The sequence below is a fragment of the Ixodes scapularis genome, unplaced genomic scaffold (assembly GCF_016920785.2).
Source record: "Ixodes scapularis isolate PalLabHiFi unplaced genomic scaffold, ASM1692078v2 ptg002850l_1__unscaffolded, whole genome shotgun sequence".
Lineage (NCBI taxonomy): Eukaryota > Metazoa > Arthropoda > Arachnida > Ixodida > Ixodidae > Ixodes > Ixodes scapularis.
In genome coordinates, this window is record NW_024610273.1 from 66533 (window position 1) to 210711 (window position 144179).

At 46.6% G+C, this 144179-nt stretch overlaps 1 protein-coding gene across 1 annotated transcript; it reads left to right on the plus strand.

Annotated features, from left to right (window-relative positions):
• The first annotated feature begins 60874 nt into the window (after window positions 1–60874).
• Window positions 60875–117805, plus strand: LOC115330141 (connectin-like). Its single transcript, XM_040210937.1, has 3 exons — window positions 60875–61014; window positions 72200–73194; window positions 117276–117805. Exons 1-3 carry the CDS (start codon window positions 60962–60964, stop codon window positions 117803–117805), a joined length of 1578 nt encoding a protein of 525 aa, XP_040066871.1. The 5' UTR covers window positions 60875–60961.
• Window positions 117806–144179: the final 26374 nt, after the last annotated feature.

The following is a 144179-nucleotide window of genomic DNA, read 5'->3' on the forward strand; positions in this document are numbered from 1 at the left end:
TACATACCTGCCCTTTGGGCTGTTGGCTACACCTGGGCTGGTCAGGGGCGTCAGAAGAAATGACATGCAGGCATAGCCTGCATCTCCGAGCAGCAGGCCAGGGATGCGCCGATTCTCGTACAGGACCCTTGCACGACTGTTATCGAATATCCTGCTGTCATGCACGGAGCCTGGCCATCTAGCAACAAGGTAAAAAAACTGCAGCTGGGGTCCTGTGATGGCCTGTGGATAGGAAGGAGCAGTACAGGGATGAGCAAGTTGCCATGATATGAACACAAGTGCTCAAGCTGATATTTCTACTATGATTAGTATATTTTTGACAAAGTGCATCTGCAAGCTTTGGAAATTAACTAGCATTTGAGTTCTCGCAGTTTTATGTGACGTAAGCTTCAATGTGGCTTAATTCCTAGGTTTTTCACGCAGTATACTAGAAGAGAATTTGAGCACGGAATAAAATCTCCCTAATATTTTGTTCGAAAAATATAATTCAAGGGGAAAATACTATAAAACATGACCGTTTGCTATAAAATAACAAAAGCCACCTCGGCACCCAATTAAATGTATGTTTCCAAACACAATACATAATTCTTGGTTTTGAACCCTCTCTAGCTGGCCCACCACCACTCTGCACTGTCGCAGAGTGCAGATCTCTCTACAAGTTCTAGTCTATATCAGTCACAATATCGCCGAGCTTTCACGTGCCACACCGGGTCTTGGCGTGCCGTTGTTTTCAACTTACTTCGCTGCCGCTAACAGCACAGACAGAAGTGAACTTACTTGCACGTTGAGGGAGAAGAACCCCTTCCTGTTCCTGAAGACTTCCCCATTGGGACCGCCAGGTCCCTTTATTTTGACGTGGGTGCAGTCGATGCACCCAGTCACACTGGGGAACTTCCCGATGTTGTAGAAATCCCGCATGACCTCGTCGCAGTCGCCCTCCGGGAAATCCACGAGGCGGGGGAAGAGAGTCTCGGCGAGGACCCGGGAGACGCGCTCGATTACGCGGCACACCGTCGGCTGCGACACGTTCACGAGGTCGCCCGTGACTACTTGAAAAGTCCCGGCGCCATAAAATCTCAGCGCTACGAGGAGCTGGAGCATCGGGGACAGTGGCAGGCCGCGACTGCTCTCGTTTGCTTCCAGCGGCAGGCACTGCAGGAGGCTTACGACTGTCGATTTTGTAAAACGATAGCGCACCAGGAACTCCCAATCGTTGAAATGCTCCAGCGGATTGAGCCGGTCCCGGCAACGTCGTCTCGGCACATCGACGTCCTGGTCGGGGTCTCGGTCGTCATGAAGAACTTCGTCCGTTCTCAACACGAAGTCGACGAAGTCGGCGAACGATGCGTCGGCCGCCATGACACTGAACGCACTCGAGTGACTCGAGTGGCCGTTCAAGGTAGCTCCGGCGCAGACTCGAGATCTCGAGTAAATTTTGGAGTTTCGAGTGGAGATTTTGGAGTCGAGTGGAGTTTCGAGTGGAGATTTGTTTATGAATCGCAAAACCACCCTCAAGTCGAGTTTCGAGTCGAGTTTCGAGTCGAGTAGCGTTTAAGAATAGGGCGGTTAGTCTTCACTCGAGTTCCAAACAAAACCCTGCTAGAAATCCTTTGGCAGAGAGAGTATCGGTGCATGATTGTGTTATCGCACCCCAGCTCAGGCACGTGGAGCGAAAGGCCGTGCTGCAGAACCCACCGATGCAGGGTTCAATACGCACCGCTGGCTATTTTGATCTGAATAAGAATCGCACCGGCGTGCGGTCATGTATCATTACTGCGCGATTCTTGTTAAATACGTTGGGACGGTAGTGGCACTGCGGTGGCTAAATTTCTCATCTAAAGCGGAGACACCAGACGCCCATTGGAAAACTTCTGGCTGTCAAAATGACTTAACTCGGCACAAGCGATTGAAACGATGCGGATGTGGCCAGTTGTATTTTGCGCCGTATGACGAGCAAATAAAAACGGCGGTTGTGGAAATTACTCTTTCTAGAGTTTAAATGAAATAATGCAGTCAAAACTACCGAACCTTGTGATCACTTTATGATGACCGGTCACTAATCTGCAAAACAAGACAAACTCGCCTTCATATGCAAAGTCTCCAATTTAGACAAGCGGTGTAATAACTAGGGCTGGGCGTTGAATTAAACTTTTAACCCGATTCTGCGCTTTAATTGATTAATTAATCGAATAATCGGTCTTTTGCTTTTGCATGCATAGTGCATAAAAAAAAACTTTTTTAAACTTTTTTTTTAACACGTGACAAGCGGCGCAATATAAAATTTTGTTTAGAATCAACCTCGAGGTGTAGTTGAGAACTGCTCAAAGGCACTCGTACCATAACGTTATTACTTCAGCTGCATGAGGCGAAGAGGCTCGTTGATATTCTCCGGCAAAAGTGACCTCCCTTGATAGTTCACAATAGTCTCTGCTGCGCTAAACGGCCACCCAAACGACGTTGAATAGGCTGGTACACGCTTAACCTTCTGCAATTCTCTTGAGTTACAGATCTCGCCCCTACAATTTACTTTTGGTTAAATGTTCACTTAAAGCTTGCCTTTCGTACAAGTTTACTCGACCACGTCTGCGTGGTGAACGCGATGATTTTTTACTTTGTTATGTTTTGTCAAAATTCAATCAATGAACGGGTCAAAATTTAATTACAATTAAAGCATTAATCAATTAATCGGTAGGTTAATCAATCAATTTCCCTGCCTTAGTAATAACTGATTTTGAAGAGTGGCGGAAATCAACAAGAACGCTTTTGAAATTTGACGTCTGCTGAGTTCAGCTGACTTCAATACGACGAACGGTCCCCGTTGACTCTCGGCAACTCTCGTTGAACCGTACTAAGGCTTTTGCCCAAGAGAGTCGCAACCTCGAAGATAGACCACATAAAGATTTTTGTTTAAATAAAAGCTCGCTGGCTTGATAGTTTATGTTTTTGAGCACAAAAGGCATGACAACATCCCCAAATAATTCTATAAATGATTTATCCTGGAGGACAACTTACAGATGTAAACAAAACTGCAGTTTTCCACTTTTCTTATTGAGTCTCATGCATTTAATTGCTCGCGTCAAGCGATGGCTGCAGGTGGTGCCGCTCGATCGTTGTAAGACTTCAATATTTCGAGAGAAGCAAAAGACATGATTTGGGGTTACCGCATTTATAGAGAAAGGAGAGGGAGAGCGGACAACTGGAGATTTAGATATGGTATCAGGAAGCTAGGTGATATTGGTGTGCCCTACCGCGCTCTGTTGTCACATTTTTGGAGGGCAGAAAAGCATTTCCTACGACTTCAGAAAAAGCTTAAGGTAGCTGACAACGATGATTTGAAGCACCGAGATGGCTGAAATGTTGCACAGGCCCATTCACATAGGAGCGTTTGCTTGCATCTTCTTAACTACATTACGAGTCACGAGGACATCCGTGTTTTGTATGTCACGTGGGAATATACTCCTTCAATTAGTTTCCACGCTTTATACAAGGCACGGATTAGTCAGTGACTCTCAACGTGAGCCAACAGGCTTCCGAAACACAACGCATCGTGTAAACAAATAGTACTGTGTGAAAGGGCCTTCACTCCGAGGTCTAGCTTATTTCTTTTTAACGTAGCAGCTTGGGCGAGTTGGTTGCACATCATTACACATCTAGGCGTGGCAAGTAGTTTCCGCGCATTACCGCAGTGGTACGCTTCATCACAATAACTATTTTAGTTCGTGTAAAATGAGAAGCCAAAACCACATTGAAGAAGAAGAAGAAAGAAGGGTAATAGTTTGCAACGTTCAGCGTACTCCGAACACTGTAAGTTGTTCCAAGGACCATTTTTCTCGAAGCTCCAGGTAATCAATTACCGGACAGCCGCGTCCAGAGCCACGGCCGTTCCAGCGATGGTCTCGCACGGGTTGCTAGGTGTGCACAACCGCGCGCGGCAACGCCCTCTCCGGGGAAAACGTTTCGTTCCCGTCGGGGCGACATGTGCACGCCTCACGGTCGTTACACACAAAGCTTCCGCCGCCCACATGTTTCACCCGAACTTTACTGCCCGTTCCTCGTCCGGACGACAAGGAAACGCAACAGGGAAAGAATGGCTGCTTCCGAGTGCCAAGATTCGCTCGTGCGGTGTGGAGACTGCGACTTCTGACAGAGGGGCCCCCATCTTTCACGGCGCCGCCGCGACATATCATCTTTCCCGACAGTCGTGCAAGGACCCTTCTCACTTTCCGCGGTTTTCTGCGCGAAAGCGATGGAAATAGGGTAGGACATTGTTGGCGTAGATGAGCCCGATGGTGGGATTTGAGGGCAATTGGTAATAATCGGAAACATGGCGCCAAAAAGACATGCTCGCCGGCTTGATTAGATAACTTATGTTTGTTTCTTCTGCTGTTATTTTTTTGAATCGCTATTGAGTGGATAGAAACCGTCTTTGGTTACGTTAAACGACTGACTTCTTCCGAAAAAGATGGTATGGTCTAGATGGCGGATAGTTCATGCTCAAATGTGCTTTGCACAAAAACGTTTCTAAAGGAAACTTTCGGCGTAATCGAACTTACGCTTTAAGAAGCTCCTCTGCGTCGACTGCAACACAATGCACTGCTAAACACCAATCAATCGTATTCCTTTATCCTTGTAGCGAAAAAAAAGCGGTATCGTGCCCCACGGGCAATAAGGTGTCCATAGCAAAAGCGTGTCCACCCCTTCTATTACTGCGACGTCATGTTCATTCCAGCCTAGTATAAATCGCACTAAGTGGTTTTTTCAGATGGCCAGCTATTAGTGTTCGTTTCATCGCGATGCAGTGAAGCGTGTTCTTCTCAACCCTACTAATTATTAGAATGGAGAAACATCTGCAATCTGCAGCCCATCAAATATTACCTCAGGTTTGTATGCACTCTTAGCAATGCCCGCGTGTCTACCTTTCCTCGTATAATTCTTAAAACAGATCTGCATGACCGACGGCGAAAGAGGCAGACGGACAAAGACGCTGTTTCTAAAGGTAAAGTCGGCGACATACAACTGACGCATGAAAACGCTGTGAAACTCCATGCTTTGTGTAGAATCGCAGGCTGCACCTTTTCTTGGGAGAAGAGGATTTCGGCATCGTCACTGCAAGGGTAGCCAGCTTAAGGAACAAAGGGCGCGTCCAGTGCCGAGAATATTTTTATCGCTCTTCAGCCAATGACATTGCGACATTAGTCAATAAGAACGCCGAAGAAGGAATGATCAAGCAAGGAGCGGTTGCACAATAACCGATGCCCTATACTCGGCGACAACTTTTCTTGGCAATGCAGTGGAAGGTACGTCCCGCGTCCCCTCTCCCATTTTCAGTGTGCGCGGGCTCTCCTCCTCTCCCCGGAAATGGGGGAGGAGGAGAGCCTGCGTACACTCAAAATGGGAGAGGGGACGCGGGACGTACCTTCCACTGCATTGCCAAGAAAAGTTGCCGCGGAGTATAGTCGAGATTCTTTCGCAGATCGGGGCCTGGTTGGTTCATCAATACAAGCACGAATATTTGTTTCGGGTGCAGTAGTGCTTGGCTGAATGTAAGAGCCTCAAATATACAGGTTGATACTGCCAAAGTGGCAGCATCATCGTGGTCTTGCAATTATAAACACCTACAGAATAAAAACGGGAAGGCGTTTTTTCTTTTTTCGGACACCACTCTTTTAGCACGTGCTCTTTGCCTTCCGCCGTGTTTTGGATGAGCGTGCACGCCCGAAGCTCACAAGATGCCGAAGTGTTATCAAAGGTAACAAGCTCGCGCTGGAGGCGGAACAACTGAAAAATTTCCCTGCCATCTTCATCCTGTAACTTACTACAGTATGCTTTATGTGTGTCTTAAAAAAGTTTAAGTTTAACGAGTTGAAGTATTTTCAGAAGTTCCTTAATACTTACAAAAACTCGGAACGAAAACTCCGCGCAAAGAATATTCAGACTCTTTCTTGGAAAGAGCCCGCGACCTGGAGCCTTAGCGCGGTTGGTCGATATCATAGAAGAGTGAGGTGAATTATATCCAGTGAGACGTATTTCTTTGGATTCCTCTTGACTTGGATGAGCCTTAATGGATGAGCTTGGCTGCTTGAGGAGAAGGCCATTCTTTTTGAGCGAATATATATATATATATATATATATATATATATATATATATATATATATATATATATCTTTTTTTGTGTTTTTTTTTTTTGGGGGGGGGGGGGGATTTTTACATGTTTAGGTCTCAAGGTTTGTAATCCTACACTTTACAGGAAGCGTCAGAGTAAGTAGATAGACCCAGTGAAGTCCCTAACATCAGATGTATATATATCTATATAAATATCTCCATGCCCAGTGTGCAGAGGTTTACTACAAAAATTTCTTACAAAGCAAATAACTCGTTATAGAAGTTCCCTCCTTTAAATTTGTGTTCTACCGGCCGTTAAAAACTGCGTATGCATCCAATACAACGCATTGTAGACTCTGTAACGTTTCAGCACGTATGCTTCCCCACGATGCACTCCGAACGCCAGTAATCGGTCTCAGATGCAAACTTCTGTTAAATGACAACAGACGAGATTTGTGCGCGTTACTTAAAAAATGTAATGGATTACATTTACAAATTGCCCAACCCCAAATGTAATGGATTACCGTTACAAATTACTTTCGCTCAAAAGTGACGGATTACGTTACTCGTTACGTTACAAACTACTTCACGTTACTTTTACAGTACGCTTATCAAGAAAGCCAATAGAAACAATTTTGATGTTTTGAAATATGTTCTGCAACACTACTTTCGATTTCTCATACACCCGCATTATGGTAGTCCTTGTAAAAATAAATAATTTTACTTGAGAGAAAGGTTGTAGGTGAAAGGTTCACCTGTAAGCTGCAGCAAAAGCTGCAACCTCACCCGCCATCCCGCTAGCTTACAGCGACCGGAAACGATCCCTGGAATTGTGCAGAAAAAGCTAGTGGTGCGCATGCTCAGTAGCAGCATCTACCTTCGGTAGAAGGTGCGGAGGTAAGGGGCCGATCTACAAAAGCTTCCAGGGGAAACGGGCCTTTCAATCGGTGCAAAAATCAAAAACAATTAATCACGACGAGATTTCTCAGAAGAAAAATGCGATTGAACGCGAAGGAAAGAAGCTAAGTCTACTCGGCAAAGTGTTCTTGGTCTTTGTTTTTCACATGTAGTATTTTCACGTCTTTCTCGTGGTTCTGATAACCGGTAAGACAAAAAAAGCTTTTTTTTTTTTTCGGTTACTCTCTTCACGATGGTTTTTATTTGAATTTGTTAAACTTGGTATCTCTATGCCTCTGAATTGCCTGCTCATATTGCTCGTGTTTCTTTATTATGTTCATATTTAAGAAAAATTAGGGAGTAATTAAAGGGGCGGTGCAACGATTTTATGATTAAAAAAATTTGCATCTCGTCATTTTTACGTTGTTTATCGTATCCCGGAGGATAGAGAAAACACCTCCTTCATTAGAAATGTCGCGATTCCGCTGCATAATCGCAAAGCAAAAGTCGAGCATTTCCCCCCAACTGCAGCCCCAAGTGGCAGCCGAAGGAACTACGGCGAAAAGATTACGTGACCTCGCTCGGCTCTAAGCTGCAGCGTAACGCCCGCTAATGTCAGCGGAGAGAGGGAGAGGAAGCGTCCTCCGAGATAGAACACGGGAACCTACACGGCACTCCGAATGACGTCACTGGAGGGGGACCAGGTGTGACCCTGAAGGCTGGGAGTGAGTTGAGGGGTGCCTGAAATTCCAATATTCATCTTTGTTTTACGCAACAACTAGGGGACGCAGGCGAAATCGGTTTTCTGTTCTTTACTTCAGAAGTGTCAGAGGGCAACTTCCAGAAATCTTTGACCGAAGTCCGAAAATCGTTGCACCGCCCCTTTAAAGTAATCCGGCATTAATATTTTGTAATTAAATTACATTACAAATTACTGCCGCAAATAAGTAACGTGGAAATTACAAAATTACTTAAAGGAGTAACGGATTACGAGTGATCCGTTACATGTAACTGAGTACTTCCCAAGTCTCCAAAAGACCCATTTAGCGCTAAGAAGTCGAAATATCGAACCCTGATCAGTTTACTACATCATTTGAAACGGAGGGGTCTCTATAATGTGCGTGCTTTTAGCTTTTAACTTGTTGGTTGGTTTGCTTAACTTACTTTGGTATACTTTTGCTTGAGTTAAAATAATGAGACTTGTGTAGATAGCACTAAGTAAACTTCGGTGTCGCAAGCTAAGCGACAAAAACCCCGTGAATAAAAAGCGCTGACTCCGAGTAGGCATCTTCAAAAAACAAAGAAAAATTTCATCTTATTCGAGTGCTTCCGTCAAGAAAAGCAAGTGGGATGTTAAATACTTCTCGCGAATTTTTAGGCGTTCACGGATTCAAGGCAACAAAAGAGAAGAGGTCGAAATCCCAGACCTAGAAGGACTTATTTCAATCTTCTGTTCAAGAGGGGCAACTGTTGCAAAATTTTAAATCAAGATATATTCCAGCTATTCTTTTGTATTTCCTATCGGACTCGAATAAAAGCTCCTCGTCGGCGCTGTAAAGTAAAAAAAAAAGGAAACTAACCAGCAGTTCGGATTTCGCACGAAACAAATATTTCGAAACGCTTCTGGACTTAAGCACCGGAATTCACAACACTCTTGTACTTCTTCTGATAAAAAAAAAAAGGAGCTTGGCCATTAGAACTTTCGAAACGCTAAGTTCTAATATATGGAAAACCTTTTGAAAGATTAGAGAGAGAGAGATAGATAGTGAAACCATTTAGTAATTTCGACACTGCCACACTTGTGAAACAAAGCTGCCTAGAGAAAACAAAAGTCAATTTTCTGCTAGGAACGAACGTATGCGGGCGAGTTGGTTAGCAAACATGCTAATCTAAACCCGGAGACACGGAAAAATAAATTTTTATTTATCCCCCTCTAAGTGCTTAGATGTATAGCTTGACTGCTGTGTGCTCTAAAACAGGGGTCACACTGCTAATACGTTATTTCAAAGACAGCCTTCGAACACTGTCTGACGCTCGTTTCCTCTTTGTATGATGATCTTGTCACATGGGCCACACAAAACCTGTCTGCAGACATGTTGAAAGGAAACATATGTACTGTAGGGTTTTCTGCGTACTGCTCACCTGTCAGAAGGACAGACGAGACAGATACCAAAACACACCTTTTATCGTCCACAATCTGGCCAGTGACTCCTGTCCGCCCGAGTCTGTCCGTAGCTCGCGCGCCTTGCTTACGCGCCGGGCGGCGAACACGAATACCTTTCTGATAGGAACTGTGACCAGAGGACGATGACGACGCTCGTTCTTCTGGCGCCGATAGCGCGAGCAGCGAGGTTCCCAATTCCGCAATCATGAAATGAACATGTACCTTTGCCTGGCTCCACAGTAGCAGTGTTATGTATTGCCACACCGGCGATTCGGTTAGCACTTCGCTATATTGCCAAAGACCACGGACATTACGCGGAAAACGGTTGCTACCACCAGTATGCTACCATCGCTCGCATACTGGTGGGGCTCGTATCTTATTAGAGTCGAACCTTACTTTGAGGAAAATCAGATCACATCTGCAGCTCAGAGGAGAGCTCTTTTAGCATCGGCACTAGGAACGAAGGCTATCCGCGTGTTATCTGCAAGTGTCTGAGCTCACCCATGAGGAGGCTGTCAAGCACTTGGGTACTTAATTCACACCTAAGCTAAATGAGATAGCGGAAAGTTTTCGTTTTTACAGACGCGACAGGGAGATAATGACACAGTTCACGATTTTTTGCTGGACAGACGTCGCATCGCCGACAATTGTAATTTTGGGTCGCTGCTAGACCGCATCTTTCGTGACCGCCTTGTTGGTTGGCTGCACAACGAGAAGCTGCAACAGACCCTATTGGCACGCCGGGACCTGACGCTGGATTCGGCGATGGAGATGGCAGTTGCTGCAGAGGCGGCCAGCAAAGACACCAAGCAGACGGTGAATCCAGAGGGAGGACTACAGAAAATGACAGCGAAAAGGATCGGAATTTCTCTGATCCGAACTCCAAGCAAGGCCCAAGAGAAGGTGAGAATATCAGAGCCTCGTTATCATTGTGGAAGAGTCCCACACCTTTGCAGTCACTGCGGGTTTCGGAAAAAATGCATGTTTTCGCTGTGGCAAGATTGGACATGCTGCACAGCTCTGTACTTCATGTAAGGCAACATAGGCTGCGGGGGCCAATGTCTTTTCTAGAACAGAGACTGATGACTACAGCGGTATTGATACCATTGTAGACAAAACCCGAAGACTGGGGTTTTGTTGTTCTTTTTCCACTCCAGTCTGGGGGTTATGTCTAAAATGTTAAACCTTCACCAGCTTGTTTGCGCCCTAATGTTTTGCTCGGTATTGATACCTATTTTCCGTGACCGCATCAAGAGGGTACGATCAACTTGACTGCGCCAGTCCAGCGGCTGTTGACGTGGGGTGGTGTTGACCTGCTCATGGAACTGGACACAGGCTCCCCGGTCTGCGTCATTCCAAAACAGTATACAAAGAGGACAAAGCAAGCTGTCCTCGTTTGCAACAGACCGCATTACGCTTGTCATGCTACCTCAGCAAAGTTCCCATCATCGGGAAGTTGAGTTTGAAGGTCCGTTAATTACGAAGGACGTCAAGTGAACACGGAGCTAGCAGCTTTGAGATGCAACGGACCACGTCTGGTTGCGTGGCAGCGACGTTATTCGAGCTTTCGGCCTTCTTCCAGCTCATCTATTGTTTTTGGAGTCCCAAAAACGTTAAGACTTAGATGAGGTCTTGGTAGAATACCCGGAACTCTTTCAGCGAGGATTGGGTCTAATCAAAGGACTGGATGCACACTTGCACGTGAACAATAGAGCGACATGCAAATTCTGGAAGGCCAGCCCTGTGGCGTACGGGCTACGGCAGTAGGTGACTGAAGAAATCGACCAGCTGGTGGAGAACGGTGTTCTCTCGCCTGTTTCTCATTCTGACTGGGCAACTCCAGTCGTACCAATAATAAACACAAAAAAAAAAAAAAAAAAAAAAAAACGCTCCATCCGGTTGTGCGGTGATTTTAAGCTCACCGTAAACAAGGCGTGTCCGGCGGAGCAGTACCCTTTACCACTGATCGATGACATTTTCGCTTCGCTGAATGGTGGTGACTGCTTCTGCACGCTGGACCTCCGCGAAGCTTACAATCAAGTTCTCCTAGACGAGAAGTCCAGGAGGCTGGCAGGACTGAACACGCGCAAAAAATTGTTCTGTTACAACCCTCTTACATTTGGCGTGGCGTCAGCCCCTTCGATCTTCCAGAGGAAAATGGAAACCCTGCTACAAGGCATGTCAGGAGTACAAGTATATCTGAATGATGTACTGGCCGGGAAGAGGAACGGGGAGGGCGGTGAAAGACTTCGTCAGGTCTTGCAGGTGCTCCGTGACAACGGAGTCAAGCTGAACAGAGACAAATGTTGCTTCCGCAAAGCAGATGTGGTCTACCTGGGACACAGGATTGACAGTAGGGCCGGGCTACATTTAACTAGCGAGAATTTGGAAGCGCTCAAGGATGCTCGGGCAGCATCGAACGTCAGCGAGCTACGCTCGTTCCTGGGTCTCATAACATACTATAACCGGTTTCTGTCCAACACGGCAATGTTGTTGTCCCGCCTGTATGCTCTATTACAAAAGAGGCGCAAAGGCACTGGGGACAAGATGAGGACAGGGCCTTTCATCGAGTAAAAGCAGTACTGGGTGAGGCCAACATGCTAATTCACTACGACCCTACAAAGCCTTTGGTTTTTGAATGTGGCGCTTCACCACATGCAGTTGGAGCTGCTCTTTTTTTATTGTCGTGGAAGCGACGTGCAATATGTTGGATTTGGTTCCCGGACATTGTCAAAAGCGGAGAAAAACTACTTCCAACTAAAACGAGAGGCCTTGGCATTGGTGTTCGCTGTCATGAAGTTTAGAGGTTATTTGATGGGTAGGGATCTCACCCTGGTAACTGTCCACAACCCCTTGGTAGGACTTTTTCACCAGGACAAAGCCGTGCCGGCAATGGCCGCGGCCAGGATTCAACGGTGGGCCATAATCTTCGGTGGATACAGCTACCGCATCGAGTACCGGGCGGGGACAAGTAACACGAATGCCGACGCCATGAGTAGACTTCCATTGTCTGCGGATCCAAAAGAACTGAAAGAAGAACATCCTGAAATAACTGCGTCCTTAGAAGGGATGGACAACGGTCTGGTGACAGCAAAACAGATGGAACAGATGACTGCGGAAGATAAGGGGCTGCATGACGTCATCAACTATACCCAGCGTGGATGGCCGTGGAAGCTGTGGGTTGGATAAGAAGGGCTTGAACGTCAAAGGAGCAGGAAAGACGAGCTTTCAGTGCAACACAAGTTGCTATACTGGGGAAACCGGTCATCATTCTGGAAAAGGCCGGCTGAAGTGTACTGAAGCTCCTTCACGAGACCCATCAAGGCGCGTCAGTCATGAAGATGGTTGCTCGCTCTAAATTCTGGTGGCCCTCTCTGGAATCGTCTATTGTAGACAACGCCCATCGGGTGTGAGACATGCCTTTAAGCGTCTTTGCTAGCAGCTCAGAAACCTGTTGACTGGCCGGTGAGAGGTGAACATTGGTCGAGGCTATAACTTAGATTATGCTTTGACCGTCGATGGGAGGATGATCTTGGTTGTCATCGACTAGCATTCAAAGTGGATTAAAGCGACGGCTACCAACCATGCAACTTCGGATTTCACCATCTGACTACTTCGACAGTTGTTCAGCAGTTTTGCAATTCCAAGGACTGTGGTCCCGGACCGGCCCGGTTTACCTGTAAACAGGTGAACCCTGTTTACAACTGGAAAGTTTTCCCAGTTTCTGGACAACAACCACGTTCACCACTTCTCTACAGCGCCCTACCACCCGCAATCGAACGGCCTCGCCGAATGAGCCGTCCATACGGTTAAAGATTTCTTGAAGAAGACAGCCGGGTACACATTGGAAGTCAAGTTGTGCGGGTTACTTCTCAATTAACGGCGGACACCTGTGGTGTCAAGCAAGTATCCATTTCAGTTGATCTTGGTATACCAGCTCCGCTCACGTCTAGACACGTGCTTTCCAGACAAGATATCACGGCAGACTGCGGAGGGCGAGTGGCAGCGTCCACTCTGCAACCCAGGCCAGAAGGTCTTCACGAGAAATTTCGGTAAGGGCGCAAAGTGGCTGCCGGAAATCATCAAGAGCACGGAAGGCTGTCGTATGGTTACCGTACAGACCTATTCGGAGCTGGTACGTCGCCACCAAGATCAAGTGCGCCAGCGTCGAACAAAAGACCCACTCGGGTTTCACGACTGGGCTTCCACGACGCTCAACGCGAGCTAGGAAACAGCTGCAGCCCTTTCAAGCTTCTCTCTAAGGGGGAGAGATGTTAGGAACTGTGACCACATGTTGATGATGACTCTTGTTCTTCTGGCGCTGGCAGCGTAAGCAGCAAGGTTCCCAATTCCGCCACCATGAAACAAACACGTTCCTTCGCCTGGCTCTACAGTAACCGAGTTATACATCGCCAGACCGGCGATTCGGTTAACAATTCACTACACTTTCTTCGCAGTTATGAGCAGCAAAACCAACATCCTCCCCACCGTCCCCTGGCCTCGTGACTGCACCCTTTTGGGTGGTGGTAGTAGAGGAGGAGGGGGTTGCGAGGATTCATTGGCGGCGGGATACGGTTCTTGGAGGCCGCCTCCAGACTTGTAAAGCGGTTGCTGCGGTGGCCCAGAAGGTCCTTGAAGGACGGCGTGCCGTCCTTCAAGCACGGCACGCTTTGAATTAGGAACGCCTGATTCGAATACCCGGGCTGAATTATGATGTCGATGAACTGTGCGTTGTTCTGTTGTCCCACCACTCTCACCACGGCCGGGGAGTCGTGCATATCTGTACTAAGGCACAGCCGTTCTTGCTCTTCGGGAACTCGATGCCCACGACGTTACAGCACAAGCGGAGCAAGCCGAAGAGCTTTTCGACGTACTACTTGTACTTCTCAGAGTTGAGGCTGTACATCATCAGCAGGGACCCCTGGTGCGGGACCGTTGCCTGCGCAACGAATAGGCACACGCGGGGCCGCAGCTTGCACCGCCGTGATGCGGTGAGCCTCCGTACCGGTCCTGGTGTCTGTGGGGGCGCCCCGTTGATATCGTTGTAGCTGCTGCCGGGGCTGTTGAACGTACTGTCTCAGGGTCCGCCGTAGTCGTAGTAGTTGCGTTCGGCGTCGCAGCCCTAGCCGGCAGAGGGTCTTGGGCCGTCCCGTGCGCTGCCGTCACTCTCAAAACCATGTGGTTTATCAAGTAGGGCAGGAAAAAGTCCGGTGGCTTTGGGGTGGTAGTGGTGAACATTATGAAGACCCGTGAAGAACGAAACGAACAAAAACGATGAGTAGTCTTCTGAAGGGGCTTCTACGAGTAAGTGTCGGTAACGTTGGGCGCGGCAATTGAGGAGTTTCAGCGAATATAGGGGGCGCTCCGATCGATCCAACATGGCGGACGAGAGGGGGATAGATTTGCGACGCCCGTAGACCGGTAGCGTATAAATAATACAAAGCGTGTCGTTCTCTGTTTGTTGCCGAGTGCGAGACGATCATCGTTTCAACCAAGACCTACCGTGATGCTACAGATGAAGTGTTCAAGCCAGTCGAAGGCAAGAAATCTTGCCATAGTCAAGATATGTGTGCAGGTGTTCGACGTGAGCTCTCACGCTGGTGCAGCTGTCATCAAGTTGAACCGAATGTACGCGGGTCCAAAGAAAGGTACATATCAACAATGTTCGCGCGTTGAAACTATTACGCTTACTTTATCTAAAACTAAACTTATCGGTGTGCGGCGACAAACATTTTTGTTGAGGTTGCTTAGATGACGTAAGCATTCAGGCCTCGCATTAAAAGGTGTTGCGAACTCTTCGGTTGTTCTAGTTAATTGTGCTAAAAAGCGGTTGGATGGGAAGTATGACAACTACAGCATACAAGGGACGATTGAGGTCTTTATCCCGCGTTCTATGTATCGAAACATCGGTATCCTTGGTGTTATATTGCAATCAGCTGGTCGCCGATCGTCCTGTTTTTACGCATAATGTAAACAAGCCCCGGAAGCGCCAACCTCATTTCGATGTGCTTGTGCACCCCTACAAGCCTGGTTTTGGCTCTTGTGGAAAGCTTTATTGTAATAGCAATAGTCTCATCTGTTATTCGAGTTGTATGTGCCACGGTGATATCTGCTGTGTGTGTGATCTGCTGACAAACAAGTCTATTAAATGCGAGAAGGAAAACGAAGGTAAAGCTTTTTTTAACTTTTCTTTTTACAGAACAGGGCAAAGCTTCTAAAACAAGAGCAACCTGAGCTGATATTTGAGTGTGCTCAAGAATGAATGGCAAAAGGTGCTTATGCTAAGAGGTAGATGTACGCAGTTGATTTTCTGTTTGCCTCTGCATTTTAAATTGGAAGATATGTATCCGCAGAAGACACGTGTCCTTTTGAAAATTTCTTCTATTAGGGCAAAAATAGGTTTTCATACACAACCGAAGAGTTCGCAACACCATTTATTGCGAGGCCTGAACGGTTACGTCATCTAAGCAACGTCAACGAAAATGTTTGTAGCCGCAGACCGATAAATTTAGGTTTAGATAAGTATGCGTCATAGTTTCAGCCTCAAACACGCAACATTGTTGATATGTACCTTTCTTGATGACAACTGCACCAACGTGAGAGAGAGAGAGAGACTATGGTATGGCAAGATTTCTTGCTTGAAGTGAAGATCATCTCGCTACGACTAGCTACGACCACCCACCGCAGCGATGCTGGCATCGAAAGGGCGCAACGCAGTCAGTCGCCGTCATCCGACGCTGCTCGTTTGGCATTCACGGCCTTCCGCCCAGGTGCTTCGCTTGTACTTGGCACCGAGTGTTATTTTCTATGCTTCTGTGTGCTCAGTGGCTGGATATGGGCCTCAAGAGCAGTTCTTCAGGCTCAATAGTGTTCGCCGAAGAACTTCTGAAGAAAATACCACCCAGGAAAATAAGCACGAAGACGCAACGCACCAGCTTGGCGGACTATGCACTTGGCGCGGAAATCGTGCCCTGCGGATTATACACCAAATGCAAACTATCTAAACAAAACAAACATTTTTAGGCTCAAATTGGCTTCTGCAGACTATACGCCTGGATACTGGTGCCTGTTATTATGCATTGTATATTCACTGCTGTTTCTTGTGGCTTGAGACTGCCTTCCCGTAATGATGCGGAGGGGTCCACTGAACCTTGAAATAAAGTTATTTAATAAGCACATCTAGATGCAATGTCCCTTGAAGCCAGATGATCAGGGAAAAGGTGTGCCATTACCTAATTTGCTAACAGCACACCAATGGTCAAGATCAAAACTCACCGAGTCAAAGGGCATTTGTCCATCACAATATTTATTGCCGTGTAATCACCAATTTGGTCCATTAAACATCTTGAGGCTGTAGCCTATAGCACGTCCATTCTGGATCTGCAAAGCTTATGCTGTAGACATGCATCATCACATGAGCATGTTTCTTATCAATCTTAAACGTAAAACGCTAGTTATGCAACGAGCGAAATTTCCATATCACATTTTTAGCAAATTGAATGGTCCCACCTGTCACACTGTTAGCTTTGGAAGTAAACCAATTCAATTTCCATATCACATTTTTAGCAAATTGAATGGTCCCACCTGTCACACTGTTAGCTTTGGAAGTAAACCAATTCACAATACCACCAGTGGCATACATCGTGCCAAGCATTAGTGCCGCATGTGGCACAAAAATATCCTAACTAGTGAAGCAAACTTAATCGATCGTGTTGATTAAAGCAATTAAGTACGGGTGAAATTATCAATCAGGAAGGTCACTCGAAAGGTAAATTTTCTCGCTGAACGAATATGACTTTTTATTGGGCGTTCCGCAATGTAAGGCCGAAGACATTCACTCCGTGATCGGTACAGAAGCATTTGCTTAGCAGTCGGTCGTGCGTGCGAAAAACAACAAAAACAAAGGTGGATTAGAAACGCGATAGATTCGCCTTTGCACGGAGTACTTACACTCAAAATCGTGTCAACATAAAGCGACTATGGCCCACCTTGCTAGCAGCAATCTTAAAATTTATCCGTGTAGTCGTCGCACCTGTGCACCAACCGAAAGCGTTACTGCAGGCCCCACCGCCGTCAACTTTGAGTCGCTGTTGAGTCTGAAGAACTGCTCTATGAGGTCCATATCCAGCCACTGAGCACATACACAAGCACAGGAAATAATACTCGGTTCCAAGTACATATGAAGAACCTGGGGCGGAACGCCCTGAATGCCAAACGACCTGCGTCGGGCGGGCGACGGCGACTGAGTGCGTAGTACACAGGCTGCGCTCCTTCGACGCCTGCATCGCTGCGGCGGGTGGTCGCAGCTAGTCGTAGCAGATCGTGTCACCTCTGTTGCTCGTACCGGAACACTAGAGCCGCGTAATATTCTTGCTGCCGAAGTTTATAAGCCTACGTTAGCGGCCAACGCATTTACACCAAGCCGACGCCCAGCGAACCTATCCCCCTCGTTCTCCTTCGGCGACCGGCCGCCAGGGCGGTGACACCGTCGCTGAAACTCCTCAATAGACTCGTTAAAGTTGCTTGTATACTATGAGTGTTTATTTCCAGGAACCACGCGCAAAATCAGTGAGGACCGCAAGTTTATCTGCTTCTTGCACAGCGGATGCGATGATGTCGAAACGCAGAGGTCTTATTTGCTGATTGGGGAAAAAAAATGGCGGGTAGACCTCAAGGCATCTAGCATTGAGCTCTACCCACTATCCTTTCAATCAAAGCCAATCAGAGCTCGGCATTGTTCCGACGTCACCGCAACTCCTGCGGAAAACGCAGAAGACGTTCTCTCCGCATAGGGTGCGGAAAAGCACTAGTTCTCGCAAAGCCTATTGTAACGCGCATCGTCTTCTAAGTCTCCGTCTTCGTCACCAACATCAGAAGGAGTCCTCTCAGAATTAAGTGTCAGGGGAGCGTTTTCATTTATTCGGGAGCCCGAAGTCAAGCAGTACTTCAACTCTTTACTCAACCGAACTCGAGCATCGATTCAACGAGTTCGCTGGATCGATTTCGTCGTACTTCGTGCATATCCGCTGCATGATCGAGCTCTCTCACGACGCCTCCCTCTGCCCGAATTCCGGCCGACAGATCTCGCTGCCTGCTTCCCATCTAGCGGGGCAAAGCCGCACCTGCTCCCTTCGGTAAGGTGGGAGCCCTCGGAAGATGCAATTTCGATCTGCCCTTTCAGCCGCGCAGTTTCCCCACCGCCGACGCCGCCGGCGGTGCTTAAGGACTCCAGCACCTCCAGAGCGGTAATAACAGAGGGGCTCCGAATTATTCACGCCCGGAATTCATTTTCCGGGGAGCGAAATCAATCTTTTCTTCCGCCTGCGATTCCGGGATTCTTACGCGGGCCACTTAGGCGAAATCGATCTGTCCAGTCAGAACTTAAGAGAGGTGTGTGTCCCCCGCGCTTGGCGTGGAGAAAAGGTTCTCGAGCAATTACAATGCACGGATCCAGTAAAACGAATGACCTGCATGGTGCGGAGAGCTACCGTTGCAATAAAAGTAAATAAAAAAAAAACGAAAAAAAAAAACAGGATTATGGCAACAAGACAAATATTGGACGTTTTTAATCTTTACGAGCACAAAACTTTTTTCTTTTGTTTTTGGGCAAAATTGGTTGATTCTTTGAGAAGCACAATACGAAAGTGCACACCTTAGTTTGGCGATAAAGTAACTACATTCTTAAAAATTGTTCGTGCTCTTACTTTCGCTCAGAGCACTGGAGGAGCCATCACAGCGATTTGATAGGAGCACAGCTTGTCAAATTATGATGCTGAAATTGTAGCCAAAACCCGAATTTGGCGTTGTGACGCTGAGCGTGATGTTTCACGTGATTGAGCATGCTCAGTGTTACTTTATTGTATTTAATTTATTTTTAAATGGAGATGTATTTTAGGGTACCTCCGCAGATCGCTGTCATTGACTCTCCGGTTTCTTTTCCGGAAAAGTTGGCGCACAAACGTCTTAGAGTGTTTTAGAATAGCGCAAATATCCTTGTGTTAGTACCAGTGTTGTACACGTTCCTCAAAAAGAGAAACGAAATATCGTTCCTCGTTCCTTCTGATCTTTGGAACGCGTTCCCTTCACAAGTTCCATCTGGGAGAAAGGAACTCATTCCCGTTACAGTTTAAAAATGGAACGTATCGTTACATATGCGTTACATTTGTGTCTTGCTGATTACAATATTTAGTTAGATCAAGGAAAGCAATTTTTTAAAATCTATTCCATCAATTGGGAATATACGAATTGGAATGCCGTGATGGAAGGGCGCCAGGAGGAGAAAACAAGTGGAAGCAGTGTTACATTTGTTGATATATTCACCTTTAAAACTCTCAGCGTTTAACCATATTCCTGTTTGTGGAGGGTGATTTTGGCGAACTAAATGTTCTGTTATTTCATATTGCACGAGCGTTTTACATCAACCTCACGCTTTTCAATCCAACAAAGTCCCTTGTTCGGACATCACAACAGTAGCTTTTTGATGTTGCTGTCCGCAAGAAGAGCAAGTGAAGAAGAGGGTAGGGCTTTTGGAAGGTCAGTCTTGAAACTACAAATACTTCTTTGCGAAGGTTATTTTTCAGATTGAAGGTGGGGGACAAGGTAAGAAAAAATAGAAGTTCATTTTTGTGCATCTGCTCAGTGACGAATATTCGGGATATTCGGTGTACTTCCCTGTCTAATAACCTGTTTTTTTTTTTTGTTTTTTTTTTTTAACTGGAGGTCTATTTTAGAAAGTTTCGTAATCGCTGTAGTCGTCCTTAAATTTCTTGGTGTATGAAAATTCGTGGATGCAAAAAAAAAATAAAAATAGCCGAGTTCGAAACTTCCCTCTTTTTGAGTCTTCGACTAAACGTTTTGCTTTTTGCACCGCAGTCTCGAGCACTGAAAAAAATCAATGTCCACTAGCTCTACTGCGGCCGATCGTTACCAAGCGAGGAGCACACAAGATAAACCCTAAGATAAGTAAGCAAAAAGTAAGCGATATTCTGCTGTTCGTAAAGATATTGTCTTTATACTTTTAGACTTTCCCTCTTTAAAATAAAATAAAGTTGCCCCACTGGACGAGACAAAAGGAACGCCTTTCTTTTTTCCGTTTGTGGGATCTTGCTAGCTACCAACACAGGTACCGATAGGGTAACCAAAGGGTTGTCTCAACAGCGGCGATATCTCAAAGGAAACGTCAAACCTAGTAACGCGGTCCCCACATCTCCGCGGCACTATAGACGACGTTTAGGGCTACATTACCGCGGGTCGGTTCGATTAATTACCTCCGTCGGTGCCAATGATCGTATACCTTGTCTCACTCTCTCGAATATAGCGGAAGAGAAGACACACGTACCAGAGGAAGGACAGAGTCCTAGAGCATTTATGAGAACACTCTTAAAACGAACTGCAATGTCCCCATCCGAAATGCCCCCTGCGCCGGCAAGGTAAGAAAAGGTCCTTACCTGGCCAGACGCGGTTTTCCGGAGAGCCAAGACCGGGGAAGCGTCGGAGAAGTCGCCGACACACGTCCTATCTCTTTCGCGGTCACCCGGAGGAGTCCCCTTTCCCGAAAGCGGGAAAATAAGAGGCGAAACCTCCTCGCCTGTCAGCAGTGATCCCCTTCCGAGAGGGGGGACGGAAAAAGGTCCCCCCGGGAGAGAGTGAGGAGGAGAGCCCCCCCAAGCCAGGCGGCTCTCCTACGCTTCACGGGCAGGTCGGAGCTCACGGCGAAGGAGGCCGAGTGTTCCGACCCGCGGCCGTTATCGCAGCTATCGGAGAAAGGAGATCACAGGAATCCCCCCACGTTCCCGTAAAAATGTAACGCGTTCCCGTTCCAGTTCAACCGATTCAAAAAGGGAATGGCGGCGTTGCTTCGTTCCTTCTATAAGGAACGCCATTCCGTACAACACTGGTCAGCACTGAGTACGATGCACGCAAGCCCTCAGCGGAATGCTGGGGAGAAAGTCAAACCAGCGCTTTTAGTAAAGCGAAACGCAAACGTATACGCAAGCAATTGCAGCGCCATCTAGATGTGCGCATGCAAGCTGCTCCAAGTAATCTACGGTATTTCCTCAAACCAATCTGAGTCTCACGCTATCCCGCACACGACGAGAGTTATGAGAAGGGCACGCAGATGGCCGCTGAGTACGCACGCCAAAATAGATAGCGAGTGTACGTACGTAAAGTTCGCGGCGTTGCGGGCGTATAAGCATGCTCAGTTTGGAACACGTAATGCCAGCGCAAACGCACAATGCTTGCATTCCTCCTATACGCCATACTAAATCTCTCTTCTTTTCTAGTGTCGGTGCGTAGATACTCCGGAATGTATGCTGTTTCGCGATGTACTCGGTACCCCGGTTATTTTTCTTTTGGTTAGTCTAGGCAATGAGAAGGACGATCCGGAGCATGCGCTGATAGTCGAAGTGCCTCAGTAGCAAAATAAAAGTGTGAAGCGAAAAAAAAGCGTACTTTTTAATTTTATGCAATAAAACTTGGTGACGGGCGTTTTCTAGTTTTTCCTAAATTTTGCGTGTTATAGAAAAGTAACTAAAAAGTGAAAGCCGTTTACAACTCCCTGTAACGCCGAATTAGAGCACAGTTCTTGAGGAGGAGGAGGTAAGGGTACTGGGGGGGGAGGAGGGGGAGTCACGTGACCTCCGGGGACACGTGACGTCGGGGGTTACGTGACGATGCCGATGACGTCATCAGTGACGTCACTGACGACGTAATCAGTGACGATGACGATGCGGAAACCGATGACGTCATCAGTGACGTCGCTGATGACGTCATCAGTGACGATGACGATGCGGATGCTCGGTGACGTCGTCAATGACGCCACTGATGACGTCATCGGGGAGGGGCGTGACCTAGGGGGGTCACGTGACCTCGGGGGAGGGGGTCGCGTGACCTCGGGGGGGGGGGGGTTGCGTGACCACAAGATAGCCTCTCCCCCGGGTCACGTGACCCCATGGGGGGTCACATGACCTCGGGGGGAGGAGGGGAGGGGTCACGTGACCTGGGGGAGAGGGTCACGTGACCTCGGGGTGGGGGGTCACGGGACCCCATTCCTCGGTTACGCCGACGCCGACGCCGACGGCGACGGCGACGCCGCTCAACCCGGAAACGGGCGCCTAAGAGCTGCGCTCTAAAAAGTCTAGTCGTAAAATAACTTTTAGAAGTACTTTGACTTGTTTATATTTTGCACCCTAAAGAATATTTTTTAATTAACGCCTAAAGGGTCCTTCGTGAAAAACCTATAAGGAGTTCTTTTAAGCACCTTTTCTGATGCGAAAGAGTTCTTCTTCGCCCCGTTGCATTTCTAGTGCGCCAGGGGGCGATAGTGCTTGAGGTGAAGAACGGATTCGTTTATAGACTGCAGACACAGGTAGATAATAACCGGAGGGTGACGTCAGAAAAGGGAGTGCGGTGATTGGTCAGGAAACGACGAAGTCTATGTATTTGGTGGCGAACCGGAGGGCGATGGGGAGTGCACAGCATGGATTGAAAGTGGACAATTAGGGCCGTGCCAACAAATAAAAAAATACAGACAAAAAGAAAAAAGAAAAACTCCGTTACTAAATGCGAAAAGGAGAGTATTCAGGGTGAAATAAAAATTTGGCTATAAAAACAAACAGGGAAGCTACTGGAGGTGTAATGCCCAAGGGCGGCAAAACAAAATAAAACACCAAAGCGTAGAACATATGCTTAAGAGTGAAATATTAGTTGCATTAACCGGTAGCGGTAGGCGATTAGTATCCGAACGAAAGTTTAGCGTTGAGGCTCCAAGGGAATTCTGTTGGGAAATTGAAAATGCGATGTTTTTTTTTTCTTTTTTCGCACGGGGGAGGACGGGGTACGGGAAGGCTGACCAGATAACACGACACTACTCGCCCTCCTCACTGGCTGAACTGAACGGGAGGAGAACAATTATTCGAGCTCCGAGTGAATCCCGGGGCAGCACACGCGGAAGAACCTCTGAGAGTTTACATTCTCATAGTTATTTCCGTAGAGCGATGTTCGTTTGCAGGGCTGTCACAGATAACTTGTCTCGCATGGAGCGAAGCAACGCATTTCTACGATTCCCCACTACTCAGACCCCGGTGGCTGATTTCCTCTCGTGGGACGCGCACACGCCTCGACATCGTTACAACAGGCTAAAAAGAAAGCAACATTTCTGAGCGTTCGGACATTGTAGCGGATGGTGGTCCTTGGAGGATAATTGGACGAAGCGGTGAAAGCCCATATCCTACGAATGATGGAGCGGTCCTTCTTTATAAACACACACAGTGCGGCTTGATATCAGAACCGTACGAGTGACTGACACGTTGACGCAGTGCCGGCGAAATAATTGGAATCGACGTGTCCGTGCTTTTCCTCTCCCCAACGTTTCGCTAAGAAATGTTCATCTTACAACAAAAACACGCATGGTTGATTGCTCTGTAGTGATAAACCAGAGACTGGGACGGAGTGGGCACGGCATCCAGGCTACCAACATGACGCCTAAAATCCCACTTCTGTTCATTGTGCAGCTCCTGCTCCTGACGTACGACGGTGGCATCACTTCTACCCCCACGGAAACTACCAGCGCACCAGTCGAGGCGATGCAAGTAACCCCGTTCATCTTCTCCGGCTTCACGTTTTGTAAAAACAATTGTGACGGTGGAACTTTCCGAATCCCTCCCCTGCTGATAAGGCCACGGACGGCAGCTTCGGCATCATCGACATCAATCGCGATTTCTACAAAGGCAGCGGAGCGCCTGTCGTCAATCAGTGGGCACGGCATCCAGGCTACCAACATGACGCCTAAAATCCCACTTCTGTTCATTGTGCAGGTGAGTAGAAATGACCTACCCTGTTCAATTAGGTGTAACAATCCTTGTCTTATTGTCCTGCCGTGCCCACGGATGTGCCTAAAGCGTTTTTTAGACCTTATATTGCTTCTAAGCGGCGACGTTGAACGTAACCCTGGTCCCATGACCTTAGCACAGGCTGAGACTCTAGCTAGGATTGAAACTTTTGTTACCCAATTACATGAAGGTCAGGCAGGTGTCGTGGTACAACTAAAAGAAATTACTGACGAGCAAAAACGCACAAGTGACTCTTTATCTGCTTTAACAACGCGTGTGACGACTATTGAAACTGATCTTGCAATCTGTAAATCCAAAGCAAACGCGGCGACTGAAATCGAAACGAAGGTTGAATGCCTTCTTTCCGAGATAGCGCTTTTGAAACGGCGCTCCGATGATGCCGAGAGTCGTTCCCGACGATCGAACTTACTTTTTTTCGGGCTTCAAGACACTGCTAGGGAATCGTGGGCGGAATCTGAAGGACTAGTTCTCGACGTATGCAGTGATAAACTAGGCATACAGATTACCCCTGATACGATTGAAAGGGCCCATCGAATCGGCAGGTTTCATCATAATAAAAACCGACCTATTATCGTAAAATTTTCTTTTTTTAAACACAAAGAAACTGTGCTGAGATCGTGGTCCAAGCTAAAAGACACCAACGTGTCGGTTAGCGAAGATTACCCAAAGAATGTTCAATTCGCCAGAAAAATGCTTCTACAGTTCGCGCGAGCCCAGGGAGGCCTCTACAAACTTCGCGTTGACAGATTACATTTGGGGAATAAACTATTTATTTTCAATTACGAGACTAACCAAATCTGTGAGGGCAGCCCAAACGAATCGAACACTGCGTCAAGAATTCTGCCACCTTGAAGTTAAAAAATGTCACGATAAAGAAACCATTTCGTTCCCAATCTTTTTCAAAAAATATTTCAGTTTTGTTTACAAACATAATAAGTATTGTCCGCAACCGCGATGACTTGTCCTTCGTCATTGACGCGGCGTCGGGTGACATTGTCATTCTTACAGAAACTTGGCTTTCGAGTGTTATTCGCGATAACGAAATTTTTGATTGTGTTCAGAGTTATAGGTTTTATCGTTGTGACCGAACTGATAGGCGGGGGGGTGGGGTCCTAATCGCAGTAAATATAAATCTTGAATGTTACCAAGTAAGCGTTAACACCCAGCTTGAACTGGTGTGCGTGCGTTTAATCTCTGCCCATAGAAATGTTATTTTGTGTGCCTGTTATCGTCCGCCTAATGCGTCCACAAATTTTTGTTCTGCCTTGCATGATGCGTTATGCACAATTACATCTAGGTTTCCTTTTGCACCTTTATTTTTACTTGGCGATTTCAATTTGCCCCTAATCGACTGGTCAGGAGCATTCCCAACTACCTCCTGTAATTCTGCAATTTACTCTGAATTCCTCAATCTTTGCTTGGATTTTTCGTTAACACAACTTGTTGCTGAACCTACTCGAGTCACTGTGTCTTCGGCCACTGTACTAGATCTCATTTTATCCTCTGACCCTAACCTTGCCTCTTCGATATCCTGCTTACCGGGTATCAGCGATCACTCCATTTTACATTTCTCGTTACTTACACCGGTGTCTGATGCTAGTAAGTCAACAAAACATTTCTTCGACTACAGTAAAGCGAATTTCGGGGCTATAAATAACGAATTAGCTGGCTTCCTTGACGAATTCCTTCCTAATTTTTCTGAACGCTCAGTTGGAAGCAATCGGTCAATATTTAAAAATAAATTAGTATCTCTAATTAACTTCTTCATTCCATATAGGTCCGTTAAAACAAATTCTTTGTCTCCAAGGTTTAATGTAACACTTAAGCGCCTTAACAACAAAAAGAAACGTTTGTTTCGTTCTGCAAAGCTTTCTTGTAGTGACGCACGTTGGGAAATCTATCATGCAGCTGAGGATGCGTATAAACTAGCTATCAAGGACGCTAAACTAACATTTTTTAATGTGACCTTACCCTCCATGTTACTGACCAGTCCTAAACAGTTTTGGCGTATTATGAATAGAAACAAAACGAACGATATATCGCTCACTAATGATGGTGTTGTTATTCCAAATGACCAGTGTGCCTCCATCTTAATTGACATTTTTGTAAAAGCGTTTTGTGTAGATGATGATTGCTCCCACCCTGTGTACCCTAATTATAACTTTTTGCCCATGGATTCTCTTGCGATTGACTATGACGGAATTTTAAATTTGATTGATAACTTAAAAACATCTTCGTCTTTTGGAGTAGACAATGTCACCTCCACACTCCTTAAGAATACTAAAAATTATGTCGCAATTTACCTTTTTAAGATTTTTGAGCAATCTCTTGCATCTGGTGTATTGCCTGAAGAGTGGAAAATAGGGAAGGTGATTCCACTCCATAAACAGGGCGATAAACAGAGTCCTCTTAACTATCGCCCCATTTCCTTAATCAGCACACCTTGTAAAATTTTAGAGCACATAATTTTCACTCATTTGGTTAACTACTTGGACTCTAATTCCTACTTTTCTCCATCCCAACATGGTTTTCGTAAATCCCTTTCATGTGAGACCCAACTACTGACCTTCACTAATGATGTACTTTCCATACTTGACCGTGGATCCCAGATTGACTGTGTTTTTTTAGATTTCTGCAAAGCTTTCGACAAAGTTCCTCATAAACGTTTACTTTTTAAACTCAGTCAACTCAATCTCGATCCTAACGTGCTGTCTTGGATTACATGTTTTTTAGCTAATCGTTCTCAGCTCGTTCATGCTAACAATGTAAATTCTTCTATCAAACCTGTTACTTCTGGTGTACCGCAAGGGTCTGTTTTGGGGCCCCTGTTGTTTTTAATTTACGTAAATGACTTACCACTGTGTGTATCATCATCGATTAGCCTCTTTGCTGATGATTGTGTAATTTATCGAGAAGTCACTAATACTACTGACATCGAACTTCTTCGAAATGACTTACAAGCTGTGGCTGATTGGTGTGATTTGTGGCAAATGTCCCTTAATACTAACAAATGTAAAGCGATGACTATCTCCCGTCGAATTACTATATCTCCTACTTACTCAATCGTTAAAATTCCTCTTGAAACTGTACCATGCTATAAGTACCTTGGGGTGCACATCACTTCTAACATGTCATGGAAAACTCATACTGACCACATTATCGCCAACGCTAACTCCATGCTTGGTTACCTAAAGAGAAACTTTAGGTTAGCCCCAGTGTCCCTAAAACTACTAATGTATAAAACCCTTGTCCGTTCCAAACTAGACTATGCAGCAGCAATCTGGGATCCTGGTCTCTCAACTCTCGTGACTGATCTTGAAGCCCTACAGAATCGCGGTGCCCGCTTTATATTTACTAACTATCATCGCACAACTAGTGTCTCAACTATGAAAACTAATTTATCACTTCCTGCTCTTTCATTACGCCGAAAAATATCTCGTTTGTGTCTTTTTTATAAAATTTATCATTCCAATACTTCGCTAAAAAACAAACTAATGTTAAATCCTGTTTTCATCTCGCCGCGCGTAGATCATCAATTTAAAGTCGGAATTCCTCATTGCATTACCTCAGCCTATTATAACCCTTTTATTCCAAGGACATCTTCAGAGTAGAATCGCCTTCCTGCGCAATTAGTAAACATACCATCTTTTGACTTGTTTAAAAGTGCGTTGACTACTTACCTATGTTAATATTTCTCTTTGTTTGTTTGCCTTGTTTTATACATTTCTTAATTTGCTTGCACATTTTTTTTTTTTACATTTTTCGTGCTTGGCTTTTAGTGTTTGTATATTGTTTGTGTTCCAAATTTGTCTTGTACCACTCCCCTCTGTAATGCCCCAGGGCCTTGAGGGTACTTAAATAAATAAATAAATAAATAAATAGAAAAACAGATAACCACATACACGGTCTCAAGACAAAGCTAGTTATTTCGTACCTATGATTGCATACTAGTAAAATCAGTGGCTGCGTTTTTAGACGGTGTTTGTGGTTGTCCTTTTATTTTTACTTTATCCCAGTCTCGTGTTCCTTATTATGGAGTTAGTTGACCAGCTTCCCCGTGTTTTAGAGCGCAGCTCTTAGGCGCCCGTTTCCTGCTTGAGCGGCGTCGCCTTCGGCGTCGGCGTCGCCGTCGCTGTCGCTCGCCGTCGGCGTAACCGCGCGGTGCATTATGGGTAAATTTCGCCGAAAAATGTGGCGGAAGAATTTCCCCGCCAAATCTAGTAGAAAAATTTTCCCGCTAAGTAGCGAAAAATGTTCCCGCTAAATTTAGCGGAAACATTTCCCCGCTAAATGTAGCGCAAAAATTTCCCAGCTAAATCTAGCGAACAAATTTACCCGCTAAATCTAGCGGACAAATTTACCCACTAAATCTAGCGGAAAAATTTCTCCGCTAAACCTAGCGAAAATATTTGCCCGCTAGATCTAGCGGAAGAATTTCCCCAATAAATCTAGCGGAAAACTTTTCCCGTAGATTTAGCGGAAAATTCCCCGCTAATGCTAGCGGAAACATTTTTCCGCTAGATTTAGCGGAAAATTTTCCCGGCAAAATCTAGCGGAAAAATTTCCCCGCTAGATATAGCGGAAAAATTTCCCTGCTTAACCTAGCGCAAAAAATTTCGCTGGGGGGGTCGCGTGACCCCCCAAGGTCACGTGCCCCCCCGGAGCCCGAGAACACGTGACCCTCAGCACGCCTCCCTCCTCCTCCTCAAGAGCTGCGCTCTAAGGGTTCAGCCTTGAGAGAGCAAGAACATGATTACGATGAGATAGAATCACTGCCAGCTGCAATTTGCAATTCTTGCTTCGTGAATCTTGCTTCGCGGCGTCTTTATCGAGTAATGTCAGAACATAATTGGCTCTCAGTGAATATACAGGCGGTCCTGCGAATATTACACATCATACAAGAGAGAGAAAAAAAAGGGTCGATGTCGAATTGGTTTTTGTTAAGGGGCCCATTTAGGAAACTTATTAGCTTTCGGTATAATTAAGTTATTAATTACGTCTAGTAGTTAACTTCTTATTAGTAAATTGTAAGGCGTGGTTTCAATGGCAAATGGGTTGATGTTTTTTCGCCACTGAGCCGGCATGACCACTCAAGCAACGATATTGTTGTCCCTTCTAATTGACTGAGCTGAACCCTGGCCCTGTCCGTTGTGCGCTGTTATGTTCAACGTGTCATCATATCAGTTAGTCCATCTCATCACCCTCCTACGAAACAAAGCCCGATTACTGACTTTTACATCGCGTCCGGGTGCAGTGTGCGTCCGAGAACTTCGGCGAATCTGTTGTATTGGCAAACTAAAGCAGTTCCGTAAATGCAAAACCAACGCAGTTTTGCATTGAACAGTGTCAAGGGAGCGTCGAGCGACGGGAGGGCCAGCGCCGTATCACGGAGCGCCGCGGCGCTATGAGCGAGAGTGAGCGTGTGTGCACGAAGCTGCGCTCACTCTCGCTGATAACGTCTCAGCGCTCCATGACATGCAGACATCTACCCTTTATTTGAAAAATGTAATGAATCACAATTACAAATTACTTAGATTTAAATATAATGCATTACCGTTAGTAACTACTTGCGTCAAAAAGCAGTCCTAAAGTACTTGCCTAAAGACCTAAAGTACTTTCACGCAAGTACAAGCAGTGCTTGCGTCAAAAAGTATTCGCCACCTTACAAGTACATTCACGTTACTTTGCTCGGAAGCTTCTCAAGGAATAAAGAAACAAAAAAAAAAAAAAAAGTTTCCATACGTTTCAATCGCAATACGACTTTCAATACTTCGTAATAAAAAAATAAAATCGATATATTTTATCCCGTTATCCAGTGGAAGTATTAAAAATGCAATATACAAGCTCTACCTCCACTCCGCGGATGTTTCCTTCCGTTGTGCCTCGGTAGTGCTCACGAGACCCCAAATTATTACCGAATGCAGAAAGCTGAGAACGCATGTTTGGGCAGAGCCTCTATTGCGCTGGCGCACGTGTACATCAAATAATTTATGCTGCCGTACCCTCGTGCCTATGACGTTTCCCCGAACCAGCGGCAATTAAGGCGTCTAACGACGTTTCATTGACAGATCGTTCCGAGTAAGAGATGTCCGCGCGTAGCGCGCAAACACTGTGTGCAGTCGACTAAACAAAGAACTACTGCTAGCTCGCAAGGGCTCATGTACTTACCATCTGCGTAAACACAATGCGTGCAGAAAAACCACAATAAAAAAAAATTAAAGACGTTTACAACTCCCTGTAGCGCCTATTTAGAGCGCTGCTCTTCATCTACTTCTCCCCTGCTCCTCGCCTCGTCCCCCCTTTCTAGTCCTCCTCGCTCTTCCTCCTTCTTTCTCCTCTCTCTTTCTCCTCCGCCTCCTCCCTCCTCCCTCCCGCGCGGTGCATTATGAGAAACATCCCATAACGCAACGCGCGCGTCACCGCGGTGCATCATGGCACGTTTCTCATAATGCACCTCGCGGTTACGCCGACGCGTTACGCCGGTTCGTTACGGCTACGGCGACGCCGACGCCGATGTGTCACAAGAAAGCGTTAAGCTGACGCGTTACAACTACGCCGATTGTGACGGTGACGCCGACGCGTCAGGGAAAAGCCTTAAGGCTAGCCCACATGGCGCGCTTTTCAGTGCGTCTAGACGCGCGTCTCGGCTTGGCGCGCGCGCTAAGCCAGACGCGTGCGCCCCACACGCAGCTCTACCGGGCAGCGCTTCGCGTCTGCGTTTCCGAAGCGTCTGTCCAACGTAGCCAGACGCGCTTAAGAAACATAACCAAACTTTAAATAGAAATCGCGCGTTAAATGATGGCTACATGCCGTAATATTTAATTTTAGTAATAGTAAGCACGCATTTTTATTACAGCAATTGCAATGAAGCTCAATTTCCCTAATTTTCATCCTTTTTATTGCGGACGCCTCATCCACGTTTCGATACGCCATTGGCATCACCATCGCCCGCGCCAAAAAAATTAACAGCTGGCTGGCTGGCGGGCTGGCCGCTGGCCGGTGCAGAGGTTGCGCTGTTGCCGGTGTTGCCGGTAGTATTAATGTTGTACCTTTGCCTCTCGGTGTCCTTCTAATTTTTACATTTCGCCTGCCAGAGTGCAGGACGCTTTTGTACTTTGCTAGGTCCTCTCTGTTCCGCTGAAGGAGCGTAGCCTCTCCCGCGGAGCAGAGAGGATTCCCTGGACTTGTGTAAAAGGTATGATAAACTGATATCCGCGGGGGGAAGGACGTAACTACCCATGTTCGCCCTGCTGCTAGCGTTGGCGGAGCCTAAAAGCCGTTTTTATTTAAGGCCGCGAGCGTGCAGATTTTGTAGACTCCGCGCGCGCGGGTGTGTGTGTGTGTGTGCGTGCGCGCGTGCGCTCTGCCTTGGAATGGCACAGGGCTGCTACCCATTTTTGTGTGTGTATCTTTCTGTTTTGAGTGTTTTTATTTATTTTCCTTTCCCGTATCCCCTTCCCTACTTGCCGGCGGGCCAGCAGGCCCACCTGCGTAAGGGTTTTAACCTTTTTGCCTAGCCTCGCACGCTGCCGAGTGGGTATCGCAATATGTGCAAATAAAAAGTATTATTATTATTATTATTATTATCGCCTTTGTGGCGAGGTCCGTGGCGAAAACTACAGTCCTACCGTGGCGAAAATAGGGGAGAAAGTTCAAACGCTCCTTGCAACTAGTGAACACAGCGGTTCATTGGTTGTTGCCTTCTGGACGCAGCGCGAGACGCGACGCGTGGACGCAAAATATCTGGCTCCTCCAGATACGCCGGAATGCGCCAAAAAACGCTGCGTTTCGTCCCGGCGCCGGAAGTGACGTCAAAGCGCAGGTGCAGACGCGACGCAGACGCGGAGAAAAGCGCACCATGTGGGCTAGCCTTTACGCCGACACGTTACGGTTACGCGTTACGCCCCGACCACAGCCGAAATCGAGAAACAAGGATCCACACGGAGGCAAGCAAGCCAAAAGGCGGGCAGGAGGCTCCACAGCCGGAGGGGGTTGGACGTGCAGGTTGGCCTCCAGAGGCAGATTGAAATTCAAAGCTTGGTATCTGGGATCCAAGACCTCTGCGGGGCCTGTGGCGTGGCGGCTTATATTGCCGCGCGCGCAGCTGGCCAAGTAGGCAGCGCGCGCGTGGCCTAACGGTTATCGCGCGTGCATTCCACGCTGAAAGCCAGGGTTCGATTCCTGGCCGCGGAGGCGCATTTTTGTTGACTCTGTAAAGTAATGTTCTGGTAAATTCGAGAACCATGTTGCTTGTTCGAGGTCAGAAAGTTCCCGTTTATTCATGTACCACACGTAACTTCTATCATTTATCCCTGGTTTTGTTTTCTAGAAAGTGCGTGTTCATTCTCGCCCCGATCACGCGACGCTCGAACCGCTTTCGCCGAATATTCGAGATAGCGGCGCACTCTAGATAAGAGGCCGCCCGCGACCTTGTCGAGTGAGTCTCGCCCCAGCGCTCGATTCTGCTGACACGCCGACTTCGACGCCCGCGACGCTCTGCTTTCTTCTGTTTCCTTCTTTATTTTTTTGGCACAAGTTCGCCACATTAAACGTTTATTTCTTTCTGTTTATTTCCTGTTTTTTTGTTTGGTCACCACCCGTGACATTTGGTGGAGGTGCTGGGTACCGCATGCCCTTGCAGCGTTCCCCTCCCAGGACCCGCAGTGCAAGCCCGACTCCAAGCTCGCTGAGAAGACCACTCAGCGCGGAACCTGAAACTCGGACCAGCCGCCGCACCAAGGGAGAGGATCCGGAGTACGGTTTGCTGCTGGACAAACCCAAGCCGAAGAAGACGACGATGGACAACCAGTCGCAGGCCCCCACCGCTCCTGCCGTCGTTTACCTACCCGTCGCTCCTCGGACACCGGCTCCATTCCACGGCGAAAGCCACGAAGACATCGACGACTGGGTACAACAGTACGAACGAGTGGCCCGTCATAACGGATGGACACCGGAACAGTGTCTGCAAAACGCTTACTTCGCCTTGGAAGCCACCGCCCGGAACTGGTTCGAGAACCACGAAGCTTCGATCACTTCCTGGGAGCAACTCAAGGCTGAGTTGCGAAGAACGTTCATGAGCGAACACCGAAGAGAACGCGCGGAAGAGCTTCTTCAAGCGAGGATTCAAGGCCCTAACGAGAGCATCGTTAGCTTCGTGGAAGATGTCCTGCGACTGAGCAACCGCGCCGATCCCGAAGCATCCGAAGCAAAGAAGCTCAGAGTCTTGATGCGTGGCGTCAAGGAAAGCATTTTCGGTGGTCTTGTGCGGAGCCCGCCTACCACCGTCGAAGGCTTCATGACGGAGGCCACCAACATCGAACGTGCCCTTCTAGCACGAGCCACCCACTATCACCGAGTTCCCGGCGTCGGTTCCTTTTCGCCTTCCGGCTGCAACACCGCGGACATCCGCGAGATGATCCGAGACGTCGTCCGGGAAGAGATCAAGAAACTTCTACCTGCCGCCGCAAGCCCAGCCTCGCCCTCAATCGCCGAGATTGTCAGGGAAGAAGTCCAGCAAGCGCTCCAGCCTAAGGTTGTCGTCAGCACCGCTCCGGAACCACCGACGTTGAGTTACGCCGCAGTGGCCCGACGGCCACCGCCTCCTCGTCGCACCTATGTCACGCCGCCCCGACGTCAGTCTCCTGCGCCGCAGCACGACCGACGCCACCACGACCAGGTCCAGTACGCCTGCCCGGAGCCTCGCGCACCCCGCAAGACCGACGTGTGGCGAACGCCCGACCGACGCCCTCTGTGCTTTCATTGCGGGGAAGCGGACCACACCTACCGCCGATGCCCATACCGACGACTCGGGCTACGCGGGTTCCACCCGAACGACCCGCGCCCCCGTCATGGTGAACGCCCTATCGAGATCGACGAGTACCTGCGACGACCTCCGTCCCCCGAGCCTGCGTCCCGCCGAGAGTTCCGGTCGCCATCGCCACGACGTCCAGCTTCGCCGATGCACCGACCCCGACGTGAAAGCCTGTCGCCCCTCGCTCCTCGCCGGGGAAACTAGGCGCGGCAACCCCTGGAGGTGGAGTTGCCGAAGACGACCGACGTAAAGAGCCTCCAAGAACGCCGGAGCGCTCCCACTCTCCCGACGCCACGCATCGCTACGACGCCCCTGCAACGGTGTCCAACAACCTAAACGTCGTCATCGACGGTCACGACGCATCGGCACTCGTGGACACCGGAGCAGACTACTCAGTCTTGAGTGGGAGGCTCTCCCGCCGCCTTCGAAAAGTCATGACGCCGTGGGAAGGACCCCAAATACGAACCGCCGGAGGTCATCTCATCACACCAGTCGGGAGATGCACTGCTCGCGTCGAGATCCACGGTGAAACGTGCCCTGTCAAGTTCGTCGTTCTGCAAGACTGTTCGAGGGACGTTATCCTCGGAATGGACTTTCTCTGCGAGTATGGCGCCGTCATCGACCTCGGAACAAACCGGCTGACGCTACGAAAACCTGCTCCACCAGCGGAGGAACCCGAAGCGACGTCACCCACGGTCCGAGTCCTCGCAAACCACGTAAACCTACCACCGCGGTCGAGTGTTTTCGTACTTGTCGGGATCGATGAAGCTTCCTGTGGCGAAGTTCTTCTCGAGGGAAGCCTCCAATTGCTCCTGGGAAGAGGCATAGGCGTCGCAAGGGGAGTAGCTGAACTTCAGGATGGGCGGACTGTGGCCCTCGTGACGAACTTCCGAAACGAAACGCAACACCTCACGAAAGGTGCAGCCGTGGGCCACGTCGAGAAACTCCAAAACCCCGCCGAAATCACTGCGATCACTGACGAATCCTCGCCGCCCCAGCAAGACAGTACGTCGCCAGCGCAGCTCGACATTGACCCTAAGCTTCCGGACCCTGAACGGCGTCAGCTGGTTAACCTCCTCGCCGAATACCGCGACTGCTTTGCGACGTCGTCGAAGGTGCGCCAGACCGCGGTTGCCAAGCACCGCATTGTTACTGAGGACGACGCGCGCCCTGTGCATCGATCGCCGTACAGAGTCTCCGCTAAGGAAAGGGAGGTGATCCATCAGCAAGTTCAAGAGATGCTGAATGACGACATAATCCAACCTTCAAGCAGTCCATGGGCCTCTCCAGTCGTGCTGGTTAAGAAGAAGGACGGAACTCTTCGGTTCTGCGTGGACTACCGGCAGCTAAACACGGTTACGAAGAAAGACGTCTACCCACTCCCCCGCATCGACGACACTCTAGACCGGCTGCGCCACTCTCGATACTTTTCATCGATGGACCTGAAGAGCGGCTACTGGCAAATCGAGGTCGACGAACGGGACCGAGAGAAGACAGCCTTCGTCACGCCGGATGGACTGTACGAGTTCAAGGTGATGCCCTTCGGACTATGCACAGCGCCAGCAACTTTCCAGCGTGTCATGGACACCGTACTGGCAGGGCTGAAGTGGCAGAGTTGTCTCGTCTACCTTGACGACGTCGTAGTATTTTCAGCTGACTTCGACGAGCACTTGAGACGACTCCGAGCTGTTCTTCAAGCCATTCAGACCGCCGGACTCACACTCAAGCCGTCAAAGTGCCGGTTCGCCTATGACGAACTGAAGTTCCTTGGCCACGTGGTTAGTAACGAAGGCGTCCGCCCAGACCCCGAGAAGACTCGCGCCGTCGCGGCATTTCCAGCGCCGACAGATAAGAAGGCCGTGCGAAGATTCCTTGGACTTTGTGCCTATTATCGACGCTTCGTTCGGGATTTCGCAAGGATTTCCGCACCACTTACGAATCTCACGAAGGACGCCAAGAAGTTCGAATGGGCCGAGGAGCAACAGCAGGCATTCGACGAACTGAAACGACGACTCCAGACTCCTCCTGTGCTTGGACATTTCGACCAGGATGCGGAAACAGAAATTCACACGGACGCAAGTAACGCGGGACTGGGCGCAGTACTAGTCCAAGTGCAAGAAGGCATCGAGCGAGTCATCGCCTACGCAAGTCGGACATTGTCCAAGGCGGAGAAAAATTACTCCACAACTGAGAAAGAATGCCTTGCGGTCGTCTGGGCAATAACGAAGTTTCGTCCGTACTTGTACGGCAGCCCGTTCCGTGTAGTCACGGACCACCACTCGCTCTGCTGGCTTGCGAAGCTGAAGGACCCGTCAGGACGCCTCGCTCGATGGAGTCTTCGACTACAAGAGTTCAACATGACAGTGGTTTATAAGTCAGGCCGCAAGCACAGCGACGCCGACTGCCTGTCCAGAGCCCCCGTCGAAACCCCTTCCGGCTGCAGCGACGACAATGACGACGAGTGCTTTCTAGGAGCAGTGAACACCGACGATATGGCACGACGTCAACGGGACGATCCTGAGCTGCGCGCATTAATCGAGCACCTGGAAGGGAGCAGGAGTACCGTGCCACGTGTCTTCTCACGAGTACTGCCGACCTTCGCCATCCGACAAGGTGTACTCTACAAAGAGAACTTCGGCAACAACAACACACCTTGGTTGCTGGTGATCCCGAGTGACCTTCGAGAGGAGATCTTCGAAGCCTGCCACGACGACCCGACATCCGGACACCTTGGTTACAGCCGGACACTGGCCCGTATTCGTGAAAAGTATTACTGGCCGAAGCTCCCCAAGACCGTCCACCTATACACACGATCATGCCACGAGTGCCAGCGACGCAAGAAACCGCCGACGAGGCCGGCCGGACTTCTGCAGCCCATTTCTCCTCCAACTACACCCTTCCAGCAGATCGGAATGGATCTACTTGGTCCTTTTCCGCCTTCGACGTCGGGGAACCGCTGGATCATCGTCGCCACAGATTATCTCACGCGGTACGCCGAAACGAAAGCTCTTCCTTCAGGGACTGCTGTGGAAGTCGCCAAGTTTTTCATCGAGTCCATCGTCCTCCGGCACGGCGCTCCCGAGGTTCTGATTACAGATCGCGGATCTTCGTTCATGGCCCAGCTGACGCAAGAGATCCTTCGTCTCAGTGGCACCGGCCATCGTCGAACCACTGCATACCACCCGCAGACCAACGGACTGACCGAGCGACTCAACAAGACAATCGCCGATATGATCTCTATGTACGTCGACGTAGAGCACAAGACGTGGGACGAGGTGCTGCCCTACGTCACGTTCGCCTACAATACGGCGGTTCAAGAGACCACTGGATTCACCCCTTTCCAGCTGGTACATGGTCGGAAGGTAACGACCATGCTGGACGCCATGCTGCCCCATGAGCCATCTGACAACGAGAGCGACGACGCCCAGGCGGTTGGTCAACGCGCCGAAGAAGTTCGCCAGCTCGCCCGACTCCTGATTCAAGACCAGCAACGTGTCGACGCCGGCCGCTACAACCTTCGTCGCAGGGACGTCCACTTCCAGCCCGGAGATAGGGTGTGGTTATGGACGCCCATCCGTCGCCGCGGCCTCAGTGAGAAATTGCTGAAACGATACTTTGGACCCTACAAAGTGCTTCGTCGACTCGGGGATCTGAACTACGAGGTGATGCCCGACGGAACACCGACTTCGTCACGCCGCCCTCCACGACCGGAAGTCGTCCATGTCGTGCAACTGAAGACGTACTACGCTCGATAGGACTGTGGACCTTATGTGACTCTTTAGTTTACCGTTCTGTTTGCCTCATTTTATTTTTGGGTTGCATCGGGACGATGCACTTTTTTTAAAGGGGGGAGTAATGCCGCGCGCGCAGCTGGCCAAGTAGGCAGCGCGCGCGTGGCCTAACGGTTATCGCGCGTGCATTCCACGCTGAAAGCCAGGGTTCGATTCCTGGCCGCGGAGGCGCATTTTTGTTGACTCTGTAAAGTAATGTTCTGGTAAATTCGAGAACCATGTTGCTTGTTCGAGGTCAGAAAGTTCCCGTTTATTCATGTACCACACGTAACTTCTATCATTTATCCCTGGTTTTGTTTTCTAGAAAGTGCGTGTTCATTCTCGCCCCGATCACGCGACGCTCGAACCGCTTTCGCCGAATATTCGAGATAGCGGCGCACTCTAGATAAGAGGCCGCCCGCGACCTTGTCGAGTGAGTCTCGCCCCAGCGCTCGATTCTGCTGACACGCCGACTTCGACGCCCGCGACGCTCTGCTTTCTTCTGTTTCCTTCTTTATTTTTTTGGCACAAGTTCGCCACATTAAACGTTTATTTCTTTCTGTTTATTTCCTGTTTTTTTGTTTGGTCACCACCCGTGACAATATTGAAGATCGCCAAGACGACATGATACACAAGACAAAGCGCATTCCGGCACTGAGCCGGTATGGGTCAAGGAGGAAAGCGGGCGGAGAGGCAGAGACGCTTACAGACGATCATCGCTTTCGCCGCCACCTTGCAGCTCGTATTGCAAACGCGGCACAGAAACCACGCTACCCCGACCAAGCAGTTGGACGCACTCTACAACCTATGGCACACTGCGACGCTGTCGCGTTTTCATTGTTCTTGATTTCCACACGCTGAGCCTACTGCGTCTCAGTCAACGGGCTCTGAGAGCCCTTTGGACTCTGAAACGCACCCACAAATAAGACATCCACGGAGAGCTCACGCTCTTACCATGCACGTCAGAAGGCCGCGTGGTCAGCGGTTGGTACGGTGCTCTCGAGGGATGCTCTTCCAAGTCCTCAATTGAGCGAGCGAGGCTCTAGAGGAAACGCTGGAATCTCATGGTGGCAGCGGACTGCTGCCACCATCAAGCGCTGCGTATGGCCGTGCTCACGATAATCCCCGGTCGTCTACCCCTACCGGCCCTTCGCACTCTGCCCCAAACCGCCAAGAGACAGGCAACAATCGCCCACCCGCCTGAGCCAGGCAAGTGCCGCCTTGGGCGGATGGAAATATAGCGCGCACGTCGCGGACCGCAGCGAAGCCGTGTGCAGCGATTTCGGAAAAACTGATTAGTATATTATTTCCGCCGTCCAGCCTCCACATGTGCACAGAGTTTCTCTGAACTACCACAGCACATAATGTGTTACGCCTGGCTTTCTTTGCCACACGAATTCAGCGAAGGTGCGATTTTCTTTTTTAATTCGGGAAAGGAGGGGGGGTGGTGGTAAGTGTAACTGTCCTTTACCCACAGACTCGAAGCTCTTCGGTGCAAATATTTTGTAACGAAAACAAAATCGGCGTTTATCGAGGCATGCTAAAAGAAAGCATGACACCGGCGTAGGATTTCTTAACCTATATTGGACATTGGCGTGGCCTGCATACCGTATTTTCTGGTACTCGGATTATACATGTTTCAAAGCTGAAATGTTACGGGGACTACTTGCAGGTGCGGACTATACAGGGAGTTTCTTTATACGATCGTTCATTATGACGAAATTTGCCAATGAAAGAGTATGTTGATGATGATTCATGTATGATGCAAGCTTCCTTGTGAGCTAATGAAGTTTGTCAAGGTATGCTGTGCATAATATTTTCTTGTCAACTAAGGGCCTGGTACGGACTACGCACCGGGTGCAGACTGTATTCTTTAGAGTGCGGTACTTGGAATCACCCCTCTGTCTCCAAGAGACAAAATCAAGACAAGCAGTGCAGGTCCCGAAGAAGGAAGCTGCCTGGCGGATAGTTCAGTGCGATTTGCGTTCCAGGTCAGCAGAAAACAAAACTGTAGTCCAGCAATGGCAGCCTCAATTCGAGGTTTTCGGGATTCCCCGATTTTGATCAAACCGGCTATTTCTTGTGTTTATTGGAATTTACCGAAAACACGGAACTTCACCCTTACGCCCTCGTTTTACACGGGGTGTTTCTTTTGAAGCTCAATAGATATGTTGAGAAAAACGACTCGAAAACCACCATAATGCGATTTGTTCGGGTGAGTTGTACGGCCAGGGGGACATAGTACAGGGGTTTGATCGCGATGGCGAGTCGGCTAGTTAACTAAAATATGTTACTGTAGAAGTACGGTAAGTGGGGCCGGTTGCGAAATTTTGGAAGCGCATTGCATTAATAGCTTGGGAAACCGCTGCATTTCCTCAAACAGAAACCTCATTTTTAGATCGGACTATGGGGCAACGACAGCTTAGATGAACTTTTGTCGTGTGCGACGCGCTCTGGTACTGCGTGACTTTCAGCACGTTCTCTTCTTCCCTTTGTGTACAAATTCAGTTGGGAGTCAGCGCTTGTGTGTCGTGCATATTCCTTTTTTCTGCCCTTGTCTTCTTTCGCGCTGTTGTGTTGACTAAGATATAATATGGTAATTGAGTTTTTAATTATTGAACATAAACACATGGTTTGTTCATAGAAATTTGCTAAGCGCCATCGAAAACCACTAAATCAGCCAATATTAGAAATACTCGGAGCACGCGGGTAGCATGGTGTAGCACTGAAGTTTCTACTCATGCAGCGGGTTGAATGCTACCGGTTTGATGACGCACCCGCGCAGTTTTTAGTCTCCTACCATCCGCGTTAGTGGTCTTCGGTGGCGCTCAGCAAGTTTATAAATGGAACGACTAATTAAGGAAAGTGTATTATCCCATTTCAGGCAATTATTCTATTTATCGTGAGGATTAGGCTCCCATATTATGTCCCCCTGGCCGTATAACTTCCCATGCACGAGCCGCATAACCGTATCTTCAAAGTTTATTTTCTTTTTAGAAGTTTATTAAGTTTAAAGAGAAATACCTTCTAATATATTGTCGCAGACAGCTTAAAAAACGCAGGACGATTCATGAGCATTGTATTTCCGCTCCGCAGCCAATGCGATTGTGGCATTAACCGAAAAAAAAAAAACGCTTAAGAGCCGATCACGAAGCAAGAAGCGTCAACTTAACATACTACGATTTGTGTTTTTTAGGCTCGCTGTGACTATAGCTAAAAAACGTTCACTGTAAAAGAAACACGCTTATATATATATATATATATATATATATATATATATATATATATATATATATATATATATATATATATATATATATATTTATATATCTATAGGACTCTGAAAACTGTTTGACGTTGCCCCAATTATGTGCTCACTCAGATTAGCGTTAGTCTTGTAGCGGCAAATCGCACATGAATACCCAGCGGTGCTTCCTTGCCGGCCGCTGATAAGAGGAAAGATCGATCGGTGCGGTTTGTGGCCCGGGTCTCTGCAGAATGGCCCGGCTTCAAGAGCTTGAATCGGTAGGAACCCTGCCGCTCCAAGAACGAGCTCTCTCTTTCAACTGCGCCTTTCCACGAGCCTCTTCTAAAGCAATCCGAAGGAAATGCGATAATTCGGTAAAGACGTTCCGCATAATTATGAATACATTATAGGACCAAATCATCCGGGTAAAACCGAGGCGGAAAAAAATATTTTGATCTCTGGAGTCCTTGGAGACTAACGAATGAATGTTCCCTGTTAATCTTAAAATCTCGGCACCGTAGCGAATAAAGTGTACCATTATGAATTTTAAGTTATGATAAAACGTTCTCTTCATTAATCATAGTCTCTTTGAAATATATCGAGCTTCCGACCAAGCAATTTGATTCCTTTCAATTTTGCTTTCGTCAAAAAAGGAAGATTACGAACAATCTTATTTTTGTGGATCTTCGTAGTTATCCAGAGGTTTATTTGTTTTCAGTAGATGGTAATTATAAAAACAATAAGATGTTTAATTTTTTAATTAGACAAAAATGTATATTATCCCGGAACTGGTTGATTCCGCGAAATCAACCAGTTCTTGAGCATAAAATGTAGTACAAAGGAGATGATCACTCGCAGCATAAAAGTGCCAGAATAGAGGGCGAAATCACGCCGGCGCAAGCTACCCAAATGCGGTTTCATTATATTCTTAAAAAAAAAAAAAACTATTTTTGTATTTTCTTTTGTAAAGTTTCCGAAGTTCAGGTAAAAAACACCGGGTGATGTGGCTTTTTAATATTGTTGAAAATTTTCCCTATCAAGGAGTGAAATATTTAGCAGTGAGTAAATGAAGCAATAAATGAATACTCATATTACGGGAAGCACCGCTGCATTATTTCGCGGCGCTCTCATCATTCGAGTGAAATAAAAGTAATTACTTCGGTTCACTTTTATTTTTTGTCACAGGGCGCACGACAACAAAGTACTGAAGGATCGCCAACGGTGGCCCACAGTCTAAAAAAAGGGAATAGTACTTCCTAGCTTAAGTTACGAACTGACATGTCCACTATGTTACCACCCCTCTTCTCTCTTGCCCTCTGTGAGTAAAACGGTCTATGGCAGGGGTGACCAAACCGCGGCTCGCGAGTCGCATGCGGCTCTTTGCTGGTCCAAGTGCGGCTCGCAGATCCCTCGTAAGGGCACCCCCCCCCCCCCCCCCCCCCGCGCCTTTCCGCGTTTCCCCAGGAAAAAAAAAAAAGGATTTCAGAATAAAGCACGGCTATACGTAAGGTTGCACAGCCTTGTGCCCCCATACGTACGGTCAAACTCTGAACAAAATTTAAATTTGTCGCCCCCCTCCCCCCCCCCCCCCCCGCGGCTCTTCGTGGTTTCGTTTGCGGCTCTTAGGCCGGGTCAGCCTGGCCACCGCTGGTCTATGGTAGAGTCACAGCGTGAGCTGCGACGCGTCACGGCGACGTCTAGCATCGGCGTCGCGTTCACGCACCGCCAAGCAGTGGGGCACCAGAACAAAAGCGTTCGGAACTAAATAGACATCTGTTTTCTTTCGCACGTTTTTGTTTTCCGTTTGGTTCCAAAAGCTTTTGTTTCTTTTTTTTCTTTTTCCTTGCGGAGCGCGTGAAAACGTGTCTCCCGACACGAGCTCTTAAAGGGCAACTCCGCTTCTTTTCCAGTAGTGCAAAACTATACAGTTCTCTTTGTTATCATCTACAAAACCCCCATGGCAAATATTACGACGAAATTCCGCCTAGAAGTTCATTAAAATCGCTGTCAAAGTTTGACAAGCACGAATCCGCTGGTTTTGGATGAGACGTGCGGGCCAGACAACACTGCCCGGCTGCATTTCCACTTCCTCCAAATTCCTTCTCCCGGCACGTCCGCGACGTCATCAAGCATGTACAGCTTCTTTTTTTTCAATTTTGTTTTCTTTCCCGGGGAGAGCACGGGTGGCAGCGCCGTGAAAGACGTGAGTGACGCGCTCGGCCGGCCCGGCGCTCGACTATTGATACTACTGATAAGCCGATCGCCTCGTTGAGCGCGGCCTTGTGTTACATCGCATACTTTTGAACACCAAGTAAAAGGAGGAGAGGGAAGCTGCTTTTGTAAGAATTTTGAGTGACAGGTTAATCTTCTATAATCTTCTGGGAGGAGAATAGCGACGCCTGGTGCTAATCCAGGAGGCACAAAAGAGGATCCTGATAAGAGGGAAGCTCCTTCTTCCCCTTGTATATCACGTGGTTGTACATGCTTAGTGATGCCGAATATACAATGTTGTCTGGCTTTGCCACCGTTTCGGTTTCGGCTTGTGATCATGGCTAGAGTAAAATTACACGAAAAATATTTTATTTTTCGCGAAACAAAGGATTGGGGATTGTTTTTGAGTGCTTCAAAAAGCAAAATCGGCCACTATCTCCAAAGTTTTGAAATTAAGCGGAGTTGCCCTTTAAGCCCCTGTCACATTGAGGAAACAGTCGGAGAACTTTGTCCTTCAACACGAGGAAAACAGGTTCTCGGGGACCCTGTCACATTGCGGAAACATGTTGCTGTCGTCCGAAAATCATGTTTCTCAACTTGTTCTCCGACACTCGGGGAACATCCTGTCACACCGGGAAAGCGTGTCGGAAGAACACAAATTGCCTCCTCTCCTGTGCACTGCCTCCCTCTCTCTCTCGCCCTCGTCTGCCCTGCCAAGCACGCGCGCTCGTGCAGTGCAAGCACTGTTCTGTGGCAACGATTCAAGGGGCGGCTCCGCTCGCCCCTTGAATCGTTGCCATTTTGGATCGTTGTCTCACCGCCGTCGCTCTACCGTAGTCGATTCATTAGCCGCGCGAACCATCTCGTGTTCTCTGGATTTGGCGGTTGCGTTCTGCTACAGGGCTAGACCCTTGCAGGATGACGTACGCGCCGGCCACAGCAGCAGCTTCTGCTTTGGTGCTTCTTTGTACCATCGATTCAGATTATTCTGACGATCAGCTGCCGCCGCGCAAGAAGCCGTGTTCAAAATGGACCAGCGAGTGGCTCGCAAGAGTGCATCAACAAGGTGCCTATGAGAATTTAATGCGGGAGCTGGCTCTGGAAGATTCCGAGGCCTACCGGCGTATGATTCGGATGGACACCGGCTCCTTTGAGGATATCCTAGCAAGGGACAAATCGCGCATCGAAAAAAGGGTTCGACGGCATCTCGAGCGAAACACTGGACTGATCGAATAAACTCGACCGCTCCGACAAACCACACAGTGCAAGAAGGGATGTGCTAATTGCAATAGTGCTGGGGCTGCTTAGAAATGGGGAGTTGTCAATTATTGAAGTATTCTCGTGCGACTATCTGTACTGACAAATAGAGGTGTTGCCGTGTTGCTCGAAAAAAATTCGCTCAGCCACCGAAATGGGCAACACGTGTCGTCCGACACAAGTTGCCGAGGTTTCCGTTGCCAAAAGCTGTCACACCGAGACAACATTGTCGCTATCGTCCATGTTGTGTTGCTGTTTCCTCAATGTGACAGGGTTGTCGGGCAACAGAGCCGACAGCCGACATGTTTCCCGACTGTTGAGAAACATGTTTTGTTGATGTTTCCGCCGTGTTTCCTCAATGTGACAGGGGCTTTAGCATTGACGGCAATTTTTTACAGGCTAATTCTTTTTTTTTTCAGAGAGTGCGGGCAGTGTGAATTGGCATGGACTCTTCTATAAGGAGTATTCACTGGTTGCCATATTTGTGGGTGATGCCTAGAGCGCATGCTCTGAACGAGCCCCCATTAATAGGCTGCTAAGACCGGGAATCTTGAGGGTGCGAAATGCACGTTACAAAAGAACTGTGAAAGCTCGCCATCAGCACGCGCTCAGCAGTTGTGCACACAGCTATGGCCGCCAGTGAATACTTCCTATACACTCCGTGCGGGAACTATAGGGGGCGCTTTGAAAAACGCGCGCAGCGCCGCTAGCGGAGGAGCTGGCGTTCGACCGTGAGGCGCGTTCATTAGCCTTCGGCGCCTTTTCGCATGCCAAGCTGTGGCGGCGGAAGCGCGCACGGACGATACTTTTGCTTTTTGAGCCGATACGTTGAGGGTCACGTTGCATGAGTGCTGGGGCAGACCTAAAAAGGACATCTAGCTGTTCTCTACTTCTTATATATCGAGTTCGAGTCGTTATTAGGAGTGATTTCTCTAGTTGCGCCCAAAAAAGGAGTTGGAGCGATTTTCCGAAAAGCAAGACGGCCGCCACGATAATTGCTCTGAGTGGGAAATTTATTTCGCTCGTCGCTGTAAACGTAGGACTGCTGGAACGATGATATTGGAGGCGAGTGAGATGTTCACTAAGTTTGTGCACGAAGTGTGCCAAGTTTCGTTTAGACAGCAGGTGTAAAAGTTATGTTTCTAACGAATAAAGAAATAAAGCTGTACGGTATATCCAATATTGGACCCAAAACGTTGTGTTATAGCGGGCTTTGCAAAGTGCAGATTTGGGCACAAAGGTGCTTGGACTTGACAGTAACATGACACAGCACTTATTATACAAAAAAAAAAAGGTGCCATAGGGAAACCAGGTGAAAATTTGGTTTGGACGGTGTAACTCAATGGGGAACCGGTTTTGACCATGAAAAGGCTGTCAAGAGAATACCACTGGTCGGGGGAGGTGGAGACTTTAGAGGTAGGAAGGGACTAGTCGACTGTACTTCCAATTGAAACAACTTTACGAAAGGTAGTTCCAAAGCCGAGAAAACAAAGTTGTCGCCCAACACACGGTTCGGCCGCCAAGGGCTTTTGCGGTCAGCTTTTGTGTAATAACCTGTTGTGGGAGGTGCTGATTTTCGCCGCACAGATACTTTGACATGATCGTCACTTGGCACAACACTTATTATAACAAAAATAGTTGGCATAGCGAAACCAGATGGAAATTTAGTTTGGGCGGCGTAACTAAATGGGATTTGGCTTTGACCTTCAAAGCCTGTCAGATATTACCAGTCATCGTGGGAGGTGCACACTTTACAGGTAGGAAGAGACCAGCGGACGGTACTTCCAGTCCGAACCACTTTGCGATAGGTGGCTCTAAAGCCGAGAAAAAGAAAATTGTTGTCTACAGAACTCGGGGTGTCAGCGTTTCCACATCTAGAAGGAGGCTGATCAAGAAAGAAAGCACACCGCATAAACTTCCATACTCAAACGCAGATTCTCCAGTGATTCCGAGTTTCATTGTTGTTTTCCTTAGATTTATATTTGTCACTTCTTTTACCGTTCTAATCTTTCTTCATGAAGTACAAATTGCGTGCCATACTTGTCCGGAATTATCATCGACACGTACGATGGGGACGAAACTTCTTTGGAGGGCATTCCTCCAACGAACTTGGCACAGCATACCCGCGAGTGTGGGATGGCATTTCAGTTCGTCCCATCGGCGCTGACACATGTAGGCGTTACTGGAACGAAAACAAACGCAGAGCGCAAAGCGGCAGTGTAGAATATGTCAGCTGTGCCGACACAGTGGTAGACATGATCGGGACACCAAATTTCTCGCGTCGTACGGCACGGCTCCATCGATGTCGCTGCCCCACAAAACATCGGCGAGGTGAAAATCTGTGAAACTTTGTCTCCACGAGATACGACGCATAACTATTGAAGCACTTAATGACGCAGCACAGGCAGCACTTCATGCTGTGAACCCAGCGCAACCGCACCACTCCGACTTCAATACGTACCAACGTACACGGTGTGGTTTCGGTTTCGTTTTCTCTGGAGTTCTCCCTGCCCACCTTCGGTCCCGGCCGCGCGGAGGCGCGCCAGTCGCGTCGCACGGAGTGTATACTGACAAAGCATGGCAGATCGCCACGAGATGCGGCCGCCGAAAGCTAAAATATAGAGCGGCAGACAAGACTCATGTAACGGGCGTTACATGCTTTCGCGTTCCTCGGGCTATCGCTTCTTATATCGTCGGGTTTAAAAAACATGTTTCGGGTCCTCGCCGCTGCAAACGCTGTGCGCTGAATCCTGACTCCCGGAGAAATGCTCTGTGGTACCAGATCCTCGCGTTCCAAATCTGCGATCGGGCACTCATAGCTCTGTCATGGAAAGGGTATATGGTATAGAGAAGGCTATTACATTGGGTACTAGAAAACTCCCAGTATAGCGCGGGTTATTAACGCTGTGTCGTAGGGAGAAGACGACGAAGTGCAAGTAAGTGGACGCCGGTTGTTTTGCTTGTGTTCATTTAATTCGGTTTCATGGGTCCCTGTTCGTTCCGGGTACCGCTGCACTCACAACGAGAGGTTTAATGAACGAAGCAAGATGAGCTCCAGTGAGAGCAGATTCGACGGCACTTTGAGACCGGGATTTTCAGCGGCAAGCGTAAAGCTCCCAGGACTGGACGGCTAGGTTGGAAATTTACATGGTCATTTTATAAGGCTTTGCCGTTCGATCAGTGGAGGCAATAGACCATTTACTAAAACACTGTTCTTTGAGTACCCCAGTGATGGGTAATTTCGACCAATTCGATGCTTACTCACTTTCGACTTTAATCCAAAACCTTACTGGCCATACGTAGTGCAGATTGCACAGAACTGTCATATTATTTTAGAAAAGTTCGCATCAATATGAGCGTTTTAGAGCGCAGCTCTTAGGGGCCCGTTTGCGGCTTGAGCGGCGTCGCCGTCGGCGTCGGCGTCGGCGTCGGCGTCGGCGTCGCCGTCGCCGTCGCCGTCGGCGTCGGCGTAACCGCGCGGTGCATCATGGGAAATGTCCCATAATGCACCGCGCGAGCCCCCCACCAAGGTCACGTGACCTCGTGGGGGGTCACGTGACCCCCCGAAGTCACGTGACTCCCCTGAGGTCACGTGGCCCCCTCCTCGAGGTCACGTGACCCCCGCCGATGTCGCGTGACCCCCCGATGACGTCATCGTCACTGATGACGTCACCGGCATCCACATCGTCATCGTCATCATCACTGATGACGTCACCGGCATCCACATCGTCATCGTCATCATCACTGATGACGTCACCGGCATCCACATCGTCATCGTCATCACTGATGACGTCACCGGCATCCGCATCGTCATCGTCATCATCACTGATGACGTCACCGGCATCCACATCGTCATCGTCATCATCACTGATGACGTCACCGGCATCCACATCGTCATCGTCATCATCACTGATGACGTCACCGGCATCCGCATCGTCATCGTCATCATCACTGATGACGTCACCGGCATCCACATCGTCATCGTCATCATCACTGATGACGTCACCGGCATCCACATCGTCATCGTCATCATCACTGATGACGTCACCGGCATCCACATCGTCATCGTCATCATCACTGATGACGTCACCGACATCCGCATTGTCATCGTCATCATCACTGATGACGTCATCAGTGACGTCACTGATGTCGTCACCGGCATCCGCATCGTCATCGTCACCATCACTGATGACGTCATCAGCGACGTCACTGATGACGTCACCGACATTCGCATCGTCATCGTCATCATCACTGGTGAAGTCATCAGTGACGTCACTAATGACGTCATCGGTACCCGCATCGTCATCGTCACTGATGACGTCATCAGTGACGTCAGTGATGACATCATCGGCATTGGGGGTCACGTGACCCCCAAGGTAACGTGACCCCCCCCTGGTTAGTTTAACCCCCCCCCCCCCCAGTGCCCTTCCCTCCTCCTCCTCAAGAGCTGCGCTCTAATTCGGCGTTACAGGGAGTTGTAAGCGGCTTTCATTTTTGTTTTCTTTTTCACTGGGCATGCGATTTACCATTCCACCTGGCTGAATAGCTGAAATCTATTCCAATATTACCATTCTCGTGATTGTTGTTTTAACAGGAATTGCTTAAAAGGCCGAGAATTCACAACAACCAAAACCAGGATTTAGCTCGTAGTCAGCGGGGTTGTTTATAGCATTTCTAGCGTATTAGTATAATGTAAGCGTCCTTGAAGCCGTACGAGAATGATAATAAAGTAAGAGTTTTCTGCATCCCAGCGAGGTTGAAGAGTGGATTGCATGCACAGTATAATAAATGCTGGCATTGACGAGAAAGTTTAAAAGTCATAAGACGGGTCCCTGCAATCTGGATCAGGCTCATTTAGAGTGGCACCAGATTACAGTCAAAAGTGTGTAAGCATCGAATTAAACAAAATTGCCGATCACTAGGAAACCGTAGGAACACCGTTCCCAAGATTCCTCAAGTGCGAGAAGGGGCGCTTGGGGAATTTAGCAAGTGACCTATGGCCTCCGCCAATCAGACGACAAGACGTCACTCCCGTGACATTTTAAAATGCACATGTAAATGTCCAACCTAGGTGCACATGATTATCCTTTCTTGACTACCGATAAATATGCTCGTTACTGGTTCCCATTTTCTGCATGTTTATATTACCAAACGCCCGTAGAAGGCTACTGACTTCAAGGAAGCTTTATTTTCATTCACCGAGCACAACGACCTCCTTGGCTTGGTCCCATACCAAATGAACCAAGTCTCGATGGCCCCCTTCACCGATGCAGCAGCCAAATGCAAGATCAAGGCATGCGAGCAGTGTCAGGTGAAGCCAAAGGGTACATCATCACCGGTCCATGCTAATACGAAATCAGGATGAAGCTTTTATGGCTGCCATTAACTGTGCCAGTCAGTGAGATCAAGAAGGTCCTTGAGCTGTTTGGCACTGTCAAGGACATACAGATAGAAAGATGGAGATTTTCGATTCTTGATGAGACTGAAAAAGTGACAAATGTGGCAACGGTAGTTCTGAAGGAGCATCTTAGTGTAGACAAGGTACCACATATGCTGACCATTTAATGGGTGAACACGCTAGTGGTTATCCCTGGACGACCTCCTCTCTGCTTAGGGTGTAAAGCCATTGGTTCCGTCCGCGGACAGTGCATCACTACACGATGCATCAAGTGCTGGCCTTATGGGCATACGAGTGAAGAATGCGTTGTCACGTACGCGTCAAAACCTCTAGGAAGCGCTCCGGCTAAGGTTGACCAAAATTAGCATATCATGGACGTGGAAGATATGTACAAGAGTTAAAGCAGCACTCTACACTCTTCTGGCGTTGTAACAATAGAGTTCAAGTTCATTTGGATGCTTCTGAACATCAAGATGCTGAGCTGGTTTTGGAAGAGTATGAAGACGCGAGCTGAAAGCAGGACCTTCCTGCAAGCCCAGGAGTTGTTGTTCAGGCGAACAAAAGCAAGGACTCAAAAAAGCAGCCTAAACAAACAAGACTACGGAGGGGGAGGCGAAGGATTGAAGGACGTCTTAAAAAGCCAAGCTGGCCACAATTGAACACTAGACATTTGAGGAGCCCGGAAGCTGGAGAGATGACTTCCTGGTAACAGAAGGGCTACATACAAGCTTGTTCTTTTAAAAACAACTAGGACAGCCTAAATTCAGGGATCGGCGGAAAATAATTGTAACCCGATCGCATACCAACGCCAAACACGACTAAAGTGATCGATAGAACCACCCAGATTGACCCATTCAGTATTTCCACTAGCAATGCCCGCGAGTTCTATTCATCAGGTTTTTAAGTATAAATTCTTTTATTTTCTAAAGACGCATAACTGCGACATAGTTACCATACAAGAAACAAAGTGCTAACCGTGCATAGAGCTACTCAAAAGACGTAATTCACTGTCTAACTATTAACTACTCAACTGAATGTACTATTATGTATAGAAAGATCTTCATTATCGAATGTGCAGTTTCCTCGAAGGCACTAATGCTGGTTAACGTTTTGCCGCTAACCTGCTCATTCATACCTACCTTGGAACATAATTGTTTTATATGCCTGCAATGAGGTAGCGAACTCGTTCAGTCAAGTAGTTATCCACGCTGACACTAAGTTCAATGTAATTGTTCTAGGAGAGTTTAACTGTGTGTTGCATGTCAAACGGAATACCGCCCCAAAAAATTGAGAACTTCAGCACAGACGTCCTGCGAGCTATTTTTCAGGATAGTAACTTGCTTGACTCATCGAAAGCAAAATACGCTCAAATACACAAACGTTTAAGGGTTGTCCCATGCACGGTTAGACCGTATCTATATTTCGGCGTCAGAAATGCCGTGAGCAATTGTAAATTGATACCTGCTTTCTTTTTTTCTGACCCTTGTATGGTTAGGGTAAACGTAGGTTATAAAAAAAATGTCCTGTACAACATGCCAAAATCATGGTTAGTTTGGAAGATGAATGACAGGCTCCTCGACAGCGATGACTTTAAACAAAATGTGGATAAATTGCTAAAGAACTTGGTCAGGCGAAAGATGGACGGTGTCAGAAAAAGGAATTATTCAAGCTTAAACTAAGTCAGATAGCTATCAAAATATTCTCATTATAAAATTTAAGAAAAATAAATAAATGCACGGCGCTTAAACAAAAGCATTTTGTATCTTTACCATCTCGGGTGATTGCTATCAAAATATCCTCAATTATAAAATTTAAGAAAAGAACAGATGAACAGCGCTTACACGAAGACTTTTTGTATCTTTACCATTTCGAGTGCCATCAACCTCGGCAATACAAAACGGATATGAAAAACCTAAAAAAACACCTTGAAGATCATGACGAGACGTTACGAAGGGGCTGCTGTTAGAATACCAAATATTAGAAATAATGGAAGTGGAATAATCTATGGAACGATAGCTATACGCTGAAACAAATTGCGCAGGAAGAAGTTAGTGTCGCTGCTAAAACAAAGTGGGACAGCATTAACTGATGAACAGGATATTTAAGCCGCCTTGGTATCCCATTACGGAGACATCTTTTCGCAAAAACCAACATCTTCACATCCAAGAACGAACGAAATAAAAACATGAGTACCAACCGTTCGAAGCGAGGAGACGAGAAGCCTAAGCGATAACCTTAATGCTGAAGAAATCGAAACAAATATTGTTGAAATTCATACCCGAAAATCTCAAGGACTCGTTAGACTACAGACAATTTCTACAAAAAGCGCAAGAAAAATACTTGTGCCAATTTTTCCTAACGTCTTCAATGCGTCATAAGAATTGTGTTTCTTACCGGCGTCGTTCCGAAAAGCCCACACAGTGCTGATCCCGAGATCAGAAAACTACAGCATGTCGAATTATATAGACTGATGAGTTTCCTGAATTGCGACTATAAAATCTTGGTCCGAATACTTGCGACCGAATTCAAAGTGTTATATCAATGGTTGTGGCCGACCAAGCTTGCTTTATAAAAGCAAGAAAGATTCAAACAAACCTGCACATCTTGCGATCAATATTGGAATATGCCAACGAACTAATGAAACAGCTGCTATATTACAAATTGATCTTGCAACGGTCTTCGACCGAGTGGAGAATTACTTCCTTTTCTCTCGTTTTCAGCATGCATAAATTGATGAGAAAATTTAGAAAGGCGATCGACTTCGTTACAGAAACATTTCGACAAAATTAATAATTAACGAATTCCTTACAATGCCCGTTCAAATACAGCGCTCCGTACGTCAGGGGTGTTCGCTCTCACCGCTCCTTTACTATTTATACTTGGAACCACTTTGTAGAGACGTCGTAAACAACAGCACTATCCAAAATTTTCGTCCTATGGCTGTGAAGTCAAAATCCTTTCTTATGCTGAAGACCTGGCACTTGTGTTTTCGAATGAGCCAAGCATAGAAAAAGCGATGACGTTTATTTCAGATTTCTCTGCTACTTCTGGTGCCGCCGTCAACAAGGAAAAACGTTGTGGCTCGCGGTGGGTGGTGGACAGCACCGACCAGATTTGTGGACATTGCATGGTCAGAGTAAATATGAAAAAAAAAAACTTTTGGCAAAATATATAAAAATAGATGTTTATACAAATGACGCCCTTAAAATAAAAATGCGGCGAGGTTTTTATAAGTAGCAGACACACTTGGTTTTTTTAGCGTTCTATTGAATCAAGCCTTTTTAGAGTCCTGCTCGAAAAAGGCGCTAGTTGAGCAGCTTTTCAACCCGTTGTTTCCTGATCTGTTATATCGTTTATGCCCCTTTGAACCGCCACAGAATTGTGAAATGGCCTTGATCAAGAGGGTTAAGCGCATACCAACACCAGCTAAATTCAAAACATTATTTTTTCTTCCCTTTCATTTAAGAATTATGCCAGTCAAATAATGACTTGAATCCCGAGGCATTGAAGAAATGTGGTCAATGGACTGCAGAATTTGCAGGACTACTGAAACGTTTAGGCATGCTTTTGTACTGTACATTAATGCAGTCTTTTTCTGTGATGTCTTCAAAATAACCCTGAATAAAGAGTTTGAAGTCGAGGAAAGAAATTTGAGATATTTGAATTTTTCTGATCACCTGGATAGCGTTCTTGATATACGTGAATTCTTAGAAATTCACAGTCTGGAAAACGATTAAGGTCGATACCGATGGGTTCCCAAGCCATCATGGCTGAATTTAAAGAAAACATTGCAGTCGCAGTATAGGCAATGCATGCTTAGTATGTGTGAAGATGAAGAGTTAAAGGGAGTTGTGGGAAGTTTAAGTCGGTCACCCCACATCACATAGGTTGAGCTCTCTCCTTAAAAGTCCGAAGCGTTATTTTTTTTTTTTTACTGTGCTGTACATATAAAAAGTGGTAAGCGCATAGTTGCCTTTGACTTGCATTACTCACGCTGGGTTTCAAAGAACTTATTGCGTTATGTACTAACCCTGTAAATGATGCGTTTTATTGTGTGGTGTCCATTGATGTGTATAGGTGTAAATGTTCTAGAGAAATTACGCTTTGGCGTGGCCTAGTGGGAACGTGCCCGCTTCACACGCCGCAAACCCTGAATTCCATTGGGCGGTGTTTTTTTTTTCTCTTTCAAGGATTTGCCGGCATCGTAAACGAACGCCCTACATCACTAACTACGATATCAACAAGGACAGGAACCATAACTACTACTACTACTACATGAACAACAGAGGTCATTTCCAATGGTAAGAAGAGAACATTATAGCTAACAAAATGCAGAAACAGCATACATGAATAAAGTGAAGCACATTAAAAATAAAAATATTAATCTTTTATTTTCCTTTTTTTATTCGAAAAAAAAAACAATAAGGTGGAAAAGAGGGCAAAAGCCTGCTACTGCAAGTTGACGAGGCCCTTGCTCACATACACACCTTGGCGAAAAAACAGCGTAAAAATATTTCATAGAAATTTTGTGCGAGTTTTAGAGACAGCAGAGGAACACAAAAACGCAACAAAAAACTAGTCTCAATAACATCCCAAATGAAGCAAAGAAACAACAGCAATTTACAGAATTCACATTGAAAACATATCTTACATTTTATGCGGTTTTTATCCGATGATCATTTTGGCTATATTCTTTCATTCCACAGCAACTATTCAGCGTAAAGTATTCATATTAAAGTGAGATGCTTGTTCAATGCGGTTAGTACGGAAAGGGCAAATCATGTACGGCTGATTATGTCGTGGATAGCGCAAAATGTGCGATGTTTCAGGTTAACTGATGTAATGAAAATATTATTGTTATAAAGGGAAGCCCTATGATACGTTGAAAAATGTTTAAATGCGCACGTTTGGTTCTATGGTTTTTACATCGAGGGATTTAAATAATTATGTATGACGAAGAAACGATGAGCACAAAATTGCACCTTTTATGTAATATGTGCAATTTTCATTTGTTTGTTTTGATTGTCGTGCCACATAAAGTTTGAGTAATTATATATAGAAGAAATTAACGACAAATAAAAAGCGACAGGGCAATGTAGTTTTTAAATTGTTTACTTGCCTAACTTTTTCCGATAATTATGCTTAAAAATAGCATGTATGAGGAGCGCATGTTATATCGTGTAAGAAATACACCCCCAGTTTTTCTTTCAAAGCTGTAATGATACATTGGCTTGAAATTATATTTAAAAAAAAACAGACATGCTCAAAACGAACGTCGTCTGTCGCTGCGCGGAGATGTGTTTACAGCTCGGCGCAGGAGATAGATGAGGAATCTAATGCAAGCTCCTCGAAGCAGAGTGGCAGAGCCTTAGCGCAGCCGGGCGGTAAGCCACGCCCCGTAGGAAAGCCCGGAGGGGAAAAAAGCGAGTACGTGTGTGTTGCATAATTGTGCTGTTTGTTCCCAAAGATGATCAAATGACAGCTCAGGTTGCGGAATTTTAAGCCCAGCACCTGCACGTTGGTCCCTTCGGAAGTGAGCAAAGTACGCGCTATATGCACTAACACTAAAAATACCACCGGCCAGAAGCCTCTTTCTAAAATAATCTAGAAAAACAAGAAAAGAAAAGCACGAGTTTCCTGTTTTATTTTCTGATTACTATACGGGAACGCCAATGAAACGACCGACACGTGTACAAAGCTCCTTTTCTCGACTGTAATCGATGAGAAAATCAGGTATGCATGACGACCTTCTACGGCCAGTGCCAGCGAATTTCTAAGGGCGTTGCTTGCCACCCTTCCTGTGGTGAGGCCCCCGTCGATGGCAAGGTCACCGTTCTCCACGCTCAAATGGGTTTTGGAACGCGACGCTGCGCTTTAAGACATTCCTGCGCTTCTATTTCTGTGAACACCTTGCGGCGTACCATTCGCGCCTGGGCACAGGCCGGGTCAAGCTAATGACGAAGCGCTAACGACCATCTGACTCGGAAAGCGCAATCTGAGCTTGAACAGTGAGCAAGAGTATGATGTGACGCCCATTGCCCTAATGGGCATTCTTATTTTCGTGTAAATCCACCATCTGCGCCCCGTCATTCGGTAGACGATTTTCGCAGATCCAAGTGATTGGCACCCTGAAAGCTCAGACGCGCAGCCACGAGTAAATGTATACGGTGGCACAAGCGGACCCGATGCTATGAGAAGAGCCGGAAAAATCCGAGTTTCCAAATAGACAGATCACACTTTCCAGGAATGCGTACTGAGCAGGTATATTTTACAGTATGAAATTTCATGGCGTAGTTCTCTTTGTGTAAACAATGAAAGCGAAGAACTTGCCAAAGTCCATGCCGGATCCGTTCGCAGACGACTGAGTTAACGCCACAAGTTTATGCTCTGACTAAGTGAGATAGGGGAGGGATGAGAGGGGACGTCAGAGCGCCGAGTTTTGATTGGAATGATTAGTGGGTAGACCTAAAGTTAGCTGTCTTTGTCCCCACTGCACTCGTAGAACGTGTTAGAACGCGGAAAGCAGGCGTTCGGCGTTTCGCTCTCAGCATAACTTCCTATATACTGACAAAGCCTGCTAGATCGCCACGAGAAGCGACCGCCTAAATGGAAAAAGGTGGAGCGGCAACGGATGAGAGGAGAGCCACGTGACTAGCGCCCCGCTGCGGCGAGGCGCCGAAATGCAGCGTCTCGCCGCTGCCGCGAGACACTGCGGCGAGACGCCAGGACCCCGAATGTGTGTATCGGGTCCTCGGCGCTGCAAAAGGTGAGCGCTGACATCCATGTTCCCCGAGAAATGGCTCCTTGATGCTCCGTACTACGAGATCCTCGCGCTCCAAATCTGCGACCGGGCACTCTATGGCTCCATTGTCGAACTACCAGGCTTTGTTAGTGTAGAGGAGGCTACCCTCTCACATTCGAATGCGTTCGACGAGTGCAGTGGAGACAAAGGCGGCAAAGGCCGCCTTTGTCTCCACTGACGGGCTTTGGGACTTTGGGTGCCGCGAATGTTTCACAGTTAAAGGGCGGTGAGCTTTCGAAGGAAACGAGGTACGAAATAGTGCTCCCTATTTTTAAATTTTCTTAGCGAAAAGCAGGCTTTTGTATTTCTACGATTTTCTTATAAACCCACTAAGTGATATGCAATTAGTAAATTCCAATCTACAGGGTGAAACAAGGAGACGGCAGGCTCTTTAAATCGACCGGAAAATTCGGTTTCTTAGCCTATCGCGCTACGACTTTGTGCAGCGTTGCCCACAGATGGTGCATTTTTTTTTTGTAGAATTTGCGAAGAGCGAACTTACCTGAGGAAAAAGTAAAGAACGAAAAACACTTAGCTCCTATGGAAACGCAGCGAAGCCACCGGTCTGCAAACAACACGGCGCCGTTTCGCACGGGAGACAAGAGATGGCGCAAGCGGTCGCGACGCCAACTGCCGTCAACGAACGAGCAGACGACGCCGAGAGCCGGCGTAATTATCAGACAAGGAACTGCAGTTCCTTGTTGTTACCGCGCCTTTTGTTTCTGCGACTGTCGCCGCCTGCGGAACGCGCGTCGCTTTTGAGTCGAAAAGATTGTCTGCTAAAAACGCTGGCTCTCGGCGCCGTATGCTCGTTCGTTGGCGGCGTTCGTCGCGCCATTTCTTGTCTCCCGTGCGAAACGCCGCCGTGTTGTTTGAAGACCGGTGGCGTCGCTGCGTTTCCATAGGAGCTAAGCCTTTTTCTTTCTTAACTTTTTCCTCAGGTAAATTCGCTGTTTGCAAATTTTACAAAAAAAAAAAATGCACCATCTGTGGGCAACGCTGCACAAAGTCGTAGCGCGATAGGTTAAGAAACCGAATTTTCCGGTCGATTTAAAGAGCCTGCCGTCTCCTTGTTTCACCCTGTGCAATAATTTATCCGGCCGAAGATTCATTTCTTGGCCCCTTTAATAGGCTGCTAAGACCGGCAATCTTGATGGTGTGGAATGCATGTTGCAAAAGAACAGTGGAAGCTCGCCTTTAGCACGCGCTCAGCAGTCGCGCACACAGCTATGGCCGCCAGTAAATGCCGCCTATAATTCGAAGTACATAACCGAAATGAAATAAGTGTCCGCCGAACGCGCGTGGCGAAGTGTCGTTTGTTTTAGGTTTTTGCTTTCGAGCAGTTAGAGCTGAAGGCGCCAGCACGCGCAGCGCATATAGGCCTCCTGCGCTGAAGCTTTGAACAAACTGTAGCGCCCTCATTTTAGGTAGTACAAGATCACCTGATTGAGCCTCGCACTACTTATGGCACGTTGTTTGGGCTTTTTTAATTCTGTCTTGTGCTGAAGTACAAGAAAACACCTTTGGACGCAAGAAATCGGCTAGACTCAACGCCGCTAGACAATCAAAAGTGCCAAATTAATGACACCACCGCTAGAGTACGCTTCTCTTATCACTGGGTCGTGACGTCAAAGCACCTGTGTCGCGACGCGTTCATTTTTCTTTTTTTTTTTTGTCATGTCTACTCTGGAACGCCTGAAGGATGGTTCAGACACTTGCGTTTGAGTGCGTTTGACTGCGTTGCGTCGAGTACGGAAAGCGAGTCACCGGCACATCTGTTCTTCGTATGAAACGTGGAATCCAATCCAAGGAATCATCTTGGCACGGGATATGAGCAGCGGGGATGTCCTGGTTTTTCGCTGCCGCAACGCAGTCAAACGCAGTCAAACGCAACTGTCTGAACCAGGCTTTAAACGGCATCTCTTGGCTCACGCTCAAGCGGCTTAACTTTGACGGCGTTCGAATTTTTGTTGTTTCTTCGTATTTTCATCGTGATCTCGCGCTCCGCATCAGAGCAGGCACGCTTCTGCATGCGTGACAGTTTGAGACGCTAAGGTTTGTACTATCCAAAACAAGGCCTAACAAGTCCCTTTTCGCAGCACCCCCTGGGCAACGCAGGAGGCCCATAGCTACGTTCCCGTCATTATTTTTGATGCCTAGGTAATTCGGCAAAGAGTATACCTGACGACAGCCCGCGCTCTCGGATCCCGCTCTCCCTCAGTTTTTCGGCACAAAGCTTCGCTAACTCAGTCTTCTGCAAACGCGTCCGACGTTAAACTTTGCCAAATTGTTGCAATCACTTTTTTTTTTTTTTACTGGAAGATATTTACGTTTTGGAAGTTCATACGGCAGAACTGACCTGCTCAGTGCACATTCGGTGAAAGTTTAAGCTTTCTTTTTGCAAGCGCCGATGTTTCCGGCTCCTCTTGCGACCCTTCATAGACAAGATGTGCTTGCCACCTCACATAAACAAAGCGCGCCGCAAGTTCCACGCCGTTACTCTGACCGCTTGAGGCAACGGGGGACGGGATGCCGGACGAACCATTGAGCACGAGTTCCCCCTCATACGGGATCACATCTGCGGCCGCTTGGGAATGGCGAGCGTAAACATGTGTGCGCCGTCGCTGCCGCTTCATCGCACCGCGCGTTGCTCGGCAGTCGATCCGGCGGCGGCCCCACCGACGCTGCACGGCCATTCCATTTCCTTCCATGGAATTGTTTTCCCGATGCTGCGGGGTCTTCATTTCGGCCCCTCGCCAGAACACGGGCTCTCGCGCAACGATACAGGGTGGGCCGCGACGGAGTACGAACTGCGGGGACGGAATCGCCGGCCGAGGAGGAGGAGGAGGGCTCGAAATTAACTCTGCCAGGGACTGAAATGTTCGAACCCGAGTTTCGAGTGCTCATGATTGAGAGGCAGAGAGAAAGCGAGAGCAAGGACAATTTTGGAGAGCGCCTGATAGAAAAAGATACGGTGCATTTTTGAAAGAAATGCAATAGCAACTGTTCGTAGGTCGATCTGATAAGTGTGATAGTAATATCCGATTACGATGCGATGTACGCGAAAGCGGAATGTGACACATTATATTAAGGCCGTCGATGGTATGGATGTGGCTACTTGGTTTGTGTATTCGTTGACCACCATAGGGCGTCGTTTGGGGAGTTTAAAACGCAAGCACTCGCACTCAGGCATAAAAATGTTCCACAGGTCGGACGTACACTTTCAAAGGACACTCAGTGTGTACCGCACCGATTTGCGTTGAAGACGCCGATCATCGGTCCTGCTTAAACCAGTTTAGCCCAGTGAAAACGGTCATTGGTGTCGTGACCGAATCGCTTCACGGTGTCAATGGCGAACGACGCAGGCACCGCCTTTTTTGCCTCTGAAACCGCGTGACTATTCGAGCGCGACACCGGTGCCCCCCTCATCCGCTGCACTGACTAAAAGAAAACCAGTGATCATGTGCCTAGATTGCACCGTCGACACACTTCTGAGAGCGCTCCCAGCGCTCCTGCGATCCTTGTCACTGACATACACACGCCAAATTGCCCCGTTAATATCGGAAGCGCTCTAGCGATATCAGTGGAAGCTACAAAAATAAGCGTGGCGCAATAAATAGTAGCGCAAGAAGTCCAATATCGGCGTGAATCAAGTGGCGAACACCACTCCCTCCTAACGACCTTTTCCTTCGCGGCGAAAGAGGAACCGAGCGTAGCGACGATTAGCGGAACAGTGTTTCCCCTGTCGAGGAACCGTCGAATTAACCAACCGCCCAAGTACGGTTCATCAGCGGGACTGCGCAGAACAGTTTCCAGTCGGCTGCCGTTCGGCTCTCGTACATTTTCGATACGTGCCGGAACTCTCGACTCCCGGGGCGTGTGTGCTGTCGACACTCGGAGACAAGCTCGGGAGCCACGCACACACTTAAAATAATGAGTAGCAGCCCTTATCTCTAAAGTCTTATAAATTAACGCGTGGAATGCAGTATTTAAGACGCGATCGTTTACATTTCTTTAGAAGACATCAAAAAGTCGTTTCGGGGAGTGAAGACCATATTGTGAATTTGATGAAGTCACCGTAGTTCATGAGGCTCATTCTCGTGGGAAACGACCCATAAAACACATTCTGCGTTAAAAGTAACTAGGTACAAGTCTTCGCACGACGCTGGAGCGTGGTCCACAAAAGTCCTCTTGCCGCTCCGTTGGCGAGTCGCTGAGATCGGGACACCTCGGACTGCGCGCGCGCCGGCGGAACCTGGGCAATCGGCGCCGCGGCAGAGCGGACGGGAACCACTCGGCGGGTTCGCGAGGGGGTGTCCCGCTGCGCCGCGCTCGCCGCGCTTCCGCGGAAGCCAGGTCCGGGCTCAGTCGCTCATCGAACCGCGGCGGGAAAAGGTCGGTCTCCGCCGCCGACGCGCAAAGGAGGATACGCTTCCGCCGCGCGTCGGGATGACTCCTCCGTGTGCCACCAGATCGATTGATCCGAGACAGCGTCGTCGAGGGTAAGTCCTGCAACCGAGCAATTCATTAAGTGGCTGGCACTCGACCTTGAGTGCAAACAGACAGAAAAAAGCACCGCGCGCTTACCTTTCTACGTAGCTCTGAACTCTAAATCTGCGCTCAGTCTGCAAGGACGGCGTACAAAAGTCAGTCTGTAGTCACTGTCTGAGACGTTCCTTGTGTGACGTTCCCATTGGTCGTTCAAGAACTGTCTGCAGGCTTTTCCACGAGCAGCGTGTCTTTTCCATCATGTACTACGAGGACTCTGATAGCGACTCGAAACTTCCAGCGCGTCTACTTTCCTCACAAGGCATTTGGGAAAAAGAGTCGCTCTACGCTCTAATACATGGACGCAAGAGGGATAATGACGATGCTGAAAGTGTGTTTAGACCTAAAAAACGAGCAAAAATGGCCTGCAAAGTGACGTTTCGCTCGCTTACGCCTTGCCCAGTGTCGCAGTTCAATCTGTCTTTCTGGAAGTCAGCCACGTCATTCGTCGAGCTCCCTCTGGAGATTGCAGGCCCTCCCAAATGCTTTGCGGGGAAGTACACGCGCCAGATGTCTTAGATGATTGTTGTGTCCGCTGTACATGAGGTGCTTACGGCGTTATCCTTTATAAGTTTCTACCTGTAAGCTGCCTCGCTATGCAATCGGAGCTTCGAATATTGATCTCTCTTTAGTCACTTTAGGCGATGTGAACAAGTATCGGCTTCCAGTTTCGGCGGTCAAACGGAGCGAACTTTGGTACCGTTTTCTCTTCTGATTGGCTAAACTGGTTAAGCGAATAATTGGTGCTCCGAGTGCATCGCGAAGCACTGTTCACACGGAAAATTTGGTGAGTGGTTCAGGTAAGGTAGGTTTGGAAGATCATATTCTTTGACACTCACGTGCAAGAGCCTCGCTCATTTTGTATTATTTTTGTTTTATAGCTTAGAAGTACCTCGGAAAAGGGAGTGGGTTCGCGATAAAAGAAATAAAACGTTCTAAGAGATGAGAAATCTCAGATAAAAACGGAAGAGCGAACACAATGACCCATTGCAGGAACAGCTGCTTGAGTGTCCCCTATTTGTGTCATTGTATTTTAATGAACAGTCGACGATCTACCCGATTTCAGTTTTTTTTCTTCTTCTAAGCGTGCATCTGGTTTTATTTATTCTGTTCACTGACCTCGAGTTGCTTTGCAGTGATCATTTATTTTGCTGTCGAAAAAAGTTGTGTGCGTCTGCTTTTCCGCACAGCATTGTGACAAACGTTTCTATACATTCTCCTTGCTTCTTGAGCCGACAGTGAGACGGTACAGGGTCGGCTTGGCAGAAACAGAGTGTTAGCTAAGACTGTGTGAAAAAGAGTACTGCCAAACCTAGCGCACGAGCGGACTGGCACGAGACGTAGCAATCTCGCCCAGATTGTAGGAAGCAAATGGCGCACAGCAACCGAATGGACACACAGACTGCATTTTGTACCCTCTTTATGTGCTTCGCAATGCGTGATGGTTGTTGTTACTTGCAAAAGAAAACATCAAGAAAGTTCAACTCTGAGAGACGATTTCTGCCATATATGAAGAAAGCTGAGCAAATGACGAAGGCGGGAAGAAATAATTTGACTTTGAAATGCAGTGCACACTCTGACACTGAGGATGATGCGATTTCTTGAAAAATCACGAAAATCGCCACAGCGCAGACTTTCTTTTCCGGATCAAAAGTTAACTTTCGGCCTCTATATTTTCTGAGCTCCTACCGTAGATTACAGCTATTAGCTTTACGAGTTCTTTGATTGAAGTGAATGTACGATATATTATTTACTGGCTTGCCTGTTTATTGGTTAATTTGTTTTACTCGTTACATCCGATGTCCTGGACGCATCTGGCAGTGGACAGTTCTTGTGCTTTCTCGTCTAATTCCATGTGAAAGCTGTTTTTTTTTTTTTTGGGGGGGGGGGGGGGGGGGGTGGGTTTGGTCGACCAGGATTTGCTTGCGTGGGTTCGACTTCTAACCCAGGCAATAAATCTTACATCGGAAGCTCGGGAAGCATTTCAAACAGAGCGATTAATTTGCGGAGGAGTTATGTCAACGGCTATACTAAACTAACAACGCAATGCACATCACTGGGAATGGTAAGAACAATGCATAATGGCACAGGCGCAGGCGCGGCAGCCCAATAAAGTCAGTCGGAAATGTAATCATTACGACACAAGTGCATGCACACCATGAAACGAGGTGATCAAATTGTCATATCGGTTTAACACACTCTGAAGTTTCTTTATATATTTTTTATTTATCGACACTATATCTTATGCAACATCCTGTTTATGATAAACTCCGGTAATGAGCGATACATACAAGTTTCACGACGGAAACATTTCTTCGTTTGGAGATATTTAGCAATTTAAATTTATCACTTGTGCCCTACAGCGTCTTCGAGAAGTACCCGTGCTAGACAAAGCTTTGTCAGCTATATATATATTAGTATTAAATACTTGTTGCGGAGCCGGGTATTACAAAGTTGTGCCTAGTCCGGTTGCTTCTACAAAACGTCGTAGGGCACGCATGAGTATAGACTCGTAGGGGATCGTTCTCTTACTTTAGCACTCCACACATTTTACTGCCCTTTATTTCTTCATTCGTCTCCCCTTTTCCCGGCACCAATTAGCAAACCAGCAAAATACCACACGGTTGATCTCTTTATTTCTTTCCCCAGTGATATTGTCTCTAGAATAACTGACAGCGGCAGTTTACAAACGGCATGTTGCCGAATGAGTCGGCGACCGCTGCTTCCCGATCGACTCTTGACCGCTCTTCCTCACCGATGCTGCAATGTCCTACATATCGCGGTGTCAAGGAAATGATAGAGCTGGCAGGCACGTGGCCAGGGGGGCGTCCAATGGGGCCCGCCCCCCCCCCCCCCCCCCCGAAATCTTTCATTTTGCTGGAACCTCCTTTCACCCTCCCCCTCATATAGCATTTTCTCATGGACCCCCCCCCCCCCCCCCCCCTCCCCCGCCCCGGAACAAAATCCTGACTACGTGCCTGTATTCTGCACTTGGCCTATAGATCATTTCAGTACTCGCTTTCTGAGAACTGCCATCTTTGTATACTGGGCAGCGGTGTGTAAAAATAAGAAATCACGTTCGGCCACTCTCGGTGCGGTTAAAGGCGCGGTTTACTGCATGTACAGTGTGTAACTTGCAAAGTGGCGCTCAGACAAAAAAAAAAAAAAAATTAAGAAGATAATTTGTTTACATCGGCATTTATTTTATCACAGGTATCATACATGGTCAGTGGAAGAAAAATACAAAAATATAGGTCTCTGCCAGCAGCATTTGCGAACCCGGAGCACTAGGTGTTCCGAAGCAACCGATTTCGAACAGATGGTTCCTGAGATAGCCTCTGGCCTGAGATTAATAACTCACAAAAGAAAAAACCAAAGGGCGATTTTTAAATTTCGCATCGTGCTTACGATTGAAAGTACAGCCCACTTTATAAACCCTGCGGTATTGTGTGCTTTTTTTCAAATTTTTACGCCTTTTTTTTTTCTTTTGTTTCGCTGCGTGTTACGTTCTTGTGCTATGCTCGCTCGACCTTACCCGCTGGTTTGAGGTTTAACGAGGCCCAGACCGTGCCTGTCAATCCCTTCACTCTTCCACAAAATACTAAATTCTAAACCAAATCCCGCGCCTCAGAGCCTTCAACGGCTACTAAAAAAAGAAACGGAGTAAAAGTGACCGTGAGCGCGCGAAATGCGGATAGCTGAGACGGCGCCTTGCTCAGTTAGAAAGCGCATAACCTCCCATATCACCGTGGTCAATCGTCCTGCTTAGCAGTGTCCCGGCGATCCGTAGTTCACATCGCGAAGCCCTATTATTACCCAGTTGCGGCAAGTAGTTCGCGAGTGAGTGACGGATTGATGAATACGCTAGTCCTGCCCTTGAGTGCTACCTACAGTGCCAGTCACCGCATCATTCGATCTTCCAGAAAGTGTAACGAAAATTTCGGCTATGCTGTCCCATCATGCTGCAAAACGAATGCAGGTCCTGGAGTTAACTACAGCGGTACACATCGGAGGCTACGTTACCCATGTCGTAAACAAGCACTTGGCATGCCTCTCCTGCTCATGCATTATGGCGAAACTGAAGACCAATACCCATTTGCATTGTCTAACAAACCACCTGGATCGAGGAGGACTCCCGTGCCCTTCAGATGAACTAATTAATATGCTCAACATTCTCAAAATATTTTCGGCAGGTGTGTTATCATGCAACGTAAGGAACTGGCGACCCGTCGAGGGACTTGCCAGGTTAGCAATGCCAGCAGTCTGCGACTCTCCCCTGCTAGTCTGCCTGGAAACAACGAGGCTCATCGCCGCGAACTTGCTCGTCTCATTTGCACAAAGTTCTACGGGTCACTTCTGATGTACCATGCTTTCAGTAAAACTGATAAAAATGAAGAGTACACGATGTTTTGTGCGAAAGCCTCTTTCTCGTGAGTTTCACATGTTGAGCTAGAGACCTTCCACGGTGTGGTAGATAAGAAGCGTACCGACACAGCAAATGTACGCTGCGTTTTCTCATGCATTCGCAGCTAGGATATTGCGTCGTAGATCTCCTGCGTGGTATATAACAACCACACGGAAGACACTGGCAGGTGTTCGTGGAGGCCACGGGCAATATATGGCCCGTTGCCTCCAGAGAGGGGACGGGCAATATCTTGCCCCTTGCCCCCCCGAACGCCATTTAACGCAGTGGCACCATTGCATGTTAACTAGATAAGTTTAATCTATCATCCCTGTTTCGATTTTTTTTTTGTTTTTTTGCCAACGTGCCGTTAACACCTTTCTCATTAATTTCAAAATAAACAGTTTCCATTAACAAGGCTCCTGATTCGAAAGCTAAAATGACATGTCTTGTTTCAGGTTATTTTTTGCTCGCGTTTTGATTTGTCTATAACAAATTTTCTATCGGTCGCTTTCTTATATGATTCATTTATACAGAGGCAGAATCTTGAATTCTTCGTAAACCAGCAACAGTCCGCAAGTTTAGCACGAGCGGCTGCCAAGGGCTACTCGCTTCGCCGGCACGATAACTCATTCCCCAGCGTACACTCTTAAAATCGATAGTCTTCCCTTCGGGTAGGAACAGTCTTGCAACCTATGTTCCTTTAGAAAGGGAGAAACTTTCGTCCCTGAAGCAGGGGAGCAAATGGTTCCTCCGTCGCCTGCATCTCATTATGGCGGTCCTGAATCAAGCAAATCGGGCTCAGTGATGCTTAACGAGGTCTCTTGTAGGGGACGAGGGGAGCAGCAAATCAAAGCGTAACACGAGCTTTCCGCGAGCTGTCTTTATTTCCAGAGCCAGATTCCCCCCGGAGGTACAGAAACTTCCGTTTCGAAAGCAGTTACTCAATCTCCTCGTCGTTAGCACTGCGATGTTAAACGGAGACATCCGATACCTCGTAACTTCGCGCCCTTTACGTCTTACCTTTGCTGTTCCTCGAGTCACAATTCCTTCGTCAACCGCACATCACGGAGGAATGGTAAACCAATCCGTGAAACCAAAAGCCGCTCTCAAAAAAACAAATTCGAAGCCGCTGTTGATCACGTAGCGTGAAAGAAGGTTAAATCGCTTGCCACAAGATGGCAGGGTCAAGCAGAGTAATTGCAAGTAGCTAGGCTAGGTGGTGCTAGGAACCGCCCAATTCATGTCATACAAAAAATATTTTTACTTTCTCAGGCCACCATTACGCATCGGTATCTTCGGGAACCTCGATGACCGAAGCTATAGACACATTTAGACATATTACGCATACTACAAGCATCAGGTGAACATACCTTGAGCGCATACACATACAAACATCAATACAACGGCACACTAACCCGAACACTACACCCGAGCTCTGCGTTTCCGTCTTTTATATTGGTCATCTTGAACGTACGGTGACTCCCTAAGCAGTAAAAAATATTCCCAGCATGTTAAGTTTTTCCAGCAGTGCCAAACCTCTGAGAGTATTTTGAATGACTCAGGGGAAGAATCTCTTATTAAAAAGTAAACGCTCGATCATGCCGTAATTATTTGAAAGCCAATAAATCAAACCGCTTCAATTTTGTTTGAAGCCATGAGTTTATTTCCCCGTACGGCACGTCGTAGCCTGCATTTCTATTGAAGTGTTTGTTTTGCTATTTGGCGGTAATTGCCGTCTTGAATTAATCTCTGTAGAGCGGATACTCACTCAGCTGGAAGTGATGCTTCATGGGCAGAGAAATCGCTTTTCGATCAACCTGAATGCACTCAAAGCCGCGGCTTGCGGCAGGTGTTAAGTGTACGGAGGTACGCCGTGGCGAACTCGAAAACTTCTAGCGCTCAGCCGAGCGCGCTACTTAAAGGGCAGTTTCTCGAGGAAACGTAGTATAATTAAACAGCAAAATAAAGGGTAGCTTTCTTTCGAATTTACCTACTAATATTTTTTAATGCTAAAATTCCACACTCTAAATATACGTACTTTCCGTCATAATTGTGTACTGTTCAGTCCTTTCCCCAGAGCGCAATCGCTCTCGGCGAGGAGACAACTGACAGTAACATTGGCCACTGTACGGTACGAGCTTTCTGTTCAGACCAGCGTTCCAACATGACTATCCCCAAGTCGATGGATTGTACGTGCCTAATCCCTCAAGTGGTCTTAAACTTTTCAATGTAAAGCGGAATGTCAACCTGCGACACCTCCCCCCCCCCCCCCCCCCCCCATCACGGCCCGACCAGCGGCATCAATGCCCGACAGTTCACGTCATCTCATCTTGTTGTTACACCACTGATACGCGAACACACGGTCACATCGGCGAAAATTCTAGTCGTCTGTCCACAACCCACAACACTGCCATCACGATGTTGGTGCTATGTTGCTGACACGCAGAAATACAGAACACGTTGAATGCCGGTTGCCACTCGGCATCGGAAAACAGAACCGAACTCAGCTAGGAAGGAACCCAGGCAGCGGCAGCAAAATCTGCCTGTCTTGGAAGCATTTCCTGCGATTTCCATAACGTGGAAAACGTCGACGCAGTTCTGCGTGGTTCCGCTACTGTAGTTCGGCGTGGATCCCGAAATTCGAAGACGGCCATCTTACCCAGTGTACGTAGCGCTGCTGGCACTGCTTCGGAACTTCGCTGTTTCTAGCGGCTTCGTTTGCTCGTTTGATAAAATTAGTCATCAAAACGTCAATGCAACTGAAATGTTCTGTATGCACATTTGGACTAGAAGACGGAATTACAGGCGGCCTTCGCTGCAGCTGAAGCTTAATCAACTCAACAAACAAATGGCACAAGATAAAAACCGCCCCACCTCAAAGGTTTCAACGTTTTAGAAGAAGGAAACCAGGAAATCGATAAAAAGGAACAGGAATTTATTATAAATATAAAGGTTTAAAAGGGCGCAGTCGTCACGACGAGCTATCAGTTATCTATAGTTATCTCTGGTGCAAGCAATTCGACTTCTGCCATTGTTAGTGATAAGGAAGGTGAAGAAATAATGTCGACAGTCCCTAAGGGAAATGGCTATACATCTAACAGTTTAAAAAGCACTAACCCACGACGAGGTGTCAGTAATCTAGTCATCTCTGGTGTTAGGAATTCTGTCTCTGTCTTTGTGAGTGATAATGAAGGGGAAGAAATGTTGTTGTTGAAAGTCCTCGTGGTTAATGATTCAATGATTTCTTTCCCAAATCTCTTTTGGCGCCCACACAGTATTCTAGTGTCAGAGAAATAAGAAGTACAGTCACTGCACGTTCGGCCGTGAATGATGATTGGGTGAAAAGGCTCATCTGAAGCCTTCGATGCTTCCATGTTGTGTTCTCTGAGTCGATGGTTCACGCACCTCCCAGTTTTTGCGTTGTACTCTCTGCCGCAGCTTTGTGGAATTGAATAGACCTTTGCCTCTTCGCACTCCGGGAACTTCGTGGCATGTTTTACATTGCACCCTATGGGACTGTTTGTAGTTGTCCACGAGGTCAATTTGGTTACCTGACAGAAACTAGCAGACGGAAAGTCCGTTGGAAAGACACGTCATTCTCGACAGCCCTTGGGAGTAGTTCTGTCGAGATCAGCGAGGTGACGATTGTATTGCTAGAAAAAGCGAATAATCGGTACACGAGCTACTCACACCGATCTAAGAGATGAAGAAGCGGATGAACTGTATGTCAGTTTTCACGAGAGACGTTGTTATGTCCCTCCCAATTTTGGTGGCCCGATCCGGCGTGGGTGGCGCATGCTTTCCCTTTTGTGTAGACCTTTTTTTTTTCGCATAACATCATTACGGCGCAACTGACTCATCTTCGACCCATAAATCTTCCTGAGTGGACCAGATCCTAAAAATATCGAGACGCACGGCGCGACTGCTTTCGTCCAGGCGCTTCAAACACGCTGACAAAGAAGTGACTAATTGTGGTTTCGGGGAAATTCCGGGCACATGCGCTAAGCGCGACATATCGAAAAGCGCAACATATCGCAGTTTGTTGCACAATTCGGCATTCTTCACTGACTTAAAGATTAAAGAAAAGGAAAGAACGTATCACCACTGCCGCCCCACTTTCTTTTGACGGTTGGAGAGGGATGACGCAAGCTGCAGCCCTCAAATAGAAAGTCAACTCAGAAGGCTTGCTTTAGAATAAACGTCAATATTTATTTTGACAGCATTTACTGTATTCGTTTGTTTGTTTTTTTTTTGCACTTTTCAGGACTGGGTGTTTTGGTTTCTGTACTTTATTTGATGTTCTTATTCTAGAGGTGTTTTCTTCAAAAATGCTATCATTTATTTACTTACGAAAAAATACATACGTTATGGACAAGGAAAGGAGGAAGTCAAAATCACTTCTTGAAAGGAATAATAATACGAGATTGTTTTTAGGAGTATATACTCAAGTCACGCTTTTCACTAAAAATGGTGCAAAAACAAACAAAAACTGGGATATCTTTAGTTGTAGCGAAAAATAATTGCCGTGAGTTTTTTTTTTTTAATAATTTGCGCAATTTGATGTGTGGTTGGGTAAATTAAAGTACTTGCCTTTGTCAAGTCCGCTCAAGTTATTAAGGTGAAGCCTTCACGAGACGCTCATTTGGAGTATATAAGGTGTGTAGTTAAGAAGATCCACAATATTTTAGGTCGCATTTTAAAAAGGAATAAAGCGGAGGATATCAGCGTTGCCAACTGTGCCCCATGAAACGATGCTCGTGCGTCTACATTCGTGCAGAGAACGGTATTTGGCGTCAATGATCTGTGGCAATGAAGTCAAAGCTATGGGAGCCCATGAACTCGCACCTTGCACCCTTCACTGCTTCTGAAGTGTCACAAATAGTTATTCCCCAAATATTTATAGAGAAAGCTCAGAGATTGCGAATGCCAGAAATACGTTTTCACCCATATACCAAGTACACATACGCCGCGACACTGAGGCACGAACTCCTGGGAATTCGTAGAATCTCGTGCCCTGTGTTACGCAGAATAATTAAGATTTCGCTGAATACATTTTTCCGACTTTGTCATTTGCCACGTTTCCTCTGTAGATCAAATCGTTTGACTCTCTGAGATCTCTCCGGGTAGAGATTGCTTGAAAACCTTTCATATACCATATTACAGCACTCTTCAGAGCGGCCGGCGTTATTTGCTAATCTATAATCAAATTTGTTTTAAGTTTCGGAGTTTCAAGTACTGCTTCACTGCGTGAACATAACAACCTTCACCTATAGCGAGATAGATGTTCTTAGCAACGTTTTTTTGCGGGAAGAGTGAGGTAACATTTGCACTCTTTCAATGAATCCTCGCGGTGTCCTTCACTTCAATCCTTGCTCCGTAGTTACCACTTTATGTGAAAAATGACTAGCTAATTGCACATCTTAAGGGGCTGCCTATTTTGTTCGAGATTTTGAGAAAAGTAGATCGTCGAAAACGGGCGAACACAAATAATTTAGTAAGAAAACTGAACTTTAATAACAGGGTTTTAGTAAGGATGGAACCAGCGAAGAGTCTCTTGGTAAATTCTCTGAGCACCAATTAGGTTAATAGTTTTCATGAGCCTCCAACCAGGAAATCCGCCAGTTCCGAAACGAACACTGGTATGTCACAGAAACCGAACGGTGGCTCAAGCATGATACCTTTTCGGAAAGCGAACCTTTCTATGAGATAGAATTGACAATAGCCGGAGTGGGGTTGCAATCACCGTGATTATTTTCGGACGAGACTATGCACAGGCGAACGTAACACTCAAAAGGCGCCAGAACTTCGCCGCAGTTTTCCCATCTAATTAGGCAAGACGGTAGAAAAATAGGCTATAAAACACGTCGGTTGTTGCCTTGGACTTTCCAATTAGCTTTCACATTCGACGCAGTTGGCCATCACACTGATTGCGGTCTTTTTCTGGAAGAAACTCCGAAGATGACTGTCCTCTTGGTACTATAGCTGAACACTTACAATGCTTCTGACTCTCCGGGAACACCAAGTAGAGCCATCAAGTGAAAATGGGTTTCGAGCGGACGGTCTTCGGACCAAGTGCCGCCCGGCAAACATTTAAGCCGCTGAGACTACACTCGTGCTAAAACATGGTTTCTTTGCAACCCGCACCATGCTTTGGTGCAATAGATGCAGGGTGCGAGCGCACCTCTAAAAACGAATTTGAATCCCAAGCCAGCCCCATCAACTCTGTATTTGGTTGCACCTGTATTTAATAGATCCTCTTCTTTATTGCTCGACATTTGCAGAGTTCCTGCATAAATCGGAACCGTTAACTTGCTACGTGATGTCGAGGGACGAACCCTATCAGAGGCTTCTGCGTGTATACCGTACCGCGATGCGCGCGAGGTACAAACCTATCTCTAATCGTCTCAACCATTAAGAACGGCTATCCGTATTACACTCCAGTGGCTGGCCTCGGTGGAAAAATGAGAGAAGGTTTTTTTTTGTAACTGCCAGCTGAATGACCACGGAAGCGCCATGGCGCGCCCGCCGTTACCACTGTCTAAAATGTTTAAAAATAAACATTGATGACTGGTGTTTGGGATGCATCGTGGGTCAGTTTGCACTCAGGGTGATCTAAGAGTGTTGAAGAGAGTAGGGATGTTGTGAACGTGTGTACGTATGATACGAATTCCCCAGTTTGTTACGCAAATTCCTCGCAAATGGTGAGACGGCGCAACAACGTTTCGCTTTTACAGGTTTCCAGCACTGGCACTTCTGGGTCTACTCACGCAGACGCATACGTTGACGGAATCCACAGAAGAGCTGACCCCCAGTGTGTGCGAGCCTGCAGACCAGCCAATCTTCTGTCGCTGCGACGAAACGCGGGACCCCGGAATGGGGGGCGGCACGGAAGTGACGTGTTTCGTGGTCAGGACGTTGTCGGCCGACCACGCCGTCTTCAAGTCCCTGGAAAGGCTACCGTCAGTCGTGGCGGTCACCTTCACCGCGTTCGGAGAGAAGTACAAGTTGGACTTCGTACCCAGTGTGTTCCTGCGTCGGAAACCGCTCCTCGAGCGCCTCAAATTCTCGCAGGCCGAGCTGGGCTCTCTGAAGAGTTACTCTTTCTACAACCTCTCCAAGCTCGTAGTCCTTTCTCTCGATTCCAACGGGATCACGCAGCTCCAGAAGGATTCTATCGCCCACTTACCACGGCTGAGGAAACTCGAATTGGGAGACAACAAACTCAAGCGTTTAACGACGCGCTCCTTTACCCACCTTCCCCTGCTGACCTACCTGTTTCTCGAACGGAACCAGATCGAGGTCATCGAGGACCTCGCCTTCGCGGGGCTCTCGAAGCTGAAAGACCTCGACCTGAGCGACAACGCGATGACCAACCTGACCGAGCGCACCTTCGAAGGCCTCTCCCAGGTGAAGCGTCTGGACATGTTCAGGAACAAGCTGCGGCGGTTGGACGCCCGGGTATTCGGCGCCATGCCCCTCCTGTCCGAACTCGACCTCAAGTACAACGAGATCTCCGAGGTGGATCCGGTGGCCTTTGACGGACTCGCGCACCTGACGGTCCTGTACCTGTCCCACAACCGGCTGCGCGTCTTGCCTGCAAACATGTTCGTCGGGGCGCCCAATCTTGTGACCGTGGACCTTTCGCAGAACAGGCTGCTCACGCTTACCTGGAGGACAGTCGAGGACTTGAGAAAGATCGGTGCAGAGTCCTTCGACATGAGCCTCACTGGTGAGCCCCTTTTAAGGAACCGCGAAGATATGTTTTCTTTTGGTAGAACTAAACAAATAAGGTAACTACGTTCATTTTCTGGGTGTACATATTATGTATTGAAATATGGCGCTCATGCATACCTGTAATGTAAAATGAGTAAAACATGTTAATTAATAAATACAAAACGTAACATGCGTTACTTTTAAACGGTAATGGTAACGCGTGGATTTTATATTGAGGTAACGCAGGTCGGTAACGGGTTGCTTTTATTTGCGAGTAACGAGTAATGTATCCTAGTGAGAAAAAAACCTCGAGAGAAGGAAAGAAAAAAAGGGGGACAAACACAACACCGTCTCTAAATTCCTTCGACAAGATCCTCACACGTGAGCCCCTTTTAAAGAATAGTGTAGATTACTTTTCTTTGGGCTAACTAGAGCTCATAAGGGGCAGTTCACAAAACATAAGGCAGGAATCAGCGTTTCATTATTTTCACTGCTTTCTTTCTTAACAAATTGCATTTGTGAAATTCACATTCGTTTTCCACTCCAACTACGAATTTGTTTTGTCTCGACGCGGAAGTCTCGCAGTGTATTGAAAGTGAACCAGAGCATTATCTCCACTCTAGAACCATCAGCTTGGTCGGGCTTGCCGGAGGTTTAACACGATGAAGTCGTCAAAATTTTAAAAAAAGGAAGAAGAAAAGAATTAGAAAACGTTGCAGCCGACCGCCGCGTCGGACCATGAGGCGCGACAGAAAGGAGCCTTTGGCGCCTGTAACCAGAAAATACTGTTAGGGAGAGAAGGGTCATCCGATTACCGGCCATCAGCGCCCCTTTACGGACCCTCTAAGTGTGTTTCGTTACTCGAAGAAATCAAATAATTTCAATTTGTCAGTCACTATAAAAATTTTACGTTCTACCTTTACGAGATTACAATTCACGAACGTGATCGATGCTCGTAGGTGTCATAAGTCGCACGCTGGACGCCATAATAAACACAAAACTCTATTGAAAGTCACACCACTTGTATATATATACTGTAGTATTTGCTACCAGGTTGCTGCAGGCCTCGTGATATGACTGTGCATTCCGAGACCCAGTTATCACAGTAGAGAGAATCCTAAATGGAACCTTTTTAAAGTCTCAGAGGGCACGCATAAGCTAAGAAAAGAGAAGTCTTACGTTTCTTATCGAAACGTCGGCTGCCACTCAGAAGCTTCTAGATATACTGTATACGCCGATTTGGTCTCCACGCTGCATTTAGGGATGGTCCTCACGTCATGTGACCTACGCACCAATTAGGCTTGCGTCCTAAGTTAGGGGCAAACATCGATATCACTGATCTGACGTCATGAAAGCTATGCACCAATTCAGTTTCCACTAGCGGGAAAATTAACATCACGTGACCCAGCGTCACATGACATGTATAGACCAATTTCGTCTAGAGAATATGGCGGGAAATTTGATGCCACATGACCAGTGCTGACGGTAACGCGTTACAGGTAACGGCGTTACTGCTAACGCATCCTTTTTCCGGTAACGTTGTAACATACTACAGAGCTTTAGGGAACCGTTTTTGCACATCCGAGAAGGTACGCCATGTCCTCCGGTACGAACTGCGTATGCGCTACCTCAGAAGACTCTCACATTCGCAGTTGGTACCGGACGGCCCATCGCACCGTATCGGATGTGCAAAAAACGGTTTCCTAAAAAGTCCTAATCGCTACTTTTTTTAAATTTTAACGGTTAACGTACATACGTTATGCGGAGTGCAAGTTCGTCTGCTTCTTGCGCAGGGGGTAGCGGTGACGTCAGAACGCCAAGCCCCGATTGGCTGATCGCGACCCCCTATCTGAGCGTCGTCCGTTCCTTTGCAACGTCGTCTGCGTCTGTCTCGCCTTTCCTGCGACTTTCGAAAGTGCAGAGGCCAGAGGCCAAGTCCACAAAACGATCTTACGCCAAAAATATGTCTAAAACAAAACTTGAGAATAAATTCGTATTCGCGAAACGAAACTTTCGTAAGTTTTGCGCAGGTTACGACGAAATCCTACGACAGCTCCGAAGCTGTCTTACGCACTTTTTACGATCAAATCAGCATGGCCGATAGCGCCGCGGTCGCGACGACCAACGGACGTTTATTTTTCTACGTGCGCTTCTCACGCGTCCCGACTTCAAGCAGCAAGAAAAAAGTAAAAAGTACTTGAAACAGACCACGACAAACAAGAACGCTGGATCCACAAACATTCGGGAAAAGGTCCAGCGGTCACGATTCCACCGACAACGATCAAGCGTCTGCTAGGCAGATAGGCCTAGCAGGCACTCCGACTGGGCGACCGCTGCCCATGACCGGCTGGCATGCTGAATGGAATATGCCCGCGCGACCCTTGTGAACCCTTCCCATCTTATACTTTGATCGCTGACCTCAATTTTAGATTAAGAAGTCAATCTCTTCCTCTTGTGATCTTCTTGTTTTCCGAGGCAAAGGTGACTCTCGCCAGTAAAAAAGCGGTGAATCTCCGACAGACGCAGGAAAGGTAAAGCAGCCATCGCTTTGACTAGCAGACGTAAAGCAGACGACGTTAACTGCGCCAACCCGCCGACGCCGTTAAAGAGTGAGGAGTCTCGCCGCACACGAACGGAAGGAAAAAGTATTTGGGAGGGTACTTGCGGACACGAACACGCTCACCTCTTGGTTCTCAGCAAACAAACCTCAGCGCCTCGGGACACCTCGCCAGTGAGTCCTTTGACTTCCCTCCTCGATGCGCGTCGGCTAGTTGTTAGACAGAAACAACGTATCGCTCGAGTTATTTCGTCTGCCCTCTCTGAAAGGCGAAGTCGAGCTCGCTCGACTTCCGAAAGTCGCAGGAAAGGTAAGACAGACGCAGACGACGTTGGGAGCAGACGACGTTGCAAAGGAGCAGACGACGCTCAGATAGGGGGTCGCGACCAGCCAATCAGGGCTCGGCGTTCTGACGTCACCGCTACTTCCTTTCTCATGCGCAGAAGACGAAAATGATCCCACTTGCTAGGCGTATTGCTTTCGAATAACGTGTTATGTAGTTACGTTACACGTTACATATTCATCCCGAGGCTTTTTTAAATGAATTACACCGTAAAAAATAAGGTTATTACGTCCAGTTTCTGGACTTACATAATACTGTTTGAAATACGGCGCTTATGGATATTTGTAACGTCAAAAGAGTAAAACGTGTTAATTCATAAATACAAAAAACTAACGCTAAAGTAACGTACATGCGTTACTTTTTAACGATAACGGTAACGCTTTCCTTTTATTTGCAAGTAGCGAGTAACGTATTTCGTTACTTTTCTTCGGTAACGCCTACAACGCTGTACATAACCTCTGCAGCGCCAGTTCCCTCGCTAAATTTAGGGAGAAAATTGATAAACATGCAGGTTCTTTGTCACTCCTCTAAACGTCTATCCAATATTTTTAAACTAATTTACGCTATCGCTGCTTAAATACTGTATTTTACCCATTCTCTTACTTTGGAGATAAAGGTCTCTGCCACTTTCGTTTTTGACTATCATAGTGTTTCGTTTGAAGTTGCACGTATATGAAAATATGATTCAAATTCTAAAGGCCCGTTCACACTCTTGCGACCGAGTACGACCGAGAGAGACCAGACCGGTTTTTAAGCCTTTTGCGATCTCTTAGGACCAGCTCCGCTGTAGCGCATCCCGTCCTAAGAAGTCGCAAAAGGCTTAAAAACCAGTCTGGTCTCTCTCGGTCGTACTCGGTTGCAAGAGTGTGAACGGACCTTAAGGCTAAACGCAGGAACTTGCCACGGAAAGCCGCGTCTCGCCTCGCATCATGCTGTGGAAACATCCAGCGGGTCATTGTATTAGTGGGCCTCTGTCTCGCTCCGAGCCGAGCAAACGACTCTCCGGGGTTCGCTCAATGAGCCCGAACGATTTCAAGTGAGGCATGGCGGCGTTCTTTCGGGTTTTGATCGGTCCGACCTTGCGGGCCGATCAAAACCCGAAATCTCTCGGGTCTTTCAACCAAACTCGGAAGGCGTCGTCGGCGCCCTCCCATACACTTAAAATTTTAACACCCTTATTGATGTAAATGGCTTGTCCTAAGGGGAGCACCCTTATTCGTGTAACAGAACACCCTAGGAAATGTGTGTAAGTCTTAGCACCTTAAGAAAGGGGTGTGATTTTCGGACACCCTAAAAAAGGGGTGTGATATTCTCACACCCTAGTATAAAGGTGTGATTTTTCTAACACCCTTAGTCATGGGTGCGATTTCTAACACCCTAAAAAGGGGTGTGATTAATGTCTAACACCCTAAAAAGAGTTGTTATTTTCTAACCCCCCCCCCCCCCCCCCCCCCCCGGTAATGTCCACCTCTCAGAAATTCCTGGGGAGAACCCTGCTTGCGACATTTATTCTTTCTAGCACTGGTGACGTAAGCAAAACTCGACAGGCTTGGAAAGACGGAACGACCGGAAGTTACTTGGGACGCAAGCGGCAGTTCATGTATTTAAGCATGCTTGCAAAGTACTTACAAATAAGAGAGCGATCTCATGTAATCCGTGATAGATGCATAATCCGATTCGGGCAGCACAGAACAATTCGCAAACACAATGCCGGGGATGAAGGCGGTCGCTCACATTCAACGGAAGCCTCGCGGTCACCGATGAGCAGCTCTCTGTCGTGATAGATGCACAACTCGAATCGGGCAGCACGAAACACCGCAAACACAATGTCGAGGATGAATGCGGTCAAACACATTCAACGGAAGTCTCAGGTCCACCGATGAGCAGCTCTTTGTCGAAACTCGTCCAACAAACACGGCACAATAATTCCATAGACTCCGACGAAATAAATGGCAAATAGATGAAAAAGTTGGCATAGATGTTTCCGGCCGTTCACGACGAAAAACCACGGTCGCGAAATAGAACTCGTCAGGACCTGCCTGCACGAAAAAGGGAACACTGACAAACGCTTTTTGGAAACCGGATTTACGTGGTCCCTACAACTCACCATAAACTGGCAAACGGCGAAGGCTATGACCCCAGTAAGCCATCAGCGTGTCAGAGCGAGTCGCGTGACAAATGTTCGTCCAAGCGTTTTTGTCCTACGGAGAGCGGTCACGTGTTTCGCTCCACACCTCTGATTCGCTAGAAGCGGCCTTCGCACTCGCTCACAGCCACACGGACACAAAAGAAAGTGGGGAGGCTTATCAGAAGAGGTCAAAGGGGGGTGGACAAAGCTGCTAATCGCCCTCTGCTGCCTCCTGGGCTGCACAGGGAGGGTCGCCTTGTATGTGGGACCTTGAAGTTGTTGTTGTTTGAGTGGCGGTTCCCTTTCGAAAAGTGTGGAGCCGGGGAGTGGCCTATACTTTCTGGGAAGAACTTGATCGTCGTCTTGTTTATGCGTTTGAATTCCTTTCTTCTCTATCCTTTTTTTCTTCATGTGTTTGGAAGTGTATTTATTGGTTCAGTCAGGTGAGTTTGTGCTACTCAAAAAAAGGCGCCACTGTTTGTTCCAAGCTTCAGCGCAGTTAAAAAGAAAATGAATAAAAAGATTAAGCGAAGCGGAATTTGCTCGCTTTTTGCCCGAGAAAGACTTCTCGGACTAAAAGCAAGCAGATTCCGTTTTGGCTAATCTTTTTATTTTTAACGTCATATTTTATGCGGCAAAGAAATAGAAATACCTCTCCGGCATAGCCGATTCACGCAGGATAGTCTCAACACTCAACTAAAAACGATATCCTGACATAACGTATGTTATGTCAGGATATCGTTGGCGCGACTCATCCCATTCGTTAAATATTGGCTGAACCAAAATGGTGTGGGCACAATCTTTTCGAATAGATCCAGTGTCGGCGACATACGGTGTGTTGCCTGGGCTGTATATTTACACGTCTTCGGTCAGCTTTTGCGAGCGGAGGTGATTTTTTAGATCGAAGTTGAACTGATAAAACTGATGCACGCGCGACACATAATTTTCGGCTCCTCTCGGACGAAGAGTTCAATCGGAGTTGTAAAAGCATTCTTTAGTACTTTCTAATCATACGCGCCTTTGTGTGGCGATTAATTATATTCGATGTTGGTACCGCCGTACATCAGCAACCGTTTCATCAAAGCAATAAGCATGAACGGTTATAAAATCATGGGTGTAATCAACAGTATCAACATTACGCCCGTCTTACACCGTGTGAATGAAAAGTGTGTGGACGTCCGTCAACCACCTGACCTGGGACGGAAGCATAGAGCACTGCTCATCGTCATTTGCGCCGAGTTTTCGGGCAAAAACCGGTAGGAATAAATGGCCTCTCCTCTGGTGTGAAGAAAAATGGCGTCGATGACAGTGATATTGACTGAACAGAGGGGAAAGCGGATTTGTGTAAGATTAATGTGACGCGCATTCTTGCACCTTCTCGTTGATGTCCTGAAGTTTCGACGGGACGCCGGACCGATGCATCGCTACATAATTCCAAGCAATTTGAGCTACGTCTTGGTATTGCACAAAGTATAAAATCCACCGCTTAAAGCACATGTTAGATAAAAATTCGAGCTTGCTAATGCAGGCGACTTTTTTTTTTCCGACTCATTTCATAGCTAGCTCCTCGATTTGGGGCAGATACTGCTATACCGCGATGACGATCAATTGATGTCACGATGTCCTTACCGGTTCCTCTCGTAGACAAGGGTTTCTTCGACGTGATTAACTCCAACTCCTTGAAATCATATAAGTAGATCACAACCTTTCTACACGTTATGAACGGGGGGTGTTGCGACGAGTGCCTACACCCTTCTAACACGATTTCCTGAGCATATTTTGAATTGTGGGTGTGATAGGGGTGTAAGAGGGGTGTATGTAGGGTGTAAGCCTTCTCGTACACCCCTGTTACACCCACTAATACTGAAAATCGTGTAAAAAGGGTGTAGGAAGGGTGTTGGTTAAAACAAACACCCTTTTAACACGCTTTTGGGTGTTAAAATATTTACTGTGCACCGGCCTCCCTCGGGGAGAGCTCCCGTCACGGAGTAGTGGAACAACGGTGCCCCACCTTCCTCCTCGCGGAGCGGAATTTCTTCCGTATCCTGTGTAACCGATAGAGTATAGCAGCTTATTATTGCTTCGCGCTACTGTCCGTATAAACAAGAGGTGACATTACTCCGAGTGTCATTCCCCAGCCCGGAGATTTGTCATTTCAATTGGTAGGGGCCTGCACCGCGGTAGTTTTTATAGAAACCCGTGAAATTAAGAAAAAACAAATGATTACTTCTCGGTAAACGTGACTAAATTGCGGCTCATTATTACGTGGTAATTCGTGTCTCGTAAATATGGACACCGTTAGTATGTATAGCCAGGTATACGGGAAAAGGCTGAGGGAAAGGAGATGATGCGAGCGCGCGGTGGCGTCGAAACGCTTAGCTCTGGTTCGAATGACAGGGAGTGATGGAAAGCTAGTTGCCCTTGTCTCTAATCACACTTCAAACGCGTTCGAACGTCAAATGCTGGCGTCCGGCGTTCGCGTCCAAACACATTCAAAGACTTAGCCGAGACAGAGGCTTTGTGCCTACCCCCTAATCATTTAACCACAGGTCCACGCTCTGGAGTCCCCGCGTGCTATAATGATTTCCACTCCCTCATTTTCTCTCTGTACATTGACATATTTCTCAGGAACAAACTGGGTAAATGCATGAATTTTTTTTTTCTCATTATTAAGGACGACTCACATTATGGATGATTTTTTTTGGGGAACGGAGGTACTGTACCTATGTTCATGATGCATGACGTGAGGGGCGAAAGCTATCCCACTGTGTGCCAATCAAAGGAACAGAGCGATGGATATTACAGTTTCCCACGGGAGTCTGGCTCGCCGAAGCTACATCGTCACGTCCCTCGTTCCGGCGCTCCAATTGGCTCGCTAGGGCAGTAGCTTTGGCAATTTGTCTTATACTGAGAGAAAGCATAGAACGTATTGAACTAGGAAGAGTGATTAACCACTGCCGGTTGTCTGAGGCGCTTCTTGCGAATAAGCAACACGCAACGACAGAGAGGCCACCCTTCGCATCTTTCTGCAGCCAGGCATTTTGCTCGATGATATCGCAGAAATCAGCATGCAACAGTGCAGAGGATCACTTTTACCATCGCTAATACAAAATTCCTTCGTGCGTAATGAGATTGAGTTATACTATAACCACGTGTAATTCCGTGCTTTTATCATTCGCTTAACATGAATATTGGCGCTTGAAACTGCGCCGTCACCACACAATTGCGACAGAAAACACATACTTTTTTTTTCCAACTGCAAGTAACCAGGCTGAATTCTTTTAACACAAACCTTCCACCGAAGATAACTCTGATTTCGCCTTAATATGTAAAGCACATGTTACGGTCGACCAGTGTTGGCCGGCTGCCAAACACCTGCGCCGCGATCTTCGCCGGCCGCACTGCGCAACTGCGATGAAAATTACAGGAGGACACTTAGGCCTGCCTTACGTGTAGGAATAAGTGATGGGCCGAACATTTACCGAATCAAAGGTTGGGCGCCGAATCTTGGGATTCGGCAAAGTCGAACTCTTGTCGACTTTTCTAAAGATTCGGCAAAGATTCGGCAAAAATACATTGTTATCAGACTTAACGTTGATATTTAGTTTTTCCTGGCGAAAAAAAGGTTTTTGTGTTTCTTTTCTTAACTTAAATGCAACATGTAACGCATATTGACACAGTTATTACTAAATAAGGTGATATTCTACAAGATAATTGTATTGATGTCGTTTTCGTGTGTTTACTGGCAATTTTAATGACTCATTGCAGAAGTGGCGTTAAAACGAGGTTTGGTAGAAGCGAGCGTCGCGCAGTGGCGCAGTCACGAAACACGCTACGAGAGTTTCGGTTTTGAGGCATTATCAGCGCAAGCCTGCATGTTTTTGTACATTGTTAAAATCAAGGCAATAACTCTGCGCTCTTGCTTTCTTTGACAGTCAATGGTTTGCGCGGGAGCGCAAACGAATGCCACGGTTGCTGAGCCTTCATCAGAAGAGATAATAATATATTGTAAATACGCAGGTTTTTTTATTTGATTCACTTGACGTTTGCATGAAAGTGTGCGTCCCATATTGACAACGTCTCGTTTTTAACCTTTAAAATACCCGTTTCTGGTGTTAGGACACAGACGAACGCTTAGGAAGACAGGGAGAGTTAGGCATGTCGGATGTGCAACGTCGAGCATTATACTTCTGTGTTTAGTTTTATGCAGGTACATGAAAATTGCGAAATAACGCCCACTGAAAGAGCAATATTATTTTGTTTTGACAGACACTACTTCTGATCCGAAAACAGAATCGCTATAATTGCGAGGAGTGCTTTAAAGTAATTGTCGGCCTATGTTTCAACTAACTCGTTGCGTCACTGGAAATGTCAAAATAAAATCGCGTTATCCAGATTGCACCGCATCATTTGTCACTTGCGCAGTGGACTGCGTAAATTACTGGTCGATCTTCTATTGTTGAAACAGGGAATAATGAAGAGAACCACACACGCTCACAAACGAACAGTTACCGCATTGACTACTCCATACCTCGCCGTAACCGCTGGTTGTAGTACTACACTGCACGATGGTAACCGCACGACTGCACGTCGTGCATTTGCAATCTATGGCCCCGTTGCCACGCGTCGCCCCGTCGCGTTCTCGCGCGTGTGCAGACATTTGCCGAATTTTTGCCGAATCTTTGCCGAACTTTGCTTCAAACGTTCGGCATTTGCCGAACTTTGCCGAATCTGAAGTTCGGCAGATTCGGTCCATCACTAGTAGGAATGCGAACGCATTATAGATGCGCGCGGTCGCCTTACAGTTCAACGCAGGAAGCACACAACAAGCACAGATGAAGTCCGAAGCACAGCTTTCGTAGACGGCGCTCCGGCGGTGATATGACGTACGCTCCCCCATTGCGCAGGCACGGCTCCCCGCCGTCTTTACGGCTTCCCCGACGAAGCATCCGCGTTGCTGTGCATTTCTTTGTTTTTTTATTTCTGAGGTGTGACCGGGTTGACCTTGAAGAGCGGCGCCCCTGCGGGATTCACGGCTTCCGTGACTAAGCATTTGCGTTGCTCTTTTTTTCTTTGTGTTTTATTCTACGGCACGTCCGTTTTATCTTAAACGGCGCGTGCTTGATGACGTATTTTTATGGCCATATTTCGGGCACAATGCCGACGCCGCCTTTTTGCGTAATGGTACATATAAGGCACATAAGGTAAAAAAGAAAAGCAGGGACAGAGTGGACTCGTAGATACTTCGAGAAGACTTCGCCAGCCGCGAAAGCTTCGAAAGCAACAAGTGAACGGTTTAAAACGAGGACGTGGCGACCCCTGACACAGCGTCGCGTGTATGGAAGGTTGAGACTGGAGTATCCGTCGTCTGCGTTCCTTGTAAAACGCAATTCTGCATATATCATGACGGCATGATCGATAGACTCAAATACGACGGCACTATTTCTTTCACACTTGGCCAGGGTTACAATCTCTCTAGAAATATCAGCTCTATCACGTCACAAAATCCGGAATAATGAAGTGGAGACGTTCGTGGTACTCTTTGGGAGACGTCACCAATAGCGAGGGACGTGTACCTCGGCGACCGAGACAATAACTGGAGTGACTATAACCGACGTACTAACCGCTGTAAGTGGCCTCAATAGTAGATACCCGTAGGCGAGAAACAAAAAAAAAAGAGGTGCGGCGATTCTGATCAGTGCTGATTGTTTACGTCATGACCGGAGTGGTCCGTCTTGTGTTTGGACGGGTCCGCCACGCTCGTCTTTGCCGTCCTGGGTTTCGTCTCGCAGAAGGTCTTGTTTATCGAGACGCACGTACTCAGGAGCTCGTGCCCGTATGCCGCCTCGCGATGACCTGGTAACACCAATCACAGTTCTTCCTTTTCAGGGCCCATCGATTATCTACCTGTTTTCTTTTCTTTATTTGTGTGTGCGTGTGTTTGTGTGTGAGTGGAAAGGGTGGAGAGAATAATTTTCATCTGATTTGATCTCGTTGCGATATTTTTATCGTTTGTTGTGTATTGTCAGTTTATCTGTGTATTGCTCACTTCTGATATAGCCCCATTGAGATAGATACCTAGATAAAGAATAAATATAGCAATCCTTTTTTTTTCTTTAGCGGACGTTCCGAGCTATTTTGTAATATAATATAATAATAATAATAATAATAATAATAATAATAATAATAATAGTAATAATAATAATACTAATAATTTTTTCATATTCATTTTATTTATTTAGAAACCTTCATAACACTATAAGGCGACGGGTCGGTCGAAGCCAGTAGAGGCTTGAAGGACAGAACCCAGCAAATGGAATGTCACAGATACCACAGAAGAAGTCCGTAGAGCACACATTTAAAACATGTATCGCACTATATGAGAAACAGAAAATAATCACCTCACAATATCCCAGCAAACATATTAGATACAAAATATCACACAACAATACATTATTGAAATCGTACACTGAATTAAAGCGTAAAACTGTTCAATAGATTTTTCAATTTTCTCCTATTTGTAGCTTCAAAGAAGTGGTGGGGAGTCTGTTAAAAATGTATAAGAGCGCTATCGCTCACCATATCTTGTGAAACACCGGGGGATTATGAAGCGATCACAGGTACGTAAATCTCTGCACACACAAAGGGATGTTTAAATTCGCTACACCAGAAATGAGAAAGCACAACACATTGCAAAAAAAGAGAATGGAAGTCAGGTAGTTGTAGAGCCTCAAAGATGTCAGCTTCTGGTGCAAGATCATAATGAAAACCGACACTTCTTAACAAATTCCTAAGGATGCGGTTAATTTTAGTTTGCCATATTTCTGCACAGTTACCAAATAATGTGATGCCATGCCTTAGTATACTATAAGCAAGAGCAGTAGCAATTGATTTTCTAACGGCAAATGGCGTAAACACCCTATTATTGGAAAGTAAGCAGCACACGCTGCGAATCTTGCCAGAAATATGAGTTAAATGCGTTGACCACAACAAATATGAATCAAAGAATATGCCTAAGTACTTAACAGTGTCAACATATTTCAGGGAGCTACATGTACAATCAAGGCAGCTGGATCTGTGTAACACAAATGATGAGTCCAATTCTACACTCTTCAGCGGACTCCTGAAGCAAACAAGTCTGGTTTTGGATGTGTTAATAGTAATATAATTGTCATAAAACCAGTCCATTGGACATGCAGAATCATGTTGCAATAACTGCACAGCTTGGCGGTAATTAATGTGACTAGAGACAAGTAAAGTATCATCCACATACTGAAAAAGTTTGCAACTAGTGAGCCTTGTTGAGATATCATTAACAAAAAGATTAGATAACAAAGGAGACAAAACCGATCCCTGGGGCACAGCGGCTTTTAGCATCAGCCGAGCACTTGAAATTTTCTATACATACGATTTGGGAGCGGTTAAGACAGAAATTTTTAAGCAATGCAATAAATGGTCCACGAAAACCGTAATTCTGAAGTTTAAAAAGAAGCATCTTATGACTGACCGTGTCAAAGGACTTGGCGACATCAAGAAACATTGTACACGAACATAAGTTTCGATCAAAAGCACTGTGTAGTAGGTCAGAAAGATCTTCCAGCAGTGGTTGAGTGTCCTTTCGAGCAACAAAACCATACTGGTTAGGCGACAGGATGTTGGAAGTTTCAATGAAGCTGGACATTACACGATACAAATGCTTTTCCAAAATCTCTCCAATGCAAGGTAATATAGAAATAGGGCGGTAGCACTCGGGCGTGTTAGGCGATTATCCCTTGAAAACAGACGCTTTAATAATAATAATAATAACTTTATTCACAATATACTGTAAAACCCTTCATTTTCGCGGCCCCTATTTTTCGCGAATCGGTCACAGATGGCATAATCGCGACCACTAAATTTCGCGAATTCCAGACGCCTGCGTTGAAAATCTTAAGGTCCGAAATTTTCGCGCGCCCTTAAATTTCGCGAATTCTTCAATTCGTGAAATTCGCGAAAATTGAGGGCTCGCCAACATTAAGGGTTTTACAGTATTCCGGGTGCTTTTCGAAGATTTACACATATTACTGAAGACATATTACTGGTTCACAAAAAGTAATTTTTTTTCGGGAGCAAACTGCCAGTCTTGGGTACTTAGGGCATTGTAAGCTTTATTAATTTTTGTTTATTGTTTAAGAGGTAATAAAAAGTCTTGTAAGTACAGTCGCGGACGCTACGAAAAGGTCCACGCGACTGCGTGGCTCCGAAGATTTCTCGAACAAAAGATGGCTGATTTACTATCGAGGCTATTGTGTACACGAGCGGGATTTATAACAGACTTTTCGATTTCTCTATAGTTCCTCTTCATTGGTTGGCAAATCATTGCCGAGTCAACACCGATTTTAGGTGCGCTTGGTGAAATAAAACAAAAACTGCTTATTGTCATTTCTCTTGCTAACGTATGATCAAACTCCCGAAAAGTGACCGCCCACTATGCCGGATAAGTGGTTTTGGCCACGATTAATTGCATATTTTGTTACGAAAGGCCATTCATTACCTTCGGCGAAATGAGCATCGATTCAGCGACAACTGGTCAAGCGTGGAGCGACAACGAAACGGTCGCTGGAGCCATGTAATGGTTGCGGGCTTCTTGCTCCGATTCCCACAAACCCTGTCCCCGGATGAATATGACACAGCAATACTTCGCTCTCGGCAAAAGGGTTTATTCACTCACTTATTGCCTGGGGGGTTTCAAGATCGGGGGACGGCCATCAGCGAGGTCGGGGGAAAGTCCGCTGCCACTGCAGCTTCTTTAAGTCCCACCGGTGGTCTGTCACACCGCGTCATGGGGACGTCGTCGTGCAGGGCCGCCGTCCGGTCCGTTTGTCAAGTCCGCCACTCGACTTCGCACCCACACTCCCCGCGCCAGCGTCCTCGTTTCCTTGTCACCGCTGCACCGTACTTTGTGTCCCGCCGATCGAGAGAGCGTCACCGTCCAAGAGCGCTGCAGTCCAAGAGAGCCTTCCTTTTTCCGGCTTCCCCTTTTCAAGCTTTCGCCCCTTTGTCTTGAAAAGCCAGTCGCGTCTCGCAGTTGGCCTAGGGGAGCGCCGTACCCGGATCTGTGGTGCGCGAGGCCATGGCCGCTCCCCCGAGGCATGACGTATCTCGGAGGCCGGAAATTAGGGTCCGGAGGGTCGGAGCAGGGGAGGGCAGCCTGATCTCCACATGGTTCAGCTATGTTCTGATAGATAGTGCGGAAGGCTTTGTGAGCCACATTCTCGCCTGGTATTTTAATATCATTCGCAATTGACCTTTTTCAGAGTTTGGCCACGATCGTGGCGCGCCCTCGCGGAAATCCCTCGAAACCCTTCTGGTGGCTCCGGGAACGTCTCTCCGTCGTCCGCGCCAGGCGTGGCTTGTCTCCCGGTCCATGTGTTTGCGTGTGTTCTCTGGTGGCGTTGTTCCGTCCTTCACCAATCTGAACGTGTCTTTCTGTCGTCGCTTCGCGTGCATATTTTCTTCGAAATGGCTGAGAACGACCTGGAGGATTAACAAAAGTCAATGTCTAGGATACAGAGGACCTCGTTCGTTTTTACACCTTCAGGGATGGATGGAGCGCCGACGCCGCATCGGTTCTTACCATCGACTCGGAGTCACTTCATCGTAACTTCGGTGTCGCGTCTTGCAAGCAATTAAAAAAGGGGTCTGCTTTCAAAGCAGAGTCGCAGAGTGTTATGTAAGGAAAGTAATGGTGACCAGCTTCGATACCGACCCAACCATCCACCTTGTGCGGAGCTTGTGAGCTCCGTTTATGAGGACCGGCCACTACAAACAGAAGATTTTAATCCCAAGCTTATCGCGTCCGTCACTTCGCCGTCCTGCGAACCGCGCGAGGGCACGGGACATTGCCGTATTCGGGAATGTGTAAACAAACTCGGACGGTGAGAAATCTGGGCCGTCTTGATATCGCGAAGGATTGCCTGCACCGTCAAAAAGTAAGGAACGGTATGTTAGAAACAATCCATCTTTGAATTCGGCACGATTACGAACCTTCAGCAAAGTGGGGCCAGCAAACAGGGCAAACAGCAAACAGCCACAAGTTCACGGTTGGTTGCCAAGAAATTTCATCAATGTTCTGGCTCCGTAAGGCTTCAATTCGTTTTGCTCGAATTAAATGTTTCGTCAGTTTTTTTTCTTTTTTCAACGTGGCAAGACGGGAATGTGTATAGCGCACGCCTGAAGAACGGAAAGCTTTATGCTGTATTTTTTAATTCAGTACCGGGTATGGCATGATTACGTCACACAACCTCGTTTGCACGTTTACTATTAACAAAAAATTGTCAGAGTGCAGGCGACCTGGTGTAAGTTGAATACATGAAAGCTTGATGGAACTTCGAGGACAGGGACGGAAAGAATACCTCTTTCAAGAAGTCCTGTATCCGTCCCCGTCCTTGATGTTTTATTCTTTCATGTATTCGTATCTATTCAGCAACACGCTCATTTTATATTATTAAACCTGAGACTAAGGTAGGAAAACGAAAACGCAAAAAAAAAAAAAAACGGGCAACGTCTCAGGAGACGTTGCCTGTCTTTTTTCTGTATCCTTTTGTGTTTTCCTTTTCCTACCCCGATTTCAGGTATATCATCCTGTTCACATTTACTGTATTTTAGTTAAAAGCAGAATGTCCCGCCGTCCAGCCACTTGACACGGGGGAGTCTCGTCATAGGCTTTTGAAAGCAGGGCAAAAATGGCGGGGTGTTTGACATCGGGTGCTTTCGTGCACCACCCGCCAAAGGCTACAATAACTTTATAAAATTTGGCATTTTAACAATGTTTGTTTCTATTTGTGCAACCTTCTGCTGCGCGGTGGTGAGGCATGACGACGATGAAGCCAAGCCGCGAGAATAGCGGAAGAGCCAAGCATAACCAGCCCTGTCTGAGCGACCGAGCGGGCGAGAAAGCCACCAAAAATGGCGCCTTTCCCTTTCCTCTCCTCCCCGCAGGGGGCACCTGTGAAAACACGTGTTTGGAGAGTCCACGGACCCCGAGCCATGCGGGTTCGCCCGCCCACGTCTGGCTGTGCGTGGCTTTCCCGTGTCCGGGGAAAAGGGCATCCTGGTGGTTGAGTCGAACCCGGGGTAGGTTTGGACCCTTCGGGGCCCCCCGGGTGAGGCAATACACCACTTCGGCCCCCGCTTCCCGTAGACGGGTGTCCTGTCTTGGCCCGACCAGGAGGATTCAGTCAGTCGCCACTTCTACTATCCCCTCCCTTCTTTTACCTTTGTCTTCTCCCTCTTTTCACTCTTCTCATTTTCTCTTCTTTCCTTTTTTCATTTTCTTTGGCGGCAAGGGCTAACCTTGGGTGGCGACAGACTCCTCGTCCAAAACCACACTTGGTTATAGTACCTGGGCAGTGCTAATAGTCTAACGGTTCCAGCAAAGCCCTTTTTGTTATGGTCCGTTAACTATTCCCTTGTTGGGCTCCGTGGTGGGCGGCACACCACAGGTTCTGAACACTTTCCGCCTCTTATGGCTCCCTCTCTCTCTAAACCCGGTTCCAGGCAGGCATCCAAACGGCCCTGTCCGGAACAAGTCATCGCCAAAGCACCAGAAACAGAACACTTTGTTAAGTTTCTTGTAGTTCACTCTGAAGACAATCAACGCCCTGCCGCCAAGCTGTTTCCGTTCATTGTTGCCAAGGTTCTTGAGCATTTGATCGGACCCTCCTACCAAGCAAAAAAGTTGCATTCTGGGGACCTCCTGGTTGAGGTCACCACACAAGAGCAAAGTGTGGCCATTCAGAAGATGAAGAGCATCGTGGAGACCTCAGTCACGGTAACACCGCACAGGACTTTGAACACTGTGCGTGGTGTCATCTCCGAAGAGGACCTGCTAGATGTAAGTGAGGATGAGATCCTTGAAGGCCTACGAAACTCGGGTGTCATTGCAGTAAAGCGGATTATACTTCGCCGCGAGGGTCAGGAGATTCCCTCAAAACATCTTATTCTTTCTTTTGAACGGCACTGTCTCCCAGCAACAGTAAAGGCAGGCTATCTGAACTGCCGTGTCCGTCCTTATGTGCCGAACCCCCAAAGGTGTTTCAGGTGCCAAAGGTTCGGGCATGGGTCCAGGAGCTGCCGTGGAAGAGAGATCTGCGCCAAGTGTGGCAGCAACGAACATGTCGCAGACGTCTGTGAAAGCACTGTGTGCTGCTCCAACTGCAAAGGCACCCATGCAGCGTACTCCCGTGCCTGTCACCTGTGGAAGCAGGAAAAGGAGATACTGAGTTTAAAGGCTAAAAGAATATTACATACCTTGAGGCCAAGAAACGCTGGTCATTCCTTGCACAAGGCTCGTATGCCGACGTGGCGCGCCGGGGTCCTGCGCCGCGTATGGAGTCGAGGGCAACCCAGGTCTTGCTCGAAGACCTGGCTGCCGCCCTCGGGACCCCAAAGCCTACCCAGGGGCAGCAGGCTCCCTCTCTCCGCGGAGAGGGTTCGCGGGCTGCTCCCACATCCCAAGACAGGCCAGCGCCTGCTGCGCTTGTACAGTCTGCATGGTCTCCTACCAGGGAAAAAAAGCGAGGCCCTCGGCCTCACTCCCTGGAGAGACCGCCTGCAACCAAGGAGCTGCATGGCCCTCATGCAGCTTCTGTAACACAGAAGGAGGTGGAGAAGATGGACGGGGTTGAATCCCTCCCCAGTACATCTGCCACCCTCCCGTCAGGTTCTGGTCGTGGTCGCAGGTTAGGATCTCGCAGCTCCGACCCTTCCAAGTCGGCAGGCAAGCCTGCTTGCGGAGCTCAGGAGAGCGGTGCTCCTGCCCTATCCACCTCCCCATCTACCCCTGAGTCTGACCAGGAGGAGATGGAGTGGCAGAATCCGAAAACCAAGCAAAAAACTAAAAAACCTGTGATACCTCCGAAGGGATGATTTTTTTTTTACTGTTCATCCGTGTGCTCATAATTTCATATCTTAATAATGGTTTCAGTGCTAATGCAGTGGAACTGTCGAGGGCTACTACATAACCTGGATGATGTGGAGTTTTTGCTGGAGGAACACAAGCCACGTGTGCTTTGCTTACAGGAGACTCATTTAAATCCCAGCCATACCAACTTCCTCAGACGGTACCAGGTATTCCGAAAGGATCGTCCGTGCTCTGTCAGTTCTTCTGGAGGAGTTGCGGTGGTTCTCCCGAGAGAAGTGCCCTGCGTACAGGTCCCACTGTCTACCTCACTGGAAGCAGTGGCTGTACGGTTCATGCTTCACAAAGCTCTGACAGTGTGCTCTTTGTATCTACCACCATCCTTTACTTTGAAATCCTCAGATTTTAATTCGTTTTTAGACCAGCTTCCTGAGCCATTCCTTTTGATGGGTGATTTTAATTGTCACAACCCTCTATGGGGGAGTACACGTCGTGATATCCGAGGAAAAATTATTGAGTCTGTGTTATTCTCTCGAACACTTTGTCTTTTTAACACTGGTGAGCCTACCTTTTTTAGCTGTCAACACCTTTCTTCATCATGCATTGATCTCTCCATTGGGACTGCCACACTTTTCCCTAACTTCTCATGGCATGTGCATCCTAACCCATATGGTAGCGACCATTTCCCCATTATTTTAAAGTGCACTGCTCCTTCATGCTCCCTCATGACACGTTCACCACGCTGGAAAGTAGACCAGGCAGACTGGGCCATGTTCGAATGTGCATCTGAGATTAACCCTGAAACTTTAGTTGGCTTGGATGTAAATGATGCCTGCAAATGCCTTACTGCCTCTATAATTGAGGCAGCTCATAAAGCTATTCCGCAGTCTTCTACACGCCTTCCTGCTAAGCCAAAACCTTGGTGGACTAAGGAGTGCAGTGAGACTCGAAAAAAACAAAATTGTTCATGGGATGTGCTACGCCGGTACCCGACCCCTCCAAATGTTTTAGCCTTCAAACAGGCTCGGGCGAAGGCTCGATATGTCCGTCGTCAATCAAAAAAGACGACATGGAAGAAATACACCTTTTCTGTTATTAGTCACACCAGTGTAAAAGTTGTCTGGGAAAAAGTGCACAAGATTAATAGGGATTATCGAGCCTTCTCCATACCGCTTTTTGTTCTGCCAGGTGGTGTATTGCCTAGTCTTGAGCAGCAGGCCAATATTCTAGGGGAGCACTTCGCATCAGTATCAGGTTCATCGCATTACTCGGCTGCATTTTTAAAGCATAAAAGTGTTATATAGAAGAAGAGAATAAATTGCTCTGGAGGACTACGAGAACCCTATAATAGACCTTTTACTTTTCGAGAGTTACAGGCAGCAATAAATAAAAGTAAAAATACGTCCCCGGGACCAGATCGAATTCACTACTGTATGCTCAAGCATTTGAATTCCAATACCCTGGAGGTGCTTTTAAGCTTTTTTAACCAGATCTGGAGAGAAGGGGTCTTCCCAGATTCTTGGAAAAGAGCTGAGGTTATCCCGCTCCTCAAGCAAGGAAAAGATCCTTCATTACCCTCAAGTTACCGGCCCATAGCCCTCACAAGTTCCTTAGGGAAAACCTTTGAACGAATGGTAAACTCAAGATTGGTCCATTTTTTAGAAGAAAATAACCTCCTCGACAAGTTTCAGTGCGGTTTCCGTGCCCACAGATCAACGGTGGACCACCTCGTACGACTTGAGAAAACTATTCGTGAGGCTTTTGTTAATAGACAGCATTGTGTTTCTGTCTTCTTTGATATAGAGAAGGCTTATGACACAACATGGAGGTATGGAATTTTGAACGATCTTGTCTCGTACGGAATTCGTGGCCGAATGCTCTCACTCATCAAAAGCTTTTTGGAAGACAGATACTTTCATGTCAAGCTTGGTACAACCTTCTCTCGTAGTTTCGTCCAAGAGAATGGAGTTCCACAAGGTGGTGTTCTTAGCGTAACACTATTTTTAATAAAAATGAACTCTATTGGAAAGTCTATCCCACAATCACTTTCCTATTCTCTTTACGTGGATGAGTTGCAGATCTCTTGCTGTTCGTGTAACATTTCGGTCTGCGAGAGACAACTTCAGCTGGGAATTAATAGTCTGATGAGGTGGGCTGATGCCAATGGGTTTAGTTTTTCACCAGAGAAGTCAGTATGTGGCAACTTTTCTTTACGTAGGGGCATGATCCTAGAGCCTAGTCTGACCTTAAGGGGGCAGGCAATTCCTGTTCATAATGAACACAAGTTTCTAGGAGTGATATTTGATAAAAAGCTGAATTTCCGTAGTCATGTACTTTACCTGAAACAGAAATGCTCAAGGTCAATGAACCTCCTAAAGGTGCTTTCACACAAGTCTTGGGGTAGCGATCGGGAATGTCTCCTTCGTCTATATCGCTGCTTGGTTCTTTCAAAATTGGATTATGGATGTGTAGTGTATGGATCCGCACGTCAATCTACGCTTCAGGTGTTGGACCCGATCCACCATCAAGGTCTGAGGCTTTCCACTGGTGCTTTTCGGACGTCCCCTATTCCTAGCCTATATGCTGAGAGTAATGAATATTCACTTGAAAAAAGACGGTTTTATTTAGGCTTCCAGTATGCATTAAGAATTCGCTCTGTCCCTTCTCATCCGATCCAGGAAGCAATTCAGGATTCTCGCTATGAAACTACATTCCAGAACAAGCCATCTGTCGTACCCCCTTTTACGCAGAGAATTAAAACATATTCACAGGCTTACGACCTTGACAGCTTCAGCCTAGTTGCCCAACTTCCATTGGCAGTGGCTCCTCGGGAGTGCGTAGCACCCATAATCAATTTTACTCTGATCAAATATAATAAGCGGCAAACTCCTGTTGCTGCCCTGCAGCAGGGGTTTTCCCAGGTTGCTTATACGTACAGTGACTGTAGGAGTTTCTTCACAGATGGTACTAAGAGTGACTCTGCTGTTGGTTGTGCTGTTATAAGCGAGACGTGGAAGGTTGTTAGGCGTCTTGATGCTAGAGCCTCAATATTTACTGCAGAATTATATGCTTTAATTTTAGCTGTTGAATTCATTATAGAAAACGCTATCCAGCATTCTGTTATCTACTCTGATTCTCTCAGCGCTTTAAAGGCACTTGCTTCTTTAGAAGTACCAAAGAATACCTTCGTTACTAGGCTCCGGAACATTGTGCACACTGCAGCAAAATCAGATTTACACATCAATTTCTGTTGGGTGCCTAGTCACGTCGGTATTCAGGGAAATGAGGATGCTGATAGAGCTGCCAGTACGTGCATTGAGAGGCAAGTGGATATCAAGGACATTCCGTACACTGATTACAAACACAGTCTTAAAAAAGCAATCCAGAAAAAGTGGCAGTTAGAATGGGACACGGAAATACACAACAAGCTTCATTGTGTGAAACCTACCCTGCGGGAATGGGCAAGTTGCCGACACAGGGAGCGCTCCTTTGAGGTTGTGCTCTGTCGTCTGAGACTGGGACACACCCATCTCACGCATGGGTACCTCCTACGGGCAGAGGCAGCTCCGAAAAGTGAACACTGTAACGAGTCTTTGAGCGTCTTGCATATCCTTATCGTATGTCCTAAGTACCATCACGAACGTACCACTTTTTTCTCTACCTTTTTCCGGAATCGCGTCCCGTTCCACCCGGCATTATTATTGGGTGACGAACCTCTTGTGCCGCACCGTCAAGTTTTTAAGTTTTTAGATAGCATTGGCATCCTACATCGGCTATGAAATTTAGTTTGTTTTCTTTTCTATTACATTTACCTGAAAATTAGTGGTGGCAGAGAGCCGGCGATATTGTATCGTCGGCACATTTTCCATACTTCCTTGCGTGAATGAAATTCCTTTAGAGTGCCTCTGGTTAGTGGAGCATTGGTTAAAATTTCTGGAGGCCTTAAGAAGCCTGCATCTTGTAAGGTTCTAATCATTCATTTTCCATAGTTTTAAGATGGAACTACCTACTATAGGTCTTTTCAGCATTGCCTTTAACTTACCTTGTGTTTGGCACACTATGGCCTTAGTTGCCGCTGTGCCATTAAACACCTAAGTTTCTTCTTCTTCTTCTTCTTTCCTCTCCTCTCTCAGAGTCGGCGCATGCACCCAGCGATCTCTGAAAAAGGTCAAGCACGTTGCTGAAACAAATATGGGGGTAGAAAAATGTGCTTTTGTATTTCTTGCTTTTTCTGAAGTTATTTTTTTTTTTTTTACATTTCGCAAATTAACGAAGAAACGCACAACCTCGCCTCTTTCTCTTGAACAAGTGACTCGTTGTTTTCTGTAAGTCAGTCACACGATGAAGGGAAGCCAACTACGCCGAACACGTGCAAATATCGAGAGACAAGTGAGGAACGCAGGTGGACATTATGGAGTTTTAGCAGTTTTTCCGAGATCTTCAATAGCAATACCCCACACAGGCCGGAGGACTTTGCGCGTGCAGCGTAGCATCATAGGGTACCGTTATCGGTTTATCAAAATGATTTACTAATGATTTAGCACACTAATTGGCATTACCTCGAGTTTTCCTGGACGCTAAAAGCACATTTTTGATTTGCTGCTCAGTAGTTTGTATAGAGAAAAAGATGATACACGTTGTATTTGGGAGAGTCTGACTTCGGGCATATTGGATAGAGTGTTGTATTACTTTTCACCAAGACCTAGGCTAACTAGATAAACATAAAGCCAAACGGCATTGCGTTCCACCTAATCAATATGGAGTGAAGCTGTCATTTATAGGTGTTTTTTGTTTCTGGAAAGCCGCTCCCCATTACGATGATTAGTGACACCTGTCACAGAAAAAGTTCGATGGAGCAGACGTTGGCAAATGTAAACCAGGCGCATAGAAAAACCTTCATTAGAAATAAACGCAGCAACTGTCTCTCCATTACTTCTACATTTTTCCTTCTGGAGGGGGGGGGGTGTATGTGGTTTATGGTGCGTTTGTATAAGCCGAGAGTGTCGAGTGCCGCTGGTTTGAAAATACCCGAAGCTGCATCTCGCTCTATTGCACAGCGGATGCAGCTCTATACGGTTCGAGAACAATGGGCGTGTTCTCGTTCCGCCGAGTCGAGATTTTTTTAGGCTGAATGCACGCAGACAAAAGCACGTGCAAGCGCGACTTTAAACAGCCGTGGTTCCTGCCTGTACGCCCAAATTGTGCATTCCTAAGTTTGTACGGGATGGGGTAAGCAGCTATGAGTTGTTTGCGCTGCTTTGGCCAGCTGGTCGCCGAACCTCGCTCCTTTCAAAGAAGCTACTTGAATGCAAGGTCCGTGTGAATGGAAGCAAACGTCGTGCGACGTAGAGAGCGACATGGGAAAACTATTTTATTCATGCGTCTATTCATTTTCCGGCGAATGCAAGCGCCAAGGTTCTGTGAGCCTCGGCGGTTACAGAGCTATGCTAACTTACGGAAAGTTGGGCGGCATGTTTCTTTCCCCATATGAGGGTTAACGCAGATCATACGTTAAATTACTGCGAAATCGCTAAGTTACAAACGCGTTCAGCATTGTTTACTTGTCTAGGTTTTTATCGTCTGGGATCTATAGCGCTTCACCCAAAACGAGTGAACTCGATAAGCGAATTCAATTACGCTAGTTTCCTTCTTTCTTTAGTGGTCCCTCGAAGTGCAGAGTGCACAGATTTCCGGCGTGCACTTTCCCAAGTTTCTGCGCGAGTGCTGGCGACTGTGCTCTTGGAAATCCAGTATATGTTTTTTGAGTAAAGAGCCCCGTCTGGAAGTGTTGTCTGCGATCTGCAGACGAAGGACAGTCAAACGTTCATCCACCCCTCAGATAACATTGGCATCGTGCAGATGAATCAATGTTTTATCGCTTTTTACGCTGCATACTACCGATGCTCATATATAAATGTCAAAAATACACTCGAAGATGGGTGCTGACTGTGTTAGTTTTGCGGGAAACTACTCCCCGAAAATAGCGACAGCGGGAACCGAGGGAAAGCAGAGAGGGTGTACGCATGCGCAGAGGCTCAGTGGAGAAAGGTCAATTATTGGGCTTTTTTGGGGGTCAACTTCATCAGTAATCATTGTCAAAAACAAAATGGTGTCCACACTTGTTATTGAAGTAGAAGCAGCACCGCCATTGGACCGGCACAGAGCGGTCATCGTGTTGACTGAGTGACTAATAGCCGTGCCACACGGGCAAACTCGAATGCCATTTACAACGAATGACATTTGAACGATCGGCCAATCAGCGCGCGACATTCCGGGCGTGGGGCGTTCCACGCGCGACAGACCGCGTGCAGATTCGTTGATCACACGAATGTCATTCGTTGTAAATGGCACTCTAGTTGCCCGTGTGGCACGGGTATAAATGAACACTTGAAAGGCCTTCCAAGTGCACAGTGGGGTAGTATTCCGGCAGATAATTCTGAGTGAGTGTCGCGCTTTGTAAAAAACTTATTTTGACAGACATAAGACCGGATTTAAAAATTAAAAAAAACAAAAAAAAACGCCCTACTTAAAAAAAAAAAAAAAAAAAAAAAAAAAAAACCTTATTATTTTTGCTGTCAGTGTGTAACCCTTTCTCGAGCCACAAAAAAAAACAGTACTAACGAGACATAGATGGAACTCTAGACGAGATAATAACAAGTGAAAAAAATAAAGTATTAGAATCATGGAAAAACCCCGTACTGTTTCCTTTTTCGACAACACCCGCAGGGAGTTCGGTCACGGTAGCAGCATTCTCGGACGCCCTTGTCCTAAGTTTGAAGCGAATCCGCAAGGTACTATTTTCTCGGACGCCGTGCTCCACGCAGAAACGTGGTCGGAATGTGTTAATAATGCGGACAAAAAAAAAAAAAAAAAAAACTTTTGTCGCGATGCTGTTTTGAACAACCACTATACAATCTCGAAAGTGACCCTTGTCGCGTCCCTTTGCTGTCGTGCCTGGGTGGTGAAAAATCATTTTTAGTATTTCTTAAATATAATTTAAAAAAAAAAGAAGCCCTGGGTCAGTCCTGTGAAGGATGCTGGATCGTGCTTAGATTTAAAGGCGCACCGTTTTAAGCTGTACTTAAGTTTAGTGTATACCGCTCAGAAGGAAATCTTGGTGTTCATCAGTTACGAAATACAGGGTGTCCCAAAAACGTACAAGGTTTTTTTTTCCTCCAAAAAAGTAAACTACGCATGACCGCACGCTATTCTATGCCCAAATGTAACGTGGGGGTCCACACGACGCGCCAGGGTTTGAAACGAACCGTGACCTTACACAAAAGTTATAAGTGATTTTTGTTTCGGATTTTCTATGAGAAAATGGCAGCCGACGGAGCTCTCGAATACATGGAGCTGAATGACGCCAGTTACCAAAAAGAGCCGAAAACGGGCCCTGTTTTTTCATTAAAAGTTTCTGGAAATTACCCATTACTTTTCAATGACATAACAGATAGTCCTTAAACTTTGGAATCTGGTTAGAACCGCTACCACTACATTCCGGGGGAGAATGAGCTTTCGGCAATGCGTAGTTTATTTCTTCGGTAAATAGGAACCCATAACTGTTTTATGCCCTTTGCGAATTTTCTTTTTTTCTCCACGAAATGGCAATCGCAGAGAGAAGGGCGGAACGAGCAGCGTTCGCCTTTTTAACTTGCGAACAGAAGGGACCACGTAATCTGGTGCCAACTCCGCCAAGGTTGATCATAGCCACGCGCTGGGGCTGGAAGAGCACGGGGAACGTGCCGAAATCCCTACATTGTTAGAGTTCGGCTATTTCCGTCTCGGCAGCGATCGGACACCAGTCTCTATACGAATGTTTGCCGAGGCGTTGATTGCTAGGGGAACACGTCGAGTGTTCACGCAGTGCTCGTGTACCGTCAGAGTAGGATTCTATGATAGCTCCCGTGGGTGATATTGCAGACATTAAGAGTTTTAGCAGATCGTTCCGATACCTCCAATAGCCCCGATAACGATACTATGCATGCACAAGGAAGGCGGGGGCGGAGTATCGGGTATCGTTGTCGGAGTCATAGGAACGATCTACTAAAACTCTCTATTATAACCGACTCTGCGATATCCTTGACTGCGGCAATATAGCGAATTACGGCGGGAGATAAGCAAACATTAATGACTGGGGAGGGCACTTGTGCATGCTTCATTGTCCCTCAATGTGAAAACCATTTTGTCAGGTCACACGATACAAAAATAGCATCTTAAACCTTTTTTTTAATATTTTTTTTACCCCTCGCCGAAAGTTAGCGCACTCCTCATTTTCGCAGGATTTGCGCCAGCTTTTAGTTAAGCTCGGGAGGTTACAGTAGGTTAGCAAATTTGGGAAAAGACAGAAGAAATATATCGTTGAGTGGCGCTATGTGCGAGTATAGTTCTACAAGCACTGTAGTGCCCGTAAGCTGGAATAAATTAAGAAACATTCTAATCATATGTTATTACACTGCTCTTGCGACAAAGCTTATATGTAGTGTACCAGTTTATTCAACAAAACCAGCTTCTGCACCTATTCGCACAGTCGAGCATCACAGGGGCAACTATTGGAGAAAGGCTCTAAGAGCGCAACCTCAGACACATGACGTGAAAAAGCGCAGCACTGAGTTATGGATCGCTCCCACCGGTGAGAACTAAGTCACTCAAGACAGTGGAAATCGATAGACCGAATATCTTTGCTGCTAATAGAGTTCTCATCAGATAAAGCTAGAATCTTGCCGGTTTCTAGTTGTAAGCACCTTTTTCTACGGGCCTTATCGGAGAAAGCGCACAAATACGTGGTGCCATGCCTGCTTTCCTCTGTGACCTATTGAGCCGGATTGACGACTTCAACTTACTGCGGTCTACAGCGACGTAAGGTCCCCGATCTATGCAACAAGCTGTTGTCATCAACGGGGGTCCACAGATGACCCATAAGATATATAGTTCCGGTTTCGTCGGTGACGCAAACTTTGACAAGTGCTGGTCTAGATTCGAAAGGGGTGGGAATAGCTCACTGCTGTCAGTGGGCGCTCCAACCGAGCTTCTCTACCCTTTCGTTGCCGGCCAGGGGTGCCGCAGCTCGGAGCAGGTGGAGCAAAACAACGCGCTGCAGAAACCAGGGATCCTGGGTTCAATTCGCCCCCCCCCCCCCCGCCCCCCCCCCCCCCCGCCCCCCCCTTGCCAGTTTCGATATGGATGAGCATTGGCGTGCGGTCTTCAGCCACAAGTGCTTGATGCTCGTTAAAACACCAAGCTAGCTGTGGTACTGCACTGGCTAAAGTTCTGATCTACAGCGTGAACCAGTGTTGCCGTAACTCAAAGAAAGGGAAACCTGATGATGTCTAAACATGTATGGTAAATGGTGACTGGTTTGTTGCCGGCAACCTCAGCCTGCGTTGGAGTGCACCTTTATGCATAATTAGAAGTCTGACCCCCTCGAGGGCTTGCGCGGCAGGTCGGGCATCCATCACTCTTTCAGGTGTTCCTTGTATATGTTATAATTGTTGCAGAGCACTGCGAGAGTCGGTGAGCGCAGTCACCGGTTGCGGTGTAAAACTTTAAAAGGGATACTTCAACGAAATGTGAAATATTCCCGCCGTGTTCGAAAATAGATTGAATATTATCTACAATATCCGTACATGTCAATCGCACGTTTGTATTTTGAGCCTGGTGGCTGTATTTTTCGTTATCAGCGGCCCACTCTGGCAAGCGCTGGGAGAAGGCCCAGCGGAGGCCACGTGACATCCAACGCAATCGTGATGTAGGTCGTCTCAGGACGAGCAAAGCTACGGCGAGGCTGACGTCCAGAGGATGGCCTAGTCGTTCCAGCCACCGAAGCGCCTGTTTTTGTACGAATTTTTAGTGACGGGTTAATCTTCTATAATCTTGTAGGGGGACAATAGCGACTTCTGCGACACACAAAAAAAATTCTCGGGAAAAGGGGAGTTCCTCGATCCTGCCCCTCTTCTCTCGTGGTGGCCGGAGGCAATACAACCTCCGTCACGAGCTGTCAAGGTTCCTAGATGGGCATTACAAGCGAGGCGTTAACGACATCCACTAGGTGCTCTTCGCTAATAGTTTAATTCGCTTTAAATATCCTTTTCGGGACTTTTTTAACAAGATATTGGTATGTTCGATGTGATGCTCTTCCTTTGAACACATATAGACCAAAACAATGAGCGCTAAATTTCGTTGTAGTATCTCTTTAATGGCGCACCGTGCTCAAACGACAGAGGTATCTGCACTCGAGGAACAAAATCGTTTATTGACAATACGAAAAGGCTAACCCGCTGGTTCTCTTTTCAAGCTGGGAAAACACGAACGAAAAAAAAAAATATTTAGGCATTTGAACAGTAAAAACACAAAGTAGCATACAAAAGCAAAATTTATAAATTTTAAGGGTAAAATAAGTTTCACATGGAAAATGATCTGAACATTATTATTTACAACCATTTCGCCTTAAATACGCAATTCATTACCTTTCTGTTCATTGATAATAAACAAGGACGGAAAAGATGCAGGTCGGTGCATTGCTTTCTACTTCATGATTCTTGCTAGATTTACTAAGGACCGAGTGCCTTAGTTATAATACCGATTATATCTAAAGATGAACAGCCTGCTGCGCATCCTCAACCGATAAACATGTTTGGCAAAGCGGTGGTGGTTCTCTCTCATTGGTTCTAAGTCACGTCCGGAAAGACTTCTTGATGCTGGCAACAGGATCTGGTGAGGTGTGATATGATCTTGTCGGTGCTGTTCTCGCGGTACACGGAAGTGGAGACAGGAATAGATTCCGTAGAGTCACAATGCACTTGTCGTTTTAAGAGTTGAAACGAAGAGAAGAGCGAATGGTGCTTCCGATACAATGCAGAAAAGTGTTTCATTGCACGAATCCTTACCTGTCTAGAGAGCCAAATTTCCATGAAGATTTACTTTATTTGTTCAAATTTTCTTTTACCTTCCCCCTCCCCCCTTTTTTCCATCTTTTATTTTTGAAGTTACTGTCTCAGATTGGAGTTTTTTTTTCATTTTTAAACCATTTTTTTGCCACGATGATACACAAAAAGTTTATTTATTGCCGGAAAACGGGCACTGTAATTAATTGGATTAGAAAAGAATAATGATTCAAAATGGAAAGGGGAAAGGAGTTCACAAACCACAAGCGGAAGCTTTTAACAGGAGCAAAAAATGCAGTGCCTGTATAAAATTAATTAATTCCTGCATTCCAGAAGTATCAATGCGTCTCACCAAATCCGCCCGCATAGTCAGCTAATGATAAAACGCTCTAATTCTAATATTTTAGTTTATTTATCTTATTTTTGAATACTTTTTTTAGCGTGAGAATTGTCGCTTAATTGTGTTAACCAGTACATATGACTTGGACAAAATGTATGGAAGAGAGTATCTAAGAAAAAATAGTTTGTACTACGTGTAATAAGTTGAATAACGGGGAACGGTAAAACGAATACCTAAGAACTGGCTCTCATTGGCTGCTTCAAGACGGAAAACGTTCTGCTAAACAACGAATATTTTCAGTACTAAGGCAACTCAATTTTGTAATATTGTAATATATAAAACTATATGGGTTCCACCTCCTGGCCGGGGGCTTCTGTACATCAAATTATGACCCGAAAGCATTCGTAAATTACTATTGCTATGTATTCTTTTGATTCGCGAACAATCTGAAATATAGAAAGAAAAAACAAGCTCGTCCGAAGTTAGTGTTCTTTAGCACAATTAACTTCCATACAAAGAGTCTTCATATATTTTCAAACTACACCTCACATTGTTTTTCGCTGCGAACGTGTTTTTTGTTTTGTTTTCGCTATATGCTTATGATTGGTGCTTCCTAGCTTGAATGTCGCCATTTTGTCTTCCTTTTTATTTTTTACATATTCACTTGAGTGCTCTTGTGTTTTTTTTTTGTTTCACTTCTGATGTCCGATTGCTCTTCAGTCTTCCGATCAGAGATGTGTGAATGCACTGGTTTTACTTGCATATTTTGTAAACCGCTAATGCTTTCATACATTTATGTGTTTTCAATTTACGGCGCTTACCAAAACACTACTGCCAAAAGGCAATCTACCAACAAGTAATCAAGGCAAGTGAGCAATTTAGGCACTCATAGAAAGCTGCAAAGCGTCAAAAGTGGAGTAAAAAACCAAATTCACTACACGACAAAAAAAAAAAAAGCAACGACACAAAAAGAATAAAGAAGCAAGGGAAACGAGCTAGAGAACAAGCTTAAATTTTGAGAATAATGAGCGTAAATTTCTCCTAAAATCCAAGCCAAATTAGCTTTTCCATTCCTGAAATTTCGAAATTGCACGTTATGCACTTCTTGTTTAAAGCATTTGAAGAGTCACATAACGTAAAAGTTGACGTGTATCACTTCTAATATTTTTACTCTCCAGAGGCAAATTACGTTTAGAACATGCTGACTGGTATATAGTATTTGACATCAGTTCACGTAAGGCTAACAGGGAAGTGCAAATAAAACGCGTAAGTATTAGAGCAAGGGTATCAAACACGCAGCCCGCGGCTTGCTGAGAGGCGGCCCGCAATCAAGCCGCGGCTGCGACCCTCGTTCTCTTGTCTCGAGCGCTACACGTCTCATCGTTTCATGTCGTCCACTCATTTCCACTCGAAACGTAGCTCTGCTCTTACGACGCGTTAGCATCTTTTGCACTATTCTGTTATATACTACTAATTGACTATTGTTTGGTCCTAACTTTTGCTTCTCGGCTCTTCCTGATGGTCATCGCATGTAGGACCATCCCCCTCTAGGCTACGAACACAATCCTTTTGCTTATGACGCACCTCGAATTCATGAACTCTCGGTTAGCAGGAACAACTGCCAAAAATAAAGCACCAAGCTCAGTCTTGTAACAGAGAGAAATTTCAGTTACCATACAATTATTGTCTGATTCTGAAGTTAATTGAAGGACAGGGAAATGACAGCGTGCTTCCATTGATTAATCATTGTGTATATGGACCCACGGTAGATAATCAATGCAAAATATATCAACGGCAAAAAGGATCATTTACAATAAGCAGCGTGCACGAGCCTGTCCCCTTTGCTAAAAAACAAAAACAAATACATGTAGAGTGTCGTTGAGAGACTTAGGTCTTTTGCAATGTAAAACACTTTTGCTGTTTTTAATATTAATTTTTGCCATATAATTTTTTTTTAAGGTTGGCTATTGATTTTTTTGGGGTGGACTATCTGGTGCCCACACTTTAATGCGTTTTATACCCCAAAAGTCAAATTTGGGGGTTTTACGCGCCAAACCGACGACGGGCATCTCGCACGCCTTAGCGGAGGACAGGATTAATTTCGACCCCCTGGGGATCTTTTGACGTGCAACCGAAAGCTCGGTTTTACGTCGCCTTCTCCGCAATGAGCCTCCGTCAGATTGCGGGCACCTCGGCCGGGATTCGAACCCGCCACATGGGGATCCCTAGGCCCGCGCTCTCACCTCGGAGCCACCGAGGCGGCTAAGTTTTATACCCCTGCATTAGAGTCCATCGGGGCTAGAGAAAAAATGGTCTTCCTTTGAAACCGAAGGCAATTTTCGAGTTGCCTTTGGCTTCAACTCGTCAACTTTAGAGTTTCCAACTCAACTTCAAAAGCAAGTTGAGTAGCAATCTCTAAAGAGCAACGAAGTATTTTTGTTTTGCTCGGTCTGGCTAGCTAAACTTCAGAATAAACAATTTTCTTACATATAACGCATATAAGGAATCACTTAGTTGTTCGTTTACGCGGGTAGACCTCTGTTTTTCCAAAAATATTTTATCAAAGTTTAATTTACCTTTTTTCTTATCAGGTTGCGTTTTTCACTTTGCCCGGACAAGGAAACAACCACCTTACTGGGACGGATGATGCGGCTAGTAGCACTTGCCGGTGGCTGAGATCAGAGCTTTTCGTAAGCCCCAGAAGTAGCTATGGAGGAAAATAGTAGAAACTCTCGAAAATCGTAGCCGCCGCAGTAATCTGATTTTTTATGGATTCCCTGAATCAAATGCGAAAGAAACCGCCGCTGCTTGTGAAGAACTTGTCACGAACCTGTGCCACACTCGTTTAGGCGTAGATCATATTCTTATCGAAAAGGCATACCGGCTAGGCAAGCAGTCTACTGATCGTAACCGAGCAATCTTTGCAAGTTTTCGTTTTCTGAAAGATAAGGAAAGAATCATGTTTAATGCTCGCAAACTAAAAGGTACAAATTTAAGCATCTCAGAAGACCTCTCCGAATCTGTTCGTGTTGTAAGAAAGCATTTATGGGAATACGCGAAGGCTCACCGTCGACCAGATAGCAAAGTTGTACTAAAACATGACTGCTTGCTCCTAGACGGGGTCAAATTCACTTGGGATGATGAGGCAAAGCTGGTGATTCAGCATTGACTACCTAATAACCGCAAAGAATGTCCAATAAACATAACCCTTGTCAACTGTAGAAGTGTGAAAAATAAAGTAGATGAGCTACGGCAGCTTGTAAACATGACTCAGTCACAGGTTGTAATCGGGACGGAGTCGTGGCTGGACGAAAACGTTCTCGATCGAGAGGTTTTCCCTGACAATTACTTGTGTTATAGAAAAGATAGAAATTCCCACGGAGGGGGTGTTTTTATTCTTGTTCATGAAAGTATTGTTTCCAAAGAAATGCCGATTGAAACTGAAAACGTTGAAAACGTTTGGTGCGAACTTTCCTTGGGTAATGGTGAACGGCTGGCCATCGGTGCCTTTTACAGGCCACCAGGTACACAGCCGAGCGTTTTAAGTTCACTGTCTGAAATTGTTTCTACTATTAGATGCGCTAAAATTATAATTGGAGGTGACTTTAATCTACCTGCAATTAACTGGAAGGCGAATAATCACAGGACTGGTGTAGGAGGAGAATTATATAACGAGTTTTTCAGTCTTATGGACCTGTGTTCACTTGAACAGCACGTTCTTGAGCCAACGCGAGACGATAAAACGGGCCACATTCTAGATTTACTTTTATCCAATACGCCAGACATTATCTCAAATACGCAAGTCATCACTGGCATCAGCGATCATAAAGTAGTTGTGGCAGATGTTAACCTTGCAAATACCAATGTCGGTCGGTCAAAACCGCGGAAGGTGTTTTTATACAACAAAGCAGATTATGATAGCATGTCAGCTGCACTTGATTCGTATTTTCCAACCTTTGAAACGTTGGCTGAGGAACTGAGTATCGAGGATCTCTGGCGTGTTTTCAAGAACAAAATAACTGAATTAACGAACTGCTTTGTTCCTTCTGCTATGCTTACTTCGAAGCGTGCACGTGACAAACCTTGGGTATCTCGCCAGCTCCGTAGCCTTATTCAAAAGAAGCGAAGGGCGTTCCTCAAGTACCGTAGCACTCGACTTGCAGCCCATCTTGCCAAGCTGAGCGAACTAACTGCACATGTAAAAACCAGCATTCATACAGCCAAACAACAATATTTCCAGGCATTTGAAGAGAGGGTGAAGAATAATCCAAAGGAGTTCTGGAGATACGTGCGCAGCAATGCCAAAAGTGATATCTCCGTTCCGCCGCTTAATCACGATGACAGTGTTGTACAAAGTGATACCGATAGGGCCCAGCTTTTGAATTCATTTTTTTATTCCGTGTTTAACCCGCCTGCACAGCGGGATGTTTCTTTCGATGCGCCCTTTGTGACTAATGAGATGCCTCCGATCACACTCCAAGTGGAAGGGATTAGAAAGCTTTTAAATGAACTTGATGTAAGCAAGGCAACAGGCCCCGACAACATTTCTCCTTGTATTCTGAGGTCATGCTCTGGTGTAGTCTGCCTGTATTTTTATGTTCTTTTTGAAAAATCTTTAGATACATCATCATTACCGTCAGATTGGAAGCTTGGTCGGGTGGTCCCGATACACAAGGGTGGCCCAAGGAACGTGGTCACAAATTACCGTCCGATTTCACTAACTAGCATCGCTTGTAAGGTAATTGAGCACGTTTTATATACAGGCATAATCCATCATGTAAATGCCTCGGGAATACTACATTCCTCCCAGCACGGCTTTCGTCAAGGCTACTCGTGTGTGACACAGCTAACAGAGTTTGTACATGAATTGGCAGGTGCTCTTGATGGCCGTGATAGCGTTGACTGCATTTTTCTTGATTTCAGCAAGGCGTTTGATGTTGTCTCCCATGACTTGTTAATTGCGAAACTTCAAGGTTATAAAATTGATAAGAAAGTGGTATATTGGATACGCGAATATTTGTCTCTCCGTAAACAATATGTTGTGCTAAATGGCTGCCAGTCCGAATTTGCTGACGTGACATCAGGAGTCCCGCAAGGGTCCGTCCTTGGGCCGCTGTTGTTTATGCTGTACTTGAATGATATCGTGGGTGTTGTGTCATCACCAATGCGTCTCTTTGCAGACGATTGTGTTGTTTATCGAAAAATACGAGCGAGTGATGACGTCGACATTCTACAGGCAGACATAAATGCAATTACCGATTGGTGCAAACTGTGGGAAATGAATATTAATTTTAAGAAAACTGTCCACATTCCATTTACGAGACGGCGTGTTCCGTCCCTCAGTACTTATACCATTAATGACGAGCCACTCACTGTTGCCTACGAATACAAATATCTTGGTGTATTCCTAACCTCGACCCTAAGTTGGAGTAAGCACATTGACTATACTGTCTCTAAAGCCTCGAGAATGCTTGGCTTTCTCGCTCGTAACTTTAAGCCTGTACCACGTTCCTTGAAAGAGAGACTTTATTTTTCGCATGTCCGCTCAATTTTAGAATATGCCTGCACTATATGGGATCCTCACACTGCTGTCCAGATAATCAAACTTGAAAAAGTACAAAACCGGGCTGCCCGTTTTGTTTTAAACAATTACGACAGGCGACTTAGTATGACTCGTGCGAAACAGAGCCTAGGATGGAAGGAGTTAAGCTTTAGAAGGAAGAACCTTCGACTGAAATTTTTTAATAACATATTTCACTGTAGGACTGGGATAGATAGAAATGCCTACCTTCACCCGCCAGATTACATATCGCAACGAAAAGATCATGTGTATAAGGTCAAGGAATTCCGCTGTAAAAGTGACGTCTATATGAACTCTTTTTTTCCTAAAACAATACGGGATTGGAACGGTTTGCCAGCCTCGGTGGTCAACATTGTTCCTAACGATATGTTTTATTCAACACTAACCTCGTAGTGTCTAGTTAGTAGTTGAGTAACGTTCGGAGTGTTTAGTAGACTGCATTTTTTATTTTTTATGTAGCCTGCACTTTGTTGTGATACTGAAAGATTTCTGGCTTGTGAATATTGCTCTTTTAACTTTTGTATAACTATTCGTGTTCTTCATTTCCAACTTCTCCCCCCCTACTGTAATGCCCCATGGCGCTGTAGGTATCTGAATAAATAAATAAATAAATAAATAAATAAATAAAAAAAAAATAAAAACTGCTAGAAGCAATAGCTGCTTTGGAACATAATGCACGACACTGTGGCTTCACATGGCACTGTGAGGTCACAGTGCCATGTGAAGTCACAGTCACACATTGTGGCAATATTGAAGTACTCCCCTTGCTATACGGCGAACAACGCGTTCATCAGAACACTATTACTTTCGCAGTTTTTAAGCTCGCGTTCATTTTGTTGTTTAATTATTTTTTCTTGTCCCGTTTCCAGGTCACCTTTGAGCATACTCTTGAGTTTCTCTTTGTTTCTTTTGTGGTGGAGTTTGGCAGAAGAGAAGCATCTGGAAAGATTACGACCTTTAATCGGAAGAGACTATTTTGACGGCGACCCTTACGCCTTCGAGCTGGCCGATTATTCTTCCCTAATCAGAAGTGATGTTTCGCGCTTAGTGGACGGAGACGTCGCTGCTTCCGCCACTATTATTTTTTTTTTGCCCTCTTATCTTAGAGAACATCACCGAGGGGTGGGGGGCTAAAACTAAGCTTACAGCCAGGTCTTCTCCTTTTTTCCGAGAAAGAGAAAAGCGGGAACAAGACGAATGGGGATTCTTGCGCCATTCCTCACACACGCGAGCGAGGAGAGGACGAGCATGCAAAAGTAGACCGGAAGAAAAAGAAAAACAAGTAACGCAAACGAACCATGGGGTTTCGACACGGACGCCTCACCGTCGCGATACTCTTTATGGTGGGAGGAAAGCAGCAAAGTTGTCCCCGTTCGACAGTGCAAGCTGCATCCATCATCGCCGCTTTTCACGCCTGGCGGATACTTGGAATTTGGAATTCGGGGACAGAGGCGCCTGTCTGTCCCGCCTGAGGGATGGTGGTCCTCAGTCGGCCCGCTTCAATGCTACGTCACGAAGATGCTAAGATCCAGACAGGATGTTAGAAAAACCTGCCGACTGTTTTTTTTTTTCCTGACATGTTTTATTTGTTAAGGATATCCAACCATATTGTCGCGGGGATTGCCGAATACCTCTACGAAGATGACAATGCCGAATCGAAAGGCTCAGCATTTTTTCCTTCATGGAACACACGGTTCAGGGAGAATAGTTAAACCTCACATAAACAGCAGAAAGTGCAAATGAAGATTTAAAAGGTGGGCGTCCCACAAGAAAACAAACAAAAAAACTTTTTTTTCAGATTTTTTTTTGGTATTTCTTTTTTTTTCAATTATGCGCACCCTTGAAGGAACGCTAAACTGGCTCCTTGCCATTAGAAATTAGCGAACTGCCTAAAAGGAAGATTTGCAGAAGGATAATGTTCAGCATGTTTATCGGAAAGCTTAACGCTCGAAAACGCGCAGTAACAACAATCTTATACCACATGCTAGACCCAACTTGAAGACATGATGGTGCAGTCGTTTCTTAGACGCACAGAGTTAAAACCTGTCGTTGAAAGCTGGACTGGGTTGCGACACGCATCTTTTCTAGGCACACTTGATAAAGGTTTTCTTCCTTCTTGAGCCAGTGGAAAATTCTATGCGGAGCGCAAGATCGTCTGCTCCTTTTGCAGGGGTTGTGGTGACGTCAGAACGCCGTGCTCTGATTGGCTCTGATTGAAGGATAGAGGGAATACCTGAACACAGCTTGTTTTGAGGTCTACCCACTATCCTTCAAGCAGAGCCAATCAGAGCTCGTCGTCTTTATGACGTCACCGCAACTACTGCGTAAGAAGCAGACGACTTGCTCTCCGCATTACCCTCTCCCTCGCCCTCTGCTCTCGTTTCTTTCTTCTTAGCCCTCTCAAGGCTCCGCCCTAATTTGCTTGCGCCACCTCCACGATATCATCCACTCCTCCCAATCGCAAAGCCGATATAAACTAAGCAGGCGATAAAACCTCAAATGCCTATTCGAATGATTCGGCACAAGTACTGGATATCTGTCTCTGCAACTCAACCTATTTCAGTGAGTAAGGCACCAGCGCCCCCATTTTCATTTAATTGAAATACGAACATCTAATTCTATTTTGTCTCCGTGTATTCCGATGCCTCACCTTGGACTATTTCAGTGTTACTGTCGCCTTTGGAACCTACCAGTGTTTTTTTGAGCTACGGGAAACCCCCCAAAAAATTACACGTTTTTTTTTTTCATTTTAGAAATAAATTACGCATTGCTGTACGCTAATTTTTTGCCCAAATGTAGCGTTAACGTTCCAAACCCAAAGCCGAAGTTTCGGAAGCAAACGTGATCTTAATAAAAATGATGCGATTTTCTGAAAATTTCAATCGGAAAATAGCGGCCAACGGACCTCGCGAACAGATATGGAGCTAAATAGCGCCAGTAGTCGAAGAGGGGAAAGAAACGGGCCCCATTTTGCACTGAAATTTTCTGCGGAGCGTGACTTTTGATTGTGATAATGGTAAGTTTTTAAACTTGCATCTAGTTCAGACATGCTAGATCATCTATTTCAGACACCTTTGGGCGGAGAGTGAGCCTTAGGAAATGCGTAATAAAAGAAAAAAAAAAGTTTTGTAAAGTTGTTTTTGGGAACACCTTGTAGAAGCGCATCTTTTTCAGAAAGAATAAAAAAGAAAAATCAAATTTTAATTTCGCGTACTTTTTTTTGTCCCATGTGTTTCAAAGGGTCAGTAATTCGTACGAGACCAAGTATTGTAAGCGACTTATTGTTGGCGGGATCAATACTTCGCGGTTTAGGTCAAAGTTGAAGTTTTGGAATAATTCGCGTCTTCTAATTTTCGCGTTGCGGTGGCAACTCAATATAGATTGCAATGTGTTTACATTTTGCAGGAATTGTTCGCGGGACATATTTTTTCGCGAATTGCGGACGATTAGCGAAATTCGCGAAGATTTAGTCTTCGCACAAATTAAGTCGTTTACAGTATACTATAACCGGTATTAAAAGTAAAAAACAAGAAGCGAGACTTCTCATTTATATACATATGTGCTTATTTTTTCTCTACTTATTTCTGTTATCCGCTCCTGACTTATCTCAGTTCAGTTGAGGTTGTACGGTACAAAGTGTTTACGACCCTATTCTATACAAAGGTTTCTAGAAGCTATATTTTAAAACTACTTGATAATTATTTTAGATAGCTCTACTATTTCACGGTAGACAATTATTTTCATGCCATTTTAAGTACGGATTAAAACAATCAATAGACATCGGGATGTAAACAACGATGGAAGCAATGACTGACAAACACAATTGATTTAGGCGACATGGAGGACAGGTAGCTACTTAGGTTCCAAATAGGACGAATACTGACGACCACGTGATCCCTACGAAATGAAATATTAACACAGTACTATGATCAACCAAGAAGGCAAGGTTCAAAACATATCCCTCACGCATAGTGCTAGCCTCCTCCGCCACCCTTCGAAACACTGGATTAGTACCGTTTCTTTAAGTCTTCGTAAAAGACCCAATTAGAGCGACAATATAAACTCTAAAACAAACATCACTATGTTTACCTTTCCAGTTTTATTCTGTTTTATATCTTCCATGCTTCCAAAGCCAAAGGCGCGGAGATTGGAATCCATAGTTTAAGCAGCAGTTATGACCAGACTAGAATGTCAAACAGCCGAGGCAGGAAAAAAAAAAACTTGAAATTTCCCTGCATTTGTGTTGCGACGTGAAACATTCTCGGTGTAGCGCTAGTAACCTCCAGGCATTTCTTCTCGAGCTGTGCCTCCGGGTCTCTCCACACCTTCACGGGCCCATTCACTCCACCCCCCTGACTCCACCCAGCCCTCTCACCCTATTGGTTGCTCTCCACCGTGCTGAGTCATTGAGTCAATGGCCCATCGACTTTCCCCGTCGGGTCTGTCTGTGTCCACGGAGTATGGGAGTAATGACTTGTTGCGTGCAAACTGATTTCATGCGTAGGTTACGTGACATCAATTTTCCCGCTAAATCTAGCAGGGAAGCTGAATTAGAGTATAGATCACGTGACGATGCCACGTGGCGTCAATGGTTTTGTTAAATTTAGAGGGGAAACTGATTTTGTGTTAAGACTGATGACTGGGTGAGATGGTGGTTCATGTTATTTAAAATTACAGCGCACCAGGATGAAACAAACTCACGCATACAGGCACACTTCAAATAAATCACAATCGCTCATCGTTGTATTGATTACCTTCTTCTTCTACGAACAAAGAGCAAAGAACAAACCAAGAGTTGAGTCTGCCCTGAGCGATTGTGTTATTTTTTTTTTCTTCTTTTTAGTGTGACTGTGTCCGTGAGTTTTATTTTCTTATGGTGCGCTGTCATGTTAAATAAGATCAAGTTGTGCACAGGTCACGATACATGAAGCACCGGGACGTCATTTGTCCCCCTTAATTTAGCGGAGGAATTGGTGGTTATGCTTTTTGAGTCTTCACTTGACCTGAAAACCCAACCTATAAACGTTTCACGTTAAAAGAAAGCAATCCCAAACGACAGAAGGCACAAATAGGTCACGCGGTGTCTAGAAAGATTGATCCAAAGACTCGGACACTTTTCATCGTCCCGGATGACGTGGCTCGGGTGACACTCGGTGTCTGTTTCTCACGTCATGTCGCTGTCCGAACCGCCCAAAAGGGCCGTCGTTGCAGACAATTAAACAAAGGCTCAGCAAATACTCGGACAACCGCGTAATCGATCGAAGCAAACAGAACGGGAGTATTCGATGCACGGCCTTCTAGGATTTCCTGTGACATCATGGGGGAGTTTGATTTTAGAATCGGGCAATGAAAAAAAAGTGAGCGCTTCCGCGGCCGGTGATGAGACGGGGGGTCTAAAAGCTCTTGGTTGGGCGAGACTTGTCGACAAAAGCGCGATCTTTGTCTGTACGCGAATGCGAGATGGGGATATTTTGACGAGGCCTTCTAATGTATAAACGGGTGGTGAGAGATATGGCGGGCACCGAAGTGCTTGCCGTGAGGGTTTTTATTATTATAATTACTGCAGGCCTTTTCTTGGTGGCCATTACAGGAGAGATTTAAAAATATATAAGCGATTTCACGAAACCTGTAATGGAATGAACTTATTATCAACAAATTACAGAGAAAAGACACTTAACAAAACTTTCAAAAATGATTCAGCGGGCAGCTGTTTGTGCACTGAGGTAATTCCAATTTAAATTGTGTAAGGTTGGTTAGTAACAACGCTAACAAAGCAATAAACAGCCTCCAATCTTCAACCTCCAAACACGTCCGTATTCGTTTCAACGGTTATGTCCAAGATCTTAATTCAAAGCACATTAACCTTTTTTCTTTCGTTCACTTATGCTGAAATAGTGAGTGACGCGTTTGATTTTAATATCTTCGCCGATAAATGGCACTTTGAAGGGTTTCGATGTGTACTTCGCTAAATTTGGTGCAGTGCACATTTCATTGTATTTCATTTTGTTATAATTCATCCAGTACTCTCCATTAAACTAACTTTTTTTTTTCTTTTATTATTCTGTCGTCCTATGCTCGTTAAATTATATTTGGTATTGGGAAAGTTAACCAAGTGCATTATTATACATGTTTACTCGTTATTTCTTTTCGCCGAGAAAGTGAGGGAGAGGAGCTGATAGCAAGGATTAGTTGGTAGACTTCTATCGAGCTGCCTTTGTGTCCTGCACTGCACTGGCCGAACGTGTTCGAACGCGAATGCCAAACGCCGGACACTGGCGTTCCTCGTTCAAACGCGTTCGGAGAGTGCAGTGGAGACAAAAGCAGCAAGATTAATGTCTACCCACTAATCATTCCAATGAAAGTTCGGCATTCTGACGTCACTGCGCGCTCTTGTCTCCTTTTATCCGTCACTTTATCTACGCCTTTGTTTTGAAGTACCTGGTTTCTAAACTAGATATATTGTTCTTGATCCCATAAAATACAAGAGAAAACTTGAGAAGACGCGCTGTTCTTCGCTTCCTTCTATGAAAAATAGCGTACCTAGTATTAGACAACTTTCTGCACGGGCATAGGCAGTAGATTTATTGTCATCGTCCTCATGTGTCGAGATGAATTGATGGAATCAATTGCGTATGTCTGCTGTCCCCTTGAATCTGGTATATTTACACGTACTCCGAAACCGCGGCAGCGAACGCCTCCAACAGACTGGATTTTCTTCACTTTTTCATGGTGCGCATAAGTGCACACGAATATCCAGCCGGTTGTGTCCGAGTTGAGGGCAACTTGTTTGAAATCAAAGCTATTATTTATGTAAAATGAAGATTAATCTTAATGTTTTTTTCAACTGGCACGTTTGGGTCTCTTTGGTAAAACTGTAGAAGGATCGACTCTCTTTTTTGTTAGAGTATTTTCTCGAGTGAAATAATTAATTTCGTTAGATACGCAGTCATCGTGCGCCGACAAGGGAGCACAATGCATGCTTGTGAGACTTCGGCGGCGCACGTGGGGTACAACGGCGGGTGACGAGCAAACGGTAACGATGCATGACGGCGTTAAAGGCCGACGGCCAGACTCGAGATTCTGCAAGACAGGAGACCCTCCTCACCATGGGGGATGAGGAAGCAGGCAATGGTGGACAGGGTAGAAGGGGAAGATAAGGAAGTGGGGGAAAAGTGGAAAGCGCACACTGGTCGTCGTTCTCTAACGTTAAACAAACACCATACCTGATGGAGGTGTAAGTGACGAGAGGAGAATCCGCCACCAACGAAGCCACGACCGGCTATACTCCGTTTCTCCTTACGTCCGAGCCCAGCGGCTGCCAGGAGCCATCGAAGCCAATCCAAGGCCGCTTGAATGTCACGTGATCTTGGAGAGGGGGCACAGCGGCTGCGGAAAGCGGCTGCTTCCACAGAGCGGGATTGGCTGGGATAGCTCGTAGCGTGCGGTGCATTCGAACGTCACGTGAAAATGGAGTATAGCACCGGAACAAAATCTCCACCCCACGGTCCACCAGAGGCGCTCACTACTCCGAATATGATACGAACAAACAACGAGGGGGGCAAACTGTCCCTCTGTCTTGAAAACAATGTCAGCTATCCATGCGGGAAGGGTTCACTTTGAAGAAATGGTCGGAACATTCTCTTCTGAGTCACCAATGTGCGCGTAGCTGGGCTTTGCTTGTGTGAGAAGTCTAAAGAACCCCAGGACTAATATTTTTTTTCCTCCGCTCAACATTACAAGACAAAGAATAAAAGTAAGAACATGGCGACGTTTAGTTGCTACTGCAAGAATAGGCCACATTTGTCGCCTATTCTTGCCCTTCCTTTCTAAGCGACGCCTTACAACGTATTCTCGTTGCGCTGTGATCTGCCCCATACTCCAATGATCGCCCGCCTTTCCGTCTCCCCCAATCTGGGCTCTTGAACAATCGGGCAGTCGACATCATAGCAACGAGAGCAAGGCGCGAGATAAAAGGGAGTCAAATTAGACACACCAAAATCCCCAAAAAACTGTATTCGATACTTTCCCTTGCGACTTTGTGCAAGCGGTGTATTCTTTATCGAGTATCGTTATCGGCGCCCAAAAATGATCTTTTAAGACTCCTCAATTACGTGTGGACGGGACCGAGCACGACGGCGCACTCTTAAAAAGACCGACGAACAGTGCGCGCTTGGAGTATTTGTGCATCATCACATACGTACACATTATTTCATCAGTAGAATTCCTTTACTCTTTTTGGTGCTAGAAACGTTACAGGACGAGCTAGCGCAAGTGCCCTGCCCGCTCCGCGGTTGTATGTTGGATACGCAATTAGGTTCACGACGTCTCTATCGGCCTTCCTGTCGGTCAAGCACAGATCCGAAAGCTTTTAGTATTTACGTGACTGTCTTAGTGGGTACAAAAGCTCTCATTTCGGTCAATTGGGGGTGGGTTCTGATGTTCTACGGGCAAAGACTGACAAGGCGGTGCAGCAACGAGCTTTGGAACCCCGAATAACAAACAAGCTAGCTTACCCGAACCAAACCACCGGCGCGAAGCGGTAAATTATTTCCGCGAGGGATACAAGCGACGAACGTGAACATCATGTTTATCAATTGATTTGCTGCAACACTATAGACTACAGTGACAGGATGCCTCACCAGTGAAAAATTCCATGTTCTTTTGAATGCCGCCGACGTCACGCCAGCATCGCGTTGCGATGCGATTGGTTACCGCTTCGCAGTTCGCGAAAGCGGTTGGGAGAAATTGGTCCCGAAGCGATTGGCAAGAACGCTCCCCACCGCTCAATATCATCCGCTTGCGGTTGAGAACACGCGGATCCGCTTCACGATACCAACCCGCTTCCAGTGTGAACGCGTCATAAGCACGGCACAAGAACAGTGGCTCAGTTGAGCCGCGCGCAAAGCGGACGTGTCATCGGAAGCAGTTAGTCGGTTGTTCGGCGCATATTCTCTCCATTGAGTCCAGCCTTCAGGGCGATTGACTTAGGACCGCTGGATTTGCGTCTGTTCAGGTGTCTCTCTTTTCCGGCGATTGTCGAGCCCCCACTCTTGCAAGTAGACCAGGTGCTCGATGTTGCACACTCGGACTGCCGCAATTAGCTACCTCCGCGCTTGACCTTCGTGATGACCAATCGCAGCGCGGCGCTGGTCACTCGCGGCCATCAGAGATCTCGTCAACTGTCTCGCCGAGTGTGTAATTTAGAGCTCCAGTAGTGCTCGACACTCGTGTTGCCGATTCCGCTAAGTATATTCAAACACAGAAAATTTTATTAGGTGTTCATGACAGTGTTCTCGCAAAACAGCCTGCTGACTTGTCGAATGACTTGACTAATCCCCAGACCATTCTCTCTTCCTTCTCTTCCCAGGCAACAAGTTCAGCTGCGACTGCCGCCTCGCCTGGATCTTGCACCTGGAAAATGCCACCAGGAGCGACAAGTTCCGGCGCGAGCTGCGACACGTCAAGTGCGACTTCGAAGCCCAGGGCAACCTGAGCAGCAGCAAGGTGTCCCGACTCAGTGTCAGTCAGCTGGGCTGCTCCGAGGACTACGCGAAACCCAGCTTCGGCACGGCATCGCGCGGCAAGGTTCCCCCGCGTCGTCCGCCAGTCGAAGACAAGGGACGACGCGGCGACGACAACGAAGGAAACAAGATCGTGGACGAAGGCGCCGTTTCGAATGTTCCTGACACGGCCACCGAAAATGGACGGGACCGGGACGCGGAGTCGATGGACAACGACGTGGAAGTGGTGCTCAGCCAGCAGAAGGCGCTGCGCAAACATACTTCTAGGTTTCGAAAGGGCAACGGGAGCCCAGCTAAGGCCGCGGCGTTTGCTCTTCAGGCACTCCAGTTTATGGGACTGACTGCGTTCTCCAAGACGCTGTCTACGTGTAGGTGATCCGTATTATAGTTAATTAGTGTTTTTTTTTGTTTTTTTTTAACAAAAACAATTCGTGTTTGTCGAGTGAGAGATCTGAGTGATAAGGAGATCGGAATAGCTAGAAGGCGGTGAGCCTAGTTTTCTACGATTAGCGAGAGAATGACGGATTGACTTCTGTGCCACACGATTTTACTATCCCAGTCCAACCAAGCAAGCCGGGTTAAGCGTCCAATATACGAAGCTGTACAGTGAGGGTATCGCACTAATTCCCAGTTTTGCGTCAAAGTTTTTGGTCACAGTGGCGCGGCCAGGAATGTTTTACAAGGGCGGCTGAGGTGGCTGGGGTCTGCATGACTTGGGGTGCGGAGAGGAAATGGGGCGTCAAAATGCACGCGCATAATATAGGGTCGTTTGGATTTCGGGGGGCTGAAACCCTTGCTTGACACCGTTTGCCTGAGTCATCAAACTGCAAAACTGGTAGTTTCAATTTCGAATTTATTTTGTGATAAGTTTCCTTAACGAAAAAAAAATTTAGTAAATTTCCCGTTAATTGTTGCGCGAGAAAATACACGTGATAAAATTTAGGACTGCGAATCTGTTTTAGCGATAACACATAACAGCAGGACAGACTCATTTTGCCTTGAATTGGAACTGTGTTTTACAAATGTGCGCACGCTTCAGTGTTTTCTAAGTGGCACTTGGCATGATGTTATAGACCCACGTCCTGTTGCGAGATTCGTCGAGCGGCCCCAGTCGCTGTCACTAAGTGTACTTTTTGCACCTGCACAACAATTACGAGCGAGCTTCAGCTGATCGTTTTTGCACTCTCATAAGAAATATCCGATACTGCTCCGACGCTGTCACGCATTCGCGAGAAAATGACACTTCGTACAAGAATACTTTCCGATGCTGCCTGTCTGGCAATCTGGAATATCTGGAGTCTACCGATTGTCTTAATGTGGCTGATTGCAGTTTTTATTCGACTGCTTTGAATGTGTACACGACTGATTATCCTAAACGACTCTGTTTCGAGTAGCATTCTGTGACACAATTAACCACCGTATATTCTTTTCAAGCTAGATAATATCCGCTCTATGTTGTAACTGGTTTTCATTTCACATTTAATCAATATAATAAGTGTTAGATATATAACAACTAGGGTGTCAGCAAAGGAGCCAACCCTTTTACCCGCTAAATACGCGTTTTAGATATTTCCAAGTAATTTAACATATTTTTAGCTGATACCCCCGCAATAGTGCAAAAACGACACTGCTCAAGCTCCCAATTCTCGAGGAAAGGACTGCGGCCGGCTCTTGCCGATGCAGTGGCAATTCTTGACATTCTGTACATATGAGGCATCGTTCCGGAACAATATTCACGGTGCACCACACATGTAGAGTATTTTGCTGCCTTCGTTCAAAGAATTATATTTTGAAGACCATTATATTGAACTGTACATATGTATGATACTCTACACCCCCCCCCCCCCCCCAACCAGTCTGTGAAGCATACTCCAGTTTGGTTTCTGTGCACAACATTTCAAAAACATTGTCTATACCATCTATCTTTCCCAGAGCACTTGTTCACAAAATTACTGCAACCTACGGAGCGAGCTTAACGAATGATGAGTCTAAAATATGAAAGGAATCGACCTAAATGTGTAGTCTGCGATGTGAATGGGAGCATACGGTGAATACTGTGACGAGGCATGCGCAGTGTCGCTGAGTAATTTCATTTCGTGATACATTGTTATGACTGGAGTTCTTTCAATTTCCGCGCATTTCCTTCACCAGCTGCACTCTGTGCATACCGCCTTATTCAATTTATGTGTGCGGCCTATCTGAAAACACAGCCAGAAGTATACATTTCCTTGCACTTTTCTCCACCGCTGCGGGCTGGTGCAGGCCAATCGAATGAGCCCTGCGTCGGTGTTAATAAATGAGAGTTCATTTACACAGCTCGTGACCCCAGGTTGCAGAACTAATTCTACAGACTAGTAAATATTGGCAATCATGTCTTACCTGACTTACGGAGTTCCATGCCTGTGTCACTCTTTTCAATTTACTTTCGCCCAAAAAGTAGCAGGATGCATGGGTTTCGAAACACAATTTTCCACACCTTAGGTAAATGTATTGTTCTTCGCTGGAAAGAAGTGTGTAGACTCCTAAACAGACTCCCGAACAGGCCGCGTTTAAAAATAACAAACCTGACTATAAAAATTTCGAACAACGTTCGAATGAGTTCATGGTCGATGGCACTGCACAGTATGCAGCAAACGATTGGGCATTTCTTTTTATGTAATCGAGTTCGACTATTTGCCTAAATCAGTACATTGTTAAAGGCCTCTCGACTGGAACAGATGCGCACGTGATTGGCCCTGGGAACGGGTCACGTAATGCAAAGTAGTGCTTTTCATTGTGTCACCCTGTAGTCGCCTACAAAGGTGGTGGTGTAGCCACCCGATGAAATGTTCCGACTATACATTTGCTAGATTACGTTTTGTATATGATGTCCTGCAGATTCCCTATTTTTATGATTCCGACAAACTGATAATTCTGCTCTCCCGCCTCTATAATGCCTCCGGCATTGCGACTGAATTTGAAATAAATTATATGAAAACATAACCCTTCTTATCCCGAGAGCCAATTCTTTCAGACTGGACCGTTCATGCGGCGAAAGCCTATTTTTTTATATTTAACGCACTACGAACCAAGAAAGTGTTCCCATGCATTACGCAGCGTCATGTGCTCCAGATTCTGATTGGATGCCTTCGGTTTCTGCTTCAAAGTACAGCCACGAAATGTGGCTCACGAATCGCCACAGTGACTGGGTTGTTGTTGTTTGTTCCGCGCTCCGATACATCCAAAGCGTAGCCGGATAGTCCAGATTTGTTCCTTTTTGACCAAACATGTGGGGATGGAAATCGCCGAACTCTTGCCGAAGCAGAGCGCATGCGATGAACAATGCCAAGCTAGGCATCTGGACCAATATTGGCGGTACAATACCGGCGACAGAGGACGCCATAACTTCTTCTGGCGCTAACTGTTTCAGAAAAAAACTTCGAAAGTTTCTGAGACAGGCAACGCGCAGAGCGAAGAGTCCCACGATAGGACCTTAAACTCGAAACATGGCTCCCGTATCCGTCCAACTCAAGTCGTTAAAAATCGTTCTTGCAGTTTAGCGTGGCCAACTGACGCCAAAAAACCTGCCTGTGGATAGGGGACATGACGGAAGCTTGATTGGACAGCCCTAGCCATAACTACTATATTTCTTTGTCAGCGGAAAAACAAAGGTATTCTTTTATTGGGAACATTGCGTTAAGCGACATATTCGTTTCCTAAAAAAGTCGTTCATAAGGGAGTTGTCCATGATAGCAAGACACACATCTACTCATATGGCCAATTCGTTCTCCAGTATTTTGTCCATAGTGCGGGAACTCATATTGGCGGGCTCCATATTAACAAAACAGAACACAACCGAAATTAAAAAGAAAAAGTTCGACGCGCGTTTGATGTATTTGCAAGAAGAGAAAAAGAAATAAGCACGAGATAAGCGTTGTCACGTGAGTAGCCAAATCCAGAAGCACGCGACTCATTAAACAGGCGTTTTCTGCTGCCTCCTCGTCGTGAGTAACGACAACTCGGGAGAAGCCCCATCGTCAGGTTAGAGCGTGGCCCCGGGCTAATGCGACCTGTCGGCGGCACAGAATGCCGAGACGCTGCTTAGGTCCATGCTGCTTCCTGCCTGACGGCCGCTTCTTCGGCGACTGTGGTTAATGAATCGCGGGGGTCAGCCACTGAAGCATCGATCCGAGGACGCCTTTTCTAACGTAGCACATCTCTCTCTCCCTCTGTCCGGAGCTTCCATCTTGCGCATGGCCAAGCTCGTCGTTCTTCTTGATTAATCTCCGCCGAATCTGGCGAGTGTTGATCCATACCGTTCGCTTGTTACTCAAAAATAAAAAGTACAACTCCAGTGAGTATTGAGCTCTTGATCGTCTATCATTGTCTTTTAACCTTTATACTTTTTTTTAAAGAGAAAAGGGTTTGGCTCGACGCTACGCAAAAGCAGTAAGCTGTGCGTTATCACAGAGACGAAAGTATTTTTTGGGAAATTTTGTATGAGCGAAACAAATGTGAAAAAAGGAAACGGAACTTTGAATAAGAATGTAAGAACGATGTATCAAGACCCTTGAGTATTTGTGTCGTTTTTACCTTTAGTCTCGAGGTTGATGTCGTGTTCATGCGTAATTCAACGCAAAAACAGTTTTGCTATTTGGTGAAATAAGGGAACAAAATACGGGCGAGCATATGAACTTTCACACATTGTGGAAACCCGTGACCGAGGAACAAAAGACTGGGCAACACACACACGAAGGCCTCAAACTCCAGCTGCGACGTTTATTTCTTCTTCCTAGTTTGTAATCAAGACTCACGACCGGTGTTTAGGGGTTGGAAGTCTGTTTCCAGCACGAAGGCTCTCAAGATGTTCATCCGCATCAACCCGCAACGGGTGACAGCCATTAAGTGCACCCAAAAACTGGAGACCGAACCAGCTCCAATTATTCACCGCCTGGCGATCATTCCTCCCCAAACGAAATTTTTTTCATTTTCAAGAGGCGATTACTTTGGTCCATTTCAATATTTAGATAACGTAAACTGGGCACACATATACAACATGACTGATGTAAACTGTGCGGTAGTGGCGTTTACTAAACATATCGTATCTACACTTCAGCGCTTCGTTCCTTAGAAACGTCCTCAAACGACTCGTTATCCTCACTGGTATTCTTTCGAGCCGAGATCAGCTTTAAGATCCAAATTGCATTATCGTAGGAAATATAAGGCTTCTAACTCTGCGTTTTGGTACGCCAATATTTTCGAATCACGTGCGCAGGCAAAATCGTGTTTACTGCGCGATAAGAGAGTGCACCATGAGTCAGTAAAGGGCAGTTTATATCGTGACCCATTGCAGTTCTTGAGGTACATCAAGAACCGTACAGCTACAACTTCATCGATAACAAACATCGCTGACTCGTGTCGACTTCCGATTAGTGTTCCCGAAGATGTGTGCGAACGCTTTTGCGAGCTATTTTGCCTGTGTATTTTTGCACCCGGAGTGGTTTATCTGCACCTGACGTTGCTGACAGTGGTAGTGATTGCCTATCAATTCCGTTCTTTGAAAACTCTGACATTGAACTTGCAATAGAAAAATTAAAACCTAAGTTGGTCGCATTTGACGGTATCCCGAGTTTTATTGTCAAAGGATGCTCTTCCATTTTCACACCGATTCTAACCCATATTTTTAACCTTTCATTATCGACTTGCCCTTTTCCTTCGATTTGGAAAAACGCGATAACCGTGTCGATACATTAGGAAAAAAAAAGAACAGATGATCCAAAAACTATAGACCCATTTCATTATTATGGCAAAGGCTTAGGAAATAGTACTTTTCGAACATATTTCGAGCTTTTTTAAACATAAGATCCTCCCCTCACAACATGGTTTTGTGCGCAGAAAAACTGTGGAATCAAACTTGTTTTCTTTTCTCAATTTCGATTCGCCTATTGTGCGTCAGCGGGGTCAGGTTGACACTGTATATTTTTATATGTCTAAGGCATTTAAATTGGTTGACCACTCGCTACTTTTACAAAAGCCGAAATCGTACGGTATGAGTATTACACTATGCACATTGCTCCACAATTATTTGTCCGATAGACACAACTTTGTACGTATCCTTGGTCATCTCTCCCGGCCTTTTGTCACCCTCTCTGGTGTTCCCTAGGGGTCCACTCTTGGGCCGATTCTATTTAAAGTTTCCATAAACGACCTTAGCTCATGTGTTCTACATTCAGCGATCATGCAATACGCCGATAACATCAAGTTATTTTGGCAGATAGTATCTATAGAGGCCTGTGTAAAACTAATGGATGATGTCAAATCAGTGAGTAATTGGTCTAGTCCCAACAGGGTGACACTTAATCCCACTGAGACTGCTGTTATGTCATTTGCTGAGAAGCTAAGGCTTTTTTTATTTCTGTTACCACTCGGCAATGCCCCATTGCAAAGGGTGGATTGCACTCGTGATCTTGGAATTTATATAGACTCGTCTCTGTCATTTAATACGCATGTCGATAACATTGTCAACGCCTCTTTCCGTACGTTAGGTGTCATATCCAAAATTACACGTGAGTTTTCCCTGTTGGCCTGTATTATGCAGTTATACTTTTCATTAATTAGATCCAAGCTAGAGTTTTCCTCAGTTGTGTGGAATTCTATTGGGCCTACGCACCAAGAGTCGATTAAGAATGTCCAGAAACGTTTTTTTTTTTTCTGCAACCGCTATGTTGGTCGCACTGTTTACTTTGAATATAGAGGACTTTTATAGCGATTCAATTGTTTCACTTTGAGTGCCAGACGACGCGACAGAGATCTCATATTTTTGTTCAAATGCCTTCACGGAGTCATTGATTGCCCTGACCTAACTTCAGCGATAAATAATCATGTTCCGAGAAGATTTTTGCAAACTTCTCTTTCATTTTATGTTAATCAATTCTTCCAAACCTGCCCCCATGACACGCATTCAGATCTTGTATAATACATCCGGTTATTCCTGCATTGATATTTTTAACCCATCTTTTCTAGCGTTCAAGTTTTCTCTTGTCAATTTGTAGAATTATTATTCTTTTTGCTGTAAGTTAATTGTGCATCATTACAAAGGCGAAAGTTGTTCATGAGCACAAAAAATAAACAAATGATTGAATGGATGAATGAATGAATGAATGAATGAATGAATGAATGAATGAATGAAATTCGCTCATCCAGACACCGACATTTGTAGCGCCTTCACACCTTACAACCCATCGAAGCGTCCTGGCTAAAGTTTACTTACCTTTCTGCCCCCAACAGACTTTGACGCCAAATCCATACGTACCGCGATAATCAATAAACTAAAATTAATTTTAGCAATCATAAACTTAAACACTTTAGAAAGTTCTAAAATAGGAATAATTGCCCGAACCCCGGTGTCGCAAAAGAGAAAGCAACGAGACCTTATAAAGCCACTTAGGCCAAAGTCCCACTGCGCATACATCATGTAAAAGACGCGGAGTTGGCGGTGGGCATGAGAAAAGAACTATCTGCGGACACGCGCCAATCATGTTCGACGCATGTTTGTTGCAGACATGCTTCGAACATTTCTGGAGGCAGTTTTTGTATGACCAATGTGACCGTCATACGAGGAATGCCTCGGACATTGTCGGTACACTGTCTTTGGTATAATATAGGAGCAGTGCGAGTCCGGCTTAGGAAGCGATTGAAAAAAAAGCAATGCCGCGATAGTAGTAATAAAAAGAAACAAATTAAGAAGTTACTCAGTTTCATAGTTAATAACTGTGAACGGATTTACAACCAATTTAACGTTGCCACTTTCTTTGGCTGATACGGTTGTCTTTGGGCGAACCGGGGCAAAATCCTTGCTTTTGGTTACATGACTTATTTTCCTAATTCTGAGATTTTGAAGCTACTCGGCTTTTATATGTAGCAATGTGGGATTTTGTACGCAGCTAACATTAAGGAGTCACATTTTAAAGGGGCCATGAAATCATTTCTCAACATCTTCTTCCTTGGCTTCCCTCCTGAACTCAAAAGCAAAATTTGAAATCACGCGGTCGCCACGTCCTAAGAATGATAAGTAAACTCACGGCACTCTCTGGCCCCGAACGGGGATTCAAATATTTGCCGACGAGTTTATTGGAGACGAGCTGACGTGCTTTGGATACCGAGAATGTATCACGGTGACAAGGCGAAAAGCTTTCGATGGAAAGTAGGTACGAAATAGTCCGCTATATTTTGGAAGTTTCGTACTAAAAAGCATTTGACTTTATACTTTCTTTCTTTTGGCGCACTAAACGATATGCGATTAGTAAGATTCCGATCTAGAATTGTTTATCTCAGCCCAAAATTTATTTCTCGGCTCCTGTAAAGTTAAAGACGCCTGGTTCAGGAGAAATGACAGTTACTTTCACTGTGCATGCGTTGTCCTTTGAACCCTCCCTTCTCTCCCCCAACCTCCAATCCTCACCCCCCCCCCCCCCCGCCCACACACACACACACATACAACTCACCCAAGTTGAGGAGGAGCGTAAGGAATGTGACTAATTAAGAACAGTCTCCCCAGAGCCAGTCTTGAGTACAGTTTTCCTCATATCATGGTGGAAAACCCTTATACTCAGATATATCGACCCCCTAAAAAAAAAGCAATAATATTTTTTTGTTTTATTTTCGTAAACCGCAATACCGAGGATTCGCATTCCTTTCTGGCGCACACAAATCCGAGCTAAAAAAATCAACAAAAAATAAAAACCTACCCAAATACGATCACTCACCATCAGAACAGAATGCACAAATAAAAAAGGCACGCGAAATAAAAAAAAAAAGAAAAATATATCGTGTTTGCTAACTCTTTCTAACACGCAGCTGCCAGGTCCGTCTGCGTACAGAGATCCCTGGTACAAGCAGAACGTGCGGTGATTTCTGTCGTACCTCGTAATGCCGGAGGATTTCCACGCTTCCGACATTGCCCGAACCCAAAATGAACTGGCTGGCTCCTGATTCTGACAGGGGGTAAGATCGCGCCTGGCTTGTGGAAACCGGAAGTCTCGGGCCCCAAGAGGGACGTGTCAGCTGGGCAGTCTCGTGAGATGTGGTCTAATTACCGAGAAGTTGGGAGATCCGTCGTAGCTAAATTGCTGCTCTGAGGAACGATATATTACCTTGGCTGCCTCTCCTGCATGGAGCATGTTGATATATAGAAAGAGATTGGTCGCTGAAACAAGACAAAGAAACAAACATAACATTTTACGTTTTTGTTTTGACAGCGTATGGTCGGTCTACCTTTAAGGTGCGGCTACACTGGTTTACCCTGTACATGAGAAATTTAGCCAGCGCAGTACGACTGCTAGCCTGGGGTCTTTAACGTGCACTACGCAGCAGTGATACACGACTGCATACCGGCATGATGCACATCCAGATCGAAACGGGCAGAACTAGAAATAGAAAACAGCACTCCTAGGTTCAGCAGCGCTCTGAGCTGTGGTGGGTAATACATTGGCCCCGCACCCTTACCCCCCCCCCCCCCCCCCTAAAAAAAAATATATATATATTTATATATATATATATATATATATGAAAGGGGCCACGGAAGCGGCATGGCCGTCACAAGCGATAGCGATGAAATATTTTGAATTCATTGTTTCTTTCGGGTGTGTGCAGAGCCGACCTATGTTCCGCTCTGCGTGCAAAACATTAACGTGCGTCCAGCCTCCAAATGTTTTAACAGCAGTGAGTTTTTGTATTGCGTATACGAGCGAACGCAAGCGCTGTGCGTTGGCGTTATCGTTGCGTTCTCCACGCTGCGCATTCGCGAAGTCGCCATCCGCCAATACAAGGGCACAGTTTGGGCTCCGCGCATGCGCAGTGTGCAACACGCAACGCTAAAGCAAACGCACAGCGCTTGCGTTCGCTCGTATACGCAATACTAAAACTCACTAATATCGCGCGAACGCCACCTGGCCTGTAGATCAGCGCCTTCTCGCGTTATTCAGCATCTTTTCAAAGTTCTACTTTTGCTGCAAATTGTAGAATCTGAAATTTCACGTTCGACATGCATTGATGTGCCACCGGTGACGAAATTTAGAACATTACGTTCAGCGCCATCGGGAAACATACGGGCATCCGTGCACCGATGACGATGAGGTGGTTGCGGAGTCGTTTGCTTCAAAAGGCGTGTATTCGTGAACAAAAATTATCGTTTTGACATCGCGTGATTTTGGTGATGGTTTTATTTCTAAAAGAGTGCGTGCAGTTTCACAAATACTTGTAATTTGGGTGCTTTTTGCTCAAGTATTACCCAAATAAGTCCCTTCTGTTAACAGTGTGATACAACAATTAGCGGCGAGATGTTTTAGTGGCGCCCTCCTACGGTTCCCCTTTGTGACGTCATTACCTTGCAAGCAACACGTTCGATGGTGTTTGCAAATAGCATGGTGGAAGCTTGAAATCATTGCGCTCTCAAAGGAACACTGCCAACACCGTCAAAATTAAAGTTCTTTCATTCCCCTTATTTCCGTCGATGATAAATCCTTTTCTAACATCATAGTCAGCGTTCGGCCAATCGTGGAAGGCCGACCATAGCGACGCTTTCGGTCGCGCACGTCGCCAATAGACGACACAGTCGTTCGTAAGGGGTTTGATCGAAAACAGAGGAAAGTCATTAACTTACTAAAGAAATAAAAGTGAACCAGGAACGCTTCTCTGGGGTGATATAACGGGAAGGCAGCCTGATTTCACCTGACTAAGATGAACGGCCCGTTTATGTTTATGGACGATTGCAAGCAGGGCACCTGACGGCCGCCGTGCTTCTGCTCCTGCAGGCAAGTATGAGCAATTGCAAGCTTGGCAAAGGTACGTTCACGCGCACGATGCACGGGCTTGACGCATGGGGCAGAAGTCGGACACCATGGTTGCAATTGTCTATAGGTGGTATTGACTGGACACTGTATCTGAGGGCGCTGCTTAGAGCGCATGTTCAGAACGAGCTCAAATTAATAGGCTGATACCACCGGCAATCTTAATGGTGTGGAACGCACATCGCAAAAGAGCTGTGGAAGCTCAACATTAGCACGCGTCCAGCAATCGCGCACACAGCTATAGCAGTCACTGAAGACTCACTACAGGGTGTATACACTGGACGCCATATTTGAGGGAGCTGCGCACGCTCAGAACGAGCTACGACTAATAGCGGGATAAGAAAGGCAATCTTGATGGTGTGGAATGCACGCTGCGAAACAACTGTTAAAGCTCGCCATCAGTAGGGCACCCTAGCCATCAGCACACGCTCAGCAGTCAGGCATGCAGCAACGGCCGCCAGCGAATACTCCCTATACACATTTTACACAAGGGCGCAGCCACCTTGAACATTGTTACTTCTGGTGTGCGTTAAAACGTCGTTTTGATTTCTCCACGACGATGGAATGTGTACACGAAAAATTTGTGAATGACAGAGATTCTCGTTTTGCCCCACCTAGAGTTTCTCGCATAATCCAGGTTGAAAAATATCTTATCATTTTTTCGTCCCGCTCACCAGATACGGAGCCCACCTGACTGAGAACGAGAGGAAACGAAGAAAGTTTTTAGTGACTGACCGAATGAAAATGGCAGGACGTGTCTTTCGAACACCTGGCCTCCAGCACGCGCTCTACGCCTTCCTCGGTGCTTCGGCTGCGCGTGAGTGCTCGATGTGCAAGAAAGGTCGAAGCGTTGTCGAAGATGCGACAACTGGCTTCGTCTTCGTCTTCTTCTCCGTCTTGTCCTTCTTCTTTGTCTTCCTCTTCGACGCCTTTTCCTTCTTTTTCTCTCTTTATTTTTTATTTTTCGTCTTCGCAATTCTCTTGGTCTTCTTCATCTCATTCTTCCCATTCTTTTTCTTTTTGTCCTCCCACTTCTTCTTCTACTTATTTTTCTTCTTTGTCGTTTTCTTCCTCGTCCTTTTTCTTCGCCTTCTTCTTCTTCGTCGTCTTCGTCGTTGTCTTCCTCGCCGTCTCCAATGTCATCTTCGTCGCACGTCCTCTTCTCTTTTCTTTTTCTTGTTATTACTATAATTGTTATTAAAGGGGTACGGAAACGAAATTTCTGCTCTTATTTCTATGTTTAGATGTTAACTCTCTTGTTGCGGCATTCCACTCTAGACTATCATGTCTGGGCTGTGGGCGGAAAATTCAAGAAAACAAATTTTTAAACGAAGGAACATATTTCAAGATTGCGCCTGGTGGCGGCCCGTGAAGCTCCGTTGGAACGCCGCCACGTCACCGGTCTCTAAGGAGAAGCGCCAGTTCGCTACAGTATGGCTCTCTCGTGGAGTTAGTTAGTCTCTAATATTACCTGGCGGTGAACGCTAACGAGTCTACTACGTTGTACGTGTTAACTTAAACAGTGTTTTCGCAACACGCATTCCACACCAACGAGATCGCCTTTCTTTGCAGACGTTAGGTAGGAGCTTGATCTGAGGATGCAAGGACCTCTACCAGGCCAACGCTACCACCGTCCCCCTTCCCTCGGGTATCCGCTGTGAGCAACGCGCTCAAATATGGCACCCAGTGAATGCCTTACATACAGAGCTTGCAGGTGTCGTCATTGCTGGGTACTGGCGGTCCTTCCTAGTCACTGGTTCCCTCGAGCTGCGGTGTGAAAATAAGAGTGGAGTACCGAACGCTCGTGGCGCGTGAAATACCTGCATGACCTCGAATGACGTTACGGGCGAGCTATGTATGGCTCTGTACCAAATCTTACCCAAATGGATCAGAGTTACTCCGGCGGGTCGTGTCACGTGACAACAACATATTGAAAACCGCTGAACGCGGGTAGGTGTTGGAACGCCAAGGTACAAAACGCTTACCCTGGAGTAAGATCGAGTAAATTTTGGAACGCAGCCCAAAGGACATAGGGTGTACAGTCCTGAGATATGTACTATTAGATGTCACGCGTTTACACCAAGTGGCAGCGCTCGCAACAACATTACCCTGACCGTGCAGGAGCCATTGACATCACGAGCGCGATACGCAAAGCGCATCTCGCTGTCCGATTCTGAAGCGAGAGGTAGTGAGCTCTCGGGCCACGTCATTTCGTTTCTGCACCCCTTTAAAGTTGGTGGTTTTATTACTTTCCGCATCATATTCGCAGTGCGAGGAAGTACAAAGACCAATTTTGACTTATCTGATTATTTGAAAGATATTGGTGACATTTGGGTCTCAGGGAGATAAATATATCAACTGCTTATGTTGATCCGCTCTTACTACCTCGCTATCGAGAATTTTCTCGCATTCACCTTGGCAAGGCAGGTGGTGTTATTGGAACATTTGTAAAACATTCGTGGGTTACAGAGCACCTGGATGTCGCCTTTGTCCACGCAGAATGTATTACGATTAAAAAGATAGTCACTCAATATTCTTTGTTACATTATTTGAATTGAATTGAATTGAAGTCTTTATTTCTTTCGGATCAACCGAAAGGGGAACAGAGACTAAAGGCAGAAAATGCCTGACGAAGGTCTCTGTCCCCTTTGCAGTTCGTACATACGGTACACAGTATAGTAAACACTCATGCAGTTGTAGAACAATCAGCAATTCAAATAATGGCATAGCTTTATAATACATCATCATGAGGATCGCAACTAGTAATATAGATTATGAAAGAAACTTTTTCACAAGTTCAAAAATAAAAACCATCAAATTGTACATGCATAAAAATGGCTATAAAACAGTGTCACTGCCCACCAAGAGTGTCCTCAGCTCTTTTTTAAATTTAGAAAATGAGTTATTAAAATCCACGAAGGTCCCAATTGAATTTAATAATTTGGTCACCTGATAATCTTTAGTTTGCTTTTCGTAATTTGTTCGAATCTGTGGGGGTCGTCTTAAAGAGTGCCGAAAGGTTATCTGTGCTCTATATCACTTGCATTTTTATCATAAAGTTTCTCAGTTTTGATACGTTGCATTAACTTGAAATCATAAATTTGGTTAGCCTTGAGTATACCATGTTTTTAACATGGTATACCATGCATGTTATCGCCCTCTATCCGAAAGCGTTTCGAATTTCCTAGATGACCTAAGGTCATGCCTGGCTGACTTTCAAACTGCAAAGCAGCTTTGCGTAGTTGGTGGCTTAAACATTGATAATCTGAAACCCCAAAACCAACTGAGTGCGACTGCTTAAACGTACTTTCAGAATTCAGTTTGAACAACAATATTCAAGCCCCTACAAGGAAGAACATTTTAAATGGACTCTTTTTTTCAGCTTTTTTAGATCTCATGAATATAAGGGCTCATGGACTTCCAGCTAAATCTACCGTGGTTTTGCAGAAATTAGCAGACCACTAATTCACCGCGGTTCAGTTTATTTCAGATACCCGTATTCAACACACCCGTCCTGAAAAACAGAGATAGAAGTGATCGATCAAAACTTATTTGACAAACTAATTTATTTTTGTAACTGGGATCGTTCATTACAATTTCAGAGTCAAAAGGAGCTTTACTCAATCTTCATTCAAGGTGGGCAAAATTTTACACAACGCAGTAAAAAAGTCATTACTGTCAAAAGTTGTCGAAATGAACATAGCATGTGGCTGAATAATTATATAATCACCGCCATTAAACACAAAGAGCTCTTGTGGGCGCACTGTTTCCGTCACTTTCTCGACAATATAAATCTGCGGATTCAATTCAAAAGCGAGCGCCACAGGGTAACCGCGCCCATTCGCTCAGCTAAACGTAACTGCATTAAACAGAAGCTGTTTGAGTCACGTTTTAATTCCCACGTTAGCTGTCGTTTGTTTAACAAACTGCCCATTGGCCAAAGTTCAAAAATATTCTGCCGATGAAATATATTTCAAAGTAATTTCCTTATAACACACAGTCCACGGATAATGAGTTTTATGTGCACTTAAAAAAACCTCGAACATCTCACGCGATAATGCATTCTCTTCCTCAAATCCAACTTCAACAAATGTCTCATCCACCTTCCTTCCGAAAATAACAGAACAAGGAAGACACGCTATGCTACTCAGTTGCCAGGCCAATCTCCTGGAATTGATAAAGTACGGATATCTGATTTATGCAGAAATGACGACTCGTTGACGGATCTAATTCTCAAGATGCTGATCGATTTCATTACTTCAGTTATTATTCCAGAAGACCTATATATAGCAATCATCAAGCCTTCATATAAAGATGGAGGTCATAATGAGGCCGAAGGTGAGCGTCCCATCTCTGTTTTACCTTCATTTGCGAAACTCTTGGAAAAACAGAATTTCTTGATAGTGATAGCGTTTTTAGATAAATTTAATATTTTTTTACCCAACAACAGTACACATTAGTACTTAAAAAAGGCGCGCAACCCTTGCTTGAAGAGCTTTCCGATTTACTTCACAGTAGGTTCGAAGGTAATCTTTTCACGAACAGGCTTCTTCTTGATGTATCGAGAGCTTTTGACTATGTATCACCTAAAGTTCATTTACGTAAGTTGTAGGAACCTCTGGCAGTCGTCGACGGTTACATTCAAGCAAACTTTTATTTACATACATCTACAAGCTGCAAGCGATGGGATCTGACGTGGCGTTCCCAACCGTTTCGAACACGAGCCTCGTCTCGCGCCCAGGCCACGCGCTCCCCCGGCCGCCAGCTCCTTGCCACGCGCTCCTTATTAAAATGTCTCTGGCCGATTTCCTCCTCGTCTTCGATGTCCTCGTGCCAGTGATATGGCTTATTACGAACCACTTAAACGTTCCAACACACTCCCCACCGAATGGATGGAAGTCCATTCTAAACTTCCATTAACTCCAACGAATACACAAGCTGCACTGGCCTTCGAAAAATGGTGCCGCGATGCACTCGGGTCTTACACGACCGGATCCGAGAATCTCGGCCGGGGAACACTCTTTCTACTCGCCCGAGCTTCCATAGCAGGCGTGGAAGCGGCTCTTTTAACAGAACAATTTGACCCTCTCTGATGGGCGCAGACTGCCTGTTCTGAGTGGCGTACGCTGATCTGAGTTCTCGAAGATATTCTTCCCTCCATGTTCCCCAAAATCGGTTAAGCCGTTGTTTTCGCTGCCGCCATAGCACGCGAAGCTCCTCCGGTGTGGAAGCGAGCGTGTCCCCACCCACCGGCGGAAGTGTCGTCAGCCGCCTTCCAACTAGGAAACTGGCCGGCGTCAGCGGGGTCCCCTCTCCGACCGCGTTCCAACTAGGAAACTGACCGTGCACAAACGTTAGTTGCCGCGAATTCAACACGGCCTCTACCTCAATCAGAACGCTGGTCAATTCCTCTGTGTCCAGACAGTTCCTTCCGATAACCTTTCTTACAGACACCTTTACCGAGCGCACAAGCCTCTCGTAAAATCCTCCCCAACATGGGGCTCTCTCGACAATAAACCACCACTAGATACCCGCGTTCGCAAAGTGGTTGACCACGTCTGGGTGGCGCAACGTCTTCCACTGTTCTGTGAGTTCTTTCGACGCTCGTTTGAAGGTCAACGCATTGTCGGAATAAATTACGCGGCGCAGCTTTCGGCGCGACACAAATCGACGGAAGGGAAAGAGAAAGCTCCGGGTCGACAGGCCTGGAACCAACTCCAGGTGAACAGCCCGCGTGACTGCACACGTGAACAGCACCACGTAGGACTTGCATGTGAGGTCCTTGCCCTTGACGTAGAGGGGGCCCGCAAATTCCGTGCCGACTACCTCGAAAGGGTCCGCTCGTGTTGTCCGGGCATCCGGCAAGGGTCCCGTGGGGGCACTCGCGGGGGTCGCGCTAAAGCGCTGACAGGTCACGCGGGCACGCACCACTTTCTTCACCAGCTCTCGGCCCCGCAGAATCCAATACTGGTTACGGAGCTGCACGAGAGTACCTCTGACTCCCGCGTGCAGCAGCTGTCGGCGCGCGTCGATTGTCAGCAAGGCTGAATATCGATGCTGCTTGGGCAGGACGATCGGGTTTCGTTCGTCATACGTCATGCTGACGGACTGGAGGCGACTTCGAATGCGAAGTACTCCACGCTGATCGATGAAAGTGGCGAAGTCTTGGAGGGGAGAGCCTGGCGGGGTCTTCTTGGAGTTGGTCGCGCAGCGAAGCTCGGTAGCGAGCGCCGAGCGCTGCGCCGCCTTTATCCAGTGAGTTCGCGCTGCCTCGATCTCCTCGGCTCTCAGTGGTCCCGTTCGTCTTTCAGTTGACCTGACGTTGTGGAGAAATCGAAAAATCCAAGCCGTTGTTTTGTTGATCCTTGAAGCAGAGCTGAATCGCGAGATATCGGTCAACTCTGGAATGGGTGTTACTGTGACTTCAAACACTTCTGCTCTCGATCCTCTCTCCTCGAGGGCGTCTTGAGGGAGTTCTCCGCACATTTCCTTGGGCCATTCTGTCGCTGGCAGTAGCAACCAACTCGGCCCCGACCACCACAGTGAACTGGAGACCAACTGGGATGCGGTCAGACCTCGTGTCATGAGGTCAGCGGGATTTTCTTTTCCCTGGCAGTGGTGCCACGTCGCGCCTTCACATTGCTCTGGATCTTCTGCACTCGATTCTTGACGAACAGCTTCCATCGGGAGGCCTCTCCCCTGATCCAGTAAAGCGGGGTCATTGAATCTGTCCAGAACTGAACGTCCTTCACCTCAAGCTCAAGGCAGGTTTGAACGTATTTGGACATCCTTGAGGCGATCAAGCTAGCCATCAGTTCCAATCTCGCCAGTGTAACGGTCTTGAGGGGTGCAACTCGGCCTTTTGCGAGCAATAACATCGTCGTCGTCGCTCCTGTGTCGTCGGTAGTGCGAAGGTAGACCATGGCTCCGAAGGCAGCGGTGCTGGCGTCGGCGAAGATATGCAATGAACGTTGGGTCACCTTGCCGTGCAATCCATCGTCGCAAAACCTTGGTATCTTGACCCTTTCTAGCTCGACAAGTTCGCTGCACCACCCGGTCCACTCGTCTTGCAGGTGATCTGGTTGCACATCGTCCCAGTCCAGGTTTAGTTTCCAGATTTCCTGGAACAGGATCTTGGCTCTCACGACGAAGGGTGCCAAGAATCCCAGAGGGTCGTAAAGGCGAGCTGTCGTTTGCAGCACGAACCGCTTCGTATTTTCTTGGTGGCGAGCAAGCATCACGTGCTCCGACGAAAACATGCGACTGTCCTCTTTGGGTTCCCAAGTCACTCCGAGCACCTTGAGCACGTTCGTGACTTGCCCGAGTGGTTTTTGGCCTGCGCCGTCCTTCTCGAACACTTCCGCTAGTGATGCGCTATTTGAACCCCACTTGTGGAGTCTCATACCGGCCTGCCTAAACACCTCGTTCGCCTCGGCGTACAACTTCTTAGCCTCTTCTTCGTTGCTCACTCCGGTCAACAGATCATCAACATACACGGACTTGCTTAATTGTTCGGCCGTTGTTGGGTATGTGTTCTCCGTCGCCGCGAATTGGTGCCGCAGGGTAGCCGCCAAAAGCAACGGGCTTGACGCCGCACCGAAAGTCACACTCGTCATTCGCCAGGTCTCCACCTCTGGTACCGGTTGATTTTGGATCGGCGGTTGCTTGTACCAGAGGAACCGCAGTGCGTCACGATCCTCCCGCTTCACTCAGATCTGCAAGAAAGCCTTCTCCACTCCCGCCACTAATGCTACTGGGTGCGTCCTAAACCTCAGAAGTAGGGCGACGAGATCTGGATTCATGTTCGGTCCACTCTCCAAGTTTTCGTTCAGGGATTTACAGTTTGCGCCGTGAGAGGAAGCGTCAAACACAATCCTAAGTTTGGTGGTGCTGCTGTTCTCGTGGAGAACAGCCTGGTGGGGCATGTAATACACCCTTGGTGCGCACCTTCGTTCTGTGTATCTTCATCGACCCTCTCCGCCATGTCGTTGTCTTGGTATTGCCGAATCGCTTCGTCATACTTCTGCAGGAGATTGGGATTTTCGGTCAACTTCTTACGTAGATTCTCCAACCTCCTTCTTGCCACCTCCATGTTGTCTGCCAGCCTTACGTCCGATTTCCATGGAAGGCCCACTTCGTATCTACCGGCGGTCTTCGTAATGTTGGCTTCGAACTCTCGTCTCACGGCGCTGTCCGTGGGATCCTCTACTGGCGGGTCGGTAACTCCCACGCTTTCTAGCCCCCAGAAATGTCGGAGAACCGATGTGGTTTCTAGATGCTCCAGCGTTGCTATTAGTACGGTCGCCTGGGAGCAACTCACGATGGCCGATTCCGAGCCTGTCCGTCCCTGGACCGCCCAACCGAATGCAGTTTCTACTGCAGTCAGCCATCCGCTCAGTCGGTGAATTCTTCCTGTGATGCACCCCCAGTAGTGGTCTGATCCCAGCAGTATGTTGACGCCGCGTTGTTTCAGTCCGGTCATGTTGTCTCCCACGGGACAGCCAAGTTCCTCTAATGTTGCCACGATGGCTTCATCTGGGCTCGGTAGGTCCTGCTCACATATGGTAGGTGTCTCGAGAGCGTCGATGTCATATCTTTTCTCGTAGAGTTGGTCTCGCAAAGTTACTTGAACCTTGCGAAACGTACGTTCAGTGCTTTCGCCCTCGAACACGCCTATTGTGAGGATCTCTGTCCCGAGCAATTTGCAGTCCAGTCGCTGAGACAGTTCTTCAGTTATGAAGGAGCGCTGACTGCCGCTGTCGAAGATAATACGGGCAAGCTTCCTTCTGTTTGTACCTTCTGCCCACGCAGTAACCGTTTGTAGGAGCACTGCCGGCTTGCTGTTCCTACCACGTACTATCGCGGACAATATGAGCTGAAACAGCGCTCCGGCCGGCGCACGGTACTACCTGCGCCACCTGTCGCCTTGCTCGGCACACATGGCGCACCCTGAGTCCGAGATATTTTCTCACTTGCACTCGCTGCGCCACTGCGCTCTTCCGGCTGTCTGCAACCGAGGCGGTGGGTGCGACAGCGGGCATGTGTGGTAGGGCGGCGGGGGGAACAAAAGAATACACTTGTCGTTCCCCTTTTGGTATTGATTTACTATACTCCATCGCGCAAAATGCCGTAGAAAAAACGCTGACTGGTAAAGAAAAAATATTGAAGTGTCTGAAATTTCAACTGCGATTACTGTTTTTGAAAGTCATATCAAACTACGTTGCAGGTTGTTTTTGTTTGATTATAGGTGCATGCACAAATTGGGATATCGTAAAAGATAGGCCAAAATCTGTATGCCGGATTTAGTCCGGCTCCAACGTATTTTTTTTTTTCTGTTTCACTGATCACAGATGTTCAAAAAACGGTAAGCATACATGTTACTGAGAAGGTTTTGTAACCTTGATTAGTGTGAAAAGGTTCAAAAATATTATTTCTTTGTTACTGGGCCCGCGTGTTTGTTTCGAGCAAAACAAGTTGCTGACAAGACACCAGTTTTTTTTGTTTACGAATTCCTAGTCTTAATAAGGTGGGACAAAGAGTCATATATTTGTCAAGAGAAGGAGATTGAAACTTAAAAGAAAGAATATTTGCAGAGAACATTGTCAGACACAAAAGATTAATAGTCGGCGTGGAAGTTCAACTGCACTATACAAGATGATTGGGATGAAGGAGGCACCCCTCAAAAGTACGTGGTTAACGGCGTCAAACAGTGTGTCGCAACCGTAGCATCAAGCTTTGTCCTAATCGGCAGAAGACCAGTTCAGGGGGTCCTGAGCCGCAGTAAAACTTGCGAACTAATTTGATACCGCGTCATTCTCCCCTGACCCGCGACCACGGCTCTCATCCAGTCTGGTAAGAAATCATAGCCCTACTGAAAAAAACCATTTGAAATTCAAACGGGTGGCAAACTGGTCGCCCGTTTGAATCAAACCTGTCGATCCGTTTGGATCAAACGTGATTATGGGATACGGGTACCCGTTTGGAAACGGTACCCGTTCGAAACGGTACCCGTTTGATACAGGTGCCCGTTTGATACGGGTGCCGTATGGTACGAGTACCCGTTCGACATGGCACGTGACCACACGTTTGAACGTGCCCTTCGAGATGGCAAATTATGCGCTAGCCCTAAATGGGTATCGTCTGGGAGGTTGGTTATCTTAAACATATTTAAGACGTCCCGAAACTCATAAACGTATTTATAACATGGAGAAAACACGTAGAACAAATGTACTCGCGTAGGTGCTTGTAAATGGACAGGAAAACCGACACAAAAGATTGTTTTCAATTCTCCTCGAAGTTTATTACCTCTTCTGTAGACAAGTACAAACGTGCAAGCGATCTGTGAACACTATACAGGTAGACTTTCGGGGAAATTATTCTCCTGGCTGCCGCGCGAATAGGCGCTGCATAATTCTTTAGATAATTTAGAAGAGTACGCGTAGAATAACGGTCAATCGTTGCCAACACGTAGGTTGCAGTGCACTTACCATAACAATAGCGGACTTGAAAGAAGTAATCCGTGATATTTGTCGACACGGTCAAAGCAGGACAAACACACAAACACAAACGAGAGGGAACGGCTCCTTGGAAGTTTCAACACGATGCGGCGCACAAGCTGTCATTTGCCGAACCCAACCAAACCGCGAGAATTTGCGACTTCTTTGAAGAATCGCTCGTTGCCGACATACACGTGGGTCTTTTCGAACACTGATAGCTTTGGTGCACATCCAATACGTTGTCGAGAGACATCCCAATAAGACCGCAGGGTTAGGCGACAGATTGAAGCAGGTAGGCCGGGCGAACTTCGAGCAGCAACTGACAACAAGCAGACAAAGCAAAAAGCGGCTGCAAGGCGCGCCCTTCCGGATCTCGATGCTTATGAGCGTGTAGCTCGCGCGCTGCTGTGGGTCACGTGACAGGGGCGACAAGAGAGGAGGGAGGGGGCGAGGTCAAGGCGCTGGGACCACCGGGACAGCCCCTCTCCCTCTCCCCAGGCATTCCAGGGAGATGCGTTTTTGTAGTCCCGAAGAACAAACGCGCGCGCGCGCTCGAACTTTGGAAATGGCGGCGGGGCTGCCAGAAGCTCGGCTTGCGCCCGAGCGAAGAAAGAACTCAGCGCAAGCTCGTAGTTTGAGTGCTGCAACGGCGGGCGTGCTCTCGCAATGCTCGATGTTCTTGCAACCGCGTGTACGCGTGCTACCTTCGCTGCGTCTTGAATTAAAGTGAAACGGAGTCTAGACATACGTTCTTTCACGCGGTCGCGTCTTCTGCGAGAGAGATTCGAGCTGAATAAGTACATTGAGGCAACAAAGATGGACAAAGTATTAAAGGTCTGTCAAAAATGTCGGCTCACCAACGTCGCGCGTTTACGTAAAAAAAAAAAAAAAAAGGTGTTAGTTTCAGTTGCAGTATAATCGAAAATCAGCGCAATTGAAATATAAATATAATTACTTGCATTACGCGGACGATCTGAAATCGATGAACCGGCGCTCCCAGCCTTCCGGAAAACATTGGCTGCCACGGCTGAAACGCTAGGCGTGCCCACGCCGCCGATCTGTACGTTCAATATCAAACGGGCTCCGGGGAGCCGTTTGATTAAACCGGTGCAGTTTGCAACATGGTCGCCGGTTTGAGCAAACGTGCGACAACTTTGCCCAAACGAGTCGCCCATTTGCCCAGACGAGCGACCCGTTTGCCAAATAGGTGACCGTTATGGCTCATACGGGGGACCCCTTTGAGCCATACGGGCGACCCCTTTGACAAACTGGTGACCAGTATGGTTAAACGGTTACCGGTATGGACCCGTTTATTTTCATATGGGCGCCAAATGGTTTTTTTCAGTAGGGAGAGCGCGGCCACGAAGTCTGGCTCAGCTCCGAAACCACTCCCATTCACCTCCTATTGCTTTCCACAATTTTTAGGCAGTGGCGCGGCGGAGGGGACGCCGTGACATGGCTACCTTGATGCGCCTCCAAATGTTTTTGACGATATTCAGTTCGGCTCCTTTCAGGGGCCCAGGCAGCTTCGTCAGGCAGTACTCCTCGAGGAGATACGAGCGTGACAGCGCATTTCCACTTCGACACTTTCTTGAAATGCACTGAAATGCATGTTAGCTGAAAACGTGAACATTGGGCTAGCAGACGGCCGGAAGAGCGCAGTGGCGCAGTGAGCGCAAGTGATAATTTATCTCGACCTCAGGGTGCGCCGTGCTTAGGGAGCGATGTCGACAGGCGGCGCAGGTAGTACCGTGTACAAGCCGGCGCGCTGTTTCAGCTCATATTGTCCGCGATAGTACATGCATAGCGACCGGTGCCGCTTCCTTCGGTTCCGTCTCATTCGATCTGGTGGACGTTTTTCCCGGCGCGTAATTCGGGTCGCACATGGTGGACGCGTGCCTGCCTTGACATTTGCCACATCTGGGTGCTCCTCGACATAATCTTGCCATGTGATTGGCCTTCGTGCAGCGGAAGCACCTCCGGTCTGCTTGCAACCTACGCTTCTTCTCCACTAGCCCGATTCTTGCGTTACATTCCGGTGTTCCGTGCGCTTTTGACTTGCAAAGGAAGCACTCTAAGCCGTCCACGCTGCCGTGCAATGCCGCCGCGGTGGAGCTGCGAGTCTGAGCGTTAATCGTTGACCTCTTCACAGAGCCATGCGTCAAAGAAGAAGGTCTGGGCTTACCGACGACGTCTTCCAGCTGGTGTTTTGATGTCCTTTCGCGGCTCTCCACCTCGATGCGTAGAAAGTCGAGGAGAAACCGCAGAGCCCTCAGGTGTACTTGCTGTGGGGCGGATTCCAAACTGGCGTCTGTCATTGATGCCCTTGCGGCGTTGGCATTCCCGGTCTCCTCCGCCGACATCTTCCGGTTGAAATCGAGAGTGATATCTCTCGGTAGCACTCGCAAAAGAACTGTGTAGAGCATAGCCCCATACGCCTCTTCACCCACCCCTAACGCTCTGACGCCTCTGATGTGCGCCTGTAGAGTGTCGTATAAACGCCGTAGGGCTCGGGTGTTCCGTTGTGGTGGCACTGGCTGTATGTCCATGAGACCTCCCATGTGGTCCTGCATAAGCGTCTCTTGCTTCCCGAACCGCTGCTGCAGGAGCTCGATGGCGTCCGCGTAACACTCAGCGGTCGCTGCAATCCACCGATGGCGGCTGCTCCATCGCCGGTCAGCGCTGATCGCACATAGTTGTACTTTTCTGACGGCGTGAGTTCCGGATTTTGATGAATGGCGGTATCAAATTGCTGCCAGAAGGGTTGCCAGCCCTTTAGGTGCCCGTTGAATTGGATTAGTTTCAATTTTGGGAGTTTGATTTTTGATGTCACCGAGGATCCTCCGTTCCGATCTCCGCTCGATGGTCCCCTTGCTGGGTGGCAGCCCTCCACGCTCTTCATCTTTTGTTTAAGTTTGATGAGGTACGTGACGGTCTTGTCCGAATACTCGATCGCATGAATGAACTCTGCTTCTGCATCTTGTCCCGCGATCAGAGGTTCGATCGCCGCGTCCACGTCGTTCAGTTGGTCGCGGGCCAGATGAATACGCTCGATTAGAACCTCGAGGTCGTTGACGCTTGGCGTAGCTAAGAGTAGTAACGCGTCGGCCTCACCAACAAGTCGTGTCACTTGCATCCGATGCGTCTTCCTTTTCTTCTTGAGGACGTCCATGATCGTTGATCGTTCTGGCTTGGCTTGATGAAAAGTTGCTGTAAACCACCAGGTTCCCTTCGTTCAGTTGTTCCTCCCGGGTTTCGGCACCAATGTAGGAACCTCTGGCAGTCGTCGATGGTTACATTCAAGCAAACTTTTATTTACATACATCTACAAGCTGCAAGCGATGGGATCTGACGTGGCGTTCCCAACCGTTCCAAACACGAGCCTCGTCTCGCGCCCAGGCCACGCGCTCCACCGGCCGCCAGCTCTTTGCCACGCGCTCCTTTTTAAGACGTCTCTGGCCGATTTCCTCCTCGTCTTCGATGTCCTCGTGCCAGTGATATGGCTTATTACAAACCAGTTAAACGTTCCAACATAAGTTATTCAGCCTCAGCTTTAGTGACTTTTTCCACGCACTGCTCGATAACGTTCTGTCGAATTGTAGGCTTCTTGTTTCGATATGTGGCGCTCACCGTAAAAAACGTCTTTCAAGGCTGGCATTCCACAGGGTTCTATACTGTCACCTTTCCTTTTTAATGCCTATGTCAGTGACCTTCCGCAGGTAGTCAAGTTCTTTAAATTATAGCAATATGCCGATGATACTGTTTCGTTGCTGAGTTATATACGTTGTAATAAGGCAGACGAATTACTTCTGTTAAATGATTTGGGGGTTACGGATTGGTTTTCGGCAAGCGTCATGCGAAGTAACGCAAGAAAAACTGATGTGCTTTTGTAATTTACTAAAAACAACTTTCATCAAAACGCCAATATTTCTGCACGTACCAAATGGTGTTTCTTGTGAATGTGTGGCAATCGGCTATGTGAACTCAACAAAATATTTACGAATCAATTTTGACTGAGACATATCTGGGAACTCTCACCCCTCCTATATCTTCAAAAAGTTACGAGCAGATTCGGGCGCCCCATGCAACTTGCGAATATTTCTCCCGATGACAACTAGAAGACTTCTTGTGCTTGCCCTTCTTTACAGCACACTGCGATACGGAATAACTGTTTTCGGAAAGTGTACGAACCGAATATAAATATAAAGTGAAGTATTTGTCGAGGGGCATTTTCCGTAGCGTGGCATATGGTTCCAGTATCCAGTCATCTGATACCCTCTTTGACGTACTTTCTTTCCCAACATCTCAAGCTTTATTTTTGCAAGCTGTGATACTCAGGCACTACTGGGATATTTTTAAGACCCCAAAAATGTTTGTCGCGTCCTTCGAGATCTGACACCATTTCAACGCCACGTGTCAACGCCGATTTTAAGAAATGCATTCGAACTTATTGTGTACCACAAATTTTTAACAACTTCCCCTTGCAGCTAGTCGGCGTGAGATCTCAAGGAGACTTGAAAAGAAGATTAGGGTAAGAACTATTTGCGCGTATATGTAAAATCACTTGATTGTGCCGGTACAATTTTCGTTTTTTTATATACGGTGATTTTTTTCGCGTTCTGCTCTACGACTTTGCTTGTGTATGTTTTCTTGTCACCAATTTAGCGTTTCTACTCATGTGTTAGATGTGCCGTGACTCTAAAGTTAAAGGAACCAGTCTTACAAGCCTTTAGCGCTTTGTCGGTCTCGATTACGTTTGAAGGTGATTTAATAGATCAAGTAACTGAGCAAAAATTTCTGGGTGTGTGGTTTAACCAAGAGCTAAAATGGAATACACATGTAAATAAACTAAAGTCAGAATTATCACGAGTCCTTGGCTGTATTTATAGAGTGGCAAGCCTTGTGCCGAGGTGGTTACTAGAAACATTGTATTACTCTTTATATTTTTCCAAAATGTGTTACGAGATTCTTATATGGGGCACAACTACAGCATCTGATTACTATAAATTACTAATCCTACAAAAAAAAGTTCTACGTATATTCGAAAACTATGGGGGGAGAATAAGGGAACTTCGGACGGAACCACTTTTTATTAAATACAAGATCTTAAAGGCAAATCGAGTATATTACTTCAAATTATTTCAATTAATTTATCTAAAAAGATTATACGCCACCCCAGTCGCCACAGAAGAACTGTACCCGTTCCGTCATGTTAAAAGGCGGGAACCCTATACAAGAACAAATTACGGAAGGCAGAGTATACACTATCAAACAATTAGTCTCTTAAATGACATGCCCTCTATGAACTATGCAAAGTCGATCCCTTTATTTAAAAAAGAATGTAAAGCACTGCTGGTAGGCAGTGATATAAAATTTATATAAAATTTATCAAATTTATTTAAGCTTCGTAATCACAATAAAGTGTTGT

Excerpts from the sequence above, each read along its gene's own strand:
- LOC115330141 (XM_040210937.1), top strand. The coding sequence starts at position 60,962 with ATGACTCCTCCGTGTGCCACCAGATCGATTGATCCGAGACAGCGTCGT. Across the intron at positions 61,015-72,199 it reads CCGAGACAGCGTCGTCGAGG|GTTTCCAGCACTGGCACTTC; the intron begins GTAAGTCCTGCA and ends TCGCTTTTACAG. Across the intron at positions 73,195-117,275 it reads CTTCGACATGAGCCTCACTG|GCAACAAGTTCAGCTGCGAC; the intron begins GTGAGCCCCTTT and ends TTCTCTTCCCAG.